The 142150-nt window shown below is 41.2% G+C and overlaps 13 protein-coding genes, 2 long non-coding RNA genes and 1 pseudogene across 17 annotated transcripts; 10 read left to right on the top strand and 6 right to left on the bottom strand.

Moving 5' to 3' along the window:
- Window positions 1-10251: 10251 nt before the first annotated feature.
- LOC107305598 lies at window positions 10252-17259 on the bottom strand. The gene is made up of 7 exons (XR_001551817.2): window positions 17159-17259; window positions 15536-15635; window positions 13761-14201; window positions 13267-13395; window positions 11741-13176; window positions 11257-11454; window positions 10252-11093 (listed from the first exon to the last, which is right to left on the bottom strand). It is a non-coding gene; the product is annotated as an uncharacterized LOC107305598 (long non-coding RNA).
- Window positions 11707-13778, top strand: LOC102716452 (transcription factor MYB61). The gene is made up of 3 exons (XM_006644013.3): window positions 11707-12117; window positions 12234-12363; window positions 12462-13778. Exons 1-3 carry the CDS (start codon window positions 11985-11987, stop codon window positions 13480-13482), a joined length of 1284 nt encoding a protein of 427 aa, XP_006644076.1. The 5' UTR covers window positions 11707-11984; the 3' UTR covers window positions 13483-13778.
- A 12920-nt stretch (window positions 17260-30179) lies between the features above and the next one.
- On the top strand, window positions 30180-32785 carry LOC102710747 (ribosome quality control complex subunit 2-like). The gene is made up of 2 exons (XM_040527633.1): window positions 30180-31245; window positions 32327-32785. The coding sequence occupies exons 1-2, from the start codon at window positions 30423-30425 to the stop codon at window positions 32410-32412; spliced, it is 909 nt and encodes a 302-aa protein (XP_040383567.1). The 5' UTR covers window positions 30180-30422; the 3' UTR covers window positions 32413-32785.
- A 4961-nt stretch (window positions 32786-37746) lies between these two features.
- Window positions 37747-41445, bottom strand: LOC102710454 (peptidyl-prolyl cis-trans isomerase A1). The gene is made up of 6 exons (XM_040528205.1): window positions 41059-41445; window positions 40780-40924; window positions 40592-40680; window positions 40032-40086; window positions 39408-39493; window positions 37747-38196 (listed from the first exon to the last, which is right to left on the bottom strand). Exons 1-6 carry the CDS (start codon window positions 41272-41274, stop codon window positions 38041-38043), a joined length of 747 nt encoding a protein of 248 aa, XP_040384139.1. The 5' UTR covers window positions 41275-41445; the 3' UTR covers window positions 37747-38040.
- An 858-nt stretch (window positions 41446-42303) lies between these two features.
- Window positions 42304-43611, bottom strand: LOC121053236 (annotated as a pseudogene).
- Window positions 43612-51784: 8173 nt separating this feature from the next.
- Window positions 51785-53064, top strand: LOC102716168 (germin-like protein 1-1). The gene is made up of 2 exons (XM_006644012.3): window positions 51785-52175; window positions 52324-53064. Exons 1-2 carry the CDS (start codon window positions 52055-52057, stop codon window positions 52851-52853), a joined length of 651 nt encoding a protein of 216 aa, XP_006644075.1. The 5' UTR covers window positions 51785-52054; the 3' UTR covers window positions 52854-53064.
- Window positions 53065-55956: 2892 nt separating this feature from the next.
- On the bottom strand, window positions 55957-59377 carry LOC102715891 (cinnamoyl-CoA reductase 1-like). The gene is made up of 5 exons (XM_006644011.2): window positions 59223-59377; window positions 58481-58635; window positions 57929-58111; window positions 56943-57295; window positions 55957-56378 (listed from the first exon to the last, which is right to left on the bottom strand). The coding sequence occupies exons 1-5, from the start codon at window positions 59362-59364 to the stop codon at window positions 56207-56209; spliced, it is 1005 nt and encodes a 334-aa protein (XP_006644074.2). The 5' UTR covers window positions 59365-59377; the 3' UTR covers window positions 55957-56206.
- A 4091-nt stretch (window positions 59378-63468) lies between these two features.
- LOC102710168 (rhomboid-like protein 14, mitochondrial) lies at window positions 63469-66243 on the top strand. Its single transcript, XM_006645716.3, has 2 exons — window positions 63469-63823; window positions 65037-66243. The coding sequence occupies exons 1-2, from the start codon at window positions 63578-63580 to the stop codon at window positions 65829-65831; spliced, it is 1041 nt and encodes a 346-aa protein (XP_006645779.2). The 5' UTR covers window positions 63469-63577; the 3' UTR covers window positions 65832-66243.
- A 2074-nt stretch (window positions 66244-68317) lies between these two features.
- Window positions 68318-69445, bottom strand: LOC102709613 (protein TsetseEP-like). The gene has a single exon (XM_040526274.1). It carries the CDS (start codon window positions 69299-69301, stop codon window positions 68555-68557), a length of 747 nt encoding a protein of 248 aa, XP_040382208.1. The 5' UTR covers window positions 69302-69445; the 3' UTR covers window positions 68318-68554.
- A 13417-nt stretch (window positions 69446-82862) lies between these two features.
- Window positions 82863-87301, bottom strand: LOC102715617 (gamma carbonic anhydrase 1, mitochondrial). Its single transcript, XM_006644010.2, has 5 exons — window positions 87062-87301; window positions 85052-85195; window positions 84034-84159; window positions 83660-83811; window positions 82863-83369 (listed from the first exon to the last, which is right to left on the bottom strand). Exons 1-5 carry the CDS (start codon window positions 87174-87176, stop codon window positions 83115-83117), a joined length of 792 nt encoding a protein of 263 aa, XP_006644073.1. The 5' UTR covers window positions 87177-87301; the 3' UTR covers window positions 82863-83114.
- A 214-nt stretch (window positions 87302-87515) lies between these two features.
- Window positions 87516-95415, top strand: LOC102715342. Of its 3 annotated transcripts, XR_005810989.1 has the most exons (5): window positions 87516-88155; window positions 91580-91743; window positions 91898-93574; window positions 93692-93985; window positions 94794-95415. XR_005810989.1 is itself a non-coding variant. In XM_040519996.1 (3 exons), the coding sequence occupies exons 1-3, from the start codon at window positions 87567-87569 to the stop codon at window positions 92978-92980; spliced, it is 1836 nt and encodes a 611-aa protein (XP_040375930.1). In that variant the 5' UTR covers window positions 87516-87566; the 3' UTR covers window positions 92981-94742. The 3 variants fall into 3 exon arrangements, 1 of the variants encoding a protein (XP_040375930.1); XR_005810988.1 differs by having other exon boundaries at window positions 91898-93985; XM_040519996.1 differs by lacking the exon at window positions 94794-95415 and having other exon boundaries at window positions 91898-94742.
- Window positions 95416-100959: 5544 nt separating this feature from the next.
- LOC102715059 (tubulin beta-1 chain) lies at window positions 100960-104313 on the top strand. The gene is made up of 4 exons (XM_006644008.3): window positions 100960-101037; window positions 101584-102003; window positions 102680-102949; window positions 103535-104313. The coding sequence occupies exons 2-4, from the start codon at window positions 101610-101612 to the stop codon at window positions 104212-104214; spliced, it is 1344 nt and encodes a 447-aa protein (XP_006644071.1). The 5' UTR covers window positions 100960-101037; window positions 101584-101609; the 3' UTR covers window positions 104215-104313.
- Window positions 104314-110534: 6221 nt separating this feature from the next.
- LOC102709329 (cell division cycle protein 123 homolog) lies at window positions 110535-111875 on the top strand. The gene is made up of 2 exons (XM_015832770.1): window positions 110535-110609; window positions 110688-111875. Exons 1-2 carry the CDS (start codon window positions 110535-110537, stop codon window positions 111873-111875), a joined length of 1263 nt encoding a protein of 420 aa, XP_015688256.1.
- Window positions 111876-116823: 4948 nt separating this feature from the next.
- Window positions 116824-118862, top strand: LOC102709045 (blue copper protein-like). Its single transcript, XM_040526634.1, has 2 exons — window positions 116824-117114; window positions 118150-118862. Exons 1-2 carry the CDS (start codon window positions 116898-116900, stop codon window positions 118680-118682), a joined length of 750 nt encoding a protein of 249 aa, XP_040382568.1. The 5' UTR covers window positions 116824-116897; the 3' UTR covers window positions 118683-118862.
- Window positions 118863-119983: 1121 nt separating this feature from the next.
- LOC102714776 (coatomer subunit beta-2) lies at window positions 119984-125707 on the top strand. Its single transcript, XM_006644007.3, has 4 exons — window positions 119984-122097; window positions 123080-123589; window positions 124227-124312; window positions 125111-125707. The coding sequence occupies exons 1-4, from the start codon at window positions 120046-120048 to the stop codon at window positions 125313-125315; spliced, it is 2853 nt and encodes a 950-aa protein (XP_006644070.1). The 5' UTR covers window positions 119984-120045; the 3' UTR covers window positions 125316-125707.
- A 5007-nt stretch (window positions 125708-130714) lies between these two features.
- Window positions 130715-132586, top strand: LOC107304380. Its single transcript, XR_001550447.2, has 4 exons — window positions 130715-130776; window positions 130844-130953; window positions 132074-132231; window positions 132321-132586. It is a non-coding gene; the product is annotated as an uncharacterized LOC107304380 (long non-coding RNA).
- Window positions 132587-142150: the final 9564 nt, after the last annotated feature.

The following is a 142150-nucleotide window of genomic DNA, read 5'->3' as shown; positions in this document are numbered from 1 at the left end:
TACAAAAAAAAGAGGTAGGCCCACATATCATATGTCCACCCCCTCTATCTCAAAATCTCTCTCACTACTCGACGGTAGGGGGAGGGGAGAGGTCAGTCGAGGCATTAGCCAACACTGAAGGCATATCTCAAGCCTCCAAACTTCACCCTCCTCCACATCAGAGATGAGATCGCTCGAATGTCAACGATAATGGTGGTAACAGTGACTACGTCCATGAAAGCTACGTCAAGGTAGTTGTGGAGGATGAAGGTGTGCCCAGTGGTTTCAAGAAGGCTAGGATTGATGGTGTAGCACGAGCGCATATGGTGTACTGCTAATGGTAGTTCCTTGTTTGTGCCCGCTAGATCCGCTTGACAAAGAATGTGGTAGGGTGTGTAGTGACCAAGGTTCACGTTACCGTGGTCTCCATCGAGGAACGGTTTCGGTATACCACAGTAGGATCATTTAAATTTGAGAAGAATTTAAAAAAATCGAGAAAAATGGTAGAAAAATATGTGTTAGACAGTTAGAGATTAATTTGTAGTGAATTTTGGTACAATAAATAGATGAAAAGAATAAATTTAGGAATGATTAAAAATTTATTAGTGAAAATGGATGGAAAAAGGAAATTTATAATAGTTTATTAGGTAAAAATTATTTGTAGGTACATGTTTCTATGAAAAACTTGACATGATGACAGTATTTTCGATAAGATTGATTTGTAGACATATATGGATATGTTTGTACGTTGTCCAGTTAGGTTATTATGAAAAATAAAAAATTATAGCTATCACTCGTTAATTCATACTAGATAGCTTCCTATATCGTAACATTTGCAGCTTTTATGGATATGTACGTAGGACAAATATACATGATTCTTGTATAAAATACGTGATTTATTTGTTAGTTAAATGAATGCAGGTGTATTATGGTAAATAGAATATTTGATTTTGTGTGGGAACATGGAGAACCTCTAATCATGTTTTTCAAAAACATGTCCTAACTATAAAAATTATAGTTAACTATTAATTTTCTATTTTTCTTATAATTTTATAGTTTTTTAGATTTCTTTTATAATTTTTACCTCACTTTATACTGTCCATGGTTTTCGCTCGAAACCGTGCGGTTTTGACTATTTACCGCACAGTTTTGACCGCTTACCTCGCAGTTTATACTATCCAAATTATTTTACATTTTACATGTCCCGGATTAGTACAAGCCATGGTTACCACAAGAAACCGCGTGGTTTTAACCAGAAACCGCGTAGTTATGGTGGTTACCATGCGGATTTGAGTTCAAATCTTTTGGATTTAAATTTATCGCGGTTTCGGCAGCGTTCGTGGTAACCGTGCGTTAGCCGTCCAGCGGCACGAACGGCTTGCATGATAAAGGAAACCCTGGTAGTGACCAGTCCCTGCCCGTGCCATCATTGTGACTATACGATCCTAAAACAGAGGGAGGAGGCAACGATGGCTGCACTGGCACTAGGGCTTAGGACGGATAAAGTGGTTTATGTCTGAGCGTTAACTGATGGTGAAGCTCGGGCTCGCTCAAGAAGGGCATTAGCTACAAATATTGAGCCTCCCCTGTGACACTATTCACCACACCTTAGTGACGCCCTACTAGAGGAAAAGGGGGGAGCTGTTGTGCTAAAAACATGGATAGACGTTGTGCAAGAGAGGAGAGTGATGTCATGGCCTTGTGCACATCATTGTGCTCCACAAGCCATGTTGAGGGGACGGGGAAGAGAAAGAAGAAGTCAAAATTGATAGGTGGTTCCATTATTTTTTTTATTATTTTTGGTTGATTGTACTATCGCTTGTGCGTCACGGGGGCTAAAACCACTTCTAATTGAGTTGTGGGTAATTTATCCAAACTTAATAGTTGTAGTGCTAAATGTTTGGTATTGTAGTTTACAAAGTAATTCGGACTCTTCCAATAATTTAGTACATGGTGGTAGCTCATATAGAAGACAGTTGCAATAAAAGAGAGCTCGAGATCCAACCAATAGACACGTAAACTACAACCGGTAAGATACTGAATAGGGGTGAGATGTGGCCCATCGGTTGATAAAATAAAGAAAAATTAAATTATTCCTATGAAGCAGGAAAAATTACTAACTTTTACACCTTATGATGCAACAATCGATCAACACTGAACCGTTTGTTGACCATTAAGCCAATTAAAAAAATACACACTCACCCTTAAAAAAATTCATATTTGACTATCGAAATTATGTTTCCTAGTAACTCATTTAGTAATAAATTGTTCCATATATATATATATATATATATATATATATATATATATATATATATATATATATATATATATATATATATATATATATATATATATATATATATATATATATATATATATATATATATATATATATATATGCTATATTCTATCCAATTTATATCTATTGACATATAGAACTTTTTAAGGGCAAATAATGTATCTTTTTATGTTAATTTAACAGTAACCAAGCAGTTCGACAATGGTAGCGGCACCATGCACTATGCAAATTTGAAACATGGAAGCCGATTTTAAATGGCATATAAAGAAACTGGTCGATTTTCAGTCACATATAAAGAATTATGTGGCATATATTGCCAGGTGTGTGAGTGTGCACTAATCGATGCAGGTGTTGATATGGTTAGTAATCGCCGTAAAATATACATTTAAAACCATAATTTAGGTAGAAAATTTTTAAAGGGTATATTTGGAAGGTGATGCTAGATAACCATGCGAAATTTTAACATCAATCTGGACTAGGGAGTATGAAATTAACAAACGGCGAAGAAAAAACATTGTTTCCGTTTTTAGCAATTTTATATCTGATAGATGAGGTTGAATTCTGTCTTAAAATTTTGTATGGTCATATATATGATGTCACCTTAGCTACAAGCTAAACTTTTAAAAATTATTTTGTGGACTTATATTGACTGTGGTTTTCACCATATATTTCTTTACTATTATTTTACTATTATTTATCGGGTTTAGTTTCCTTGTTTCTAATTAATGGATTGCTAGTTTAATTACAAGGCTATGTTAGAGCAAGTATACTGGCAGGCTATAAACCGGCTAAATGCTAAGGTGGAGGAGAGAAAAGAAAAATGGACTATACATTTATAACTAACTTTGGCACCAGAACCAAGAAACTCTATTAGAGACAAGTGGACTCTGTATTAATTATAAACAGCTGACTACTATAGTTGAGAGAAAACTCTAAGGATTCTTATAGACAATTTGTTAGCTATATTATTAGGGAGAAGACTATAAGAGTTATACAACTTGTTGGCTATATTATTAGCCTTGCTCTTAGTGAACACGTAATCACAAACACATACACACAAAATCGAGTTGGCAAAATTCGTTGCAATTTTAGTGCATATAGATAATTTCCACCACTTGGTTACAACATATAAACTTCAGCTAATTAATTAGGTGGTGACTAATAGTTGGAGTGCGTGTAAACGTACGTGGGCGATCGAAAGATACAACTGAAGGGGGGCGTGATTACCCAGCGATCGATGCTGACTACTCACATCACTAATTGGGTAGTTATGTATCAAATTAAGCAGAGATGGGTGCTGTTTAAATTCTCTTGGCTCTTCTCGATTATATATATAGTAGTATATTTTTTTAAATGTGTTCTCGATTATATATATAGTAGTATATTTTTTTAAATGTGTTCTCGATTATATATATAGTAGTATATTTTTTTAAATGTGTTCTCGATTATATATATATATCATCTCGCTTGACACGATTTTAATTTATCAAGGATGGGCGCGCGGGGCCTTTGTCCTTGCCTTAATTTCAGTTGTGGTCACCGTAGTGTAACATCCTGGGCCCCTGTTGATTTATATGGATACGTACGTAGAAAATTAATTAATGTGTACATGCTACGTACGTACGTCCTCCTAGCTAGCTTCCTTGTTCCTCGTCGTCTTCAGCTGCTGCCGGGGTAGATATAGCTTTCTTCGAGTATGTTTTTCTTCAAGTACTTTTTAAGTATTTTTTTCAAATATGTTTTTAAAAATACTTACTCTATTTCATATTAAGAAATTTTGGATATATATAGATTTATCTATTGATTTATAAATATTGTTTCTATATATGTCTAGATTTATTAGTATATCATTTGTCTCTTGTATTTAAACTAAGTATTTAAGAATTAACCGATGGCATAATATTAGAAATTTGATCAAATCTTGTCGTAAATGAATGGGAGTATAAAATTAACTCAGACTAAGGATGCAAGCCTTTAGTCTGGCCCCTGAATCTAAGCACATCACCAACCACAATTATTCACCCATTTCTTTTTCTTCATCGCTAAGTATAAAATTAACTCGTACTAAGAGTGCTCTGTCCATATTGTCATCTCACAAGGAAACAATCATAGGCGTCATTTTTTCCCCAAATGCGCTAGTACAAGATTTTTACTTTCTTTTAACCCTCTCTCTCGCAGACACATTGTGTGTGGCTTTATTCAATTTACTATTATCTTGCGCAATATACTGTCTTCTTATGAAATATGCAGGATGTAAAAAAGATGTTAACTTCATAACCTTTCCTCTTGCCACAACACTCTATACTTAGTGGCATCCTATATAATTCGATCTATAGGCACAAGTACTGTTCGAGCCAAAGCATCGAAAGTGTCACGGTTTATATTAGTTTATTGTCTCATTCCTAATACTTGATTATTACTCGTATTTATTTTTCACCACGGTACTCGTTGAAAAGCTTTTGTCGCCTCCAAGTCATTGCTTTTACCCAAAGAAATATGCATCATTGACACGAGTAATAAACCAAAAAATGATCCATATTATTCTAGAAAGTATACCACGTTGTATCTACTTTAATCGTTTGGTTCTTAACCAACATGTGCCGTTCACGTGGCATCCTCGGCCCCTCAAAATCTTGATTTTCCTAACCAAGTTCTGATCGCACCATCGATGAAATTAAGCTGACTCTAGCACCACCAAGTAGTCAAATTTAGGTACAAGTATTTTTTACAATTTGACCAGGTTTATCAACATATGCATCACACAATCCAATAACACAAAATATTTGGACAAATCTTAATCAAGTTAGAGCCCGAAGCTCTAAATTCTAGTCTAATTGACATCCTAAGGACAATTAAACTAGAAAAAACTAGCAAAATATAGGTGGATCAACTCCTCGATCATGCATCAAGCCAACACCAATCTAATTGTCAAGCAAGGGACTCCTTAGACAAGGACTATATAAGCCAACATAAATACTACATTGGACCAACATAAGCCAGGTTTTACTACAACTCCTGCCGACAAAACATGGTGAGAACAGATCTAGAACAACTCAAATCTTCGATGATGGTTCATAAACACACTATACCCATCCCTTTCAACATAGTATCACATCCCTCCCTCTCCAAATTAATTAGCCGAGTGCCCAAATAATTCTTCACAGTGATAGGTGTGACCATGACAATAGTGAATGAGAGAAAGAGGAAAGGTGAAGGAGAAAATTGAGCAAAAGCAACAAGAATTTACTATGATAGAGAGAACCAGTGCCAGTGACATGTGTGCGCAAAATGTGGGTTACGGATGAGGCTAGAGTGACCATGCCACCTATAAGGAAATGGTTCACAACATGTCATGGTGTTGATTCGGTGCAAATGCAAGGGAGATGCCATGTCACCCTACGGAAGTAGGGTAAGGAAAAGTACATGTGCATTGCCTTGCATTGAGACATCGATCTCAGCTCTAGGAGGATGGGCATTGATCCATCGTCTGCCATCCCTGCCTACAGATGCAAACAACCATGGAGTTCAAGCTTGTCCCTAGAGGAGCTGGTGGTGGAGATTCGTGCCATCCTTGCACTATCTTCATCAAGAGATAGAAAGAAATGAGAGGTACCTCGGTGAGAAGGATGGGAGGAAGACGAAAAGGAGGGACCAAAGATGGAAGATGGAGTGGTTATTGACAAGTGAGTCCACTTTTTTTTGAAATTTTGACTAACTGGATACCAAGTAGACGCCACATAGGTGAAACTAGACTAGCTAGCCTAGTTTGGACCCATGGGTGTAAAGTATATAAATGGTTTCGACAATTGATGAGGGTATTATTATCAATATTTAAGTTGATGGGTTTTTTAAAGACAAAAACAATAGTTGAAAGTGGTTCAATGGATTTATCCCTAGAGAAATTCTTTATTCACCTTAAGGTTTTCGGCTTTTCATAGACCCCCTAAACTTTGCTTCATCACTTACATCCCTTCTAATATTTATGTTGATCCCCTTCTATACAAATTCCGTTAGTTAATCATTGGATTTTCTTTGATTAATTATGATATTTTATATGGATGTTTTGAATTACTTGAAATATTGTTAAATTCACTAAAAATTTAAAATTTATTTTTAAATTAATTATGATATTTTATGTGTTTGAGTGACTTGGGAGTTTTCAAATCAGTGTTTTGATACCGAAGGATGTTTCCTACTTAATGCTATGAGACAAGGAAATATGGTAATTTAGAGAAAATATAAAAAACAACTAAAAGGGTAGATATGGAGAGGATCAAAATGAAAACTCGAAGAACATGTGGAATTAAGTAAAACAGTGGAGTATAATAGGATTGAACGAAATTTGATATATCAATTGCGTTCGAACCTTCTCAAAGGGCATGACATTTTGCCTTGAAACATATGCAAAAGTTCAGCTTTCTAGTATCAAAATCACATACTCAATGTTAAAACTTGTGAAACTCATGAAACTTACTCGGCAACACCAATGACGGAGCCAACACACAAAACCTATGCACCCATGCATTTCCTTTTAACTTCTTTAAGTTTTACATTTTACTATATAAATATCAATACTATTAAAATTCTTTGATAAAACTTGTGTGTCCACCATTGGATACTTTGTATGTTTTTCCATTTAAGATTTTTTTTGAACTAATTAACATTGAACATGAATTTTCATCTTGAAAATTCTTATTTTTAATTATTATTTTCTAAACTTCGATATTACACTTTGAACCATGCTACCATAATCTCCTTAAAACTGGATTTTTCTTAGTTTTTCAAAATTAGTTGTCTAGATTTGAACTATCTATTTAAAACCTATGCAAAAGTGCATACTCCCTCTGGTCGTAAATATTTAACATTTAGGAGAATATTTCATTAAACATTTGAAACTTTAATTTCCAATACATTCCTTAGCTTTGTCTTAACATCTTTCTGTTGGGCAACCTTCAAAGAGCTCAAAGTATGTCTGTCTCTCTTCTTTTGATTAATGGTTTCTTTCCTCGTGAATAGAAAGAGGAATTAAAATTTGATTATTAACTGTTGAGAATCATTTGAATTTGATATCCTATCGTGACAATGTTTGCCATCTACTACGTCTCTAGAATATACTTCTTCTAGTTTTTTTTTATATTTGGCATCGCTGACTTTTAGGCCAATGTGTGATCATTTGTAAAAAATATATGTAATTATTATTTATTTTGTTATGATTTGTTTTATCATTGAATGAAATTTAAGCCTGACTTATATTTTTACATAATTAATTACAGAAAAAATTAAATACAGTGAATAACCAAACATATATCTAAAAGTTAATAATGTGAAATATTAAAAATCCGAGGGAGTATTAGACAATTTCATGCTAAATGAATTCTAATTAAGAAAATATCGGTACAATGGCCGGCTAGACAACCGTACTGTTCTATATTCGCACCGTTTCATAATGTAAGATGTTTGATTTTTTCGCTTACAATGTTTGATCATTTGTCTTATCAAAAAACTATGGAAATATCATTTAGACTTAAACTTTAAGCACGACTTGTTATTTTTTATATTGGTACTAAATTTGTGAATAAGATAAATGGTCAAATGTAACCAAAAAAATCAAACATCTTGCATTATGAAACAGAGGGCAGTAGCTTCCAAGTTCTAAACAAATTGCAAAACAAGGAGCAAGGACAAGCGCAGCAACTACCAACAAAAGTGTCACTCGTGAGAAAATGTGCGTACGTGTGTGGGCATGCATACGTACATGGCCAGCTAGCAGTGAAAAGAGAACAAAAGGAGGCGACAGCGACACACGATGACTTATATAGGTCATGGACAAACTCACGCATTTCATCTCTTTTTCATCCCCTTGATCTTTCATCCTCGCCACACCACGCAAAACAATTAAGAGTCGCAAAAAAATTTATAGCTATATAGCTGCATGTTTATTTAATTTGATTATTTGCAGCTTAACTTTAGAGTGATAGCTAGATGTTGATGCATATATACACACACACATATAATTCACCATTAGTGCACATCCTATCGTGTTAGTTGGCATGCACACCACCCTCACGGTCCCCTGCTAGGTTTCTTCCTAGCTAGCTAATAGACCTCACTAAGTATGCGTGTGTTAACTTCACTATTATAACTAGATGGAAACTTGTATGTTACCGCGTGAAATTTATAGGGTGAAATATTAAACATGCGTACAAAGTTTCGGCTCCATTTGAAATGCAAGAATTTAACATGAAACAATTTAATTTCCATGAGAACCTGGAAATTTTCATGTGTTCTAAACGGGACTTTGATTTGCTATAGCTAAGAAAATTGGTCTTACAGTTAGCTTCGTACAATCTGCACCTATGGCACAACTTAAAAAAGGTAAAACTAATTACGACGATATGGCTTCATAGGAGAATTGAGACAAAGATATTGATTCTCTTGTGGCTAGGTCTAATCATTATAGACACGATTGATAAGCCATGAACAAAGCATCCATAAAAAATGTATTGGTAAAATTTTCATATACATGTTTTTAACAATTCAAAGTTAATATTGAAAAATATACCACAATGAAATAATTCCAGAATCAACTCTTTAATTAGGTCTAAAGATTCGAATTTTAGTTGCGGAACATACGTTTCACTTTTTATAGCAAATGTTTCAGGCATGTCATATTCTTATCTGTATGGTGTAAAACTATATGGTCCTACCACAAATTTGGCATATAAGTACCATGGAAGTTTTCTAGACCCATGTAGTGTGTGCCCTACCAACGGCCGTTTGCAGTGCCTTCACGGCCATATAGATATAGGCCGAAGAACATGAGGCCAAGACGAAACCGGGCGGTTCCGTTTTGCTGTTGGTTTTTAGTTTGGTACTGATCCAGCAATAGCGTGCGTGTGACTGTGTGTGTGTGTGTGCACGCACTGTTGCTTTCAGCTTGTGCTCCCACATTTGTACGATGCATGTAGCTAATTGCGAGCTCAGGGACCATCGATCGTCTATATTTGCATGCTAATTTGTTACATAGCTAGCTCTTAAATGCCTCTGATTTTTATTAATTTCCTTATCGCCATTTCATCAATTCCGGCCGTTGCATTCAGGAGTTGTGACCGGTTGCACCGGTACTGGAGCTATGGAGTTTTTAGTTAGTTTTCATTGAATCCAATTTTTTTTGGGTTATTAATTAAACCGTGATATATAGCATGAGTTAAGGAAAAGACGTTTATTTCGGAGAGAAAACTCATCGTAGGTTACGTTGTACATGCCTCTTCAGAACACATGAATTTATAGAATTATTATATAGTTTGGTTATTGAAAAAAAATTCTCAGTTCCAAAGGTGGCCGAATTCATCAACCAAAATTGCAATTCGAGTGTTTTTTTCCTAGAGTGTGCAAGGATTCCCTCAAAAGAAAAGAAAAAAAAGAGTGTGCAACTTGGAACACAAGCGACCGATAGATTGCTAAGCTGAGCAAAGTTAAGCACTGGGGATTAATCATTGACAGTATACAACAGGGGAAGGCGGGCCCACAAGTGGGACCCACAGAAGATGCCCTGTTTGTCAAACCTGCTTTTTCCCCGTGACCCCCCTCCAATAGGAGGCTTGCAAATGGCCCTTCTCCTTTTCTCACCAGGTCCGTTTGTCTAATGACGATGCCTTTAATTATTGGTGCCCTCTGATTAATGGGATCCAAGAAGCAAATTAAATAAAATCAAACAAATCATCTCCAAGGGGAAAAAAAAAGAAATGGAATGTCCTTTCTTCTCCATGGAGATACCCTTATGATTCAACTGTTCTTTTGCATATACATGCATCTAGAGCAAGAGGAGGAATTCTGAAATAAATTGTGACAATGAGTGATGACTAAGTCCATGAAGGACTAAAAACCTCCACATATTAAGAGAGTACAATGTCAAATAATAATAATAACAACAACAGTAGTAATAATAATAATGAGCAATTGCATGCACAACTGTTTTTTTTTTCATATATAATTGCATGGGTGACCCCGACAACACACAACCTACTGTAATCTTCATGTACACATATTATATTAAACAAGTGTTTTTATTATCAGGTCAGTCTAAAGGTGAAGAAAATCTCCAGAAAAGAACAAAGGAAGCTTCGGAGCTTCATGAAAAGCCGGATTGTACAGATCGTCCGGATTATAAAAATGTACAAACCATATAATAGTTTCTGCGCCTGTTTAATCAAGAAGGGTATCCACAATCACATGGGCACCAAGAGGATGCCATTGTATCTTCCAATCATCAAGAATCAAACCTTTTTTCTTTCAAGCATCCGGGCAAGGATAAGAAATAAAATGCCTGTGTTAGCCACCTCACCGAGATTATTATACCTCAACTGTTCAGTCTCCAAACAAAGCATCATCTGGAGTTTTCGGTATAATAACCATAAAATAGTTTAACAAGAAGCACACCTCTCTCTATAATAACCAGACCAATGCTAATAAACATGTGCCCTGGTGTTATTGGGATTTGCTTCTGAGCGAGAACACGGACAGTGAAGAAAATCATACTGTCTGTACCTCTGCAAAAAGCAATCATCAGCATAGCTCTGATTCTCAGAGCTGATTGCTAGTAGCATCTTGAGAGGTGCCAGAGATGATTTTATTGGATTGGGGCACAGATTTCTGATTGGAACTTGGAGGTCCTAAAGAAAAACAACATAGCTGGCTGCTTGAGATAAAGAAAAGGAAAGATTCTTTCTGTCCTGGAATACAAACATTTGGTGCCGCCCATCGATGATTGATACAAAGCTTTCTCCAGGTAAGAAGTGATCCACTGACTTTCCTGAAAAATAAAAGGTAAAGCATGGTATGTACTTTAGTCTGGCACAGCATTGAAGATAAGAGACACAGTAGCTTATAACCTTGCAGATATACTATAAATCTAGGATAGATCTAATGTAAGCAAACTGAGTTTTAATGAGAATCACAAAAAAGGAGAACTTCACCAACTGTGCACTTTCCCTGCATGGAATGCTCATGACGCAGAGGTTGCTGAGGGAAAAAGCTCATAGTAGCAGTGATGGACTAGCAGCTGCAGGTCACATTCATTAATCACACGAGAAACTACATCAATCCTTTTCCAAATTATGCAACTTTGGCATGCATCCTTTACTTTTAACTGGCTTGTGTACAAAGTAACATACCTGGTATGCAAAGGAAGGATGAGCAATCAAAGAGTTTCCTCTAATAGGTTGCTGTAATTAAGTCATGGTAATTAGAATATGAAAGACAAGTGGAGGTACAGCCCCACCGACGTTTTGTAACGGACAAAGATTCTTAGGGGATGATAAGACAGGAGCCCACACACGCACGCGCTTACAGAGAACAAAGGGAAGAGGGCTAGGACTCCCACAACCACCAGCTTTAAAAGAAGGGGCAAATGGGGAGGGAGGCCTGCAAAGAAAAGGAGAAGAGTGCCCTCTAACCTACCTATGCCTTCCTTCAAATCCTGATATCTTCAGCCACTTGTTGCTGCCACTCTGCCACAAGCTCCACCCTATCAAGCACCAATATATGAGCCACTATAGACTGTTCCCTCGTAGCAATCCCACTCTTGAGCTCTGAATCATCGAGAGGAATACCTAAGTAAAGTTGTGTGCTGTGGGAATTACTTAGAAGGGCCAGCTGTGTGATTGCAGAGCTTGGCTTCAGCTTCAGTTTCTGCATTACTTCAATGGGGAGACATTCCTGCTGCTACAAGCAGAAGCTCAGGAAGGGGCTCTGGTCACCTGAGGAGGATGAGAAGCTCATGAACCACATAACCAAGCATGGCCATGGCTGCTGGAGCACCGTTCCAAAACTTGCAGGTGTACATCCAAAATATTCTGCACTTTATTCTTGTCAATTATCCACCTCCTCTTCTTTCTCCCGAGTCAATTTAAGTCTCCGCGGAAATCTTAGCTACCCAACGAATTGTTTGCAGGGCTTCAAAGATGTGGCAAAAGCTGCAGGCTGAGATGGATAAACTACTTGAGGCCTGACCTTAAGAGAGGTGCATTCTCTCAGGAGGAGGAAGACCTCATCGTTGAGCTCCATGCTGTTCTCGGAAACAGGTAAATTTGAGCTCAATTGCACTGCTATAGTTTAGGACTTAACTACCTCGAATTGTGCTTCCTTTAACTATGGACTTTTCTTTCACATCAATGAGCAGGTGGTCTCAAATTGCAACACGACTGCCTGGAAGAACTGACAATGAGATCAAGAATCTCTGGAACTCTTGTATCAAAAAGAAGCTGCGGCAGAAAGGCATTGACCCAAACACCCATAAGCCCCTTGCCGAGGTTGATCGAAGCAAAGCAACTCCCACCATCAGCACTGACAGGACCTCTGAATCCAGCGATGTTGACCTATCAAGTGGCGTTACTCTTCATAACTTGAGCCATCTTCTGAGCGAGACTGCACAATCGTCAGAGCTTCTGCCAGTGAAGGTAACTAAGCCTCGCACTGCTCCTGGCTTGACACGTCTGAAGGTGCCACCGAAGGAATTATTTCTAGACCAGCTTACTTCTGGTCATGAGAACCTCCCTAGCTGCCGTTCATCAGGCCCAATTCCAAATTTCCCGTTCCAGCAGCTGTTGTGTTACAATAATGATTTTAGCAGCATGAACGGTGGCAGTAGGGATTCACTCTGGTATAACCAGAATGAGTCCAGTAGCAGCACAATTTCCACTGTGATGCCTCCAGTTTCACCATCAACTCTCTCAACGTCAACAGGCCTCAATCCATCACCAGACAATGCACACTCTGGAGGCACTGGTATCCACAATGCCCAATTCTACTGGGACAATAACAATCCTAGCAGTAGTAGCAGTACGGGGAGCAGTGGTAATAATGGGTTGGGATTTGAGCTGCAAAGCACAAGCTCCCTTTTGGAGACCAACATATTCCCATGGTCAGATTTAGCACAAGAAAAGGATAGCCAAGCACAACTAGAGGAAGAACTCAAGTGGCCAGACCTGCTCCATGGAACATTCTCGGAGATGCCAGCGCCCATGCAGAACCTTAGCCAGTCACTGTATGAAGACGTGGTCAAAGCAGAGAGCCAATTCAACATGGAGGGGTTCTGTGCAGCTTGGTCTCAAAACCTGCAGCCACAGCAACATCTCCCAGTTGTATCAGATATGTATGACAAAGATTTGCAAAGGATGTCCTTGTCTTTCGAGAATATCTAGGAACATGTTCCAGCATGCAGGGAACAGACCACCAGATGAAAATTGAAAGTTGAAAGTTTAGGAAGCACAATGTTTCATCAGAGATACGTTTACAGCCTAATCAGAGGTGTTTGTGGATAAATTATTGCGAGTGTTCATATAGATGCATTCTTTTGGTGACACAAATGAACATCAAGAGCAATTCATCAGTTGAAAGGAACTGCACTGCAGTGCAGTGGGAAAAACAGACAAGTTGGTTTAAATTGCAGATAAATGTATAGAAATATTCCAGAATTTACCTTGTTTCCCTTGAAAAATTATCGTCTTCATTTATACAAGCAAGTAGATCAACTTTTTTGTACGCTTGAGTTTTTGGTATGCTCCTTTGTTATCAATAAATACAAATAGGCATGGGAAAACCGCACGTGTCGGTGGTTCTTAGAAACCATTTCAAATAGTAGCAAAGTTTTCAACTGTAACCATGCAGTGATGCAAATTTATTCCATATTGCATTTTATTCTCCCCATCTTTCTTTTCACAAGTTCCAGACGAAATAGCTTATGTATTGATGAGGAAGACCTTTGGCATATTGACTTAGTGGTACTTTTCTTTTCTTTCACCTTTTCTTTTCTTTGTTCACCTTTTGCTAAGGAGAATCTGGAGCTATCTGATCACGTCCCACTTGAATACAGGCATGGAAAAGGACTGCTTGATTTGGTATGGTCCAAACAGGCAAGATCCTGAAGGAAAGTAAACAAACATGGATTAAAGAAATGAGGAAACAAATTACGTGTCTTATACCTGCAAGGTAGATGGTAGTGCGTCTAAAGCCTATTTTACAGCTCAACTACTGAGCTAGACATTGTAGAGTGTCATGCATAGTCTATCTGTCAATCAAGCAAGTCAAGCAACACGCATAACGATTTCACTTGATACTTTTAAATATGGCAGACATGGGCCTCTTAAGATTAGCTAATCAAGAAAAAATGAGAAGATAACAGCCCATTCAAAATAAAATGTATGAACTAATGATGATGATTTGACTGACAGAATGGAAGGCCTACCATGGGCCAAGCTAGTATAGATCATTGTCTAATGCCATCTCCAACAAGGTGATGATATGGAGAGAAGAGTTTGCAATCAGCAGCCCCACATGAAAGATACAACCTAACTTGTGAAACAAGAAGAACAAGATAGCAAAAACCAACTGTTATGGGCCAAGCCATCCCTCAGGAATTAGGATGTGTATGATGGAAGTTAAAAAGTACAGGTGGTATAGATAGTGGTAGAGAATGCATGGAGAAAATCGTCCCTAGTGTTTCTTCCAAATAATGTGAAGGCTTACCCTTAAGGGAACCCTTTAGGCTATACAAATGCATTAAGCTAGTTTAGGCCGCGTTCGGCGTGGGTAGGTAAGTTAACTTATGCCCTGGCACGAAAAACGTAGTAATAGATTAGTACATGATTAATTAATTATTAATTATTAAAAAATTATAAAATAGATTAATATGATTTTTTAAAACAACTTTCCTATAGAAAATTCTTGCAAAAAGTACACCGTTTAGTAGTTCGGAAAGCGTGCGCGCGGAAAACGAGGGAGGCTTAGTTAACTTATGGGGGTGGCCGAACGGGGCCTTAGTCTACCTAGTAGTAGCCAGTAGGTTCCCCTTGATTGCTGAAAAGAAGAAGAAAAACACACACACAAAATTACTAAAATCATATAATTTCAACATAGTACAACTGTCGTTAGCAACTTGACATCCATGGGTTCCCACAAAAACAGATATTGATAGAGATTTTCCTTCACATGGAAATAACAAATGGGAATCGGTCATCTCTACAAATATGTTGACATAAAGTAACCAGCCACTACATGGATAAATGATGGGACAAATAGTACTGTGTAAGGCCTCCTAATTCCTAAAAAGCAATTAGAAAAGGCAAGGTTCCCTAATCTACACATCAATTTCTAGTTGCTGTAAAGACAAATTACACAGGCCATCCATTTGTCTATGTACCATGGACATTTGTACTTATGTGGGAATGTTCAATTCAATTGCAATTTTGGATGTACCTGCATGTTAATAGAAGGAATGTCAAGCAAGAAATGGCAAAGATGACCCTATGATGTGGCTGCTTTGAGGTACTGTAATATCAGGTGTATCTGCAATTGTCTGTTTTAGAAAATACATCAGTTAGAAACATGCAGAAATGCATGAAAATGAAATAAGTAGATGTGCACCAAGATAAACAATCTAAAACAGGACCTGCTAGTGTCCATTTAGATTTTAAAAATACCCTAGTGTTAAAGATAATATAATCAAGAGTGCTGCAAAGCCTGCAATAATGATCACCTAACATCATAATTAGTGGAGGAAAGATGAATGAAGGGGACAAACAATATAGCAGATTATTAATCAGGTCACAGTGAAGTGCAACTAGGATTCAAATCGATGATTTCAGTAATGAGTGTTATAAATAAGTCACTGTGAACTCAAATAAAAATATCTCCTATGCCAAAGGGAAATTAATAGACAATTCACTTGCAATCAGCTCGTACCAAATTTGAGAGAGAGAACAGTTTTTTTTACTTTCTCGTTTTCTCTCATAGAAATAGCAGTTTTCCATGGGTATTTTGAAACCCTTTATTATTAATGAAAAGTAGCAGCCTCTTGACGTTTCTTCAGAAATATAAAGATTAATTTTCTAAACATTGTTTGTAACAATTAAACAGACGAGAAATTATGAGTTCCTGCATACTAGGTTATGTCTAACTAGTTATTTAAATCCTTTTCTGTGACATGAGCATGATGGTGGTATTACGAAAGCATGAGGGCACAGATTCATGTTATTTGTATGCTAAAACTTAAAAATCTGAAGTTAACACTGTTCAACAAATGTCACTTCAAACAGAGGCTGCCGTGTGAGTACTGGCTGGCTGGCTGCAAATAGTCCCATGAATTGATAGAGGTCATGTTTGTTTAATATGGATGTTAACATGGCTCAAGGGTTTTTTAAAACCTTTCCAGAATATAATTCAGATGTTAATAAGGTAAGAATCAGTTTCTCATTACATACAGGGTTAATCCTTAGGTCCATGAGGTATTTTTCTTTATTTTTAGATTGATGTGCTGCTCAAGGTTAAGCATCAAGATTTGATAAACCACATCAGCGAGCAGGTTGATACAGAAGGACGATTCTTGGAACAATGTAGCAGCACGACCAATAATAATCAACCAAAAGTGGGGTAATAGCAATAAAACTTGTGAAAGAGAAACTGGTGAAGAAACAAAAACCAACCATTCAACCAGAGCAAGAGAACAAAAATCGGTGTAGTTCTTATGACAAACATCATTCACAGCGATTGTAGATAGCTTCTTCAGCACATTTATGAGGTTCTGGGCTTAGATTGTGATTTCTAAGTTATGATACGAAAACAGTAAAAAAATTATTGCAGCGATTTGAGATGATTTGCTTGCTGCAGAAGAATAATATGGAGACTGGTGCAGGATAGTTTGGGCAGTTAGCACAGAAAAATTTGGACAAAAAGAACAAAACTAATACATGAACATGAGAGCAATGTTTTCTCCATAAATATTCTGGCAGTAGAACCGAAGACGAGCATAAACACAAAGCTAGCACATAGCAAAAACCTCGCCCAAATGACCAGCGGGGAAAGGAGAGAGTAGAGATAAACCTATCGACGCCTCACACGAATGGGCACTATGGAATCCACCAACCGAGCTGGCGAGAAGCCGCCATCGGCTCCGGGTCACGCCAACAGTCGCCGCTCGAACAACAGGAGACGGGGGGGGGGGGGGGGGGGGGGGGGGGGGCAGGCGCACGAGGGCGGTAGAAGAAGCAGTGGGCAACGGGTGGAGGAGGAGGGCACTCACCGAGAAGGGGCGGGGGGGGCGAGGGCGAAATGTTGGGAAAGGGAGCTCGGCGGCGACGGCGACGGCGTCGGCGTCGGCGCGTCGCTTTCAGTCAGGCGGCGCGGCCCACCCGGCAACCTCGGCGACGGCCGGAGGTGGTGGGGCCACGGGTTGGGCCCGGCGCCGTCGAAGGATTTCGGCCCACTATTGGGTCGGTTTCTCGCGGGCCTGATTTCTCTCTGCTTTGCTACCTGACGGGCCGGGCCGCTTAGTTTCTTCTGTTTCTTATCAACAGGCTGGTTTGCGCTAAACACAAGAGTTTCTGCATGGCCTATTAATTATCGTCGTCATTAATTAAGATTCTAATGTCATTTTTGAGCGCATAACTTTTATCCAACTGAACCCAGCATGTAAATTTCCTCGTTCCAAATGGGAAGCGAACTGGGCTGAGGAAGTATAACTTCGTGCAAACCTTCTTATCTCTTCTTTTTTTTTTCTTTTTGAGAAAAAGCCTCTAAAAATGGATGTATATAAGTTGGAGAATTTTCATTATATGACACCACTTGATTCAGATCTCTTTCATTAGATGCCATCGGGATAAATTATTTTCTATTATGTGCCACTTCAGTCTGCTCTACCTGTCGTTCGTCAATGTTGTCATGCACACCCGAGCTAGCCCAGCTCACTGCAGCCGCATGTGGGGGAGGAACTCGCCGGTAGGCCTACACACCCCGTACCCATACCCGTTAAAATTAAATTCGTTCACTAAAATACCCACACCCACTCACGGGTCTTAAATTCCCCTATACTCACACCCGCATGGATGACGGGTACCCGTTGGATTTACATACACGTTTCATGCATTATAATTGTGCATAACAATAAGGTGTATATATGCTGTAGTTAAATGTGTAGATTAGTATTTAGAAATATAGAGTTCGAAAACATATAAGGCTAGGAGATAAAACCACTCTGCTACACATTCAGCCACATGGTAAAATCAATAAACAAGCAATGTAGCCACATTGCAAAATCAATAATTATAAGATGACAATTTAAATAGTGCAAAACTCATTAAGGCTTTAACAAGCTCCAGACAACAACAACAACACAACAACACAGGTATTTTGAACCCACGAGTTAACAGGTTCAGATATCAGGAGAACATACCTACACCCGTCATACCCGTTGGGTGAAGGTTTTACACGTTAACATACCCGTGGGTACGATATTTGAAACGTACCCACCTTCTAATAGAGTTAAAACCCAACGGATGTTGGGTCACAGGGCCCATTGCCATCTCTATTTGCCCTTGGGTAGAGATAGGTGTGGGCAGAAAAATCGAACCAAAATAATTGAAACCAAAACCGAATTTTTTTCGTCCTCTGCGCCCACGTGCCTTTCTCTCCACGTGTTGGGAGAATTCGACAAGGTTGAGCACGTGGTCGTGTCCGCGCGCCAGGAGAAATCGCCTCGTTTCATGTCTAGTATCAAGTGAGTGGTATCAGTTTGGGATCGGATGATACTAATTGGTATCATTGGTACATAGTAACATCAGTATCTTATGGTACCATATGAGTATCGCAGCGCCAGGGAGGCTGGCGCTGGCACATGAAGACGATGGAGGGGAGTAGCTTAGTGGGAGCTCGGCGCCGACGGAGAGGATGCATGGAAGGGTGGAGCACGGAGCGCGGGAGGAGGAAGACATCGGCGTGCGAAGCTATGCGGATAGGAGCAGTGTGGGGGAGGTCGGTGTGGGCGGAGGGGAAGCACAAAAGGGTGGAGCAACACGGGAAGGACGTGTGGAGGCCGGGGTTGCATGTTATTCATTCCCGTCCGAATGGGAGTATATTGTGTAGTCTTTTTTAATGAAACAGTTTGGGACACTAAATTGACTTTTTTGTCTTTAGAAAAAGGCTTAATAGCGTATTGTAGAATAATTAGGAAATCTATGGCATACTGAAAGAGATGATGTTAACCACGAACTGTGCAACTATTATAACAAATTTAATGTTATACAGTAGATTCTTTATATACTTTTTGTTGGGACCGGAGGGTAGGTCCCAAACAAGGTCATGAATTAGGTCTTGTTTAGTTCCCAAAAAAAAATTTCAAAAATATTATATCGAATTTTGTACATTTAAATAAAACATTAAATATAGATGAACCAAAAAACTAATTGCACAGTTACGGAAGAAACCTTGAGACAAATCTTTTGAGCCTAATTAGTCCATGTGTCGACGATTTGGATGTCGGCAATATATATGGGGTGGCTAGCGATGCGTAAAGATCGATGGTTAGGATGAAGACACAGGGTTACTCAGGTTCAGGCTCTCGACTAGCGAGATAATACCCTACTCCTGCTTGGTGATTGTATTGGATTGTGGGCAGATCAATTAGAAGATAGCCGATCTGAATATGTCGTCTGTCTGGCCTCCCCCCATGAGGGTGCCCCCGTCCCCCTTATATAATGGGGATAGGGCTTACAGATAGAGTCATAATCTGATGAGACTAAGATCTATCCTAATTCGGTTATAACTCAGACCCGGTGTAGGCGGCATGCAATCTAGCCGTAACCAAACTCCGGTTGATACCATACAGATATAATCACCTTTCTATTCGATACCCCTACGACTGTATGTATATATGTAGTCTACGGATACCCCTAGTACAGGTATTCCACAGCAGCCCCCGGAGTCGTACATAGCCGCGCAAATCGTCCGTGTAGATTATTGATCATCAGGCGTATCTTCACACAGTATGCTTGACGTTATCCGAGTGCTTCTCGGACGCTCCCCAAGTGCTCCCCGAGTGATCCCGAGTACTCTGTGATGATTGTAGAGGCTGTGGATGGCTCCGAATGGAAGCAAGGAATAGGTGCATCGCTCTATGCTTAAATGCGTAACAATTAAACATAGTCTTTTGGAGACTGTATACAAAAAAGCTTAGGTGCATCGGTAATATGTGTAGGCCCGACTCTATGCTTAAATGCATAACAATTAAACATAGAGTCTTCTATGGACTGTTACCCAAAAGATGTTTCTCGAAGTTTCGAGTTTTTCGACTCGAGCAACACTATTCTGAGTGCTTTCGGACCCGAGTGGTACCCAGCTCTGGTTGCTCTCTTCGAGCGATTTGAACCCGAGTGGTTTGGAGGTGATTTTTGTTCCGTGTCTCCCAAGACATACAGCCTTTGGCTATGTTCTGCCCATGGGGTAGGTTACGCTAATTGGCTTAACCATTACAGCCGAGTAGTTAGTACCGAGTATATTCGGGTTTACTCAAAGTTTAGGCACACGCTAAAAAACGCAATTAAGTGTCATGGGCGATATCAACTGACGTCTGTACGAGTGCGGCCATGGACCCATAACATAGGCGTACCGTTGATTCCCGAAATGTGAGAAATCGCAAATTTTATGTCACCATTTGGGCGAACCATAAACTCGCAATGTCCTCGTTGACATGGTATCAACTATGCCAGCACCGAGTTACACATCGGTCCGCTAGGCCCACGAAGGGACATAGTAACACTTAGTCGGTTTATGAGATTTTAAGCCGTTGAACTGTTTTAGTTCGGCGATTTTGGAGATTTGGAGCGATAGAGCACCCCCAATCTCGAGACTTGACTTAATGTAGTCAAAGCTACTCGGGACCGGTTTTCGCTGTTGCGGCTTTTGGTGATCTTCGGGTCGTTCGAGACTATGGCGACCAGCTTCAGCTCCATTCCACCCAATAAAATCCTTGAAAGGCTTTAAAGAGGTACCCCAGCGCGTTGTCGAGGATGTGAGGGACATGGCGATGCGTCAAGCCTTCGCCATAATGAAGTCCCTTCGCCACTGGGTAGTCTTTTTAACCACCGTTGAAGATTTTATAGCCAATTGTGACTCGGAGGAGGTGTTGGCGCTAGTGGAGGAGGCTGAAGCCGGTGCCGACTCCATAGTTCGGATCTTTGACCTGCAAATAGGAAATATAGCCATTAGCAGTAACCTGTCTTTTGCAAGACATTTGTTTGTCTATAATGTAATTTGTTTTGCTATTGTTTTAGGTCTTTATTCTGATTAGATCTCGCAATCTAAAATGAGCCGTGTAAACTTGTGCTGTGTACCCATCCCGACAGCCCCCGAGTAGATTTAGCCAGCGCAGAGCGTAGCGTATTACTCGGTTTGGTACGGTAAGTAGACGTAGCCACGAAGTTTGCTTAACTTTATTCAGATATTGATCTCATGTTTGAGAAAAAGAGCTTTTAAACAACAAACTTTATTAGAACATAGTAGCCCCCGACTGGCTTGCTGAGGGTGAAAACCACTCGGCATAGGCAGTCGAAGGATGGAGAAAGAAAAAACCTTTATAGAAAAAGTACTAAGTACGAAAGGGACTTAGCTGTTTGATATTCCATAAGTTCTCTCGTTAATGGCGGTGATGACGGCCGACATATGGGTGCAACCACGATTTGGTGGTGACGATTCTGATGTCGAAAGGAGACGTGGCCGACGTGGTAGATAAATTACCACTTAGCGGCGACAAAGTTGATGCGTCCAACATGGTGGCGGTGCATGAATCGGTGTGGTGATGGGATCACCACTCGGCGAGGATGGAGTCGGGTATGGCCGACTTGGCGAAGAGATCTCCATTCGGTGACGATGATCTCGGCAGTGACGAAGTTGATGAAGAACCTACGACCTTCTGTTGGAAACTTGGGTCATTGGAGACCACTCGTTTCGTTTTGACCACTCGGTGGACTTCAACCAGGTTTTGTCTTAATCTGTTTGCTAGTAGTCTTTTACTGTTGTATGTTTCTTAGTCGTGAGATGAGTTGGCTTCGCGGCGTGTTGCCCATCCCGACTGCCCTCGGGCAGACTTAGCCAGCGCGGAGCGTAGCATCGTTTACCCGGTTCGGTTCGGTGAGTAGGGTGTAGCCACGAAGTCGTGTAACCGCATCCAGACGTCGGTCCAGTGAACAGATGAAGAACTCATGAGCAGTAGATTTGATTTTCCCGATACTTGCCGTCCGAGTCGTTGTGCCGGTCGGAACAAGATGCGGAGACTGCATCTGCTGATGCGACATAAGAGTTAGCCATGTCAAAGAGATCCTTGACTGTAGTTGGCTCTTTGCGAGTGAATTTCGCGATAAATGACTCATCTTTCACGCCTTTGCGAAAGGCGGCGATGACCACGTCATCCTTGATGTCGGGGATGGAATTGCAAACCTCAGAGAACCGTTTGATGTAGGCCCGTAGAGATTCGTTCTTCTTCTGTTGGACCCGGTATAGGTCGTATTTGGGCCGTGGCCTATCGTAAGTACCCTGAAAGTTGGCTATGAACCGATTGCGGAGTTCTGCCCAGGAGTCAATAGACTATTTGGGGAGTCCCAACAACCAATGTCTAGCCGAGTCATCCAGAGCGACTGGTAGATAGTTGGCCATTGCTTTAGAGTCATCGTCGGCTGCTCGGATAGCCATGGTGTACACTGTTAGCCAAGTCTTGGGGTCGGTGGAGCCGTCATACTTCTTGATGCCAGTCGGCCTGAAACCAGTCGGTCAAGTAAGTTGGCTCAATTTTTTGGTGAAGGCCGCTACACCGTCGACCATGTCAGTGTCTGAGCTCTCGGGTGACCGATGCCTAGACCCCCGACTATGGCTCCAATGTTCGCCGTCCCGACAACCACCTTCCTGACAGGCTTGACGTTGGCGTTCTATCTTTCGGCGGAGGTTGAAGCTATCTTCCTGGTAGATACGCTTCTTCTTGGCCTCAAGGTCTTGGTGTTGTTTATCCAGTCGGCGGATTTCGTCAGTCTTTCCTCTGCTCTGGGTCGGGAGACGTTCGACGCGATCTGTTACCAGTCGGTGGCCGAGATCCAGATGGTCGTTTGGAAACGTGCGATCTAGATCGGGGTGACCTAGACGACTAAGCCTCCGACCGTACCGGGGGTGTTCCCTAGTTGCGTTGCAACGAGTATTGGATCGCAGCTGTAGTCACCATTGCCTTGATCTTGGTGATGGTTTCAACCATCGGTAGATCTTGTTGAGGTAGCTGCTGAATGACGTCGCCGAGTAGATCCGCCACCGCTTGGACGTTTTTTTGAGGGGTCTTAAAAACTACATGCCCCTCAACCCAAGTATGGAGTTGATCACGCTGCACTTTGCGCGACTGACTCCTTAGTTGTTCGCGAGATTGATTCTCACGTTGGCATCTGGCTTCGTCTTCCTGCTGCTATTCTCCAGCTAGCTTGGCTGCTTGCTCCTCTTGCCGCTTCTTCTCAACTTCGTTCGTTGTTGCCCGAGTGATGGTGAAGATCTCTCTGGGGGGAACGAAGCTTCCCGAGCTGCTGTAGGTGTCTGATGCGGCGACTTGAGCAGTCGGCTTTGTATTGACCTCAATCCCAAGCGACAGATGCGCCGACTCAGGAAACTACAGCTCGGTGTGGTGAGATCTAAATTGGATCTCATCTTGAAACATCGCAGAGTTGTTTGGTTCAAAGCGGCACACATCCTCCTTAGGCCCAGATGAATCTGAACACGTGTAGCAGAGCGCACCACCCTGATCGGCAAGGAAGTTGATGCCGCCGAACTTGAAGGATTTCCCCGGGGAAAACTTTGTCTTCGTGATCTTCGAGTTTGGGTCCATTGATCTCGTCGGAGACCTCGGAGTAGCTTCCCCTACCTGGCGTGCCAACTGTCGACGATTTGGATGTCGGCAATATATATGGGGTGGCTAGCGAGGCGTAAAGATCGATGGTTAGGATGAAGACACAGGGTTACCCAGGTTCAGGCTCTCGACTAGCGAGATAATACCCTACTCCTGCTTGGTGATTGTATTGGATTGTGAGCAGATCAACTAGAAGATAGCCGATCTTAATATGCCGTCTGTCTAGCCTCCTCCCATGAGGGTGCCCTGTCCCCCTTATATAGTGGGGGATATGGCTTACAGATAGAGTGCTAATATGATGAGACTAAGATCTATCCTAATTCGATTAAAATTCGGACCCGGTATAGACGGTATGCAATCTAGCCGTAACCAAACTCCGGTTGATACCATACAGACATAATCTCCTTCCTATTCGATACCCCTACGACTGTATGTATATATGTAGTCTACAGATACCCCTAGTACAGGTATTCCACACCATGATTAGCCATAAGTGCTACGGTAACCAATATGTGTTAATGACGGATTAATTAGGCTCAAAAGATTCGTCTCGTGCTTTCCAGGCTAGTCGTGAAATTCGTTTTTTCATTCGTGTCTGAAAACCCCTTCCAACATCTGATCAAACATTTAACGTGACACTTCTCCCAAAAATTTTCTCAATCTAAACACCCCCTAGCAAAGTTGTTTTCTGCCGACCAAATAAGAATGTGGCCCCAGTATAACCTTCCACCACTAGTTCTGAAGAACCATGGCCACAACACGCCTGTCAGGTCGTTTAAACGAAAATTCAAAAGAAAAGGGCTGAACAATTATAAACTAGTTTGAAATTTTCTCCGGTACACCGGTGGCCCAATCATTTATTTCCACGCAACATTTTCCTCCACAGAATTTGAACAGAGAAAATCGCTTTGAAAGTGAGATTCAGCCTGCCCAAAGCAACTATACCTACCAGTGTATTTTGGCCGGCATTATTAGTGTATTTTGAGTCAGACCTTAGACTCTCTCGAAACAGTTTTGCAACATGCCACGAACGTGCTTTGCAATGAACTTTCTTATTATGATAAACCAAAAGATAATGGATCACACAACACATACATACATAGCTGATCATATATTTGTTTAATTATACAGGAGAAATTAATCATGTCTACATTAGACTCATATACATGTCATTATTGTCCTCTTTTAATAATGCAAATACATTATATGTCCAGCCTCTGCCCGTTAGACACACCGTCCCAACAAATCTTAAAACGAAAAATATAAAAAGATGATAGGACAAACTCCCAACTCTTTTCAATAAAATATAGATTAAATATCGTTTATAAAATCACATACTCTCTCCGTTTCATATTATAAGAGTTTTGGATTTACCTATTTATCAATGTACTTCCTCCGTTTTATATTATAAGACTTTCTGGATTTGTCTAGATTAATCCATATATCAATGTATATGTTTTGTATATGTATCTACATTTATTACCACGCATACGTGTCTAGATAAGATCAGAAAGTCTTATAATATAAAACAAAGGAATTATATATTTTGTAACCAGAAAATCTTATAATCTTTATAATATGGACGGAAGAAAATGATTCTAATTAACACGTAGCTCTGAAGTAACTACACTATTCAAAGTGAGCTGAAAGATTCTTGACTACCAATTCAAAGAGTATAGAGATATTGTGCATAATATTATCATTAATGTTAGTATACAAGATATATATAAACAGTGTTGCCGTTTCAAAGGATATAGTAGTATATATATAGAAACAGTGTTTGGCTGTACGTACATGCATAGAGACCCATGTGTCGCCGTTCCTGTGAATAGAAGATGCAGCCAAGGGAAGTTGGTCGGTACCTATGTCGCGTCGGTCGGCGTACGAGCACACTGCACTGCACCCGCTCGATCGTTCGATCCTTGGCATCGTCTAAGAAACACACCGGTGTTCTCGCCAGCTCCACGTGATGGTGGGCCAGTCAGTCTAGATTCAAACTCTAACTTCTATCTATTTAATTGATAATTAATATTAGGTCCTTCTCTAACTCTCTAATATCTAAGTTTGTTTTTTAATCCTTGGCATAGTCGCCGCACTTCATCGCCATCAGCGTCCATCGTGTTGAAACAGTAACTGCGATCAAATCATTTCATCCATATTCGGTAAGTACGCGTAGAGATGCCTATTGTGTTAGAAAATATGATATTTTAAGATACATCATCGAATAATCTCTAGAATTTAATCATCTCAGAAAGTAATAACGCTGATATGCTAGTAAAAATAAAAAAGATACTATAAGGATGGTCCAGTGATCCGAATTGATTGACGAGTCATTATGTAAATTGGTTAACCTTTTTTATTGGGTTAGAGCACCAACAGTTTATTTAAATTTAATTCTCCATATCTCTATTTGAATGATTATTTAAAAAGTTTAATATATATATACACACACACGTACTCTACCAAATCATCCATATTACGTCTTCTATATTACGCCTAACTATCTTTTACTATGATATAGCAACTATCTATTTTTCTTTAAACATATATTACTCGAAAACTAGTCATGCATCTCTATTCAGAGCAAGGAGAGAGAAGCTATAAATTTAGAGTTCATCTCTCCTTATATGGATGATGCTAAAAATAGAGAAAGTGTTGGAGGAACTGTTGAACCATAATTTTTAGCATTTGTCCTCTATTTTGTGCATTGAGTATTAGATGAATGAGCAGGTGGCCGTGCTCTTAGGCTAGATTGGCATGGTGAAGCACTTTAAACATGCATGAAAAGTCTTACTTCCCACACCTATAAAACAAGAGTGCAACTAAGAATCAAATTTCTTTGATAATTTCACTATTAATTCTTTATTTGAAACTCTCAATCATCTTCCCCAATTTACCAAACATGTTAGGGTCATATTTTTGCTTTTTGAACGAAAAAACCAAGTGGTATATTTACAAACGGAAAATAATTTGTAAATAAAAATTTTATATACGTGTTTATAGTTATCTGAAAGTCGAGGCTGAAAACTAACTACAATAAAAAAAATTAAAATTAACTCCAAATTTAAAGTTAAGAATTTAAAATTTAGCTTATAAATATAAACAAAAGGCAAATGATAGGCGTGGTTATAAGTTGACCGAAGAGAGAGTCTCTATCTCAGGGCAGTTGTCACAAGTGGCGGAGGGAGGGGAGATCTGTAGGAGCCATGGCTCCCCGCAACTTTCAAAATTTTCTGTAGTTTTTTTAAAAGTTAATATTATATTTTTTAGTCATAATGATAAACAAGCATATGTGGTTCAAATTGTAGATTTAGTAGATAAACTATAAATATTCGTACTGTGTATACTAATTAGACCGCAAGAATTCATTTAGTTCATTTAAAATTGATAATATGCTCACTAACTTAAAATGGTCTAGCTTTTTATTTCTTTGCATTTTTATTGATTAAATGATATCCTCTCCTTTATTTAATAAATGATGATGTTGAAGCCATTGATTTCTTGCAAACGTTTGACCATCCGTCATATTAAAAAAATACTAGAATAATTATCATTTATTCTGTTGTGACTGGATTTATTAGTAAATGCATTTTAATTATAACTTAATTTTCGCATGTTTTTCAAAAAAAGTTTGAATAAATAAAATGGTCAAACATCTGCCAAAAATCTTAGATGTTATCTATTAAAATACATGAGTATTTTGTTATTACTTTATTTTCATATGGTCATACGAATATAAAATATGTATTATTTACTTTTCTCAACACCCCGTTATAATTTTTCTCTAGCTCTGCCCCTAATGCCACGACCTTCATTATTTCCTATATGCATGAGCCACCTGTAAAAATCTAAAATTTCTCAACTACTTAACGTAGTTGTCCTTCTCCCATTTCCGACATTGCCGTGATTGCGGGTAAAAGCGGTCATGAAAATTCCTAATCTATCGTCTATCGTTTTTGAAAATTATTGACCAAATGAAACTAAAATGGTTTCATAGAAGCAACAAATGAAACTGGTAAATAATACGAAATAGTATTGGAATGGTTTTTCTATTTACCGAATGATTTATTGGTAAATAGTATTATTGTGATAATTACTGTTTATGTAAACAGAAAATACTATTTTTTCGCGAGGCGCATGCCCATCCGCAAAACCAACTATTCAACTATGTTCCTCGTCCCACAAGTTGACAAGAGCACAATCTACAAGCTCACATGCCATGCACAACTTAAATATTTCGTTTTCTACTTGCAAACTTTTTATTTGTGTATCTCTTTTTATCGTGGTTTATGGACATACCTATCACTTAAATATCATTGGATTCTCAAATTTATTATCAAATTAATTTGCAGGCAAAATGAATTACCGGTTTGGAGTCTTCCGGTCGCTACCAACATGTTTTAAATCGAATAATTCCATTATCGATATTTTTGATACTGTTTTCATTCTCAACTTACCGTTTCCGATTCCATCCCCAAAAAATAATATGAATGTAAAAATGATATGCATGTTTACCTACCATTTTTATCCCTAGCGAGGATCGCACCTCCTTGAAAAACCTAGAAAAAACAAAAAAAAAGAGTGGTTAAGAAAAAATCAGTTGCTTGATCCACTCTCCATCGCAGCTACATGGACCTGTGAAGCCCTCTAGTTTTATAATTCTACTATAATACACCAACATATTAGTAGTTCGAAGTAGGCCGTGCACTAGACAGTTCAGTATATCGTTGGTAATCATGATAAAAAAGAAGTCGTTACCGCGGACCGCGTTCAAACTCCCAACTAACTCAATCTTTTTTTTTAGACGAACTAACTCAATCTTTTTTTAGACGAACTAACTCAATCTTAACCCATGCAATCAGTCTCTCTCTCTCTCCTCTCCATGCTCGCTCGGGGTGGAGCCCATCCCTCGCGTCCGGGCTCAGGCCCGCCCATTGACCAGCTGGGCGAGCGCCGGGGACGCCACGTGTCCGGGTGGGACCCTTCTGCCGGCCTCTGACATTGACGCCTCGCCCTCTTGGCGCGCTCCCGTGCGTGACACGTCTGCAGTGCCCAGGCTATCCTTATCGCGATAAGCCAGTTCAATTACTTTTGCACTAATTAATCTCCTTTTCTTTTTCTTTTTGAAATTTGAACTAGCGTAGCGACAATGGAGTTTACAGAACACAGAGAGAGAGAGAGGGGAAGTTGCTTACGTGTCTGTGTTTTCTTCCCTGCTGCATAAGCAAATAGTTGGCTGAGAAACAGATGGCAATCGCATAAGCACATTGATCTGAATCAGTCAAGCAGACTTTACCCTGGTCAAGGGGTTAAGTAACGAGTGATTTATGTATCCATGTAATGGTATGTAACACATGGTAGAAAAAGGAAGCCATAGATCATCAAAAAAACGTTCCATTCATATATGTACGATCCGTATGTAGCAAACATTGTGACGGTTTCGGCCAAATAAATAGCCGCGCGCGCGCAGACCACAATTATTGCAATTGTGCCGCAATGCGCCGTTAAAATCACATTAGCATGACAGCGCGACACGAACGAAGATACTTGCGAAAGGTTATTTCACTCTTAACTGAATTCCCAAATCGTCATGACCAGTATATGACCGTAACTGAATGCCCCTTGCGTGAATTTTCATACCGTATGGATGTCCAATCATGGGGAATAATTTGTAAACAAAAACATTTTATATATATACTCTTAGTGTCCAATCATGGGGAATATACATTTTATATACAAAATTAACTACAATAAAAAAACTCTAAAATATACTGATTAAAAATTTAAATTTAGAATAAGCATAAATATAAGCGAAAAGATAGAGCTGATATAGGCAGGAAATTCTAATACTTGTGTATTAGTGAGATATGTGTCTCTCTACTGATAATATAATTTATCTAAACTATGTATATATTCTAATTAATCTAATAGATCGAATCTATTTGTACTACCACATCACCTATTAAATATTAGTACTAGAATATTTTTTTCTATTGATGCTAAAATTCTAAATTAATGATCGTGATTTTTCTATTACGATAATAGTAACAGTAATCAAACACTACAGTACAGAGTATCGTGTAAAAGTGGGCATCACTTCTCTATATATACTACACAGACTGGAATCGGACAATACCAACAAATCACAAGCCTAATTAAATCATTTGTAGCATGCTTGTTTAGTTAACCGCTGAAGAATTGATCACAAACTAAGTTGCCCCTCCATTCCGACACAAGTTTGCAGCTAGCTAACCCAATCAGGGGCATCACGACCATCGATTCCATCACTTGGAATATATAGACCGCATATCCCTCTCTCGCTCGCTTGCTTAACCCTCCAACCTAAACAAGCAGCCAAACCATTTTTACTTAGCCAAGCGAGTCTTCTCTCCCCTCGGCTCAGCTCGCCGCCGTCTTCTCCGGCCAGCTCCTCCGATCGGAATGGCGTCCCCGTCGGCGGCTGCGAAGCTCGGTGCTCATCTGCCGAGGCTGCGGGACATCATCGACCACGACGACGAGGACGATGACTTCGTCGAGGAGGTGGAGGAGGAGGAGGAGGAAGAGGAGGAGTGGGAGGACATGAGCAAGCGGATGTCCCGCTTGTCCTTGGAGGGATCTGATGGCGGGGACGCCGACGATGAGGATGATGGGTGCCTGCGCGGCGAGGAGGGGGAAGAGGAGGAGGAGGAGGATGGGGACGAGGTGAGATCGGATGTCAACGGGGAGTACGTCGCCGGCGGGGACCAGTGGCGTCCGTACGGCGGCGGCGACGACGACCCAAGAAACCCGCAGGCCCCGTCCTCGGCGTCGCTCCCGGGCACGCCGGACCGCGGGGCGCCCGCGCCGTCGCGGTGGATGTACTCCAAGGAGTACGCGAGCGAGACGGAGGCGGCGCGGTGGCCGGGCGGCGGCGGCGGCGGCGGAGGCGACAAGAAGCGGATGCGGCACCGGCGGGAGAGGATGATGCGGGAGGTGTGGCTGGACCGGGCGTGGCAGATGCGGAAGCAGCGGCGGCAGATGCTGTCGCAGGGCCAGGGCGCCGACGCGGTGACCGTGGTGGTGGGCGGCGGCGGCGGCGGCGAGTCCCCGGCGCGGGGAGGCGTGGCGATGGACATGGAGGAGATGCGCGCGTGCAGGGACCTCGGCCTCGACCTCCCCTGCGACTGGACCGTGGAGATCCCCTGCTACGCGCTCTCCGGCGTCGACACCGCCAGCAGCGGCGGCAACTCGCCGGCCTCCGGCAGCTGGCGCATCTCCAGCCCCGGTAAGCCGTCCCGTCCGGCCGTCCCCTCCCAATCAATCACTCTCATTAATCCCATTATTAATCACTACCTACACTTGTCAAACCTTAATTAATTAACCACTCCCTGCCTACTTTTCCATCGCTAGCTAGCTACAGCTACTCCAGCTCACATCATCATCGCGTACAAACAAAACACACACACAAAGTCACGCGCTTGCAAGCTAGACTGGAAGCTCGCCGCACGCAACGGCGGATCGCCGGCGACCCGGTCATCGATCCGCCTTCCGCCGTCGTGCATTGCCGCATGGCCGTACGTGGCCGGCCGCCGCTGAGCTTTCGCCCGGCCCACCGACCACACGCACGTCGCCGCCGGTTTAGCCTGGCTTACCCGGCAGTGCACCGGGCGGGCACGCGTGCGGCTGGCCACCGGCGGCGCGAACTTCGGAACTTGTCGCCGTCGCCCAAAAGCACGCACGCACCATTCATGAGAGAAAGCACCGGTCTCGATCGATCGGTCGCCGGTTCCGGCGCCCGGCCGGCGGCCACCACCACCGCTCATGTGTACCAACCTATGCATCGCGCGGAATCTCCCGCGTACGTACGTGCTGTTGTGCACACAGCAACAACATAGCTAGGCTTGTGGCGAGCAGTGTTTGCGCGCCACGTTTTTGCCTCCACATGCCGGCGTCGCACGGGCAGCATATGTGCATGCACAGCAATAGCATCATACTATCGTTGTGTTGCTCGTCCTCGTAGTCCCGTACATCTCATGTCGCATGCACCTGTATAGCTCACACGTGGCGGGCACTACTATTTGTCACAATGTCACATCAGCATTAATTGCCTTTTCTGCCCGGTCGGCGGCATCTGAAATTTCGGCCACAAAAACTATAATCAATCCGCCATGATCACGTACTGAAAACGTGCATGCAAAGGGATCGTTAGCTAGCTAGCTTATTTTACTGGAGGCGACACGTGCGGACGAATATGGAGATAGCTGCATAATATGATTGGGTTCATTAACTTTTAGCTCTTTGTTGTCTTTTTGTTCTTTTCCCTGTATTGACACATCGGGTGATGGCTGTTTGGTTGGTAACAACAGGTGACGATCCCAAGGACGTGAAGGCGAGGCTGAAGGTGTGGGCGCAGGCCGTGGCGCTCGCCTCTGCTTCTAGGTTGGGTTCTTGATATATGGATCAAATCCACCAGCGTTTTGCCATGACAAGACATGTAGAGTAGCAAAATTTTCTCCTCGTCGGCTATAGCTGCTGATCACCTGTACGTGCGTCAGTCGGTCGTCTTCGTCGAGCAATAAGTACATCGTGGATCCGTACATGCATCGATCATGCTGGATCATCCATCTGCTAGCTAGCTCTTCCAATTCTTCTACGCTTTGGAAGATCGAGCTAGCAGGCAGGCATGACCGCATGACAGCAAGCAGAAGCTCCCTTGTTCTATCTGCGTGTGTGTGTGTTTCTCTTCCATTGTACATACCTTGGAGTCCAGGAATAAGTATATGTGTGAAAAGGCATTAGCAGCGTTCATTCGCAAAAAAAAAAAAGTTCCCACGGTATGGTTAGGTAGCTCTAGCTTGTAGATTACAGGTGGCACGTGTTGTCTGGTGACACGTGTACCTTTCTTTCTTTCTTTTTTTTTTCTTTTTTCCTCGGCCGGTCGACAGGGTCCGGGCCACTGGGAAGACACAGATATATATGCGTGCGTTGCATGATTACAGTAGTACAGATGAAGAAAACCAAGACAAAAAAAAAGGAAGAAAAAAGCTGTTTCCATGGAAGGTGTGATCTTGGGGGGCCACTGGGTAGCAAGGTGACCTAGCTAACTTACCGGTGTTCAATTCTAGAGGGCTCCTGGGACAATTCTAGCTTAAGCCTATATATATATATATATAGAAAATGGAATCATAACTCATCAAAATCATTTATTAATATATACAAGATGCACTTTTGATTAATTTTATATTTCTATTATATACGGAGTATATTGTATGTTAAATTTATGACATTTAAAATACTTACATAAGTTAGACCACCCATACTTAAAAAAAATCATAGATACAGCAACTCGGCCATTCACTAGCTTGTTCGGCCAATCAGCTAGCCATCCAAGGGCAGCTCGCCACAATTCACAATTCTGCCAGGCTGCATATGAAAACGATCTTCTTGGTTTCTTATGATTCAATCTTCTTTACATTGTCCATCACCTCTAAGAGTGGAGGGATAGGAAATTTTCTGTAGTTTTTCTTTGGTGCGTTCTTTTGAAATGAATATTGCTAAAATATTCATTCCAAAGGATTTCATTTTTTTTTCATTTGCAAATTCTTTAAAAAGAATGAGCCCTAAGTTTTAAACTCATCAACAGGGTTTTACTTCAACTCTCATCTACCTTGCTGACAACAACATTTCACAGTAACCACATGAAACACATCCTCACAATTCACAAAGTTGACTAACCGAACAAGGTTCAACTAGCCCTCACTTAAGATTAAATATTCTGCACGACAAAATAAAATGTTGGCTTAATTCGACCACTAGCTTGACTATAGTGGCAGATCTAGAGGGCTTTCCTGGGACAATTCTAGCTTAAGCATATAAGTATATAAAATGGATTCATAACTCATCAAAATCATTTATTAATATATACAAGATGCATTTTTGATCAATTTTATATTTCTATTATATACGGAGTATATTGTATGTTAAATTTATGATATTTAAAATTTAGACCACCCATACTAAAAAATCATATATACAACAACTCAGGCCATTGACTTGTTCGGCCAATCAGCTAGCCATCCAAGGGCAACTCGCCACAATTCACAATTCTGCCAGGCTGCATAGGAAAACGACCTTCTTGGTTTCTTGTGATTCAATCTTCTCTTTACATTGTCCATCACCTCCAAGACATGCCAAAAAAGAAAACATGATGGTAGTCCACCCATTGGCGACAATGACGGATCTAGAAAAATATTTAGGAGGGGTTAGACGAAAGATAGTTGTTTCTAGCCCTTCCTTCTTAAGTAACACCAAATTTTTTTTTGAAGGGGCTAAGGGGGCTTCAATGACGCAGATCGGATAGGGAGCTGAAGGTGCCTAGCCCCGATGATAAATCCACCACTGATTGGCGTCTGGCAAAGTTTTCATTATTGAGAGCATATATAGTCAATAAAAAAGACCTAGCTAGCATCAGGTTCTCGATGAGAACAGACATAGATGTCCAGCAGTTTGGTTAGATTGGGAATAATCTATATCCATGATGCATTATCCTAGCCCCTGCTACAGAACCCACTATCCTTGACGAGTCATGTTTGATGTGTGAACATTTGTGATGAATCTAAAAAGGACACCAAAGGATGTATAACGGGCAACTCTCCAGTGTATTTTACTGGTAGTATTATACTATCAGTAGAACTAATCTCAGTCATTGATTAAAAATTGTATTTTTATACTTTGTTAATTAATTGATTAGTAGTATTTTATAATTTTATTTTTTGCAATAAAGATCCCAATAGAAAGGTCGATATTACCCATTCAAATTTCTACTACACCTAATATTGTTGGTGGTATAATTTAATCATAGTCGTTCGATAAAAGTAGATCAACGGTGTGGATTAAATTCTACTATCAATAAAATGCACCGAAGTCAGTCCCATGATGGAGAGTCTCTAGCTTGGAACGCATACGAAATTAACATATGGCTAGGTGACTTTTTGCATAGCTAAAGACCATTTGGCTAGCTAGCAAAATTTCACATTTTGGAGATGCTCTCTCTCTCTCTCTCTCTCTCTCTATATATATATATATATATATATATATATATAGTCTCTATCCTACTGCTAGGTGTAGCTACTTCCTTCACGTCTCTAAGGTGCAGAAACACCTCTATATATATTTCTTCTCTCTTTGAACAGAAAGTACAAAACTCTGTATGTACTTATATCATTCGCATGAGATTTAATAGTGTCCATACTTTCTGTTGGGTGGGAGCAGAAACAATTATGAAAATATTTTTCATCATGGACGTGCAGGGAGTTGCTACACCTGGTAGTAGGATCTAATTTATATAAGAGAGAAACACCCAAGGTCCTAGGTTCAAATCTCTATAGGAGTATGAATTTCAGATTGGGTATTTGAGGGGCTAGATCCCCTGCTTAAGCTAAGTTCCTAGAGTTTCTGAAATAAAAAAAATAGCTGCATATATCCGAATAGATATAGAGACCGGATAAAAATATCCTTCTCTAAAAAAAAAAGAGAGAGAGAGAGGACGCAAGAACCGATCGCGCCTGTGGGGGTGAGCTCCCGCGCGCATTACACCGGCCCCTCTCCGCGGGTATTGTTGGTCCTCGTGCGGACTTTGTTTGTCCCGTGGGCTGGCAAATTCGGCCCATGGAAGAAGAAGAGAAAATGCTTCATGGGCACAACGGTTTTCAGATAGAAGAGCGATTCTCTGTAATCCGTGCAGTCTATTTAGCTTATTACTAATGCATTTTTCGTATGTGACTGACTTGGTACTTGGATGCATTGATTTTTTTTTTCTTCACAGCGTGCATGGATTGATCTCTCTCAGAAAATGAAAGGGTACCACCCATTTTATAATCATGTGGAGCATGTTTTGCTACATTTATCATTGTTTAAACAGGATAGGTTCATGTCTCCAGGTCCCCCCAAAATTTTATCACAACACATTACAGTGATCCACCGTCGATGCACATTGTTGCCACCTTATACTGATCCAACGTAAGAAAAGACCAGTACTTCGAGTTACACTGGATAAGTTTTAAACTAATCAAGAGGATTTCACTGGATAAGGAAGATGCTCATCTCTATAATACGAAAGCTGGACGTTTTCTTGCGCAGCCATGGGCCACGTGGCACCGCCCGTCGCCCGGGGAATGGAGCCTGCCTCCCTCTGGCTTCTCCTGGCGAATACTTATATAATATATATTACTTGCGCCTTAATGATTCAGCCTGATGCATAGCCCAAAGGCTTGATTTCTTGGTACTTAACAGTGAGGTTCCGGATTCGAAGCTCTGAATCGCATATAAAATTTGATTATTTCCTACATTTTGTCCCAGCGAAAAAAATCAATTTTTTTTCTAGCACGTCCATAATTAGCGTATGTGCCTAATTAATTGTAAAAAAATCTATATTTTCTAGTCCCAAATTTATAGTTCTGTTTCTCAAAACAAATCATTTTATTGTGATTTTAGGGTAGATTATTTTGATTGTTGTACAAAATTAACGAGCAAAGATATTTCTAAATATAAATATTTTATTTATATATAAAATTTATGAATACAAATATTTCTTAAAAAATCAAATCATGTTTAATATTTTTTTCTAGCGCGTCCATAATTAGCGCGTGTGCCTAATTAATTGTTAAAATCTATATTTTAGTTCCAAATTTATAGTTCTATTTATCAAAATAGATCATTTTATTCTGATTGTAGGGTAGATTGTTTTGATTGCTGTATAAAATTAACGAGCAAAGATATTGATTGTTTTGATTGTTGTATAAAATTAATGAGCAAAGATATTTCTACGTATAAATATTTCATTTATGCATAAAGTTTATGAAAGAAATATTTTCTTAAAAAAATTAAGGTGGTGTTTCATCTGAATAGGATATGAAATTCACGTCTAAATCGGATTCAATCCATTGTTCTAAAATTGCATGGGAAAAGAAAGTAGAGAAAAAGAAAGAAAGAGAAAAAGAATGAGAAAGGTAAAAAAATTAAAAAATTAAAAGATTCTTATTAATATTTAAAAATAAATATTTTCATCGGATAAAATATTAAAGATTAAGGACCCATATAACTGGTTTAAAATAACATAAAAGCTTTTAGTGTGCCACCGTCTTTTTTCGTTGTCGAAAGATCAACCATCTTATTTAATGTGTTTATGTATCGAGCATAATTTAATATTCTTAATTATAAGCTTTTTGATACGACACATGCTTCTTAAATCAATTGTATGTTGACCACAGTTTACTATTCTCAACTCGACGCGTAATTTATTTTTAAAACTTATTTGAATTTACACAATAAAACTAACCTAACTCAGTAAAACGCACGAGCTCTTTTTAAGTGTATATATATAACTTAATGCAGATATCCACTATTTTGAGATTATTTTGTGTCTATCTATAGAGTGAAACACAAATGTATTGTATAGCAAAGTGATACTTAAATAATGTCGTCTCCTTCTACAATATAAAACTAAAAACTCATCAAACTATCTAAGTAATATACACATAATAAACTACATTTAGAGGCTCACACATTATCATCGATATCGAAATAGACTAATCTTTCTTAATTTGTAATGTAATCTTCATTGCTTAAATCAATTAAACATGTATTTCATGTCACCTAGCCTCGACAGAATACTCTAGCTCCACCTCAACTTCATTATCGTTCTTGATCCAACATGTTAAGAAAAAATTAAGGATATTTCATATAGATATAGATATGGTAAAATAAACTAGAAAAATCAGACTGGCCCAAACAACGTCTTTTTCTTCATTTAATATAATTCATACCAACATTAAACATGTATTTTACGGTTATAATTACTAAAATGATTGTTTCATATAAAATTATGCCGCGTGACATTTCTAGTCTATCTTGCCGAAAACAATGTCTCATTTACTCATGAAGTAATACCTCACAAGTATCCTAACTATGCCAAAAGTTTGTCTAACCGAACAAGATTCAACTAGCCCTCCTTAAGAATCAATATTCAACAGAACAAAAAGAAAATGTTCGCTTAATCCCAACCACTGAACCATTGACTTGCTCAGCCGTCCAAGGGAAGTTCACCACAATTCACGATTCTGCAGGGCTGCTTAGGAGTATCTGACCTGCTGGTTTCTTGTGCTTCAAGATTCTTCACCACGTCCATCCCCTCCAGGACATGCCCAAAGACAACGTGGCGGCTGTCCAACCATGGTGTCTGGGGAAGATTTCATTATTAAGAGTCAGTAAGAAGCCCTAGCATCAGGTTCGTGATGAGAACAGACATAGATATCCAGGAGTTTGGTTCGATTGAGGATAATTTATCCATGATGCCATTATCTAGCTTATCTAGCATATGTAAACTTTTGCTCTGTTCAAAGATTCAACCTTACAAGACGGAAACGAGATGATGATATCTTATGGAATACGTAATGGAGGATGCAAAAAACATTTACTGAACTGCATACAGAATAAATAAACTGGACAATTTTATTCAAAATGTTTCAAAACAGACCCATGAAGTGTACCAGAAATCCAGTTGGTAAAAATCCTAAACAGAACTAATGCTGAAAATTTTCCAAATTTTCTCTTATTAAAATTTTGAATACTCAGGGATGTTCACATTAATAAGACAAATAACATTTAAGAGATATGGAGTTGAAGTATCAGTAGTTGCTGATTAATGTTGGACTTTTTGCCACCAAATGATTCTAGTTTTAGTATAGGGCTATATGATTGCTTTAAGAACTTTTACCAATTCAGCACTTGATTTAGTTCTTTGAAGAGCCTCAAGTAAAAATAAAGTTGACCATACCATGGATCATATTGTAGTATCTCACGATCATATGATCTTGCCAGACCATTCAGATCATGATACTACGTTGGATACATGTACTTTGATCAAATTTTCGTAAAACTACATATTTACGGTTGTGTATCACATAACTACAGATTTACCACCAAATTTTTCAGGAAACTACATATTTAAGACTTTATATCATCAAACTACACATTTAATGGCAAAGCTATCAAAAAACTACAAGTTCTAGAGTTCCACTATTATCATTTTTAAGTTACAAAAGTTGTGACCTGTAAGGATCCTATCAAAAATCTATAGTCTTGAGAAATTTACGCCAAAAATAATGGTCCAGATCTTGTGACCTGTAAGGATCCTATCATTTCAACAATACTAGCATGAAGATCTATATAATCCTCATTAATCATTCAAAATTAGCCCATTAATCCCTTTATGTATCTTTTGTTCACATTGTAACACAAAATAAACTTAGCATTACTGATCGTGATATCATTTTAGATGTGCATGGGAACAAAAATATAATTCGTCAATGTTAGAAATTTAGGATGCACCTGTCCAAAAAAATTGTGAAAAAAAAACTTGCTTTATACTGCAAATTGTGATTTATTTACCTTCACAGTACAAATGAAAAACTGGCTTCCATTTGTGTCAGGGCCAGCATTTGCCATGCTTAGTACACCAGGACCGGTATGCTTTACTGAAAAAGTATACAAAATTATGGATTACAATATGTGATAAGGGCAATTTTAACATCCTTAAGAAAAGCATCTCTATGCACCAAAATTTACAATCAAAATTTTGACATCTCAAGGTACAAAGTATCTGGAGATATTAAATTTTACACTAGAAAATATGATACCTCTCGGTATCTTATCAAGAAATAAAATTTCTCATAAGATAAATAAGGACTTCATTGTAGGAATGATATGTGCAATATTTGACAAAAAAAAATGACACTTCAGGGTTTAGAATCAGCTGTGCCGTATATTTGTTGTTCTATGAAACACCTTTCACTATCCATGAATCAGTGTAAACAATATGCTTGAGAATAATGACCACTGAAACCAAACTATTTTTCTTCATGATTGCAAAAACCAGTGACAAAACAAAGGAATTTTACCCAAAGATAAGTTGTTTTATAGTTAGTGTTGCTTGAATTGATTGGTACTGTACAATAATGCAAGGTAAATTCGAAAGTTCTATATTGAAAGTAATCTCAGAATTGAATTGCTTACATGTGAAATTTTCATCGTCGAAGCATTCACCATAGATACTCCTACCACCAGTTCCCTATGTTACCAGAGCATAATACATCAGCATTAAAGAAGTGAGACCTAATAGCTTGCAAAACAACCAAAGAAGTGTTCATAAACAAGGTTGATTGGCTAACTAAATTGTTCTGCTACGTGGGACAGTGTGAAACTGTGAATCACAAGTAGGTAAATGAGCCATGGAGCTGTTATGCCCCATTTGCGATGTATAAATATACATCTAGTCATCTACATCTAACAGCTATCTTCCCATCTTAACTCCAAAGGAGAATGCACTTTGCTGATCATTTATGGTATGCTTTCCTACTCCAATCTGAATCTCAATTTTTTTTTAACATGCTGCAATCTACAATGAGATAGACCAATGCAGAAATGCTAGATGAAGGTAACTAGCTCGATTTGGGAATTGGGACCAGGCATATTTGTTAAGTGTTCACCCTCATATAAGCCCCCAGTTCAGCAGCAGGAAATTACAATAGTCAATTGAGCCATCTCAGCATCCAGCATTTGGGTGTGCAACTTACGTTGTTGTTCTGGAAATCCCCACCCTGAATCATGAAGTCCTTGATGATTCGGTGGAAGGAGCAGCCCTTGTACCCGTAGCCCTTCTCACCTGCAAACCAAGTTTTAGAAAAATGAAGAAAAAATCGTTACTAATCTGGCAATTTGATAGCAAAATGGGGATGAATTCGATATGAACGAGGGCGCTGACCCGTGCACAGGGCGCGGAAGTTGTCCACCGTCTTGGGGACGACTTCGCCGAAGAGCCCGATGACCACCCTCCCCGCGGGCTCCCCGCCGATCTCGACGTCGAAGAAGCATTTGCTCGTGACCTTCGCCTGCAGCTCCACGGCCCCCTGCAGCAGAGAGAGAAAGAGCAAGTCAATCACTGTAAGTTCATCACGCCGGGTCAGGGGTCGGTGAGCACGGAGGCGCCCGCCGCTGAGCTGGGTGAGGGGAAGAAAAGAGGGCGAAACAGCGCGTCGCTTGCCTCTGCGGCGGCTGCGCGGACGACGAGGCCGGAGCCGACCCCGTGGCGTGTGCCGAGCCTGAGCGCGCGGGCGGCGGGCCAGCCGGAACCGGAGCGGGGAGAGCGTCCTCCCGGGGCGCCGCCGCGCGCGGAGGCGGAGACGACGAGGAGGCGGCGGTTGCGCGGAGGCGCGAGGGCGGAGGGGGCGCAATAGCACACGGCCGGCCTGCACGCCATGGCGGTGGTGGTGCAGGGGTGAAGGGGGAGGGGGCTTATCGGAACCGGATATTCGAATTGGAGAATGTGCGCACGGGCTCGGCGGTAGCAGCTCTGGACTGGTAGGTGAGGTCCCGGAGTTCTCTCGGCCGTCTCGCCGCCGCGCGCTTGGAGATGATGATGACGTGTGCCGTGCCGTTTGCGAATTTGGGCTTGGGCCGGTGCCGCCCGAACGATCTCTTCGCTGTTGGCCCGGGAAGGGAGAGGAAGAAGGTAGATGGTGGGTGGATTCGGAGCAAAGGGCTTTTCGCTTTTTAGAAGAAAAAAAAGGTAAACGTGTCTTTCTGTAAACAAAAAATAGTTTATAGGTAAAACTTCTATATATGTGTCTATAGTAACTTAAAAAATTTATAAAATAAATAACAATGAAAAAATCAGAAAATTAAGTTTTAAAATTTAAATTTTGAATTATAAGCCGTGACGACAATGAAACGATGTGAACCAAGGCTATTTGTCCTCCCTTACTTATAAGTTGGATCCGATTTTCATCAATCACCCGTAAAACCGGGCACAACATGTTCTTCATCTCTTAAAACTGGTATAAATAAAGTTTTAAGATAGTATTGAGTTTGGCTTTTGCTGGCGTGGCTAGTTTAACTCAGTCATTGTCTCACGTGGCGTGATGTTGTATTAAAAGCAAAGTAAAAATAAAATATGCAGAGCTCATTTGTAAGTCATAAAAAGTATCAGAATATAGTGTGACTAATATGTAAATGGGTCCCATGCCCACCCCCTCCACCTTACCATTTCCCTCGTCTCTTACCATCTTCTCTCTCCTCTGTCTCATCGACGACTTGTAATAGCCATTTCCATGCCTTCCTTCGTGAGGTTGTGTTCCTACTTGTACAGCGCGCGCGAACAAAGCTCCCAGGGCACACTGGCCTCTAGCCACCACGGTAGCGGCGCACCCTTCACTAGCAGGAATTGGTGGTGTAGCGGGTCACAATGTTGCATGAGCGCAAAGAGCAGCGATTAGTGGCATTACCCAAGCTATATATCACCTTCAGATGTAACAGAAGTGCAAACCTGATAATTTTGCATACGGAAGTAGTAACTTATTGAGAAGTAAAACGAGCTCCCATAACAACTTTATATGCAACAGTGGTGTGATCCTTGTGACCATGAAACATGTAGTTTTGAGAATGCATGTATACTCATTGATGTATTATGAACTCAAATGAAATGCCAGGCGCTTTAACAATTAGAAGAAAATGACATACCCATCTGAAAGCACAAGCGGATCTTATCAATGTTCCAAGGTTTCCAGGGTCCTGCGGAATAGCACCATCATGAACAGCATGAGGTGCTCTGTAAAAATTAAGCGAACAAGCTTAAGAGGCCTTAAATTGACTAGCTCAAACTTTAAATAAACTTAACATATTATGTGCCGTCTTATGCACCATATGGAATCCATTTCGTACAGATAAAGTGGAATATTGCATATTTTTTTACCTGAATCCCATCAAGAACCAAAATCCTATTTGTGCAACCGAACAGCTCATCAAGAACAGCTCCACCCTGGTCGCTGACAAGGTTGCAGAAATACCTAGGCATGTGAATGATGGCAATTGCCTCAGTTGAATCAATTGACTGCATCCCAGAAATTTTCTTCATCATCACAGCGGCGCTAACATGCACGACATTGCCAGAGAACTCGTACAATTCCTCTAGGAGCTCTAAACCGTCCAAGAGAAGCCCACCAACCACCAACCCTTCATACATTTTTTCCAGTCAAATATTGAATCTTGCCATCCTATTCCAGGACCCAAATAAGTCTCATTTCACCGTCTATGAACTAAGTCCACATAAATTTTTCATCAATCCATCAGACTACCAAGAAAGGAGAATCCACTTTACATCCTCTATGAAGATTGAGGGAGAGACAACCACTGATCCAGATGCCATTCAAAGGTACATGGATGAGAACTTAAAACCTACACATCTCCCTGCAGCAAGCAGTATAAGGGCCTTCACACATCTCCCTGCAGCAAGCCGTATATATTGAACCAGGAAATTTCATCGCAGAACAAACGAAATAAGGAACTAGAGAAGTTTACTGGATGGGGACCAGTCCGACGAGGAGAATGCGGCGGAGAGCCTGAGCTTCACGCAGTGCTTCCTGGGGGGGTTCGCCACCTGCTTGTGGTTTTGCCCGCCTCGAAAAGGAGCTGCCGCCTTCGCCGCGGCGGCCATCGAAACGGTGGCCTGGTGCGACGGCACGCAGCGAGGACAGAGTATGCTCTCCCGCTGCGGCGGTGAGCTGTCAGGCGACGGCGGCGAAGCGCGAGCCAGTAGCATCGTGGCGGCGTCGGTCGCTTCCGATGCTACCTATTCGGAATAACGGGTCCAATAAACTTCATTAGACGGGAAATAAGTGGGCCTAATTTATTAACGAGAACGAAGTGGGCCAAATTACCTTGCCAGCCTAACCTATTCTTGGTCCGAAATCTCGGATCTCAAATAAATAGACCAAATTTATCAGTGGGCTCAATTGGTGGCCAGGTAACCAATGGGCCATATTCAGTAGTGGGCCGAATTCTCTAACGTGAATTAGTGGGTCAAATTTACTCTTGGGTTTGACTTTGTTGGCGAGAATTAGTCAGTTTTATTCAAGGGTACCGGTCGAATTTGTTGATGCAGATGGGCTGATTTGGTGATGGATGTAAGTGGGCTAAAATCTAATGAAAGGCCGAATTTGCTGATGGGAATTAGTGGGCCGAATTCACTTGAGGACTGAATTTGTTCGCATGAATTAAGGAGGCTGATTTTAATCATGGGCCGAATCACTACCCGTATTAGTGTGACTTATTCTCTTCTGGGCCAACTTAGATAAATGGTTTCTTAGTGGGCCAAATTCAGATATGGGCAGAATTTGTTGACGGGGTGGGCTGAATCCGGGATGGATGTTAAGTGGGCCGAATTTATTAGCGGGCCGAATTTGTTGACGGGAAACGACAGGGCTGAATTCCTTTGCGGGCCGAATTTGTTCGCAAGAAATTACTGGCCCGATTTCTTTTGCGAGCCGATTTTGCTGAAGGGAAATTACCAGGCCGAGTTCCTCCGCGGGCCGCATTTGTTGGCAGAAAATCACCGGGCCGAATTCCTTTGCAGGCCAAATTTGCTGAAGGAAAATTCTGGGCCGAATTCCTTCGCGGCCGCATTTGTTGGCTGGAAATTACGGGGCCGAATTCCTTTGCGGGCCGAATTTGTTTGCAGGAAATTACTGGGCCGATTTCGTTTGCGGGAAATTACTGGGCCAATTTCCTTTGCAGACCGAATTTGCTGAAGGGAAATTACGTGCTGAATTCCTTTGCGGCCAATTTGTTTGCGGGAAATTACTAGGCCGATTCTTTTGCTGACCGAATTTGCTGAAGGGAAATTACGAGGCCGAATTCCTTTGCGGTGCCGAATTTATTTGCGGAAAATTACTGGGCCGATTTCCTTTGCGGGCCAAATTTGCTGATGGGAAATTGCTGGGCTGAATTCCTTTGCGGACCGAATTTCTTTGCGGGAAATTACCAAGCCGATGTCTTTTGCGGGCCGAATTTGTTACTGGCCGAATTCTTTTGCGGGCCGATTTTGTTCGTGGCCATGTGTGGAACGGAATTGTTGATTGAAAATTGGTAGGCTGAACTCATTTGCGAAAACATTTTGTTGGTAGGGATGCGGTGGGCCGAATTCGGTGTACATCAACTTCAGTTTTCGATAGACCAATATTATTAGGTTGCACACAGAATTGCACGGTGTAAAGAAGCCAAAACATGATCAGAAAACTGAAAACCAGCTTGCCCTGCATCTCTTGGAACAAAAAAACATACCAGAAAAGTGCAAGACATTATAGTTTACTGGAAATTCTCCCTGGGACGAGCTATACAAGCTTTCGTTTGGATTGATATAACATTAGGTATTTGGAACTAAATTTTTTGTACATAAATTTCATATTATCAAATATCCAGCGCTCAATCCAAGGTCTCCATAACAGCATGCCATTCTCAAACACGTAGCTACCCATCTTTTGTATTTTTCAAGGAAAAAAACGTTTATTTACAAATAAAAAATAATTTATGAATATAAATTTTATATACGTGTTCTTAGCAATATAAAAGCAAAAAAACTAACAAATAAACTACAATGAAACCACCAGAATTAATTTTAATTTTAAGGTTAAAAATAAGCATAAGTATAATTGAAAACAGGAGGGCAAGCTCCGGTGATCATTATTCATTACTCGCACTCAAGACTAGGTGATTAACTACTTTACAACTTTACACATAACCCGTTGTAGTGTTCTTTGTCTGTCAGGTGCAAACTAGTAAACATAATTTTTTACAAGAAAGCATACTTTCGCATCCCAAACAACTGCTAACAGAGTAACAACACCGAAGACGGATGATTTTGAGCTTTCGAAAAATGGCATTTTCTTCCTTTGAAAGAAAGTTTTTAAGATTATGAGCTACCGACCACAAATATTACTAGGATGAGAGCTGAGAGTTAGATGAGGATAAAAGGAAAAAAAGCATCAACATATTCAGTTATGTAGAGGTTGATATTTCATCTGTCATCTATTTGAGCCAGAGATCAACCAACACTCTTTTAAGTCGCAGCTCACTCATCTCCCATTGCAAGCTCCAGTGCATAATCATCTCTTTCATTCCAAAAATTTTAGAAGTCTAACAAAATCTTGATCTAAGCGACAAATATTTTTAACCGGTGAAGTAGAAAACTATAAAAAAAAAGAATAATAAAGAATGGTAGCACACTTGCAAGTTAAACGACGTGGTTCCATCATTTTTTTTAATTATGTGCCGTGTTATGCACCAAAAGAAATCCATTTTGTACACATAATAGTGGAATATTGCATTTTTGTTACCTGAATCCCATCAAGAACCAAAATCCTATTTGCAGAACCGAACAACTCATCAAGAACGGCTCCACCCTAGTCGCTGTGAGGTCGCAGAAATACTTAGGCATGCGAATGATGGAATTGCCTCGGTTGAAGAAATTTTCTTCATGAGAACTCGTACAATTCCTCTGGGAGCTCCAGGAGAAGCAAGGTATCGATGGATGAGAATTCGAACCTACATATCTCCCTGAAGCAAACCGTTTAACTTTTTTATTTAATATATCATGTAGTTTTGTTTCAACTTACAATTGTGTAGAGTTATTAATTACTACTCCTTCCGCACTTAAATATGTGACATTTTTACTAGTCCAAAATTATATATATATATATATATATATATATATATAGAAAAATTAGATCCTACTACTAGGTATATCTACTCCCTGCACGTTCATAATGAAAAACATTTTCATAACTATTTCTGCTCCCACCCAACAGAAAGTATAGACACTATATTAAATCTCATGTGAATAATACAACATGTATAAAGTTTGTACTTAAAGTTTGTACTTTCTGTTGAAAGAGAGAAGAAATATGTATAGAGGTGTTTCTACACCTTAGACGTGAAGAGAGTAGGTACACCTGGTAGTAGGATAGAGGCTTTCTATATATATATATATATATATATATATATATAATATTTACACTAATTTTTAAATAAGACGAATAATCAAATAATAAATCTAAATGTCAAAACGTTATACATTAAAACATGGAGTGAGTATCTTTTATGAATCATTCGTGGCTATTTAGGGCATTCATAGTCCAAGTATGCATATGGAGTGATCACAATGTGCTGCATAAGCTAAAGCCACCCATCTAAAAACTCTCAGAGTGCAAGTGTCTCAGCTCTCAACTAGTACCTACATGGCACTCATCAACCCTTAGCATTTTATATTTTAGCCTTTATACTTTTGCTAATTTCTATATGAGTTTAAATTCTTACGCTCAATACCTTAAAATCCATAAACAAATATGAAATCACTCCTCTTCACTCCACCACACCCTTCGCCCGGACTCTTCTCCTCTGCTCCTGTACTCCTCTGCAGTGACAACTGACAAGCAACTAGCGATGAGTCCAATGACATAAAGTGGAGAGGCGTAGAGCGGGTCTAGACGACACGACTGACAACAAGTGGAGAGTTGAGGTGTTGGGGGAGTTCAGCGAGTTTGTTGGATCCAACCTCAACCTCATCGAATTGAGCGCGTGTAGATAAGCTCCACGGCGTGGAGCAAAGAGGTGTGGGGCAAGTTCCGCAAGCTCGCCAGATACAACGTTAGACTCGCTAGATCTAGTATATGGAGACGAGCTCAGTGTCATGGAGTGAAGAGGAGTGGGGGATTCTGATGAGCTGGGTGACGCGAAGAGCGAAACAAGGACAATGTTAGTGGCATGGATCCGATAGAGTAGTATATGTGGGGTGACGCATCCGGTCAACACGTATACTGCAAAAGGTGTGTGCATCCCGGTGCCACCCTATATATCTCTTGGACAACGGCGAGCATGTCTTAGTTAGACCACTCGCTACATTTTGATGCTACGAAACCCTTACACGTACTCTTTCACTAGTTAACAGGGGTTCTATATATTTTTCACCTACCTCAATGTTTGCTTTGGGAGGATGCAATTGATCATTGCACGTAGGTTGCATGCGGCGCCATTTGAACCTGCCCCAATTAAGCTGGCATGGCGGCTTTGCTAATGTGTGCAAGCAACAAGACAACAACAGCACACTACTAATTAACGTTCGTTGCCTCCCATGCCGGCCGGTACGGAGTACCAGTACCAATTCCAGCATCAACTACCGGATGGGATGATCTAAAATTAGAGTAACAAATGCGCGTGCTCATCAAGATAATCTTAATTTCTCCTCCGAAAGCTCCAAAGCCCCTACATTCTCTATTCATCTCCATCATATTAATTGGCCAGCAACACTGCAACAGGACTGATTGGAAGTTAACTATTATATATCGTTCGACCTTTAGATGGATATATGGATGGTCCATATGAACTACTACAATATCGTGCGTATAGTTGAATTAAATTAGTATTTCTCGCTACAGTGCACACAATATATACCACTACAACATTAATTTGTATAGAAAATTATCTATGCGAAATTGGCATTATAGCGGAGGATTCGGATCCATCTTAAAAAAACATATCACATATCTCACGGCCAACCATTCATAAAACCCGACGATAACCGGTCGCTAGAATCTAGGTTTGAATAGGCATCATTGATAAATGATATTCAGTTTGAAAATTCAAGTTTTATTTTTTTTCTCAGCTAGCTAAAAAAAATAAACTACTGCTGCTGTTTTTTTTAATGAAATTTTCAGGGTACAATCCTGTTTGCAGATGCCCAATAAAACCAGACGAACCGGAAGGGCAGGACAGGAGGTAAACGCACGTACGGCAGAGCGGCTGGGCGCGAGTCGACGATATGAATTCACAACGAGATGACAGGGACGGCTCAGCTGATGGTGACGACGCGCTTGCCACAATGCAAAGCAAACGCCGGTTCGTTTCATCAGCACACAACAACAGCATCGCTAGCTGCTTCAATTCTGCCGCTAGAGTAATCAACTCCACTTCCACGTATATGGCTTAGTTAATTGAGTTGGTAGTTAGTTCTGTCTAAACTTTTGTGCTTTAATTTTTCTATTTTTAGAGAAGGATATATTTTTTACCTGGTTTCTATGATGCTGCTGAGTTCACTGCAATCACAACCACGAGACTACGTGTGCTTTCGTTTACGATACAGAAAGGAATATCTCCATTGCAACGTGCTAATTGCAAGCGTTGGTCAGCTTCTACAAACCGGTATGCGGCCAGAAGCATCGGCGTTTTGTTTCCATCAACTGGCTGATTAGTAAATTCATTGTACCAGTAGTTCACAGTTTCACGTATTACAACCAGATTTATTCTACTGAGAATGTGAACTGTCCCAGCTCAACCTGGATATTAAGCAGGTGTTTAGTTGGTGAAATGAAAATTTTTTCATGTCACATTAGACGTTTGATCGGATGTCGAAAGAGTTTTTGGATACGAATGAAAAAACGAATTTCACGGCTGGCGTGGAAACCACGAGACGAATCTTTTGAGGCTAATTAATTTATCATTAGCGCATGTTGGTTACTGTAGCACTTATGGCTAATCATGTACTAATTAGGCTTAGAAGATTCGTCCCACGATTTCTCCCATAACTGTGCAATTAGTTTTTCGATTTATCTATGTTTAATACTCTATTTAGATATCCAAAAATTTGATATAATGTTTTTGGGTGAAAATTTTTGGGAACTAAACGGGCCTAACATAGTGCAAGAACACTGAAATATTCCCCCCGTTCCTCTCTAATGAAAAACAAACACTTGTTGGAGGCATTGACCAATGACCAATGATTACTTCCTATCCTTTTCTTTCAACCATATAGTATTGGATAGGGACAACTTTCCCAGCAAGCAGGGTATATATGTACTTGCCCTAATTGTTTTGTCAACTGTTCTAAGATAGTAGCATGATTAGCTTGAACTCAACTTGTACGACGAACATGCATGGCCAACAAGTAGCTAATTAAGCTTAGGTCGATGGCAGTGTTTCAACCAGCAGCACCGACGCGAATTATTTAATTAGGGTTGTCCTGCAGAGGATAAGATTAGCAGCGTTGTATATCTATGTTTGGTGAATGGATACTTTCATCGTTTGTTAATTTATCAAAGTAGGACGGCGTGTCACTGCTATGTACTCTAGAGTCTGAACATGAGTGTCCCTCAAATTGATATGGGTTGCCAAACGCAGAAGTGCACGATAGAAAATTCAAATTTAATGGTGATATCGTGACACAATATTTATTAACAAGGTTCGGTTAAAAGCAAACATCCCTGGGTATTGGTTATGGACGCCCATTTTTTATCCAATATAATTATAGCTTATCACGGTATAAACGACTCTGGAGTCTGGACAGGAAATGCCATTGGTTAGTTGTTCCCTCGCCTATATGCTAAGTCGTTATGTTGTTATCAGACTCTATATGAAGAAAGAGTCTAGAATATAATTTGACTCTAGCTCTATGTTAACACATATTATAACTTTAATCATATTCAAAATTTCAGATTTATTTGGCTATGTTGAGATAAGGAGGAGCTCGCCAGCGGGAAGAAGAGTGCCTAGCAAAAAAGGAAGAAAGAAGCAAGAGTCTTAGCTCAAACTTTTGTCTGAGTTGTAGACGAGCTCACACCCAGACCAAAAGGAAGAAGAGAATGTTGGTCCCTTAAGGATGGCCCACTAGTTCAATATGCAAAGTTTATACTAGTCCAGTGCGAAATCTTTTTACTTTTATTTTTGCTTAAATAAGCCAAACTTTTGATTTTAGGGCTTTCCATCGTAATTTATTTTTCAGTCTTTACTTTTAGACCACTGAACATGTATATAAAAGTTTTATTTATAATTCTTTTAAATATATCGTTTAGTTTTTCTCTTAAAAAGACAAACAATGGCTAGTAACAGATACTTTCTATATTAAAATTTCGTTAAAGGTTGGTCCAAAGTGTAACCTAGGTAATAAATTATAGTCCAAAATGTAATTCATTCAATAAAATTATATCATGACAGTCTTCCAATAAAACGTACACACAAGTAGGATTTCAATAGAGTTTTGGTAATATCAGATATGTCCGCTGTTTTGTGTCCATTCATCATGTGTTAGGGAGAGTATTCGTGGTCTGTGAGTGTGATTTTACGTGTGTATTGATGTGTCCTCGTAATCGGAAAAAATATCAAACGTACAACAATTTTTTTACTAAGAGTGTGTATAGCTCACGAAAACAAAAATTTGAATATACATCGAACGTTTGATGAGACATTGAAAAGGGTTTTAGTACACGAATGAAAAAACGAATTTCATATCTAGCCTTAAAAACCACGTGACGAATCTTTTGATTCTAATTAATTCATCATTAGTATATATAAGTTACTGTCCCACTTATGACTAATCATGTACTAATTAGGTTCAAAAAATTCGTCTTATGATTTTCTCACAAATTATACAATTAGTTTTTTATCTATGGTTAATGCTCTATTTAGATGTCGAAATATTCGATGTGATATTTTTATGGAAAAAATATTAGAATCTAAACGGTGCCTAAATTTGCTGATAACGAAACATAGGCTAATGGTGAAACCAGCTCTGACAGGAGCAGTTGCCAGTAAACGGGGCCTAAAGTCGAAGACTCGCAGAGTCGCAAGAAGAGGAGGTTGGAAACAGATAATGCCGCGACTGAACCAAAAAAAAAAATGCCGCGAGTGCCGGAGGAAGAAACGCGAGCGCGCGCATGCAACCACGCACACGGCACCCCACCCCACCGGTCCAGCGCTTGCACTGTTCTTCCACGCTGGTACACGCGGGAGTGGCGCGGCGTCCGCGGATCCATCGCTCGCCACTCTCAATTATCCAAATACTAGTACTAGTAAAGTATATCCCGGCGACACGCAAGCATGTGTAGCAGTTCGCCCGCCCGCCCTAGATGCCAGATCCGCATTAAACTACTCTATCGCCATCGGTTGGCTCCAACAATTAATGGTTCCTGCCTGAAGCCGCCTCCACCAACCCATCTCGCCGCTCGGCGGCGTCGTCGCCTTCCCCCCGGCTCGTCTGCCTCTGCCTATATCCCATCTCCAAATCTCGCTGTGGTTGCCAATAATTGAGCAGAATCGATCGGCGCTGTCTATAAGTAGCAGCTGCTCTGCCCCTCAGCTCGAGAAAGCAAAGAAGCACTGAAATCGACCACCGCGCGCTGTGTGAGCTTGTAGTGCGTACAGTTACAGATCGAGTGATCATGGCGAGGGCACAGCTCTGGGTGGCCGCCGCGTGCGCCGTCGTGCTCGCGCTCGCCGCGCCCTCGCTCGCCGGCGACCCCGACATGCTCCAGGACGTCTGCGTCGCCGACTTGAAGTCCCGTAAGCTGTTCTCTCTTGCTTTTTGTTTTGTTTGCTCCGTCGTCTGGCCCCCGTTGCTTGCTGCCCATGACCAAGCTCGCCGGCGACGGCGAGCATGATGAGCTGAGCTAGCGAGCTGAGACCTGAGAGGTTGTGTTTTCGTACGCAGCGATCAAGCTGAACGGGTTCCCGTGCAAGGCGAACGTGACGGCGGACGACTTCTTCTTCGCGGGGCTGAAGAACCCGGGCAACACCAACAACGCGGCGGGGTCGAACGTGACGGCGGCGAACGTGCAGTTCTTCCCGGGGGTGAACACGCTGGGCGTGTCCATGGCGCGGATCGACTACGCGCCGCAGGGCCAGAACCCGCCGCACACCCACCCGCGCGCCACCGAGATCATCTTCGTCCTCGAGGGCGTCCTCGAGGTGGGCTTCATCACCACCTCCAACAAGCTCTTCACCAAGACCGTCACCGCCGGCGAGGTCTTCGTCTTCCCACGCGGGCTCGTCCACTTCCAGCAGAACCGCGGCCACGGCCCCGCCGCCGTCATCGCCGCCTTCAACAGCCAGCTCCAGGGCACCCAGACCATCGCCACCACGCTCTTCGCCGCCGCGCCGCCCGTCCCCTCCGACGTGCTCGCCAAGGCCTTCCGCGTCGACGCCGCGGAGGTGGACGCCATCAAGGCCAAGTTCAAGTAATCAACCGATCAAGAACCTGCCAATCTCCATCAGCCATCTCTGCATTCTTTCATCAACAAAACCATCTCTGCTTGCTCTGCTCATTTGATTACGGAATAACTAATGGATAATGTCTGTAGCGTGCAGTTGATTCCTACTACCAATGTGTTGCTGCATTTGTTAATTTGCCTTGGAAACAATAAAATTTGTTCCGTTTTGTGTGGACCGATTACGGTATTTTTTTTTAGACTAGTAGGAGAAGTACTTGCCAAATTGCTCAAGGTTTCTTGGAATCAAGTACGTATGTGTGATCGACTGAAAGTCAACTGTTGGGAACCAGGGTGGTAGTGTCTCGGTTCAGAATTTCAGATAAATTTGGGTCATCGTCAACTCTGCAATTTCAAACACTCCCAAGTTACGACAAATGAGAAAAAAGGTTAATTATCAAACGACATATCTGTAAACGAAAAATACATCATGAAAAAACTGATGCATACGTGCTAGGGTTATAAAAAAACTTTGGCGAAAAATAAATCCATATTTAAAGTTAAAAATTTATATTTTGCTTATAAGCAGAAGAGAAATGATTAGGGTGGGAATTTCACATGAAACAATTTATTTTCTCTTTTTTAAAAAAGAAATCCTCCAAACCAAAGAGGCATTTAGGCTGTATTTAATTTTGATTTTGACAATTATTTAGAACTTTCCCGTGTCCTTCATTCGATTTATGCTTTAGGTTTGATAAGAGTGCAACTATAAAAAAATATAACCTTTTTTAACTTTTGTTAATAATGTCTTGAGCTTATGAGCCATATGGGAAAAAACCGCCCTCTTCCAAAGTACTAGTAGGATCGTCATCCCCAGCTTCACATGGAAAAGTTCAGTCTTCATTCAAGTTGGAGGGAAAAAAAACAATAGTTTTGATCTTATTCTTCAATGGACTGGAATATTCGCAAGTTGCAAATTTCTTTACTTGTGGCGCTGTGGTGTCACAGTCAATTCATTCTTTATACTACTAGAAACGTGGGGAGCGTTGAGAAGTTACAGGCACCCCCTCTCCCATTTCAACTTGATAGCATTCAGAACAAACATTAGCTACTAGTTGACTGAAAATATAGAAACTGATTATACCGTCTTGTAGGAAGAAGAGAGGAACCCACTGCCTGATAGGCTGATAGGGAAGATGGGCCACTACGGGCCAAAAAGTTAAACCGGGCCTTATTTTTTATTTCACCCAAAGCTTCTTAAATAACTAAAAACAACTTTGATGTGGGCATCATAGTACGCATCATGAAATACTAACTTCATTCCAAAAATAAGAATATCAAGATTTTTTTTAGCAACTAAGGTAGAGAGATGGTACTCTTTTACAATATTTGATTGATTAAAATTTGAATTTTAAATTGCTTAAGGGATCATTCGTTTTAGAGAAAAAAATTTGAATTTGGTTTGCTAAGTAATAATTCCTATGAGTATCATTCAGTTCTTAGGAATGAAATATAGAAAAACCAAAGATTTTTTTCTACCCGTTGTAGAGAGATAACAAAGGAAATTTTATATTCACTCTGACCTTTTTGAAAAATTTCTATGAATTGATGTGTACATACATTTCTATTACTCTACTTTTCCTATTGTTATGAATCAAAATTCTTTCAAATAGAATGAGCCCTAAATTCCCTCACCAAGTATCCCATTGACTGAAAATATAGATTTTTGTGCATCAGAATCAATGTCTTATAAATATTTAAATTATGGTACATAGTTTAAATCATAGAAATACACTTTTTTTAAATGGAGGAGTAGCGATTAATCCTATAGACATCAAAATTCTCAGAGGGACAATTTCCGATGCAAGTTTTTTCCAATGACATTTCCAATGTATGTTGCAAAAAACATGCACCATAAACTGAAATAAGCACCGAACATAACTGAAACATACTCCGTATTTTCTACGAATCTAATTAAACAGTAGTCGTTGTTACTATCCGAGTCTAGAAATCGTCCTCGTCCATGGGGGCCACTATGACCTCCAGCACGCGGTGCGAGTGTCGTGCGACCTCACGAGGTCCTGGGCTTGTGTGCTCCCAATTTCGGTTTACCCGTGTGATTCAATGACCTGCACAAGTAAAAATATACCTATTGGCATATTTACTGTTATCTCAATTCTATGCTACAAAGACTTTCTGATCTTGTATGATCGTCTAGATTTATTTATGTGCTAATAAATCTAGACACATATACAAAACATAAACATTAGTATATGGATAAATCTAGACAAACTCAGAAAATATTATAATATTAGAATAGATGGAGTATTATATAAAAATTTTAGTATCTCCATTTCATAACATAAGACTATTTCATAAGTAAGACTTTATAGTATTTTCTAGATCTATATAGAAACTAATAAATCAAGACATATATATCCATATTGATAAATAGATAAATATAGAAATTGATAAAATGTCTTATAATATAAACCAGAGAGCATATATATACCGAGCAAAAACTATTTCTACTACCCTATATGCGAATAAAATAATTAGGGCTAATTCTGCCGTTTGGATGAGTTTTACCCAGATTCGTGAATAAAACTATTATCGCTCGTTGATTGTGCCTGATTTTTCAGTAACTAAGTTACTGATGCATGAATTCAGATCTCATCAAAGGAATCATATATAGTTTTCTGTTAGTAATTAAGTTACTAAGGAGTGAATTCAGATGGGATGAGACGGCCATGGAAAGAACACCGCGGCTTCCAGTCGTAATTTTCTACTTGGGCCTAAGCAGGCAGTAAAATTTTACCTTGGGCCTAATTAGAAGGGGAAAGGTGTCTGTGCAAATAAACGGTAGGAATAAATCCACTTGAGATACCTTAACTTATTGTCTAGTCTGTTTTTTTTTGTCCTCGGACCGTAAGACCGGATATAACTGGTCTCTGAACTATCAAAAACAGCACAAAAGAGATCTCTAAACGGTTTTGGCTGACTTGACGCCTATATGGCTAGTTTAACTAGGTATCTATTCCACGTGTCTGTCAGGGTAGGATTAACATAGAACATTTAAATATAAACTATTTTTATGGTTACTATAATGTTTGGCGTATGATCATCAATTAGCCAACTGATCGGGACCTGAACTGGAAATTGCATCGGTGTCTTGAACTGTCCGTTGGTTGCGCTTCAGAAAATTGACAAGAGAAATACATCTACTCGTATCAAATTCAGCACTAAAGTCCATTCCAAAACCTTAACGAGAACCATTGCCTCACTAGTACTCAGCTCCATTCCTTCTCACAGTGCATACATGCATATATAATCAAATTAAATCACATCAAACTTTATTCAAATCTTCCTTCCATATCTGGTGACGACTCACATGGCTGAACGGTGGTGTGGGATTGCTGGTAGGTGACCCTTGTCTTGTAGGCTTATCACAGTATTGTAGAAACTCTCTTTCAAAGGAGTGAAGTGCATGCCTAAAGCCTCCAGCCTTTGTACAGAGAATTTGTAAGGTTTCACCAATGGCTTACTGTTGTCCTCACACCTAGATCAGTTAACAATAATAAGCTTTTTGCACATATTTTTGTCATCTTCTCGTCTTACCATATATTTAAAAAAAGCATTGTAAAAAGAACAACTTTATCACCTTAAAAAAAGCACCGAAAAATATCATAATTTTAAGTATAATAGCACATTGCCCGTGCGTTGCAACAGGATTTAATTTTAAAAAATATCTAAACATATTATTAACATTATTTTTTTATGTGTCATATTTTAATTGTTACGTATATTTGTTATTGACATATGGGTATATTAATCTTATGGGTTCTTTTTTAGTTAGTGTGGACGGTTAATATATGAAATTCATCATTATTTTTTTAAAAAATAGAGTATAGATAAAAAATAACAAAGAGTTGATGGTGGTAGTAGGATTTACTACCACCACCGCTAGTTATGTTTATAGTAGTATAGACAGTTTGATGGTACCTCTAATTACTAAATTTTTAATTTTAAGTATAAATTTGTTACATCGAGATAAATTCTTAAGGACGATAAAACTGTACGAGAAAACCATGTCCATTTTGTGGGGTCGTTGATTAAGCTGTACCTGGTGGTGACAGGATACTGGGGGAAGAGCTCCCTCAAGATCCGAGCAAACTCAGAGCGGTGCAGCACGCCGGCGATGCAGAGGTAGCGGCCGCGCGCGGCGGGGTGCTCGTACACCAGCGCGTGCGCCCGCGCGACGTCGCGGACGTCGACGTACGCGGCGACGGCGTTGGGGTACGCCCTCTTGGTGCCCCTCATGTAGGTGGCGACCCTGTAGACGCTGGCGTTCAGCGCCGGCTGCAGCATCTCCCCCACGGTGACGGCCGGCACGACCACCAGCAGCTGCACCCCTCTCCCCGACGCCTCCTCCATCGCCGTCCTCTCGGCCACCGTCTTCGCGTAGCAGTACCAGTTCTGTGTATGTATTAGTTGTATTCGAAGAAAATTAAGTTAGTTAGCAAGAACTCCAAGCTCTTGGAAAGCTTTTATTTGAGACGGACTCCCTCTCATCTCTGATTCGTTTGTTTCTTTCTACGGTCTATTCAAATGACCACTGATGTGTTTTACTGCTATTTTCAATCATTGTTTCTTACTTATATTTCTATTAAAATTTCGTGTACTTAATTTCTAGTTCTTCGTTTTCTCGATTATGCGTGTCATAGACTTATAGGAGCCCTAAATTATTCTAATCTTTTGATTCTGTGTATCTGATCCCATTTCTCTTCTTATCACTTCGGTTTTTTTATACATAATCAGTAATCACTTGATCTAGCTGTTGTGCATTCTGCAGTGGATTCACCTCCAAGCTGATCAGATGATCGTTTGGGCTCAGCCATTGCACCAATTATTCTGTCAATTATGTCAATTGCTATTGACATATTAAAAAAAGAGTGGTAACCCAAAAACTGATTTGAGTTGCTCGAACTTAACGACACCCTAGCTCCACCACTGTATATGTTTATTTAATCTATGTCTTGAGTAGTAGATTGGCCGTGGTGGTTTTTAATAGTCAATTAAATAATTGTTATTGGTTGAAGGAGAGAGGACCTGTGTTTGCTTGCAGAACTCAAGGTCGCTCCAACAACTCTCATCGAGAGTCTGATCAGGGCTCCTGTTAGGGTTCATATGGACAGCACCATAAGACGAAGTAAACACCACACGCTTGATTCCCATGTCTGCAGCTGCATTGATGACATTCTTTGTTCCCTCGATAGCAGTTGGCAGAAGTTCCTACGTTTGAAGTAATTCGGTTTGTATGAGCTATATATGAAACAAACATCATGAGATATATATACATAGAGAGAGTTTTGCTAATGAGTTACGACTCATGGGCTGCTCCGTGAGTCGGGATCTAAAAATATATCAAATCATCTTGAAATTTTGATTTATATGGCTTAATATATGTGTACACAAAGTTAAGCTGATGCAAAGGTGTTTTATAGCGCGTGAAAAAAAAAAGGTAAAGATTCAAAAGATATGAATCAATGCATGTGTATATGTTCATAAGGGTAAGTCCATGAGTCTGAGCGTGTTATGAACATTTATGTTAATTTGTATTGTGCTTTTAAAAAGATATAGAGATAAAAAATTGGAACTAACAGGGTCATTGGAGACTGGTGATGCCACGTGGAAAACACCATTACATAAGCTGAACGCAGCACGAATGCTGTTGCAGTCCAACACATTAGCTCGGTAGAGGGACAACCTTCTTTCAGCTCCATCCAGACCGTGCAAATGAGCGTTCTTGTGGTCCTCTGTAATCATACAAACAAAATAGAAAGTTTAAAAATAAGATTGTATCAAATATTTTGAACAAATTTTATAAAATATACTAATTTGATTCAAGTTGCAGAAAACCACATATGTTTTGGCACATTACACATAACCCCATGTAATCATGTAGTAGCACAATACAACACCTTTAAACCATTTTTTCTTTAGTTTAATATTCATATAAACTTTTAGGTAATATCTTAAGTTTCAAGATTCATTTAATCCATCATCTAAAATTCTAAATGTTGTAACCATTAATTTAATTGTTTATCATTCTGCTATTATATTAAGTTAATTTTGTTAGCAGTATGGTTCTGTGAAACCTACCCAAAGACCATAGCACCTGCAGGCTTTACGTGCCACAGGAACCGTAATATATTGAGGGTTCTGCGAAATTTACTCGTCTATGCCTGGATTATATATATGTTTGATTTTTATTGCAAAGTATTTCTATGATATTACCCTGAATTTGAGGTTAAAAGCTTTGTGTTTTAGAGACACTGCCCGTATCCAAAACTACACACTTTCGCAGCTTCTCAGGAGTAGTAGCTCTGGTGGATGGACTCACCAGGGTCTCTGACGGTGCCCCTGACGACGTAGCCGCGCTGGAGGAGTTCCTTCACAAGCCACGACCCGATAAAGCCGCCGGCGCCGGTCACGCACACCGTCTGCTCGTGCTCGCCGCCGGTGGTGACCATCGTCGTCGCCATCAGTGAACCGATCCGGCAGCTCTGCGGTAAGTACGCAGCAGGCAGTGCAGAGACATATATATCGTGCTAATCCGCTCCTAGGACGGGCCGGCTAACAGCTATGCACTGGTCCATCCATTCGTTTCGTAACGTAAGATGTTTGATTTTTTTTTATAATGTTTAAGCATTTGTTTTATTTAAAAAATTATGGAAATAATATTTATTTTGCTTGTGACTTACTTTAATATCAAAAGAACTTTAAGCATGACTTGTAATTTTTATATTTATACTAAATTTTTGAATAAAACGAATGATTAAATGTTGTAACAGAAAAGTCAAACAAACGGAGGCAGTAGTAATTGATTGAGCTTAGATAGATGCATATGTGTTGTGCATGTTTGCACGCTTGCAAAGGCACGTGACTTGATGTGAATATGTGATTAGGCTGATTAGCTGAGCATAGCAACAATTTTGCTTCTTGCAATTGATTTGCTAACGTGGTATGTTTCAGTTGTACGAGTAACTGTTTTACCAAAACGAACCATATATATATGGGGTAATTTTTCGGTGTATTTTATTGGTTGTTGAATTTAATCTATATCAATGATATTTTTTATCGGACCGCTGTGATTAAATTATACTACCAAATTTATTAGGTGCAGTAGAAATTTAAAAAGGTAATATCGTCCTTTTTACTGTGATCTTTATTAAAAACAAAATTATAAAATATTACTAATTAAGTAATTAATAAAGTAAAAAATATCTTTTATCTACAGACAGTATATCAGACAAATGCACCGGAGAATTATCCCTGGGCTAACACACACTTCAAAGCTTCCATCCTAGCAAGAATTCTCCGCAAAGGACGTGACTCCCCGTTGTTAGTTAATGACATGCCCACAGGCAACGACGACAGATACCGTCTTTGTTTGGTCGTTGAGTAGTAACGCGCTTGATGGATCATATCTTGCGATGACCGAAAACTCTTCTCCGGTCATTATTTAATCGCTTCCTGTATGGCTGTATGTGGTTGCTGTTCTGCTGTGGGATCGGTTATCTGACTTCAAAATATCAGTCAATATATACTCAATCAATCAGCCGTGCACTCTCATTTTCTTTTCCCCTTCTACCCAGGTGTATAAGCCAAAAATTAATTTTGCAATTACAGTATTAGAGTTGATTTTAGGATTTTTTTCATCACACTTTATTTTTTTTAGCATTTACTTTTAAATATGTATCTTATTGACAAATTATTTTTTATTTAAAAATATATCATTCAACTTTTTTTTCTTGAAAAAAAACAATGACTTGCTCGCCTCATCTGCAACTGATTATAAGCCATTATGCTTATTAGCGACTAAATAATGTATAATGTATAGTTAAAATTTTATATATGTGTTCTAGACAACTTAAAAGATAACACTGAAAAAATAAATTTGGATGAGAAAACAGTTTTAAAATTTAAATTTTAGTTGTCCGATAGGATGATGAGAAAGTCATCTTCTCCTCCCTGGTGCCTCTTAGATGGACTCATGGACCTCAAATTTGACTATGTAGTACGAGTATTACAAGGGATTTTAGTTCTAAACTTCTACATAGAGATGGATCAGTTTTGAACGAGGCCTACTCAATCCCTTGACGTATTACGTGCAAGTCTTTCTGTGCTGCTTAAGACGGGCATATCTATAGCTCCGTCCCGCTAGTTTATGTGCAGCGTTCCTAGCGGATTGATTCGTCACAAGAGATTCACAGACTGTTAGGTTTTGGTGGATCTGTTTAGTTTGCCCTCTACTCCTTTGTCTGTTTTTTTTTCTGCTCACCAATACATAATGAGGCTAGAGGGTAAAGATCTATTTATAGCCACTTCTAGATAGATTGTATATGTCTCCGGTTATTTGTCTCGTCATCTCTATAATAATTTTGTTAACTTATATGTTTCTGATATATTATTAGACTTTTAAACCAGTTCAGTTATATGAATATATATTATAATACCCTCTACTTCTAAATTGTAGCTACCTAGAATAAGATTTGATCCATCCTAGTAGTATAATGGCCCATTGTAGGTAGTTACATTTTGGAAGGAAAAGAGTAATCCATATCACATATATGTGAATTATGTGTCAAGGTCATATTGTATATAGGTTTAATTTCAATATAGTCATACAAGTCAACAACTTACAGAGCTAATCCTGTAAATAAACCTAGCTATTCCACCATAGGTTGTACCTAGGATAAAACATGTCCATATGTATAAACTTCAATGGATCATACCTCAATTGTATTCTAGATTAGTCATCCTTGGCATCTTAATTATTTCTTCCTCCATTTTATAATGTAAGATGTTTGATTTTTTTTTGTTATAACGTTTGATCATTCGTCTTATTAAAAAATTTAGTACAAATATAAAAAAATGACAAGTTGTGCTTAAAGTTATTTTGACAATAAAATAAGTCATAAGCAAAATAAATGGTATTTCTATAATATTTTGAATAAGACAAATGGTCAAACATTGTAAGAAAAAAGTCAAACGTCTTACGTATGAAATGGAGGGAGTAATTCCCCAAGTTAAATTTGACGACAATAATTCCCCGTCACATGGAGCACAAGTACTTACCACACTGAGTTAAATAAATACCACAATATATAAATGTTGCAAGTTACACAGAAGTCCAACATATACAATCCCATTACACCTAATTAACTTTCTTGATTATTTCTATTTCATATGTAAAAGTAAATTGCTTCAATCGCAGTCCTTTTGTTTTGTATGACAACTATTATCAGATTTGAATAAACTAAGGTCATGATAGCTTTGTTTTGCTAGTTCTTCTAGATAGCGTCCCCACTTTGGAGTATGCGTCTATCAGTTCAAGATTGAGCTTATCACATCTAACTTAAGTAAAGTTTGATGCACCAATGAAAGTGTGGTGGATAAAATAAGCACCACAAGTTACGTAAATTGTGGCTAGAAAGTGTAATTATTGTATGTGAGACAGGGTGTTCGGAAACAATGGCATGCCGCAATTATTGGATGCTTCACAGAGCCATATTTTCTAGCTATAATTCCAAATGAGGATGTGATAGCCTCTTTCAATAGAACAAAAATCGCAAGACAAGTTACAATAGGTAACTTTTTTCCAGAGATTTTGTATTTTGTTACAATTTTACGATCTTTTAGCATATTATGAATGTTACTAGTCTACCGAAACTTCTACTGGTTTTGTTACTGTTGCCATAGTGACCTGAGCCCAGTGACCGTACGTCTTTCCTCTAGATCCACCCTTATCATCCAAGCTTGTCATCGTCATCGACAAGTTGGTCTCGCCGACGAACTTGGCTTGGCTAGCATGCGTGCATGTCATAGCTGCTTGGCTCTGCTGCCTTGAAGCTCCACTTCCACCTGGGCTACTACCTCCACACCCCGATGAGGTTGGAACTTTTCATCGGCCTCTTCTTGGTGCATACGCGTCGGATCTAGACATCCCCTGCTTTCAATGGGCAATTTTATTACGAAACATCTTATGTAAATATTTTCATCTAAACTTCTTTTATGGGCAATTTGTTCTTGACCTTATTTTGATTTGTTTACCCTTCTATTTTAGGTTTTTATTTTTACCCATGTTTTTTTAACTCAATCCACATGCTAGCCCTCTTTTGAATGGAGTATACTAACGGTGTTAAGTTAGTCGTTAAAGTATCGTTTTATTCTTTATTGAGAATTTGATTTCTATCATTGTATTCTTAATAGTGATTCTGTTGATGTATATATGTATATATACTGATGTGATTTAGAACAGATGGTAAAACCGTAAATGATAATAATACTAGACGGAGTAGCACGGTCAAAAGGTTCCGATGTTAGAAAAATTATCTCAAAGGTTTATAAATAAAATTATTATGGGATGTCATGGTATATAAGCCCTAAACCTAAAAAAAAAATTTACGCATATATCACTTTTGTTTTTTAAATTTTTTTGTGGCTTAGTTCTTCCGCAATCAGCTTGGACTTGGAGAGGAAGAAGCATACCGCGGACCGGGCAAGCAGCCTGCGCGAGAATTATCAGGATTGCTCCGGGCGTCTCTTGCGATGGAAGAAAGAAGCCAAAACGACCCGTCCAGAAATAAAAGGAAACCAGGAGAGCAGAAGGGAATTTTGTACGATTGCGTGTCGTGCCGACTTCAGCCTTCGGTGTCCCCACCGCTCAGCGAGCCAGCCGGCCTCCGCCCCGCGATGGGCGCCGGGATGAGCAGCGGGCGGCGGCGCGTCGCCGGCGGCGGGGGCGGCCGGCCGAGCGGGATGCTCCCCCTGCTGGCGCTGCAGGTGCTGCTCGAGTACGGCCGCGCGGGCGCCAGCCGGCCCCCCGTGACGGCGGCGCTCATCGCCGCCAACACGCTGGTGTACCTCCGCCCGGGCTCGCTCGACGCGCTCCTCCCCACGCTCGACCGCGTCGCCTTCAACCCGCACCTCATCGTCCAGGTAGTCCCCAGCACTCCCTACTTTCCCATTTATCCACACTGGGTGCGAGGCTATGTATGAAACTGTAGATTGGTTCCTAATTTATCCGCGTCAAAATCCAATACTTTCTTCAATCCCCATTCCAGTGCGCGCCAGTTGAGGTGGACGCTTTTGCCTCCGGCTGTAGTATTACTGACGGATTTTAGCTAGTAGTGGACGATACCAATTTGCTTGATCATCTGCAATTTTAGCTGTTTTGGGGGAAATTGGTAGCAGGTACTGCATAATTGTAAAGAAATTTAGGAATAGCACACGTCTATTGGGGATAGTTGCTGATTGCTTTACCGTAATGTTTGTATTGGTAAAGGGGAAGAAACAAGTAGAGGCTTGGGCAGCAGATTAACAGAAGAAAGCAACCCCTTTCCTTCCTGCTGCAGTATTCCTGTTGCAGTATTTACTCTTAGTAGCCACACAAAGCATCAACCTTCAAGTTTTCGAGTTTTCACACGGAACATAAGTTCATCCTACATGTGTTTCAACTTAGTAAAATATACTCTGGTCATGAAAACATTGTTTTGGACATCGACATAGTCTTCAAAATGTAACTTTGACTGCTAATTTCTGTTGCAAAGCATTTCAAGAACTTGATAAAATTGTAATATAATGAGATTATTTTTCGAGAAAAATATGTGTGTGTGATATTCATATGTCCAATCTGAAATAACTAAAAGATATCAATGTTCAGTTTTTAAAGTTCACTTGATATTCCTGTGCATCATTATTTCTCTAAGATTTGCTAGTAAGCTAGTAATCTTGGAAAATAGTCCCTCTATTTCATATTAAGTCACTTTGGATTTGTCTTAATTAAACATCTTTAAATTTGACCAAAATTATAGAAGAATGTACTAACATCTACAACACCAAATTAGTTCCATTAAATCCACCATTGAATATATTTTTAGAGTACATTTATTTTATGTTGAAAACGTTGCTTTATTTTTCTATAAACTTGGTCAAACTTGAAATGTTTTGATTTAGGACAAACCCAAAGTGACTCATAATATGAAAAGGATGGAGTAATTCCAAGTAGGATGCACATCATGTGCTCTAAAATATTGCTGGAATAATTGCAAGTTCCAACTGAAATTCCTATCCTTTCCATTTTTCTGTTTTGAAATTACGATCTGTTTGTTCCATCTGATTAAACACAATGATAACTGTTGGCTTGTTGCAGTTTGGAGACCTTACACGCTTCTTCTTGTCAGCTTTCTACCACTTGAGCGAGACTCACTTCTTCTACAACATGACATCTCTCTTGTGGAAGGGCATACAGCTTGAAACGTCAATGGGTAGTGTTGAGTTTGCCTCTATGGTTGCTGCATTGCTTGGCCTGTCTCAAGGCATCACGATACTTTTGTCCAAAGGTTTACTGCTTTTCGGCAATGATGCGGCTTATTATGATCAATTATCTGTTGGATTCTCTGGAGTACTATTTGGTATGAAGGTCGTGCTGAATGCCTGGTCAGACGAGTTTGTCTTTCTTCATGGGATGGTTATTCCAGCAAAGTATGCTGCCTGGGCTGAATTACTACTCATTCAGGCTTTCATCCCTGGGACATCGTTTATTGGCCATCTTGGTGGAATACTTGCTGGACTGGCCTACCTTTGGCTTAAGCGATCATTCTCAGGGCCAGACCCTCTTTCTCTTCTCATTTCAGGAATCGGAAAGGTTGTGAGCTGGCCAGTAGGTTTTGTTCAGAAGCTTTTCCGGTCTGGCCGTCGTCAGGGTTACACCGCGAGTCGGGGCAGAGTTGGGCACCGTGCATCACCAAGAGAGACTGGTCGAGGTATATGGAGATGCTCAACCTGCACTTATGACAACTCGCCTTCAACAGATATCTGTGAAATGTGCAGCACTGCACGTGAGGACCGTGCTTTTTCCCGCAGACAGCACCTCCAAGCTGGACAGAACGGAGAGCTCTCAGTCGAGGAGATTCGCCGTAGGAGGCTTGAGAGATTTTCCAGATGATGTTAACCATTGGTTTTTGGTGGTACAGGAAGGTAGTTAATTCTTCATGAAAACTGACAAGGCCCTCTTAGGCCTTCGTCTGTTACTGCTACATGCTGCTGAACATTCTTGTGTCTAATGAATACTGAAGTTTTAACTATCCTATTCGCTGAACTGCTACTTACTTAGCTCCACTTTAGAATCCCTTCATAATATCTGTAGTCTGTTATTTTGTCTCATTATCAATGCCTTCAAAGCATGTAATTATGTCTTCTTTTTCTGGATAAGTGGAGCATTGGAGTAAGTAGTTAACCACGGCATATAATCCCTCTGCTGTATGTCTGTCACCTATATGTTGGGCATATTTTTCAGGCCGTCAGGACATTCCGCTTCACAGTCAATTTTGCTTCTCTCTTCGCACTGTCTTCGCAATGTCCAAATTGTTGGCAGACTAGCGACATGTTGAAATCATTGTTGGTTTCATCTTAACTCACCAGGTGGGATGCAAGATACGCTCTCAGCGTCTGAGAGGTTAGGTTGGTACCGTGATGTACCCATTTTCTTCTTGACATCTCTCACCAAATACATTAATGCATTACACATACAGCTTCGATCACCCAATTGACAATTTGCTCATGAGAAACAAGAAGAAAACGACACACAGCGAAGAGAATCATGAGGAGTCGTTCTGTTCGCCGTGCGTGTTGCATTCCTGGCTGTAGAAATCGTTGCGCTCGAGGAGGGTCCTGACGGCCCCGGCCGGCATGGCCCCCGCCGTCGCCGTCACCGGCGCGCCGTCCTCGTCGATGGCGCCGGTGGCGGTGGCCGTCATGCTGTAGCAGCAGTGGCCGCTCCGGCTCCGGCTCCGGCGCCGTCTCGTAGCCGTCGTCACGACGCTACGCCAGCGAGAAGGGCGTGTACCGGCCGCCGCCAACGACGGCGCGGAGAAGGACACGGTGGTCGACCTGGCGGCCGTCGCGGTCCCGGCCGGGCCCTTCTTCCTCTCGCTGCTGCTGCTGCTACCGCTGCTGTCCATCTCCACGATCAGACAACCGGTGGGCGACGCGACGGAGACCGAGAAGACGACGACGCAACGTCGACCGAAGCCGCGTTTTGTGTGCGACCAAACTAATCAGCAGCCGGTGGTCGGTTAATGCCATTCTCCTCCTCTCCGATGCCTTTACTTCACGGAGGGGCTTCCGGTTATGTTCCCTAGCTTAGCTTGTGATCTGCTCTGCCTCGATCACCCTATTGCAAGTTTGCACGCCATCATCCGTTTAGTAAAATTTTCCATGGAGCCTTTTTGCCGTAGTTGGTATAGTGATACCTCACGTTACCTTCTTCTCTAGAAGAGTTAAAAAAAAGCTACGGAAATTTCGTGAACCACCTCTATCGCTGGTTTCACAGTGGCATGACAACATGCATTTAACCGGAACCGGATCCTCTGTAGTCGACTGCAGAGAATATTGTCGCTGACGTGTGGGCCCAGCACCTTCCGGGACTATATTTCAGTGGCGGTTGTAGAGGGAAGTCGACTGCAGAGGGATCACAATCCCATTTAATCACCCCCATGTTTTCTCTTCTATTTATATAGAAATTGCAATGTGTACAACTCAACTATCCAACTTACGTACAAGCCAATTTATCAACGGCTACAGCGTCACTCACTTGACCCCCTTTGCCTAATCAATGGTTGTAGTATTTAGTCGTACGCAGGTAATATAATTGAGTCATACATATAGCAGGACTGTGTTTATACTTATAAGTTAATATTTAAATTTTTAAAGTTAAATTTAGAATTGATTTTAGGGTTTTTATACCGAACTTTATTTTTCAGCCTTGACTTTTAGATCGCTAAGAACATGTATATAAAAATTTTATTCATAAATTATTTTTCATTTGCAAATATGTGGTATACCTTACAACGGGCAGGGTTCATTGCCGGACGGCCAGTTGCCCGGTTGAAACGTGCATATGTTCCGAAGTCTCTTTTGCTATAGGGTAAAAGTGTTGTGCCGGATTGTGAACAGTGGTTGATGCTTTGATTGTGATCTCGTTTTAATGAAACGTGACCAGCTGATCGTCGACAGTAAGCCGCCCTTTGTCTATTTCCTTATTATGGTTTTCCAATAGTGCCTGCCGCCTTACGTCTATTATGCTGTCGTCTGCTCGTGAAGACAAACTTATTTGGTTCCTCAATTCTCATTATTTGCATGTACTCTTGCAAATTTTATCAACACGAGGCCACGGTGTTTGAATAAGTTCGTCAGTGTGCCAATCAATCAGCAGATGAGCTATATGACATTAATTCGTCACAGTATGTGGTTTGACCATTTGACCATGACAGTTTACCCATTTCTATATCTTTGTTTTTTTTAAAAAAAATTACCCGTCTATGTTTCGCTCCAACTGTATATATAATAGCTTGAAAAGGAAATAACGATGCTGACGGATTGAGCATTTTAGCCATCAAACTGAATATAAGTTGAGAAGTAAAGAAGACAGACTTCACACCACAAGCACCAAATGTGTGCACAAAGGTAAATATCTGTGTATTAACATACACAAAAATATCATGGTACAAGCCAGCACACTACATAGCAAACCTCCCTCTCATATACAAAATAAAAGAACAAAACACAAGCAGCCTATCAATATGGCAATCAATGTGTATGTACACCAAAATCTACAAATGGTAACTCAGCACGCATATGTACAAGAACAAGGACTCACCGTACGTGCTCTCAAATCATGTAGAAGAACATGCCGAACAACAATGGCACGAGATTGTATATTACACCATATGAACGTAGAGTGGCGCTGGCTCCACCAACAGAAACCGGCGTCGCCCCTATCTTTGCGTTGATCTGCTGCCCAGGCGGCGGCGTGTTCGGGTCCGGCAGAGGCTGCGGCGGCGCGTTCGGGTCGGGCTGCGGCAGAGGCTGCGGGTTGTTCGGGTCGGGCTGCGGCAACGGCTGCGGCGGCGCGTTCGGGTCAGGCTGCGGCAGAGGCAGCGGCGGCGCGTTCGGGTCGGGCTGTGGGAGAGGCAGGGGCGGCGCGTTCGGGTCGGGCTGCGGCTGCGGCAGAGGCAGCGGCGGCGCGTTCGGGTCAGGCTGCGGCAGAGGTAGCGGTGGCGCGTTCGGGTCAGGCTGCGGCAAGGGTTGGGGCTTTGGGCCTGGCAGTGGAAGTGGCTGCGGTTTCGGGTCAGGTTGAGGCAGTGGCTGTGGCTGTGGCAGTGGCTGCGGCTGTGGGAGTGGTTGCGGCTGTGGCTGTGGCTGTGGGAGTGGTTGCGGCTGTGGCAATGGTTGCGGCCGTGGGTTCGGGTTCGGGAGCTGCTGCAGCTTTCTCTGTGGCGCTACCAACCTCGGCGAGCGATGAGCTGCGGCAGGAAGGTCATCAACCAAGCTCCCGGCAGCGAGATGAAGAAGAACGACCTGTGTCAGCAGCAGCAGGGGGAGGAGGAGACAGCAGGCATGGCGACGCCTCGCCATGGCCTCTCTCGAAGGAGCGCTGTGTCTCACCAGCAGGCAGCGCAGCACGCACGGCTATAGCTAGCTAGCTAGCTGCTGCCTTGTGGAAGCAGTGTGGTCACGGCTGCTTCAGGTAGTGGACATCAAGGGGGGCAGCCGACCTCGGACTTTATAGCCATGGCGAGCCAACCAGCGACGCACGCGTGTTGAGAGAAGAACAACAACACCAAGAAGAGGAGGAAGAAATAACCCGTGTTTCTTTGGTTGGACGTCCATCCGATTGATTGATTAATTAGGGCAGGTTAATAATCCGGATCGCGGGTCGTGATCAGCTGTTAATTGCTCAACTAGGATAGCTAAACAGCACCACCTCGCTGCACGGTAGCCAAGCATAAAGAGGGTGTAGTGTGTGTGTGCTTGCTTACGTATGAGAAATCTTTTTGCTTCGATTGTGGGCTAGTAACTTCCACAGCGTGATCGAGCTCGATTACAGTTACAGCACGTTCCTGCGTATTAATTGGCCGTCGCAATACCTAACCAAGTTGGCCACTCCATCAATCCGTCGTGTGCCACAACTTTTTCCTTTTTTTCGCCGTAGCAATAAATTTCATCAGGTGCATGATGTAGAAAAAGAGCTTCAGGAACACTACTGCATTGAGTGTACTTCTAGTACAGTGATAATATCTACTCCTGCTACTGCTTATACTACATTATCTCTTCCTGCGACCGAACAGACTTACTTTTGGTTAGTTTATTTGTTGCTCGCATATATAATTCACGAGATATGCTTGCACGTAGAGAAAAGCACACCAATTTCCCGAAAACAACGTTGAAGTGCAGTGGTGGAGCACATATACTTTGTGCTCGAGAATAAAAAGAGCATCGCTGAAAAGTTTCGCCTTTCTAATTTTCTTACACAAAAACCTCGCGTTAAGAAAAACGGTACGATTGGATCCCTCTAGATTAAATTTCAAACATATGTTTAGCTATTTATGTTATTTAAAATATACAAATATAAAAATATAAAATTGGTTTAAATTATATTCAGTGATAAAACAAATCATAACAAAATTCACGAGAGCGCTAAGGTACAGTGGTAGAGCATGTACATACTTTGTGCTCGAGAATAGAAACAGCGATCGCTGAAAGGTTTTCGCTTTTCTGATTATTTTTCTTCCACAAGAAACCCTCGCGATCGAGAGGAAAAACGGCGTGGTTGGATGGAGCCTATACCTTGCGTTTCTTTTCTCGTCCTCTGATGTCGCTGATAGGTTGATAGCTAGCCGGCCGGGCGGGACGGTGGAAAGCAGCAGCAGCAGCAGCGGCTGCATGCCTCCGTAGCTTTCGCGAGGCACAGTATAGTCAAAAGAAAGAAAGAAAAAACCATTGGGTGATGGTGGATTAACACGTACGACGGGGTAGTGGCGATCTGATCCGATAATATCGATCGATGGGTAGTCGTTCGTTGCGGTGCGGAGGTCGGTGCGCGCTCGGTGGGCCACACGCACGCGCGGCCGCGTCAAATCGGCGGCATCCATCCCCATCCACCATCAAAGCCGTACCACGCGGGCGCGGATGCGCGCCCGGGAAGCTAACCGCTAACCGAGCTTGGCCGTGTGACGCCAGCCGGCCCCGTGCGGCGAGGCCGGCCTAGCTAACGAATACGTACTTCAGTACTTGGGATGGGATAACCGGCACTCTACAGTGACGGCTGAAGAGTCACTGTAGTGACAGTTGGATAAAAAAGAAGTGGTGTAGAAAGGATGGAAAAGAAAAGGCTCAATTCTGCTCGCGGTTTGAATTAGCTTGTATGGAGCTAAGAGTCTCGGATCGGATCAGATCCAGCCTGAACTCTTAGTCGTACGAATCGAGTCGAGCTAGGCTTTAGCTTGTGAATTAAGAGCTAACCCACAAGCTACTTAATCAACACAACCTACTTAATCAATATAGACATAACAAAAAAATTACGATACAAAATGGTAGGAACAGTGTTTAATCTTTCTTTTACATACAATGTATTTCTATCAGTGAGTTATTTATCAACATTGGTTAGTATTACGTCAACATACAACAAAATAGTAAATTTAAAATTATCAAAAGTTATATAAATGAGATATGGCTTGTTATCGAGCTTCACAGGCTAGCTCGTAAAAAGTCAGACTGATTAGGGATGGCAATTTTACCCATAGGTATGGGTATCCGTGGATACCCGACCCGACGAGCATGGGTGTGAACATAATTTTTTGCCGGTGGACGTACTCACCCGCTACCCGACTACCTAATGGGTAGCGACCGGGTTTTAATTTTTACCTGCGGGTAACCCGCGCCCGACCCGGTTACATGTTTTTCTAAATGGCCCATATAAAAAACCATATATATTTCATTGTGATACTATGGTTGGTTAGTAGTTTACTATTTTTAAGTGTGATACTATGATTTTGATATAGTTGTTCCTTTTATTTATAATTTTGAGTTCATTGTTTCCTTTACTATTTTCTGTATCTGTACGTATATTGGATAAGAAACTAAGGATGTGTTTTATTTCAAAATACCCATCGGGTAACCAGTGGGTACCCGAGCCTCCGCCGGGTATGGATATGTGTATAATATTTTGCTTGCTAAACAATTTGGGTACGGGTCGGATATTTATGGGCGGATATCGGGTCGGGCATGTTCTTGCTCCGCCTGTACCTGACCCGACCCATTGTCATCCTTAAAGTTGATTAATTATACATCCCTAATGCAGATCATCTAATTTTATTGTTTATCAAGCACTATAACGATGTTGACACTCTTAACATAAGTTAGTGCGTATAGTCATAGTAGCAGAAATATTTACCTTTTTTTAATCCTTCTGTGATAAAACATTTCATGAAAAGGTTTGATTTATGTTCTAAACGGTTTTCTCTGATGAGATTCCCCCTCAACTCAAATATAGCAGTCCTCTTAAGAGCAAGTACAATAGCTGGCTATAAGCTAACTATAAACATATTTTAAAAAGATAAGAGGGGAGAAAGAAGAGAGGCTGGCTACTAATTTGTAGCTAGCTGCACACAGGTTTCAAGGCAAAATGTATGTATGACATGCGAGACCATGCATTGATGTTTTGTAGGTAACTATTATATGAGTTGACTATTAGATTGACTATAGATGAATTGAAGCCAATAGTTGGCTATCCTATTGAACTTGCTTTAACTATTTGAATAGGACAAAATGTCTCCTCCCCAATATAAAGTGGTTTATGCCCTATGTGGCCATCCAATTAGCGATATTCATACAAATCTAGAATGGGAGTTCTATTCGATCTCCTATCTCTCTCATTGTGTAAAAATTGGTTTCACGCTATCACTATATCCTCCCTAATACGTGCACATAAAAAAATTTTCTTCAAAAAAATCCTGATGGATGGAAATGAAAACCACCATACCAAGTAAAAACAATATAAGAAATTCAACATGCATAGAAAAATGTTATAAGAAAAACTGAGCCATATCCCAATCGAACTAGAAACATGCAATTGTATCACGCTCGACTGCTCGAGCATGGAGTGACCATGTCCATTGCTCCTCGATGCGATGAAGGCTTGCATGATCCCCTGGGCCTACCATTGATCGATGCACTGTCGATGGGAGAGAGGTCACTACGCCAAATGGAGATCTAGATGTTGGCCACCACTGCTCACTCATTGATATGTTTCTTGATGTCTACGTTCGGCCTTATGCTAGATCTGGCAGGATTTGCTTTGCCTTTGCCCCTGTTCATGACTAACCTCCAATGCACATTTGTGAGTTGTAGCCAGAGCCTGTTCTTGGTCAGCCTCATGCTAATGTTATTCTCCATGAGCTGGCATTGTTGTTGTCATCCATGAGCTCGATGTTGCTCTCTCGCTTCCATTCGATCCCCTCTCCTCATCAAGCTCACAACATTAGGATACACTAGACCAAGCTCACTAGAGGGAAGTGATGCCCATGAAGTTGAGGGGGAAAAGGTAACGACTTATGGTGTGAGTTGGGAAGGAAGAGCCAGCCAGCATTGAAGCGCAGGTATGTAAGGGAATTGGCATCAGTGCTGATTAGGGATAAAGAGGATTGAGGTAGATAAGGTGGGAGGGAAATTTGCTGACAAGTGGGCCCTAATGGCATGTTATCCAATTTTCATACACCACATTGGACCAAAACCGCTATGAATTTGACTTAGGGGTAATTAATCTGGTTTCAAAAGTTGGAAGACGATGAACAGATGGTATTGGAGTTGAGGCGGTGATTCGGATTGGAAATACATATGGGGTAAATTAGATTGTTTTTCAAGTGCTTAGCTCTAGCCTATATTGCCGCCAATGGGGAAGCCAGCGGTGGCATCAAGCCAAGGCGACTATGCAGTCGCTTGACCAGCCAAGAGCTGGCCCACCGCTCTAGTGTACAGGATCTCTATCCAAATTGTGTTTAAATATTTATTTATGGAATAAATTCAAGGTCATTATCAAATATTTTTTGTAAAATATCAAAAATCAAATATATTAACCGTGCATTTTAAGTTGTGAAATATTTACTTTTATAATATATGTTATCTTCATGCATGCATGTGCCCAAACTAAATATTACATTTAGTTATTACCTTATTTATTTATTACTCCCTCCGTATTATATATGTATTTTAATAGATGGTGTTATTGACTTTTGTTACACATTTTATCGAGTCACCTTTGCTAAAAAATTGTGTAAATATAGGAGTGGCTTTAGAAGTCTAAATTACGATTAAAAGAAAAAGTCTAAATTACACCCCTGAACTATTAGTCGAGTACAAATGACACCCACCAACCCAAAATCAAACATTTTTCACCCTCATAGGCAATATCGGATGGAGAACCCCTTCAAGCAGCTTTGATGCTGGTTTTGGCTTAGATTAGTGCACGTGGCTATTGAAAAATTATCATGTGTACTAATAAGCCAAAACCGGTCTCAAAATATGCTCGAGGGGATTTTTCACTCGGTATTGCCAGTTGATGTTGAAAAATGTATGTTTTGGGGTTCATTGGGATAATTCACACACATCCATATTTATGGGTGCAATTCGGGCATTTTCCTAATTAAAATATATTTAGTAATAAATCTAATTTGAACAAATAAATAATAATTACTTCCTTCGGTCAAAAATATTTATCGTTTAAAACGAGATTTAGTCAAACTTCTAAAATTTCAACCATCGATAATTTCTTTAATACTTGGTTTAAATAGAAGACAAAAGATACATATGGATTCTTCTCAAAAAAAAGTGCAACCATGCATAATACCATAAAATTATTATATACTATTATTTATTTTAGTATAAAATTAGTTATCAAAATTTTAGAAGTTTAACTAATCTTACACTAGACGATAAATATTTTTGATCAGGTGAAGTTGGTACGCTTTTTGTACAAGACAAATCGTGAAACTTGTGTTAAAAAGTTAAAATGTCATTTAATAACACATAAAAAATAGTATTAATTATTATCGCATCATATTATAAGGTAAGACTTCATCTATGGATCATATACATGATTTGTGTGTGTGTGTATATATATAGTCTAGCTACGGTGAGTTGTAACTCATGGGCTGCTCCGTGAGCCGGGGTCTAAAAACATATCAAATCATCTTTAAATTTTGATTTATATGGCTCACGAGATTTTTGTATCAAAATCTTGTAGCATGCAAATTTTTTTCATTTTTGAAGATTTTTAAGTATTTTTTGAGATTTTTAAAAGTGATAGATAACACATTGATTATTTTATTATATAATACAGTCATTTTTAAATAGTATCCCATATATATTTAAATAATTTTGAAAAGTTTTGTGTTATAGTACGAAGCAAGGGCTACACTAAATCACGGGAGATATATATGGCTTCCAAAAAGATGACTAAAGTGGAGCATTGTAGCACTTGACAAGAAAAACGACGTGATTGGATCGAGCTGCCTTTCCGTTTCTCCACCTCCCGACTGTGATGCCGCTATCGAGGTAGCCGGCCCACATAGACGTATACGGTCACATATTTGATGTATTAAACATAGTTTAATTATAAAATAAATTTTAGATTTGATCTGGAAACCGTGAGATGAATCTTTTGAGCCTAATTAATATGTTACTATCATATATTGATTACTATATTGATTACTGTAGCACTTATGGTTAATCACGTGCTAATTAGACTTAAAAAAATTTAATGCCATGTTTTTTAAGTAAACCGGGCCTAAGAGAAAATAAAGCAACGGGAGCCGGTGGAGTAGAAAAGCAACGGAGGCGGCGGGCTCCATGGCATATGATGTATCTTTCGCGATCGAGGCACAGGAGGAAGGTGTCAGAAACCTATTGGGCGTGACACAGTAGATAGGATCGCGTGGATGGATGGACACGGCGTTGCCGGGCCGACCCGATCATCATATCGTAATCCGATCGGTCGATCGACGGATGGTTGGGTAAAAGTTGTTCGTTGCGTGGAGAACGCGGTCGGTGGCGATGGCGCTGGTGGCGACACCGATCGGCACGCGCTGTCGTCTCTCGCGCCGTCAAATCGATCCGCCATCGCACGCGGCCGTACGTACCTACACGGAAACGCGCCTCCAGGAAGCTACTGGCGCTGTGTTTGTTGTGTGTGTGACGCGCGCCGTGCGGATGCGTGATGCCATCCCGTGCGTCGTCATGGAGCCGTGTCGTCGTCCAAGCCTTCGGAACAAAGGCACTGGCATAAGTAACCGAGCCTTCGGGAGAAAGGCCGTATATGATTAATTAATTATTAATTATAAGAAATAAAAATAATCAATATGATTTGTAACGTAACTTTTTTAATAGAATTTTCTTATAAAAACACATCTTTTAATATTTTAGGAAACATGTGTACAGGAAAAAAGAGATAATCTGGCTTAGATAACTTAGACCGTGTTCGTCGCCCCCTCTAAGTTAATTTATCCCCTCGTTTTCTGCACGCATGTTTTTTGAACTCATAAACGGTATATTTTTTGTAAAAATTTTCTATAAAAAATTGTTTTAGATAATCATATTAATATATTTTATATTTTTTAATAATTAATAATTAATTAATCACGTACTAATCTATTATATGTTTTTCGTGCGGGTAAGTTAACTTACCCCCTCATCACGGCCTCACCCAACAAACGCAGCCATAGCCTAGTTTTGGTTTTTAGACGTGGTTGAGAACGAAAGATTATTTAATCCTTATAGTTATTTTATGGTGTAAATGTTAGAATAAATTATTACAAAATTAAAAAATCTAGCTTATAAATATGAGATGGTCAACTTATATGTAAAAATGTTTTATAAAGAAATATACTGAGCAGTTCGAAAAAAGTGAGAGTAAAATATAACTAATAATTTGGCAAAAAGAACACGATCCTGCTCCTATGATCAGCTGCCACCGTCCATTCGGAACAACGGAATGGCTGCATATATTCCTGCGTGGATCGATCTTCCACCAGACAGTGTTTTGCAATCATCGTTTTGTTTGTTCTAGCCCTTCTAGTGCCTTGGTGGGCTGGGCAGCATCGTACATTACATCATAAGTTTAACCAAATTTAGAGCTCCTTTAAAACAACCGATATTTGGAGGGTTTTCGAAGGATTTGAATCTCCGGTGGATAATTGCCATATACGTGCCTTTGGAACAAATCAAGGAATGCTCATCTTAAAATCATATGAAACTAGCATAGTGGCATGCGCAAATTGCGTGGCTAGCATTGATATTTCTTTTACATAATTACATATCTACTTTTACATTCTATACTTTTAAAACAATTAAAAACAACGATGATTTTAAACTCCTACTGTATGATTTTATACGTTTGATATAAGATTATTATAATAAGTTCTTTGTCTATAAAATTTCAAATGTTCTTGTATTTTCATATGACAGAGTCCTCCAATAATAATAAATTATTTAAAAAAATTGATCTGATTTTTTTTGTTTTTTTTCTAAATTGTACCTCTACATGAACTTTGATCTCAATATAAATTATTTTTTGTTATTATGTTTTTATTCTAAAGTTATTTATAATTTATGGTTGTGCATGAGTTTGATTATGATTGATTTTCTCACTACTCTCTCTTGCATGGTTTTGATAATTGGTATCTCACGGTTTGATAAAATACTTGTTTGTTTTAAAAGTATGCATCTGTGTCCGTTTCAAACAACGTGATCTTTTTCTTTATTTTTTTCTTCCACTAATCTCATAATTTCTAGCCCCCCAAGAGAGAACCCGGCAGGCTTCTTTCCCGTGAATATTGCATGGCTAGCATCGTTGTAAATTGTATCTATATATGGTCTGTTATCGTGATAATAATTACTTTTGATAATAATTACTTTTTAGTTGTTAATTTGAATTTATACTTTTCTAAATTATATTTTTTTACATAGAATCTAATTTACATGTATTCTAAACCATACTTGTACCTAAACTCTTTTCTACATAATAATTAATTTATAATTCAAATATTAGATACTTCTAAATTGTATTTATATGTTGACTCTTTCTCTTAATTTTTTTTGTTTTAATCAAAATTTTAGACCATTCCAAATTGTATCAAATATTTTAAAACTTTAAACTCGAGATTTAGATTTTTCTCAAGTGTATTTACACAGGATTCTTTTCTTTATATTCGAGATTTGGATTTTTCTAAACTTGATTACACATAGAGTCTCGTTTATTATTTTTCTTTATTTTTAATTGATCTTTCCTTTCTTGTCGTCCTTTTCATTTTTTTCTGTTTTTTTCTATTTTTCTTGTCCGATTCAGAAAACTCGTTCTTTTCTCCTTTTCTCCTTTTTTTTCTTTTATAAAAATCTGAAACCCAACATCATAGTGTCCTGGTCAGTGCATGTGCATGACTCTCGTACTAACACCGCTACACAAATAATGATCACCTCCTGACATGTCCGATTGATCAAACATTGTCCGATTGATCTCTGTTTTATATTTTCCTTATTTGATTGGTCTTTTCTTTTTTTTCTCTTATTTTCTTTGATTAATCTCAGAATTTCTAGCCCGTGAGAGACAACGTGGAGGCTTCTTTTTCTGTTACTTTATATATATAATAGATAGATTCCTATGGATTACTACAATTCATAGAATTATTTTTCACAGAAACTTTGGAGGTTTTCTAGCCTGTGATTCGATCTCATAGGAATCTTGTTTTATGTCTTCCTCTCCCTTCAGATTCCTTTGCTTGTTTTCTATAGAGCATCCAAACAACTTATTTGAATGATTGTTGTAGTATTGAGACTCGCACTTATTTTGTATTCTTTTGTGTTTACATTTTTTTAATCATGCGTTCCGAAAAAGCTTTTATGGAATTGTACATATTTATGGCGAGGTTTTCACTCTATTAAGGTAAAAAAAAGTTGTTGCAGGAACTTACAAATTTTCTTTTGCACGAATCGGGCTTACATGTGCACCCACGCTTGCATGATTGGACTCGCACTTTCTACATGGGTCAATTTAGGCCTAATACAAAGTTCATAGAATATTTCTAAACTTCTTTTTAGTTTATTAGAGATTACATTTGTAGAAAATCTATCAAAAAGTTTCTATGGCGTAAGCTTTTGCATCAAAAGCTACCATGTAAATTATATCAAAAAATAGTTCGGGTGAATTACATCTTTCAGTTTATTTATAGCAAGCACGTAAAATACCAAAAAAAATTAAGGGTGTCCTAGAAAACACCAGACCACATGTTTGAAAATAAAATAGAAATTCAAGCGCACACAAACACACATGTGGGCTAAGATTACATCCGATAGCCTCATGAATACGTGATTGGTGTGCGCTAGGAGTCCACTTATAAGGATACGATCGTGGCACCGCACAGTGCATGCACACATGTCATGTCTTAAGAAAATGTAATGTATCTCCATTGTAAGAGGAAAAAACTCTTAAGGCCTTATTTGGTGGAGCTAGGAATTTCAACTCATATGAAGGAAAAGTGAAATGATATGAATACATGATCATATCAATCTATTTTTTTAAGAGGTTTAAGTGGATGAAAATGTAACTATGTTTTTTTCTCTACAACTTATAGAAAGAAATTTTCCTTTGGTTTTCATATACTTCATTCCTACAAACCGATCAATGGCTTCCATAGAAATTAATCCTTATGAATCCAAATCTTCTGTTTTTCATCCAAACCAAATGCACCCTAGAATAAACAAAACCAAACTGAATACATCCTAGAATAAAGAAAAGGTAAGGTGTCTTTATTTCGTAATGGAAACAATACAGTACTGCAGTCTAACTTTTCACGTAAGCTTAGAAAATGCTAGCGGACACATCTTTTCGCTTCTACTTATAAGTCAAAATTTGAATTTTCAACCTTAAATTTATAGTAGATTTTAGGATTTTTATCATTGCCTTTTAGATTACTAGGAACACATATATAAAAAGTTTATTCATAAAATATTTTTATTTATAAATATGTTGTTTAGTTTTTTAATGAAAATGACAAAGAATCACCCCCCCTATTTTGCTACAATACAACCTACTTTTTTTTCTTTGCAAGGAACAGTTCAATCTACTCAACCTACTTTTTTTCTTTGCAAGGAACAGTTCAATCTACTCAACCACTAATCCGGATTGTGAATGTGCACATGAACTCAACGTGCCAAATCATATCCATCTATAGGTATTTAGATCATACTATCTCTGTTTCATAATATAAGATGTTTGATTTTTTTTAACGTTTGACCATTCCTTTTATTCAGAAATTTAGTATGAATATAAAAAATAACAAGTCGTGCTTAAAGTTCTTTTGATAATAAAGTATTCATAAGCAAAATAAATGATATTTCCATAATTTTTTGAATAAGACAAATGATTAAACATTGCGAGCAAAAGAATTAAACATCTTACATTATGAAACGGGGTATTTATTATTGTTTCCTACTGTCCACGGACATATGGTCCCCATAGCATATGGGATTCATATGTCAGTGAGCAGCAGACAGAGATGTTCAAACCTTGCGCTAAACTGGGCTTTAGGCCGGGCCTAGAAAAAGCTCGGCCAAAAAACTCATGCTCGAACCCGATAATTCACTTAAAAACAAAGCAGGGGACGGCTCGAGCCTGATAATTTACTTAAAAACAAAGCAGGGGACAGACCGGCCCGATCCTCAAGCTTTCTCTGGTCGAGATGGTATTTTTGGATTGTTTTGGATTTTCTCGTGCTTTTTATAAATTCTAGGCTTTTCAAGCTTTCGTGTCTCAATAGCAATGCACAGGCCTAGCCCGGTGCATTATCGGGCCAGATCAGGCCTGGCTTTTCGAGGTCAGGCACAACTTAAGCAGGCTTAAGTATAGAGGATCCCAATTGTCTATCATACTTAGGTTGCGAATAAGGTGAGGTTAAGCTGGACTGCTAGCTACTCTATTTTTCAATTCATTAGCATGCTTCTCAAACCAGTGGACTGTGCGTTTTGTTTAAAAATCATGTAGAAGTTTCTTAGAAAAATCAAATAATTATATTTCACTTTTCTACTATAGTTATTACTTAATTAACCATGTCCCGGTGGTCCGTCCCATTTTACATGTCGTAATTAGCTCAGCCAAAACTAGCTAGTTCGAACACACTCTTATGCTATGCTTTCTCTATTATTTCCCAACTTTCACTCTATTTTTTCTTTATGCACATGTTTACTAAACTGCTAAACATTGTGTACTTTGAAAATAATTTATAAAAATATTGTTTTCAAAATCATATTAATCTCATTTTTAATTTTTTAAAGCTAATATTTAATTAATCGTAAGTTAATCCACCCCTCTATTTGTTTTGCTAGGGGAGAAGTTCCCAACCTCCTCCTCGAAGACAGCCTCTAGTTTGGAATTTTTACGAGCCTCATGTCAAACGGAAAATTTTGAATATGATTGAGTGAACTATAATATTGCACGCATTAATTGGATTGACGTGTTCCGTAAAGCGTGGCATCAAAGCTATCGTAACATTTTTTAGTTTTTTTTTACTTTCCATCCGACCATGATAATCATATGTTAATTTGAATCCTATATATATGGACAGATTAATTGATTAATTGGACAGGCCTGCACATCTATTCCTATACATGTATAAAGATTGGAAATCTCTTCTTCACCGAATTAATCAATCGTACACTAGATGTAGATGTGTTTTCCAGATTTGCGTGTTTTCTTGCCACACATATCGCCGAGAACTTATCTATAAACCGAGTATGAAATAAATGTTTGTTGGGTATGATTTGTAGAATTAGTTTTTAAATCATTAATACTGGTTAAGGCTCCAAACCAAGTAAAACATAATATTTACTAGTTATGAATTTTAGAATTATTGAAAAATAATGAAAAATCTATAATTGAAACCCAAGAAAGACACTATAGGCGGCAAGAAATTTCAGAAGTACCAATACACAGGTCTAAATGCCAAGTAAATACTTAACATCTATTGTATGGAGAATAAATAAAATTTTAGTACGACCAGTCATGCTAATGTGTAAGCTTCCGAGTGAAGTGTTTTGTGGTCACTGGACTAGTGGACCTAGGGGTGGGAATGGGGCCCTGGGTTTTTTCACAACCTTATTTAATTCTTAAAAACTTTTTAGCTCAAAATTTTATAGAATTTTATTTTAACATGTTTTGGATCCGGCCCCTAAATTTTATAGGCAACATGATTGGGCACATTAACACCCCTAAGTGGACCTCTTTACTAAGCAACCTAAAGAAAATAGCTAGCAAAACAGGAATGGGATCCAAGGAGGAAAAAACTGGACCATGCAAGGTGAATGCAGAAGACAAGCTGGTTACTGCGTACGATAGGAATGGTCTTCTTATAAAGTTTTCTGGAAGCGAGTCCTCTAAACCATCCATATTCCTGCAGGAATAGAGATGATGGCGTTAAAAAATGAAGCAAGAGAGGATCAGCAGCCCATAGCTGTAGGTCAGTCAGCCAAGACTCGTCTAGTTGCAAACTGGGGGTCGTCTTAGCCTGCCGGAGAAGATCGAGCTTGCGGCTGGGGCTTTTTGTGCTGGTGATTTGATTTCTGGTGAAGTCGTAAGAAACAATAGACCGGTTATCTTACTTTGCAATTGTTGCCATCTTGTTCCTTCCTGACAGTCACGAACAGCAGTATGTATGAGCTGAATTATACTGCTATTTCATACGTAGGGGAAAAAAAGTCTATATAGCCTTCTAAACTTCGATTGCAAGTTCACCTAGCACTACAAACTTTGAAACTGACATTTGACAGTACCAATATAACCCGCTAAACAAGACGAAGTGCAAACGTGTCATCTCATTATTCATCAAAAATTCAAAACCGTTTAATTGATCTCTTCACATCAGTGGAACCACCATACAAAGCCACCTTTAGGGGATTATATATATGTCATTTCAACGTTCAGAGTGCCAACCAGACTATCATTAAAATTTTATTCATATACAGACATTTTCCTTCAAAATTTTAGCCAAATGGATATAGTAAGCAGTGGTTGATTCATTAACCAAGTTCATATTTCCTTTGCACCCTCCGTCCCAGAATCAATTCCTGGCTACCACAGGAATGCACTGCAAGTAACTTGTCAAAACGATGCTATGTTTCTGTGCGTAATGGTTCTGTTTGTTCCATGGAGCTCGTCTTAAACATACAGAATACAGAAAACGAAGTGCATGGCCAGCTTTTGAACATTGCTCGACCCAAAATTATTGGGGAGGGAAGTAAAACATAAACCGCCAAACTCATGGAACAGTGTCAACTTCAACAATTCTGCACTGTCCAATATAAGACGATGGAAGGCATCAGAGAGAAGCAAAAACAGAAACAATGTTTATTGCGCAGGACTGGGGGGCGCCAGCTCCGGAGGAACCTCTCGAGTGGCACCAATCACTGAATCGTGTTCTTCATCCTGGTGAGCAGACTTCTTGCGCAACAACTTCTCAAACTCAATCTTTTCAACAGGTTTGGCATTCTCAGCAGCATGGGCCTTTGCCAAGCTGGAATAGTTAGAAGCTGATTCTTTGATAAACGCAATCTCACTGTCAGTGAGCTTCCTCAGGAATTTTGCAGGGTTTCCTCCCCATACCTGAAATCAATAGAATTAGTCAATAAAGAATTTCACTTAAATAAAGATGATGAAACAAGTACTATGCAGCATATTCTTGTTAAGCCTGTGCACAAATATGTAATCATCTAAACAAGGAAAACTGTAATCTACTTTCTGCAAAGTAGTTGAATCTCGGTACACTAAAGTCATGTTAATTGTGTATTTGGTGTGCCTAAAAGCAACAATGAAGTCAATCGAGTGAAGCAAATATTAGATATGACCTGAGTAAGAATCAAAACTGAAAGTGAATAAAGAAAGTAAGGCAGAACCTCTCCACAGGGGATCCTTGTATTCTGTCTTACAAGGGATCCAGCAGCAACCATCCCATGCTTTTCCACGACAACCCCATCTAACAGGGTTGCCCCCATACCAACAAAAGCTTCATCCTCAACCGTGCACCCTTGTAATACAGCACTATGACCTGTGAAACACCATTTCAAAATGTATCTATGTCATCAGAACTTCAGAATGTTTTTTTTCATGGCTACCAGTTTTGCATAAATTATGTGGAAGTGCTTATTTTTGTTCCATGCAATGATGAAAACAGATCACGGTCATTTACCTTACACAATATTGAGTTATTGACTGAACAATTGATAAGAAGCAAATGTTGTGTAAGGCAACAACAACGGATGATATTTACCTACAGTGACATTATCCCCAATGATGGTTGGAAAGACTTTCCCACTAAGGTTAGATTTTGCCACATGGACAAGAGAGTTGTCTTGTATATTGGTCCCAGATCCAATTTGAACATTGTTTGCATCCCCTGAAATTAAGTATGTTATGGTACTTGTTGACACAAAAATAACAATAAAGTCAAAATATACCCTTGAAGAAACTATAGTAAATCATAATTTAAAAAGAGCGGAAGAATTAATTTATAGATCTCAATTGTGCAGAGAATCTAACTCATGGCCAAACTTATCTGTTGTGGTCGCATGCCAAGACTGTATGGCATAGTTTGTCTTTTTAGGTATTGTAAGTATCACTGAATAAACATGCTAGATATAAGATAAGTATTGCTATCACTTAAGTGAGCATTGATGACAGAATCAGCTAGCACAAAAGCTGCACAGAGCAGACAAGAATTTGGGGAGTGATGAGAACCCATCAACACATCAATGGTTTGGTTGTACAAAGTAGGGCCTAATATATCATGACAAATATCAGTGCAATTTATACACCTAATATTTTAAAACTGTTAAGGTTTCTCCCATAAATTCAACTGTATTGTTTTTCTTTGGAAAAAAAAGGTAGTTTGGTAAAGATACTGAACAACTACTTATGTTTAACACTGAAACCTCCACATTACATATAAGATTATGCACATGACACATTTAGCCAAAAATACTACTTCAGATGCAAATTTTGCATACCTAACTACTCTCCGTATGCCAACAACTTGCTGTTCACCTTAGATCAAGTGTTATGTATTCATGAAACAATACAATTTGATAGTTTATGGTCAAAAGAGACAGTAAATCACATAGGCTGATAAATTTGAAGTTTGAAAATTGAGCCTGAACTGTACAATTATTTGCATCTTCAATAATTCGGTTTGGTAAAGGCAAATCAGAAGATAGACACAGTCCGAAAGTACTTGTCACATGATTCTGCAAAATGATGCTAACTAGGATGAGAAGGCGAAAAGTACAAACCTCGTAAGACGCACCCATACCAAATTGAAGCACCTTGTCCAACTTGAACATCACCAATGAGAGATGCGCTTGGGGCAACAAATGCATCTCTGTGAACATGAGGGGTTTTGTCAAAGATGTTCATAAGAGTGCGATGCCTTGAAACTGTAAATGTTCAAAAGGCAATCATGTTAGCATTTCAATATGTTGAATACAGCAGCAAATAGTGATGACTAATAACTAAATCATATGTAAAATACCGATATTTTACATGATCACTAATAGTAATAGCCTTTTAAATCCCACCGGAATAGAATAGATCAAGTCTTACTTTAACAGCCTCATGCATGTTGTAAAAAACTCATAAAGCATAATGGCAAAAGAAGGTATTTGCTAGAATAGGAACACATGGTATTTGCTAGAAGGAACTAACAAAATTACTAACTATCAGTAATCAGGAAGCAGGCAATACTACAATGCATGGCAAATTCAGTATCGTGAAGATAACATGTAGAGTCAGAATTGCATGGGCTTGTAAGGACCAAATGACGAACGCATAATAATCAGAAGATGTAAAGTGTCACTGACATTTATTGTCTTATAAGGAGACATATCTAAGGATCACTCTGGAACTGCACAAGTACTATCTATACTATACTACTTTAAAAGAAGGCAATGGTGGTGGCCACCCCACCACCTATCTTGTTTTCTTTACCAACTACTTTATGTCCTTTAGTGTTAAAAAATAGTCTTTCTACATGTTATTAATATCTTATTCATCTCTAAATACAAATTTACCCCTCTCAAAAAATCTATGAAACATTGATGTACCATTGCAAAGCATGAGTACTTCGCTAGTATTAATCTAATATTTCTGAGCTTATAATTGTAAGATCTTCCACCAGACTAAAACAAATTAACACAAGAATACGACGGGACTCATAAAATGCACATACTAGATTAAATAAGACCAGGAAGAACACAAACAGAAATTTAAGTATTTGATTGCATTTGAATCACTCTCGGACAGTAGTAATTTACACTAAGATGGTTTAAGAAATTATAAAGTTGGTTTTTAGGCTCAAACAATGCTTGCATGGTACAGTATTACAGACTAATGAGTCATAAGAAGATGTTGTTATCAAGCCAAATCACGGGTTATTTTTGCTGCAATTAAATTTGCATATCCAAACGACAGTCTCAGGTTGGTTCTTCTGTTTTCACTAAAGATAAAAGCTATCTGACATAATCAGTCCATCAGAAATATCAATAAAAGCTCATAGCTACTGAGCAAAGAAAGAAATCATTATTTGTGTCCTATATTAAGACATGAGTTGCTCTGAACTTTCTAAACACGCCACACCTGGTAAAATAAATCCTCAAATACTGATAGGAGCAATGGTGGTTCTTAGCAGTGATAACAAAAACTTCAGCGATTAAATTCTCCTTCCAACAATGTTTTGAGCACTAAATCATCACACATAACCGTTAGCATCTTATTGAAATCATCCGTGCGAAAATTTTAACATTTTTTCGAGACTTCAGTCTGTAGCTCCAGGGAACAAATATCCTCTTACAAAACCTCAATTATATCCAAAGCATGATCAAAACAACAATGTCTACAATCTACTACTTGAATCGACCCTCCATACTTCCAGCAACTGTTGTGCATTTGACCTGTTCAAGTATCAAAGACCATCCATGAAAAGATATGTAGACCAGGCACTAGGCAGCCTCTAAATTTCAGAAATTACATTGACTAACGAGCATTACAGGTCCATTTCAACTCAAATCAGTACACGATGACCTAACTGCGCTAAACCCTATGAACAGCCTCTACCTAGCCGGGAACGTACACACAAACCACAACATTACATGAACCGTTCTAAACCCTAGCCAGCAATCCCGCTTTCAGCGGCATTTCAGATCAAATCGACGCGACTCGCAGAGCGCTATCGCGAGACAGGTGGACGGGGAGACCCGGAGAGCGGATTGGAGACAGGGGCAGGGGGGGGGGGAGCGGATTCTTACGCTGCTCGTGGAAGAAGTAGTTGCCCTGGAGGCGGCAGCCGAGGCGGTCGAGGGCCTGGCCGGTCTCCCGGATCCAGAACCCCACCGCGTAGAAGGCCTTCCCCAGGCCGGCCATCTCCCCGACCACAAGGTGGTGCCTACGGCGGCGGCGGGCGGAATCGCCGGAGCGAGACGAGGGGCCGATGGCGCGCTGGCTCCTGAGCCTTGGGAGATCTCGAGGTGGGAGGAGGGGATCGAGGACGACGAACGAGAGTGGGGTTTCCCTCTGCAGCTCGAGCAATTGACCGTTTTGCCCCTCCACTCCGGAGAGCGGCCCATACCCAGTGGCCCATTTTCGGCCCGGCCCATGTTCAGATACTATGGGCCCACCATATTAAATGGCCTGGATGAGGCCCACACGGCCCACCTCTCTCTCTCACTCTCTCTCTCTCTCTCTGACACTCCCGATCTCCACGCGCTCCCATCGCCACCGGCGCAGCCGCCCAAGCCGCCGCGGCCGGCAACAATGGCGTCCCCTCGGCGGCGCTCCGTCCCGCTGCCGCTCCTCCTCCTCGTCTTCCCGGTGTCCCTCTTCGTCGTCCTGCTCCTCCACCACCGCTCCTCCGGCCCCGCAGCGGCGCTCCTCTCTGGCGCGGGACCCTCCCCGGACCCGGACCCGCGCCGCTTCTCCTTCCTCATCAAGGTCCTCGCCTACGACCGCCCGGCGCCGCTCCGCCGCTGCCTCCGCTCCCTCGCCGCGGCCGACTACGCCGGGGACCGCGTCGCGCTCCACGTCCTCGTCGACCACCCACCGCCCAACGCGTCCCTGGATGCGTCCCGCGAGATCCTCGCCGAGGCCGACGCCTTCCGGTGGCCGCACGGGGAGAAGCGCGTGCACTACCGCGCCGCCAACGCGGGGCTCCAGGCGCAGTGGATCGAGGCCTGGTGGCCCGGCTCCGACGACGAGTTCGCCTTCGTCGTCGAGGACGACCTCGAGGTGTCGCCGCTGTACTATCGTTTCCTGAAGCGGGTGGTCATGACGTACTACTACGACCGCAAGAATTACAGTCCGTTTGTGTTCGGTGCGTCGCTGCAGCGTCCCCGGTTCGTCGCAGGTGAGAGCTACTGCAATGATTTATCTTCTGTGATGTAATTCGCTGCATATGTTGTTACGATTGGTTAGAATACCGCAATGTGGAAGAAAGGCATCGTGCTTAGTGTTGTTGTAGGGGATCCTGGGGGCGCTTAGGTGACATCTGAACATATAAAATTTGATAACCATTTTTGGATTAGACCTTGAATGCTGAATTTTTTAGCTCCTCAGCTAGAGAGTATGGAAATGATTAAGTTGACTGAGATCAAACTAGATGTACCATTCTATTTTTATTATTTGCTGGCATCTCATGTATCGGTAAGGGGGAAAAATGGATGCTGGCAACCTAACAGTTTTTTTTCTGGTCATGATAACTGCCTGCCTAAAGTTTGCCTTGAAACATTCTTTACAATAATCTGTCAAGTTTGAACCAACGATCTCCTTAAACCTGGTAGGACTAGATTTGGTCTGGCAATATTAGTTGATTTGTTTCTATTGCCTATATTTTGGTTTCATATCATTGAGATTGGTAATGGAGATGTGATTGTGGCCCTTGTTGTTCTTTGTGTAGTGCTGCTGTTGCTGCTCAATGTATTTGATTTTTTCCGTTCATGTCTGTTCTTATTTATCAACAAGATGATGCAAGCACTGTGCATCAAGTCTAGAATGAATGGGGTTTCTATAGACAAATAGTGGCAGCAATTTCTGAACAATCCACTATAATCTAGCACAAGCATTTTCATGTTCCTTACAATATAAATGTTTGGACTGCTGTGGGGTCCTTCTCAAGACAGAAAGGTGCTAAGTTAACCTTTAGTTCTGCTGAGCCATAATGAATTATGATACATATTAGTATAAGTTGGTGTTGTAATGCTGCCACTCCAAATCATTGCTCTTTTATATCATGTTCTTTGGTAGATGGTTAAAGGCTGCACTCGTGACGATATTCATCTTGCTTTGTTGGTCAGGGCAGTATTCCAAAAGTCTGCCATAGGCACCACCTAGGCACCTGTTAGGTGCTAGGCGCTAGACGCCTGGAAGCCACCACAATTAGGCATTACATGGTGCAGTAGGCAGCTAACCTGCCTTGGGGCTCTGGTGCATTTACTTTATTGTTCTGTTGTCTAACTTCTATTCCTAGGTGGCATCTTTGCTCCCCTAGGCGCTAGGCACCGGCACTATCAACCGTTTAGAGTCTAGTGTCATCTTGAACTATGTCAGGGGAGAGATTGGAATGATAAGCTTCTGTATATTGTACTTCATTTCTTTCTTGTTGCAAAACAACCTCAATTTATAATGGCATGAATCTAATAAACCCTTACACATATACCATAGTCCTATACTAATGTATCCTAACAAAATATAAAATCTCATATAGAACATCATACTACTCGCTGAACCTGTTGTTAGCAAATCACCTGAAATTTCTAGTTTAGTTGTTTTACATCTCTAATTCCATTCGATGTTACTCCCTCCGTTTCATATTATGTCACTTTGGGGTTGTCCTAAGTCAAAGCTCTTTAAGTTGACCAAGTTTATGAAAAATGTACTAACATCCACAACACCAAACATGTTTCATTAAATCCAATTATCCACTATTGAATATATTTTATGGTATATTTATTTTGTGTTGGGAATGTTGCTATATTTTTCTATAAACTTGGTCAACCTTGAAGAGGTTTGACTTGGGATAAACCCAAAGTGATTTCTAATATGAAACGGAGGGAGTAGAAGATATTTACACATTCTAACTTAGGTACTAGTCAAAGTGCTATAGGCCCAGCATGTGTGTGTGACTCTATATCTTGTTGACACTTTTGTTACTATTAACAACAACAAATCACTTTGCTCAGACTTCATGGAATTTTATCACTTCTTTTTGCTTATGTTTGTAAATGATAAGATGCATTTCTCTGGATTGATGATGGAAAAGTAAAGATTACAGTGGGAAGAACTAGTCTCTGACTCTTTGTCCTGAAATCTGATTAGAAGCCTATCCATTAATGTACAGGCAGCAGTTATTATGCAGCAATCCAAATTGTCTGATGTTTGCTTGTTAACAAGAAAATTGTCACTTTCAATTAAAAGGGTAAAACTTCCAACCGGTTCTGAACTCTTGGTTACAACTTTGAACTCTCAACCACACTGAGGCCTTTCAACTAGGGATTTTAACCTCCAATTTGGCATGACCGCACATCCACATGAGACCTTCCAATCAAAACATTCAGAAAACGAAAGATATGCGTATAACTCTGATTCACCTGGATAATCTCATGTATGCATGTATGTCTGGATAATCTCGAGTCATACAGTGGTCGATGGTGTTATCTTGAGTGGTTCTTGTTGGGCCTGGACGATGAAGCCATTATTCATTGGCTGCAGCAGTGCAGTGTGGTGACAATGGCACCCTGAGGCAGCCAAAATCAGGGTTTCAGAAGGGAGAGCAAAGAGACCACCTGAGGAAGAAATATGATATCTGGCAAATCCTGCCATTGTTTGTTTGGCATTGGCAGCTCTAGTGCATGGGCAGGCTATGTCCTATGGAGGCACCTGGCTGCAGAAACAATGTGGAATGGAGAGCGAGTACATGATGCAAAAGCTTACCGAAAGAAGGGGAAAGGGAGTTTTGCTTGGCTGCATGAATCCAGCTATTTCATGTCATACATGGTGTGAAATCCTTTGGTAGTTCAGGTGCTCATTGCTTATCATAACAATGGGTACCTGTGGGCTGTAGAAGTGTACATTGATGTTTTTAATTAACTTTCATGTGTGACTTGTAATTTTTAACAATGGGTGCCTCGTATTCGTACAACTATACTACTCCTTCTAGTCAAAAATATTTGTCATTTAGGATAAGATTTAGTCCAACTTCTAAAACTCTAACAACCATTCTTTTGTTAGAATAAATTTATAGAACCAAATAAGTTTATGATATTATGATAGTACCTTGCGAGGAAAATCTATGTATATCATTTGTTTTGCATTTAAATTAAGCATTTGAAAATAATTAGTTGTCGAATTTTATAGGTTTGATCAAATCTTGTCCTAAACGACAAATATTTTTGACTGGAGGGAATACTTTATTATTTTTAAAAACTTTGTATCAAATAAATAATATATTATTAGAGTAATCTTTGGTCAAACCATTATCCTAACGAAACAAAATATGCCCTATATTTTGAAATGAAGAGAGTACTAGGAGCTTAAGTGGAATTTGCTAGTGAGCATAAGATATGGAAGCTTTTGTTGTGTTCTTTGGGCTGTGTGTAGGTGAGAATCATCAGGTTGGAATTTACACTAAATTTAGTCAAAATCCGTGCTGAACTGCCTTCATCCAAACAATGGCTAAACTTTAGTTTTGTTATCTACTACATCTATGTTAATTAAATTGTTACAAGCGGTGCTTGCAATTATTCAATATTAACCAGTCGACCTGAACTCAATAGGTAAACATGGAAACAAAATACAGCTGGATAGTGAAACCCGCCTTTTCTTGTACCAGATGGTTGGTACCTGGGGCCAACTTCTCTTCCCAAAACCATGGAAAGAATTTCGATTATGGTATGATGAACACAAATCCAAAGGGATCAAACCTATTCTTGAAGGCATGGTAAGTATTTTTATTTTATTCAGAAAACTACAGGATGTGCCTAATTAGTTATATTTTAGTTTGTGAAAGTATAAAAGCTTATCTGTTGGATGTGTCACATTGTCAACAATTTGTCAATTTCGATAATGTTTTATTCCTCTCTTATTGTTTGCAGAAAACTACAGGATGGTATAAAAAGATGGGAGAGAGAATATGGACCCCTTGGTTCATTAAATTTGTCCACTCCCGTGGATACTTCAACTTCTACACAAATTTCCTGAAGGAAAGGGCCCTCAGTGTCTCTCATAGGGATGCAGGTGTGAACTATGGAAAAAGTGTCGGACCAGATTCTACATTGTTAGATGGGAAGAATCTCGATTTCAATATTTGGGAATTGCAGCCCCTAAACAAGCTAAAATGGTACGATTTCTGCTTCTCTGAAGTTCTTCCAGGAAGAGTCGTTAGAAAATTCAGTGAACTTGGTTCTGTGCTCAACTCTGTTCAACTAGAAAACAACATTGTGCTCATAAGTCTATACTCAATAGAACAGAGAATTGCAAGAAACATGATTTGCCATCTTGAGAAGGCAGGCATGCAGAACTACATTTTCCTTGTTAGCAATCCACAATTTCAGGATGACCTTGCTCATAGAGGACATCCTGTTATTGATGGCACCGGTTTGCTGCAGAGCATCAAAATGAGTAATTCAATGTACTCAGATGACTTTGTTGAGGAAATAATGGTTAAAGCTCATGTGGTAAAAAAATGCTTGGACCTGGGCTACAATGTTTGGGTATTAAATGGAAATATGATTTCACTTGGCAGTAAGTTAATTGAGCCATCAGATCAATCAGTTGATCTGTTTGCTGCAGAATCTGTGGATTTGATATTCCTGAGGGGCTCACAAAGCTCTAAAAAAACATGGAATGAACTTGTTATATTGAGAATGGGTGATGGGCTGATGTCTTCAAAAAGTGATTTTTATTCTTCTCTGGAACGTAAAAATTTTGTTGGCATGCTCACCAAAGTGTTGGGAAGCAAAGGTGATGTGAGGGTGGGAAAACTGGATGAGATTGTGCCAGTTGAATTAGGGCCTCACACCTCAAATAGATCACTGTCAGAAGGTCACTGTAAAGTCATATTTTGGTCTCATGGTATGGCTTCAGATTCAGTTCAAAGTCAACTTGAAAATATGGGTTTATGGTTAACTGACGCAGATTCATCTTGTAGTGCTGTTGTTTGTAGCCAAAAACAGTAGTATTTTTGTTGTTGCAAATGTTCTTTTTTTAGCAATGGCAACATCAAAGGGATCTAAGCCAAGATAAACATATTATGACAGAGGTGGAAGTGCTCTGGCAACCTACCAAGAAAACAGTGATAGAATTTAGATGCCCCAGCCATTATGTGGTCATTTTAGATTACCCTTGTGGTCTTTTATTCGCTGTGGATTTTTGCCAGCAATGTCGATTATGGTGGCCTTTTGGTAAAACCATATTTGTTTGTAGCTCTACTCTGGTACAGATTATACGATGTTCACGGGTATGAATTTTGCTATGCTTTGAGGTGCTGAGCAGTTGGTGTGTGTTGCTGTCTTGCTGATTAGGATGACCTGTTCAGTTAGCTATGTTGCCTGTGAATTCAACTGATCGATATGGTTTTGGAGATAATTTTCTATGGTGTGCTCCATGTGGATAGCAGTGTTCCAACCACAACCTGACAGTCCTCGGATCATTGGATGCTAATTTGGTATCATTTTTGTCCAAAGGAATAGCGAATTCTCTGTTCTAATATTACATGTACGTTGCAATGTTGTCTGTATTCAAGTCATTCAAATTGTGAGCAACTGCCTTGGGTAAATTTGACTAAGATTTGCCTTTACTTGGTTTGGCCAGTAGTAGTAGTTTTTTCTACACTTACAATCCAATTCAAGGTTAACCTCTCTTTTTTTTGGCTCTGAGATGTGTATCAGATCTTCAGAACAATTCTACCACATCAGGATTCAACCAGAAACAGATGTGGAAAGTGTGTATCTGAAGAAAAAGGTGGCAGATATGGTTGGCGATGCACATCTTTCACTGGCAGAAGCAATATCAGCTAGGTAACGAAAGGATTCTCAACTGTAAAGTGGTTAGACAAATTTGACAGATCGGTTGAAATTTGTGGGACGATCATTCAAGGCGTATGGATCACTGATTGAAGAGAAGACATTTCCCAACCAGAGTTGACAATTCCTAGTCACACGATGTTCTTCCACTTGATCAAGGTAGGATTATCTATCACTGGATCAAACTTAGAATGTAAGGTAAGCTTGTAGTTGTGACAAAGTGGAGCCTGGAAAATGACACTCAGATTGCCCAAGATGCATCTTTTGCATATAATAACTTGAAAACATATGTGTCATAGCATATGGACATGGGCATATGAGCCTGATGTCTGATCTGCAAGCTTACCTTACTCCCATGAATATGGGCCCAGTTGCCTTCAACGGCTCAATCATGTCTAGTGACCAATCCTTAGCATCTTGTTCTGCATAATGCATAGAGAAATGTTTGGTAGCATCTCAACACAAAATTTGGAAGCTAGTAGACTCGTATGTCTTCATGCATTAGGATCAGCATTGGAGTATTTCTGCTATGAGCTTACTCTATTTTCTGGAAGATCTTAATCCCTTGCCATTATCTCTTTAATTTTCTCTTAATTAAGGTATATATAACTGATTAACAGGTTCACTATAACTAGTACTAGATTCTGGCATCCTGTTCATAATTAACCACTTAATGCACTCCTATACTGTAGGCTGTAGCGCCATTAATGTCGTAAAGTGTACTCCCTGATGATCTCGACATTTGTTGTTGTTAAGCAGTGTCCTTTTCGAGACAGCTGGTGTCCTTTTATTTATATTTTTCCTATTAAGGGGAACAGCTGTTTTCTTCGTCATCCTCTAAAAGGACATGGCAACTAATTAGGTCTACCAGACAGCGTAAACAAGCAAAATAAAAACTCCATTTGCAAGTTGTTAATCTCACCACCCTTGGAATTAATTAGCATGTGCTTTGGCCTCTTCTGTGTAGGACTGTAACTGATGACACTCCTGAGCATACTGGCACTGGTGGCAGGAGCAACGGTGATCAGTCGCATAGCTGCTGGTGGAGGTGTAAGACCAAACCCATGTGGCCGTGCCAGGCGTATGCTCATTCAATCATTCTTGGCCCCTGCTGAACACAGCACCAAAAAATTGTTATGAAAACTAAAACTGCTGCAGGTAGCATCCGATGTTGATTCTTAACGTGGTACATGATACGGGATTGAACAGCTATTTCGCAAAGGGATCGTTTGGCTGGCGATCATCTTGGTGGCCAAAACGCAGTGGACCTTCAGTCTTTTGCCAACGCCAGCTCGAGCCATTCCTGCATCACACTCCACCTCAGCCTCATTGACACGACACCGGTGTCCAGTTCTCTCTTTGGGTTAATACTATTGTGTTCGTTGAGTGGGGCATCCACGAGAGCTGTCAAAAATATCAGCAGTGTCGGCAGGCGAACGCAACCGCCACCCGGGCCATTTTTCGCGCCAGTTGCGTGCCGCCCGCAGTGTAGCTTATTCTTGCGCCAAAAAAGCGATGGTTCATTCACGCGTTAGTAATCAAGCACTGCTAACTAATATATTTATTTGATTTCCAAGAGGAAATTCTCACCCTCATCTTTTTCGCTTATATTTACGTTTTTTAATCAAAAAATTTGAGTTTTTAATCTTAAATTTAAAAGTTAATTTTGAGAGTTTTTATTGTAGTTTATTTCTGTCCTAACTATTACTCTCTCCAATTTTTTTATATGACACCGTTTGAATCTATGTTTGATTATTTGTTTTATTTAAAATTTATATCTAAAATATGTAAAATTATAAAGCATACTTAAAGTTAATATAATAATAAATCATATTATAACAAAATAATTAATAATTATATAATTTTTTTAATAAGACAAAAGATCGAACGTGAAACTAAAATTCAACAGTGTTATATATCATTAAGAACACGTATATAAAATTTTTATTTAGGAATTAATTTTTATTTATAAATATGTCGTTTGGTTTGAGGCCAATCAATCACTTCCTCTATATATACAGATCTTATTTATAGAAAAAACACATTCTTTGGTGGTTTCGGAAATCGTGACACGAGAATGGATGAAGCACCGGTGGTGTTTTTTTTTTCTTGAAAGGACCGGTGGTGTTGGTTGGTGGGTGCGTTGCTCCTTTCAATCCGATGCAGAAGCACCAGGAACCAGATCGGTCCGGTTCTTGTGTTGCGATCCGTTTTTTTTTTTCTCGCGGCAGCGCGGCGGCCTCACTCCATCCGCCGTGAATATACTGCTTTTTTTGCTATAAAAATCTAAAGAAGGGCGGTGGCATGTCCGTTCATTGCGGTGGAGCCGATCGCGATCGCGCCCACCGCAACGGCTGATCTGCAGCAGCAGCAGGAGCAGCCGAACGTGACGAGGCCTCCCGGTGGTGAACGCCATCGATTGCTTGCACTTGCCATGCACCGGTGTGGTGTGCCCGTCGTCACATGTCCAGGGCTCTGATCGATCGGATCCTGTGTTTCCGGAGCAGCCAACTGCCAACTCGCGTTTCAGATCTCGCTTTTGCATCTTCTGCTCTGTGCTTGTGGGTGGTCCGGTGTTAGTGCACAGGGCTACGACTTTTATAGCATATTTACTAACAAAAAATATTTATAAATAATATATATATATATATAAATAATATAATATAGTATATACTGTCACTAATCGAAAAGACAAGGCTAAAAGTAAACTGAGATGAAAAGGTTCTAAAATTGATTCTAAGTTTAAGATTAAAAACATAAATTTTGGCTAATAAATACAAGCAGAAACGAGTAAATGAGATTATGACCCTCCCATGTAGCAGCCTAGCCATAAATTTTGGCTAATAAATTAATTCTATAGGCTATGAAGCTATCATGATTAATAGCTTGCCGGAGAGCACAGATCTCATCTCGCCGCTTTCACCGGCGGATCTGGGAACGGAAACGAGAGCGACCGGGGCGTCCCATGTGTCCGTATATGCTTGCACTGACTCGTTTAATAGACTACTAAAACAGCGCACTAATTACCAACAGAGTGTCGTATTTAACAGTATAAAAGGTTGCAAAATTTAGGCCGAATGTCATGTGCGCCATGCGAGAGCATAACGTGGACATGCCCTGACGACGGGCTTATTGTTTAATAGTGCTGCAGTGCACACTGCACAGTGCGTTCCGTATAAAGGTGGCCCCGGTTGGTTAATTAACACGCTCGACAATAATGATGTGCCCTTAACCAATGTTTGACCACGTACTAAACCTATCAAGTTGAGTGTACTGCAGTGGTGTGTTTTTTTTTCATTGCAAAATACGACACAAATGCAACCATTTATAGCACACGCGCATTATCTATAGACGCATACATCGTATTGTAAAATCAGACCGACATATGTTAAAATAAAGAAAATCACCTCTCACTATCTTTAAAACATCTACCGCTACGAAAGTAAGCAAAATAACTAGTCATAAATACAGACCATACATTGAGGCAGTGTTTAGATTACAAAAATTTTTGTAAGAGATATCACGTCATACGTTTGATCAGACGTCGGAAGCGGTTTTCAGTCAAAAATGCAAAAACAAATTACAGATTCCGCCAAGAAACTACGAGACAGATTTTTTGAGCCTAATTAATTCATCATTAGCACAGGTTGGTTACTATAGTACTTATAGCTAATCATGGTCTAATTAGACTCAAAAGATTCGTCTCATGATTTCTCGGATAACTGTGTAATTAGTTTTTTGTTCGATCTATATTTAATACTTCATTTATGTGTCAAAAGATTCGATGTGATGTTTTTGAGAAAAAAATGCAGTATTGAGTATTGACCACACGAAGGACAAACTGACATCACATATCCTGGAATCGACGGCTTAGAGCGAAATGCTGAAATGGGTGAATGTTTTCAAAAGATACGTTTACAAACAAAAAATAATTTATAAAAATAACTTTATTATGTGTTTTGTGGTCTAAAAGTAAAAATTGAAAAACAAACTACGAAAAAAAAATAAACAGAATCGAAAATACTTGGGTAGAAAGCAAGCATGAAGTGAGGTGTATAGTAAGCAGTGGTAAGCTGCCAGCAAAACAGTGGCTGACCTTCATCTTTTTGCATCGTCCACGCATGTGAGCTGCTCGTGGCCTGCTTGTCACGGGAGCCCTACACGCATGGGAGCGCGTGGATAACGAAGGCGGGCTGCAGATTTGCCACATGCGTCGTGGGGGATTCGCCGCAGTTCACAAGCGAAGCAAGCAGACGACGACGACGACGAGGGCCAGATGAGATGCCTGCGGTAAACAACACGCAAAGGCAGGAAAAAGGGCAAAAAAAAAGGACGGTGACTCGGTGAGCCGAGGGCGCCGATCTCCACCTTCTTGTACTGCTAGAGCGCTAGTAGTATCACACACCTCACCTTGGATGGACAGAAGTGGTCACCGTATCTTGATTTGGTGGTAAGATCGGCAACCGGTGCTAATTGCTCGGCTACTGTAATGAATAGTAAAACCAAAATATCAAAATTCCAGTTATATCTCAGCTTATTTTTGCCTAGCTTTATAATACAGAATTTTTATCTGATATTCGTGCGTTCCAATATAACTCTTAAATCCTTAGCATGAATCGATTCAATTCTACCAAAATAATTACCAAGATTCACAGGATTATTAGTAGCAGTAAAAATGCGGTGGAGGATGTGAAATTGGGACGATGGGATCCTGCTTTTTCTGGCCGGCCTTCCACTGTTCCACATGGCCCTTTGCACATGGCCGTCATGGTAAGATGGAGAATGGCATTTGACAATTTGTACTGGTTACAAATTTCTAGTGTTTGGAGTCATTCGATTCCCGTGGCAGGCTGGCAGCGGCATGACACTGTCGCCGGCCGATAAATATATATACTTTGGAGGGAGCTGATCTGCTTCTGAATGGTCAATTATGTTGCTTGACTGCGATGATTAAGCCAAATGGATGCTTCTTCTATTCCCCCGTGTCCATCGCCATGTTTGTCACTTGGGAGTGAACATGCGCTTGGAGGAAAAGACGGATGTACCCTTTGGATGATTTTGGTTTCTTTGCTGGGTAGGTAGCCCCTGAATAAGAAAGTGATATTTGTATAAATGGTGCTCGATAATTCCTCCTGTTATTTTTAAGGCTTAGGCGCCGTTTAGTTAGGAAAATAAATTTTTAGGTGCCACGTCGGACGTTTGACCGGATATCAGAATGAGTTTTCGAACACGAATGAAAAAAACGAATTTCATAGCTTAAACGGGGCATTATTTGAGGAATAAAGAAAAAAAAGAGAGAATTTGAGTGTCCTATCAAACCAAATTCTATGTATTGAAGAAACATAGAAAAATTGGAAGAATAACCATTTGGATTGAGCACATGAAAAACGCATAAATTAGAAGAGATATACACAAAGGAATTTTTTAAGAGGTTGACCTCACGTAAAACCTTTTAAAAATCCTATGCTTTGAGGCATTCATAAGGAATTTCAAATGAATTTGAAAGGTACATTTCTTTGTTCCACATGGCCATATAGGATTATTTTTCCCGTATGAATCTAATCCTTAAAATTTTCTCAAAAATCCCTCTGTTCTAAAGAAGCCATTAACCTTTTCTGTGCACATCAGTTTTATCTGCACACCACTAACAAATGGGTAAATTCCACGTATACTTAAAAAATCACTCAATCCCTTCCATACCCCTAAAACTTACATAATCTCTTATATACCCTTAAAATTTCAACTTGATCCGTTCCATGTCCTTGCCGTTACATTTTCCCTCATTTCAGTGTTAAGTTCATGACAAATGTCTTCACTGCCCTTGATGATTTAAGTTTGAATATAAGCTTTAAAAAATTCGTTTGAGTGCATAGTATGTTCATTTTATGTAACCAATGAATCTAAATAATTAGTACATAAAATTTTGACATATATTTTAAAAACAAAATAATATAATAATATATTTTTTATTTGAAATTTAATAGGCAAAATGATATTGAGAATGTATATTTGTTTCCCTTGGATGTAGGGTGCCTTCTCGGAACAACCTTGCTGAGCATAGGGGCCTTTCTGATAAGCTCCTCTGATCTGCAACAATCGGTTAACGACTATTCTCAGTTGGAGGTATTGTTGCGCTCTCAATTGCTATCGGAACATATTTGTGCAATCATGTTTTACATTAGTTGAAACCACGGTAGAAATATGATTCCAATAACCTTATATCACAATGTTAAATCATAGTTTTTTTAAATAAAAGCATAGATTTCCAAATTCCAATCCATATTCATACTTTTAATCAGAAAAAATCACAATAACTCTCGAGTACCTCCGATCTCCCACTGTCCCTCTGATCAGAGAACACGGGCAGAGTGCACATTAATTGGTGGACCGTGGAGTGATAGGGTCACTGTTTTGCTGCTTATCCATTCGGATCCTATAGGCCCAACGCACCAGGGCGTGTATTTGATACTTGGGGTGTTTACTTGAAAATTTTTGGATGTCACATCAGATGTTTAACCGGATGTCGGAAGGGTTTTTAACACGAATGAGAAAACGAATTTCACTGTAGGCATGAAAACCACGAGACGAATTTTTTGAACCTAATTAATCCGTCATTAATGTATGTGGGTTACTGTAGCACTTATGGCTAATCACGTACTAATTAGGCTCAACAGATTCGTCTCACGATTTCTCAAATAACTGTACAATTACTTTTTTTCATTTTATCTATGATTAATATCCTATTTATAGTCCAAAGATTCAATGTTATGTTTTTAATGAAAATTTTTGAAAACTAAACAGACTCTTACGATGGAGGGTGGTTATGTCATTCCACCCACAACACCCGTCTCGTCCCGTTCCGCCCCAAGGGCAACCCCGTCATTTCGCGTAAAGCCCCCCCCCCCCCCCCCCCCCCCCCCCCCCCCCCAGCAAGCGGCCACCCAAAAAATTTCAAAAATTCCCTCCTCCCAACGGGCCGTTTTCGAAGCCGACGCGGGGCCACCGTGACGCCGTCCGATGGGCGCGATCCGACGGCCCCGGGCGGCGTGGGAGCGAACGCGTCTGGGCCGTCCGATCCGGTGCCCTAGCCCCCGCGCCCGCTATAAAGCCCGCCTCCTTTCTGGGGCGCAGCCTCGCGTCCCATTTGCACCACCCTGCTCATCACTCTCTCCGCTTCCGCTCCGCTCGGCCGGCCTACTCTCCTCTGTGAGGTAATGCGGCTGTGATCTTGCTCTGGTTCTGGTCGCGGGCGCATGCTTGGTTTCGGGTGGGGTTCTGGATCTGGTCTGTGCTCTTGCGGTGGTTTTGGTTGGGGAAGTCGGATTTGGGGGATTTTTGTTAGCTTGTTTGTTCGCTCTGTGAATTTTTGGTGAGGCGCTGGGCATTCGTGCTTTTTAGATCTGGCTTTTGACGGATTTTTAGTTCTTTTAGAGTCTACTTGAGGTGGGTTTTGGTGGGTTTTATGGGTGCTATTTTCGGATTTGGGTTTGCTCGCTGCAGTTCGTTCAGTGAGTACTAGAGGCTCTGCGACTCCGGATTGATTCGTGTTTCGTAGGGCTTTGCCTACGGCTTTTTGTACAGATTTTGGGCCTGGATCTGTTTGGTTTTGCGCTTTTGCGCTTGAAATCCCGAGGATATCGTGCTCGCGAGCTTTTCAAAAGCAGATCTGGTCCTCCACACCTATTTCAAAGCCATCTCGCATCGTTTTCTCGCACCTAACAGCGGAATCGTCTCCTTTGCTCCCCTCCCACCTGCAGCTACCGACCGCGAGGATCCGGCAGCCATGAGGGAGATCCTGCACATCCAGGGCGGGCAGTGCGGCAACCAGATCGGCTCCAAGTTCTGGGAGGTCGTCTGCGACGAGCACGGCATCGACCCCACCGGCCGCTACGTCGGCACCTCCGACCTCCAGCTCGAGCGCGTCAACGTCTACTACAATGAGGCCTCCTGCGGCCGCTTTGTGCCCCGCGCCGTGCTCATGGACCTCGAGCCTGGAACCATGGACAGCGTCCGCACCGGGCCCTACGGCCAGATCTTCCGCCCCGACAACTTCGTCTTCGGCCAGTCCGGCGCCGGCAACAACTGGGCCAAGGGACACTACACCGAGGGTGCCGAGCTCATCGACTCGGTTCTCGATGTCGTCAGGAAGGAGGCCGAGAACTGCGACTGCCTCCAAGGTCGATTTCTTACTCCAATGTTGAATGCTGCCTGTTAATTATGTGCTTGTGATTGCGGTGATGCGTGTTAGTTCAGATCTGATGAAAAATAGTTCCAGATTTGGTAGCGTCGGCTGCCTTTTCCCTTTCAGAATATTATATATTGTCATATGGTGCTTTAGCTTTCAGGTAGAGTATTTTATTTCTTGTATTTGCTTTTTGTTAGCTAGTACTAGTATATGTCGCCCTAAAATAACGGAGCTTTAATCATTTGTAATGTAGATACCAAAATGATCACTATTTGGTCCATGTTAAACTTTTGGTGTATTATCGTTCACCATTGTGACTAATGTTTGGCGCATTAGAAGATTGATATTCGTGCAATCTTGCTTGCATAGATTCGTATATGTTACCATGATAGGTTATGTTATCATAGATCTTGATTATTGTAATACAGACAATTCGATTGTGGTTCAGACATCTAGATTGGGATTGTTTGATTCATGTCAATTTTAGCGAATATTCCTTCCTAGCCACACGAATGCATGCAATGAGCTTGCTAGCTTCAGATTCTAAGCTTAATTTACCTGCCACATCATGAAATCTATCAGTGCAATCGTGTGACCACTCAGTGCAGATAGTTCAGCATTTATAGTGCCTTTTCCACAGCTTATATATTTTCTCTTTCTGTAATCAGGTTTTCAAGTTTGCCATTCCCTTGGAGGAGGCACTGGATCTGGTATGGGCACACTCCTGATCTCCAAGATCAGGGAGGAGTACCCTGACCGGATGATGCTCACATTTTCTGTCTTCCCTTCACCGAAGGTCTCAGACACAGTTGTTGAGCCTTACAACGCAACTCTTTCTGTCCATCAATTGGTGGAGAATGCTGATGAGTGCATGGTTCTTGACAACGAGGCACTTTATGACATTTGCTTCCGCACCCTCAAGCTAACCACTCCTAGCTGTAAGTTAATTCTTACTCTGATGCATAATTACCTTGCTGCAAATATGTTGCAGAGGTGTATTTGGTAGCTCAGTTTTTGTTTTAAAGGCTTGCTTTGATATATACATTCATGCTGTGGATCTTGCTATCCATAATTTGCAGTCCAACTTGCATGGTCCCTATTCCAGCATAATGTGTTGGCTAGGTACAGTACAGACTACAGCATTATAACGACATGCAGCTACTTTGCGTTGTTTAATTATGAGGCGAGTTATTAGTTTCATCTGAATCCCCCATGTTGGTTAGGTGGCTCTGCTTATTTGCATCCATCGTACAGATCAAGCATGTTTTCTGTACACATTGCAACATGATGTCAGTAGCTGGCATGACAGTGCAACCTACTTGAAGGCATTAACTTTTTTTTAGGAATTTGCTGAATGTATTATGTGCAGTAACATTAGTATTTTGCAATCATTGCAGTAACCATAGTTGTTTCTCATTCATGTCACAGCCTGCTTCTAGTTTCTTAGCTGTTACTGCTTTGCATGTGAAGTTATTGTCATGCTGGATCCTATTTGTGCTAACTGAAATATTTCTTATCAACAGTTGGTGACCTGAACCACTTGATCAGTGCTACCATGAGTGGAGTCACATGCTGCCTGCGCTTCCCTGGTCAACTGAACTCTGACCTTCGCAAGCTGGCAGTGAACCTGATCCCTTTCCCTCGCCTGCACTTCTTCATGGTTGGATTTGCGCCACTCACCTCGCGTGGCTCGCAGCAGTACCGTGCCCTCACCGTCCCTGAGCTGACACAGCAAATGTGGGACGCCAAGAACATGATGTGCGCCGCCGACCCACGTCATGGCCGCTACCTCACTGCATCTGCCATGTTCCGTGGCAAGATGAGCACCAAGGAGGTGGACGAGCAGATGATCAACGTCCAGAACAAGAACTCTTCCTACTTCGTGGAGTGGATCCCCAACAACGTCAAGTCCAGCGTGTGCGACATCCCGCCCCGTGGCCTGTCCATGGCGTCCACCTTCATCGGCAACTCCACCTCCATCCAGGAGATGTTCCGCCGCGTGAGCGAGCAGTTCACGGCCATGTTCAGGAGGAAGGCCTTCTTGCATTGGTACACCGGCGAGGGCATGGACGAGATGGAGTTCACCGAGGCCGAGAGCAACATGAACGACCTCGTCTCCGAGTACCAGCAGTACCAGGACGCCACCGCCGACGAGGAGGGCGAGTACGAGGACGACGAGGAGCAGGTCGCGGAAGAGGAGTAAGTTTACCCGGCGGAGCTTGTTACTGGGATCCCATCTCTTCCATCTCCGACCTCCTGACCGAGGTCGCCTGTTGTGTACTACCCTTTTCGACACAAAAGACGGGAGCTTTGCGTACGTTTGGGCTATCGTTATTATTGTTTGTTTCGCTATGATGCTTAATTGGTTATATGTGCTGCTCTTGGGTAATGTAGTAAGCTGTAGTTGGTACATGGGTGGTGTGGTAGCGCGCTGATGCTACTGCCACCACTCTAAATCCGTTTCACCTACCAGACGATGTTTGGATGGGATCGTATGCTATCGCATATGTTTGGAGGAGTGTATTGGATTCTTGTACTGGCTTTGATTCCTCATTTCTCTATCTTGGTCGTGCTGCATGGATGAAAACCCTTTTGTTTTCTACTGCGGGGGGTGTGTGGTGCAGTGCGATTGTGATTGCCTAGTGTCCAGCGTAGTTTAGCGGGTCAGGTGCGCAATCTCGTGGCCTCCGTGTGCGGCTGCACGTACCGCCGATGTACTGTTTGATGGCAAATTCTACTTCGGTCGGGGGTCGTGGTGTGGTGGTGGCTTCGGCTGAGCAAATGTTTCCTTGGCTCCGGTAAAGTATTCCCTCGGGTATTACCTCGGTCTCAGAATAAATACTCTTCTTTGCTTAAGTGACAGTCCTCGTGACTTCTTTGTCTCTACCTAAAGATGGCAATGGGTGGATACCTAATGGATACTACGACCTTATATCTATCTCCACGAAATAAAATTATACTCATTGGATTACCCATTTACATTCATGAGTATAATTTTTTCTCATACTCATACCCACGTGGGTATTTTTTATCCACGGGTAATCCACACCCAATTATTCCTCACAATACAATAAAAATAACAATACAAGATCAATATTAATTATAGTCGTGCTATAATTTAGCAATAAACAATGAGTACCATAAAAGTAGTTGACTAATAGTTTACCACATAATTAGATTTTTTAATGTTGGGCCAAATATTCATGGGTAAATGATATAATTTATTTTTATTTATTTATATTGGGTAACCATTGGGTGATGGGTATGGATACTACCTACTCATACCCAAACCTAATTATCCATCGGGTATAAAAATTTTTCACGGGTACAAAATTTAACCAATTTAGCTACTCTAATGGGGTAAATACCCGTCAGGTATCGGGTAATGGATTCCCATTGCCACCTGTATCTACCACCCTATTATCAACATCGGTCCATAGTCCACTGGCGACCTGTAGCTCAAGTGACACAGTCGCCTCCTCGTCGTCCACACTTTTCACCACCCCTAGTATTCGTTATCTTCCCGACCATCGTTTTAAGCCAGAGATTCCCCACTACCCCTCCCCATCGCCCCTTGCCTCCTAACCAAGCCCAAATCATAATTTACAAATTATGATTTTTTGCAAATTGCAAGTAGCATGGATAATGCACATGTAGTAGGCTTGCAGTCTTATACAAAAGTATCGTCGATTAAGCACTTGAACCAAGACCAATGCATGGGTCCATGTTTCCCTGGTTGGCCCAATCTTATCTATTTGATCGGTCTAGACTCCAGAATAAATAGTTAGTTAATGATGTGCCTGGAATTTCTAGTGGAAGAAGATGCTGAGAGAGAGGGGGGATAATGTCTACATTAGGTCCCTCAAGTACCGATTGAGTTTGCTTTGCACACCTCAGCTGTAAAATCAGACAAGTCAGATATAGAACACCTCTCAACTTCTATTACCAGTGTCAATTAAGTCCTAAGACAATATTGAGAGCGGTTTCGATGGATGCAGTGCATTTGTGACTTGTGAAAGTGTATTTAGGCCCCTAATTTGTTTTGTTGATTAATGACAATCAAATAATGAGAACTAATATTTTGTATGAAATTGTGAAGAAATGACTAGTCCTCATGAAGACAAAGTTATTGCATTGCCCATGATGAAAAGAGAGGAAAAACAGTATGATCATGTTGGCGTGCGTGCTTATTTCGAACTCCCTTCAGCAAGTCCTTTCCCTACCCACCCTCTCTTGCACGGAGACTTATCTCCATCGACGGGATGACGACCACCACCCACCAACTTGGCTCCCTAGTGGCGACCCCATCCTCCTACCCATTCGGGGCAGGGGATAGATTGAGGCAGACTTGTTAGGGGCAAGGTGGCACATGTGCGGTCAATGAGTTCCTAGGCATTAGAACCTCTATTCGGCCCGACGGTGCATCAATACACCATAACCAATCGTTTTCTTTAGGTGAAGCAGGCTGATGAGCCGCAAATCAAAAAGGCAATGAAAGGGCCAGTGATGGCAACCTCCTTGTTGGCTACATAGATTAGGGCATGGGTCGATGAGCTGGCTGCCCCAAACTTCTTCTCTCTGAATCCCCTTCTCCTCTCTTCTGTTAGGTCGTTTGCAGTGATCGCCACCATCCCCTTCTTCGAGTCCTAGTAGATCTAAGTGATGGGGATCAAGACAGTGAGGTTCGTTCGTAGAGATCTGGTGCCATAGATTGGGTCATCTTGTCTAGTAGTGCTTCCATGCGATATAGGCCATGATGGCATGGGCCAGTGGTCAGTAGTCTTTATGTCATTGTTGTTTAGCCAGCAAACCTTCAGACGAGCCCTTGGTGATGCCCCTTCCGCCACTACGATAGCCTCTCCTCTTCCACCACTGGTGTCATCTCAGATCTAGCCATTAGCTTGCTAATGGGGGTTCACCAATACCAATCACAGGCTCTCCTAGTGTGTCATCGATATTTACCGTCCTCTTCTACGGCCGTAGCTTATCCGAGCTCCTTTCTTCTTCAACCATGCCAATAACATGTTCATAGGCATGTTGGGGAAGGAACCTTGTGGAGTTGCTATGTTTAGCGTGAGGCAATCAAGTTTCGGGGAAGACGCAAAGCCTGTGGAGACCACTTATTTTCTTCCCTCTATTCCCCACCTCCACTTGAATCCGATGTGGACTCTTCAAACCACTCGTGAGAGTGGAGCACTGTGCATGGTCTTATAAGTGATATTGCCTCCATTTCGATGGCTCATGTTTCGAAACCAAAATTGCTTGTTTACCGCATGCACACTTACGGAACTACTAACAATATATTTTTTTGCAAAAAATATACAGTAAGTTTATTTTAAAATGTATCTATTCATATTTTAAGTTTCTAATTAATATTTAATTAATCATGCGCTAACGAGGTACCATATTTTCCGTAAGAAAAGAATGAGCTACGGACACTGCCAATCGAACACCGGAAAGGCTCATCAGCGAACACTCGCCGGAAGCTTAAGCACGCGAATACTATTCTATGCAACTATTTCACCTTTTCTCTTTTAGCTAACCATGATTAGCACATGTATTTAGGAAACATGTAAGTCGTTAGCTAAACTATATAATTTAATTCCACTTTTGTAGGTGATTTGTTAATGCACTTTTATCATCAAATGCATCAAACAATAGATCGCAAATTTAGTAACAATTTTTTCATCTAAATAAATTGTCAAAAACCATTAATCATTTATGATCTTAGGATATTCTTTAATTCTTGTACAAATTTGATGACTAAATATGTTTCTAAATACACATATTTTATTTATGTATAAATTTTGTGAACAGAAATATTTTATTCATACAAAGTTTATGAATAGGAATACTTTATTCATGTATGAAGTTTCTGAATAAAAATATTTTATTTACTAGTAAAGTTTATAAATGGAACTATTTTATTTATGTATAAAGTTTCTAAATGGAAATATTTTTCTTATGCACAAAGTCTTTGAATGAAATGTTTTGATATATAATTTCATGTAGAAGGTTTACAATAGGGGAAGTTTCTGAATAAAAATAATCTTTGATTTAAAAAGCGAAAATTTAGTAATATAAGAAAAATATTAAGAAGGTTTTGATATCGAATCTATGAAACCACTTTTTACAAATTTGTTAATGGTGTAGAAAGTTTTTTCTTAAAATTTTATGGTGTAAGCTAATCTATCATATAGTGTATAAACATGATTTACTTATTCTACGTCCTTCATTTATTATTCTTTAAATCCGACAGCTAAAATCATTTTCGTAAGATTAGACGGCTAGGATAGACTACACCTCTCCTTATTTAGACTTTCCATATATTGAAGACTTTTTAAATTTATATATATATATATATATATATATATATATATATATATAAAAGACTTTATTTAAAGATAAACATATAAACTATTTAATCGTAAGGTTTCTAGAGTTATGCAATGTATAACTTTCGAATCAAAGTTCAGTCACGATTTTTAATCACATCATTAGAACACTGTTAATGATACAAAGACAAAAAAGTTCATGTCCAACGCCATGCCATGATGTCACGATTGCGCTAATAGTAAGATTGATCATATCTCTAAACCACTATCGTTAAACACCGAAATAGACGAATGAGTATCTAGTATTCTATAAATGTTTTGTTAGCATCATGCTTTTATGTGAAATAAGTAAATTTCTTGATTTGTCAAACGATGCATCACTGTACATTATTTTTTAAATCATTAAAAGATATGTGAATCTTATTACAATAATGAATCTTATTATGATAATGAAAAATATCGTTAGTGATTTTGCTTTGTAAAAAATGTCATATATTTTTTAGAAAACTATAGAGAACTCTTGTGATAAATATTTGCTAGGTATTATATGATCACTTAATATTCAATTTAAATATCATTTTTATATAATATAAGAAGGTATGATGAAATTTGTTTTAAAATCATAATAGATTTAGACTTTGAATTATGTGTTATTTGAAAGTTGCACAATTATTTTGTTCCTTTGATATAAACATAACATTAACAAAATATCATATATCATAAGAAGACGGAAAGTTACATGTTATGCAACTTATGTTTACATAAAGTGGTTTCATTAATTTAGCTTTATAGAGTTTAAATTTTATGTTAATATTAGATAATATGAATAAATTATTTAATTAAAATTATTCTTGGAATGTTTAAATTTGAAATTATAGTAATTCTAAAATTAGTGTATTAATTTTTTTTTGTAATATTTCTTAAATTAGTATATAAACTTGAACTTACAGGTTTTGTAGTTAGCGTCCAATAACTTTAAATGTTTGGTTTATGTATTACTGAATTTAAAAGAATTTATAATATCTTATCTATATTGTTACATTCTCAAACCAATTAAGACATATGCATGCATGATTGTTTTTTTGTTTAAAGTTATATCAGCTACGTCTACCAAACATAAGTATATGCACAGGGGTGTGTTTGGTTAGTGGTCAAGGATGAATGTGATATGGCCATTCATGTCAAGAAGGATATAGGAATCTATTTTTCTATTTGGTTGGGCGAGTGGGATTAGCCAATTTTTTGTTTGGTAGAAAAGATAAGGGACGGATATGTTGAGCCATTTTTTGTTTGGTACGATGGATAGTTATTAGAATAGCGCAAAACACCATCAAAGTACCAATCAGCCACAATAACATATTTTTTGTTTAGGATGGTTCATTTTCTCTCGTTAAAAGCAATATGAGCTTATCAATTTTAATAGCACAGTAAGATAAAATGATTGAAGTAAAAAAAATCATATAGTAAATGAAAGAAAAACTGAAAAAAAAAGAAAAAGAAAGCACAGTAACGAGGTCATCGCCAGTCGTCGTCTCGTCATTGTCATCGCCGCCGCGTTTGTCGTTTCCCCCACTTGCTAGAGATTGGTCGTGTCTCTAGCGCCGGCCGCCGCCCCCGCTCGCTCGACGTTGGCCGCCGCCCCAGCTCGTTCGAGGGCAGCCGTCGCCTCTGCTCGCTCTGTCCGAGCTCGCACGGGTGAAGGGTGGGGGGAGGAGCTTCGTCCAGGCGGGCAGATATGTTCAGACAATTTGTCCGGAGCTCTTCATCCAACATCTGAACATCATGTTGGACTGCCATATCCTCCTTTTATCGCATAACAAACACCCCTAAAAATCGAGCCGCCAAATCATATCCACCCCAGTCCTACTAACCAAACGCATTCTAGATATATACGTGGTTATATGTGTTTGTGGATCTTTTCCGCACGCGAATACTCGAGTGCTAGACCTAATAGGCTAATAATTACCTTCATCGATCGGCCCGGCCCATGGCCTGCTCACGAGTTGGGCCGAGAGGATATCGAAACGGCCTATATTTACATGGACCGAAAACCACAAAAAGTCTGCAGCCCATCATTTCCCTCCCGGCCCACCTAGCGATCGAGGCCCTAGCTACTAGCGAGCGTGTCAGCGAGCGCACGGCGGCGACGAGAGAACGGCGGCGAGAGGAGAGGAGAGAGTCGGAGAAGATGCTTCTGGAGGAGCTGCTCCGGTGCCAGATCCACGAGTGGTACCCCGTGTTCCGCCGCCACACCGTCCCCACCGTCATCCTCCCCCTCCCCGCCGCCTTCCTCCGCTACCTCGCCGGCCGGCCGGCCTACCCCGACCCCGACGGGGAGCAGCCCGAGGACGAGGACGAGGCCGAGCCGCTCCCCTTCTTCCTCCCGGCCATCACCTCCGGCCGCAGCGCGTTCCCTCCCGCCCACGCCCACCACCCCGACCCGGTCTCCCTCCTCGACCGCGACAACTCCGACCTCTTCTTCGGCTCCGCCGACGGCGACGACAGCGATGGTGGCAGCCCGCTCAGGCCCGCCTTCCCGGACCTCGAGGCCGCGGTCGACTCCGCCATCGCGGAGCTCGGCGGCGCCGCGCTCCCCAAGCTCAACTGGAGCGCGCCCAAGGACGCCGCCTTCATGTCCGCCGAAGGCACCATCCGCTGCACCTGTTTCGCTGAGGTCGCCATGCTTCTCCGCTCCTCGGACTGCGTGGCCCACGACCTCGCCTGTGCGCGCCCCTCCTGCAAGGACTTTGCGCCACCAGCAGGTGTTCGACGGAATGCCGCTGCTGGTGCTCGACCGAATGCCGACAAGAATACCACGAACGGCACTGAAGAGCAAACTGCTCAGCACAAAGCCCTAGAGACTAGTGGTACGGGTGCTCCACCGAGTGGTGGAGAGAGCAGCAATGATGCATGTTCTCTGAGTGATTACAAGGAGACTGCTGATATGGAAGGGAACCAAAGTGCTGCGGGAGGTGAAGAGGATGTTGAGCAAGAAAGTAACTGGACTTGGGTGGATGATGGGTTTCAGTACTATCTAGCACTCCGAAAGTGGTACCCAGGCCTCCGGCCTGAATCAGAGTTCCGATGCTTTGTGTGGCAGAAGAGGCTGGTCGCTGTGTCCCAGAGAGATCCATCGGCCTACTACCCATCACTGCCTGGGTGGAGTGCTGAGGTGCAGCCAAAGATCGAGGCTTTCTTTGAACAAGTAATCGAGCCACAATTTGCTTCAGACAATTATACATTTGATGTATATGTGAGGGCAGATGGGCGGGTGAAGCTGATTGATTTCAATCCATGGGGTGGGTATACCTTGCCATTGTTGTTTACATGGGAGGAGCTTGAGCAGATGGGGAGAGAGGAGCTGGAGTTTAGAGTGGTTATGCACCATGGTGCTGTGAGGCCAGGATTAATGACAGCAGTGCCATATGACATGCTGGATTGGGGGGAGGGCAGTGGCTGGGATGTGTTCCTGAAGAAGGCTGATGACGAGCTCAACAAACAAATGGCTTCATTAGGTGCTGATTCGTAACAGCAATCTACAGAAACATGTTTGAACTTTGGAGAGTCCAGTATTTCAACAACTTGAAGTGATGAAAGTTGGTGTTATTTCATCTGTCAAATACTAGCAATCACCAGCATTTTTTAGTCTGTCATGCAATCTTATGCTATTATAATGTTATTCTTGCTAGAAAACTTCTGGTGTACTAGCTGACCAACATGGTTGTACCCTTGAGCCCTGAATGCTTTATGTAACAGTTATTACTTTCGACATCCAAGATATGAGAACGTGTTTTAGAAATAACTGAATTTACAGTGAACTTTTAGAAAGGAAGATACTATCATTTTTGTGGTTGTTTACCAGTACTCCTGTTGTATCTTTGCATAGATACTACAATCAAGAACTGAAACACTGGCTCGTGTCTGAGCTCTGAATTTAATTAAGTTCTGCTTCATTTTGCTAACTTATACTGGACCTCAGGTGAGTATGGTATAGTAACTTTGATCACTTACCTATACAGCTATATTTATGTTTTATGAAGGTATTTAACCATTAATTTGAACCAGGGTCGCTACTTTTCATTATTGAATGAGTTAGCCTGTAGGCAGCTTCCTGATGACCACTCTTGTTCATCACTGAATAATAAGTGATTCTAGAATATATTCATGCAGGTATTGGTATTGAGATTTTTTATTTCTATAATATCATCTGATCATATGTTCTTGTACATTTTCTTTATGTTATTGCCAATAACTTCTAGAGCAAATATTAAGCATATACCATCCATTAAAAGAAACACATCATTTGAGCTGGGGGGCTCAATAGATAGCCAGCCTTGGTTTCAACAGAGCGTTTGATGGATATCTTTAACGATTCATTTGCTTTGGCTATTCTTAAATGGGTAGCGCACTGCAATGTTTATTGAAATAAGCTAGCTATTTGATCCTAAATTAACTTCTCAAGATTATTGTACTAAGGTTTAACCCATGTGAAGGAAGCTCTAGATTCTAATGGTAGTAGGGCTGTCCTCTGGGAACATGAAACCTACTGTATGTAAGATGTAGTTCTCAAATTCATCCTGTTGCCATGTTTTATGATTTAAAATGGGTGAAATAGAGTTTGTGGAAAGGCTAATGAGGAGATCTGTATCCACTCCACACTTTGATTTTGCAAATCATACATTTGCTACCAATTCAAACACATGGGACAAGATTGATGACCCGGTTTTTGCATAATTTTACTTCCAGCGCCGTATTATTTGTAGCAGACAGCCAATGTATCTCCTGTCTTGGGCTTGGGAATGACCTAATTTTGCCCCAAATAAGGCAGTGTTTTTTGTTTTCAGTTTATTAGAGGGAGTTTATCGTGAGCATGCTTCGCAAACTGTTGAACAAGATGTTTTTGGAAAAAAAACTTTCTTATATATATATATATATTTGAAATGAAATAAATCTAATTTCATGTTTGTAATAGCTAATACTTAGTTATTATGTGCTAATGGCATTTTCTTGTTATACGTTTGGCTTATTAACTAAGCCCATGCCAAAAGGAACAATGCCTTAAAGAAGGATGAAGCTTTGATTCTTGTAGGCTTTCGTCTAATTGTCCTATAATCCAGCATGGGCATCATTGTTACACAAATACCCTTTATACTGGTCTGCTTGTGTGTGTGTTTTTTTTTCTCTTGACTTTGATGTGATCTAGAAGGTCAGTAAAATGACCATTGTTACAGAACAAGTTATAGCACATCATAACCTTTCATCGTTCATTTGATCCAGTTTGCTGCTGCTTCGATCTGTTTTCTGACCTGCTGCCTGCTGCTGGTGCAACAGCCTGTAGTCCCGTGCGAAAGCTGCCTTGCCTTCAATGATACGATGTGAACTGACTAACCACATGGAGATCTCTTCTCTTCTTTTCTTTTTCTTTTCAAGGATATGAACATCACATGCATGGGAAGGGAAGATGACGCTTTCATCCCTTTGGTCATGGTCTCACGGCGACCAGGATGTACGGGCAGAATATCTCCCTATCTTGGTATTATGTGGTCAAGACTCTTGAGGTTACCAGGTGACCTTAATGATGCTCTCCTAGTCTATCCTATGCATTTAATATTAACAAACTTATAAAGGCCATTAGTTACCAGGAAATAAGTATTAGACATTCAGAAAGAGGGTTAAAAAGTTGCAGTTCAGTTACAAGATGGCTCCATAGGAGACAATCAAGAAGAGTCTATTGTTATTATCCTTGGTCCTTTGGCAGCTCTGCATACTGCATATCTGGACATACAATGCAACAGATATGTCGGTAGAACAGCTGCAGAAAATCTCTGAAGTCAAAATTTACGTACTAATTATCAGTCATACACTCATACCTAGAGGTTTACATGTCCTTTTTGTCTTTTCCGTTAAGAAAAATTGAGATCGAGGCCAGCTAAGCCGTGGAATCAACTGAAAACAATTGGAACTAGCAATGATTTGGTGCATGTTAAACAATAGCATGAAGGCATCCACACGTATGTTGTCAGTCAAGAGCATATTCAGCTGCAGTACTGATAAGCAGGTACAGATGCACGGAACAGATCACAGCTGTGCTCCATGCCATCCTCCATATTTTAATTCATCTTCGCTTAGTCTATCTATGTACCCGTCGTGTCCATGTTGTATGCTCATCCCTGCATATGGCCATAGATGCTGCTGATATCTTTATCGATCTTCAAACAGCCATAGATGCCCCCAATTTAGGACATGAACTGATGGTGATACGTAAACCGCTGATCCATTTGGGAGCCAGCAATGCTAAGCTCGAGCAACACTATCATCTATCGAGTCCAAGAGCTTTTGATTATACTTATAAACCAAAATTTAAATTTTTAACTTTAAATTTAGAAGTAATTTTCATTTTTTTATTGTAGTTTATTTTTCATATTTAACTTTTAAATAGCTACTAACATGTATATAAAAGTTTTATTCATAAATTTTTTTTGTCTGTAAATATATATTTTGTTTGGTTTTTTTCTTTAAAACCCCCAAAAAGGACTTTAATATTGCACTCTTTCGAGCTCCTTGTAGGCTGTGAACAAATATTCCTCTGGGCGCGTGTCGATCAGATGTTGCACCGGCCTTGGTATATCCATATACCCCTACTTTGGTGGTGTTTAGATTGAAAAATTTTTTGGGAGAAGTGTCACGTCAAATGTTTGACCGGATGTCGAAAGTGGTTTTTGGACACGAATAAAAAAACGAATTTCACAGCTAGCCTAGAAACCACGAGACGAATCTTTTGAGCCTAATTAATCCGTCATTAGCACATGTTGATTACTGTAGCACTTATGGGTAATCATGGACTAATTAGGCTCAAAAGATTTATCTCAAGATTTCTTATATAACTGTGCAATTAGTTTTTTTATCTATGTTTAATGCTTTATTTAGGTGTCTAAAAATTCGATGTGATATTTTTGAAATAAAATTTTAGTACTAAACAAGGCCTTTTGTTTGATACGCAGCTGGATATGTGCATGGAGAGGGATGAAAACTAACCGGCGGGACGTGCAGCAGATCCGATGACGCGACGCCGCAACCGAAACGGATCCATCCATCTCTCCCCTCTCTGAGACTGGAGGCTCTGACCCAAGCAAGGCTCATCTCACATGCCCGCTGCAAAAAAAATAAAAATAAAAATGCAGCGCTACCGCCACTTATCGCCGTGCCAGCGCGACGCCGATATGCTCCATGGTGCGTGCTTACACACGACTGGGCCTTTCTCCCAATGCCGAAATTGCCCTCACCCCGACGTATGTATATTTATAAATAAAAAATAATTTATTAACAAGATTTTTATATAAATATTTTTAGCGGTCTAAATGCTAAGGTTGGTTGTGGTGAAAAATCTAAAATTAACTCTATATTTAAAATTTAAAATTTGACTTATCACCATAAACAAAAGCGAAAAATAGGAGTGTATATACGTCATATATTTTCTTTTTAAAAATGTTTTAGTTAATCATAGAGAAACTTTTAAAACTGAACTTGTCAAGTTTCTAATATTTGACTAACTCCTTTGTACTTTTAGATAATTGCCATGAACTTAGTTACACTCAACATCCATCGTCTATGGAGAGTGCGCCATCTGGATTTAAAATTTTATTAGTCATGTTTCGTTAGTATAGACCTAACTAAAGTTTCATTTCTTATCATTCGCTTAATTATCTGAAAAAATTCATGCCATTAAACACATGAACAACATACGAGTACACAAGTGAAAAACCATCTACATGCCCATGGAAATTAATAGGAATTTGTCTTCATGATTTTATCAACTACCCTCCAATATTCACTTCGGCTTTGATTCGATGTTAGTCGGTGGCGATAATTTCCAATATTATGTATCCTGGTTCGAGGCAAACAATAACTGCACAAATCTTATAAAAACTTTGGGAAAAAAAACATAGGTTATGCAAATTCTCACCAACTATACACGAAGATTTAGCGACATGTATTATCTTTTGTTTCAATCAAGCTGTGATATTGTAATTTGCAAACATTTATTTGGCTAATAATTGGTTGTAGTTTCCTTGAAGCAATGACCTGAACTAATTTCATAGTCTAAAAAATCTATTCAGTTTTAAAAATTATCAAAACATACTGCCATGTTGTGGTTTTGAGTTTAGGGTGAAAACATTTTTTTTTTGCCTAAAACGCCATATATAATCAGGCGCGCCTATAGCTGCTAAGTCATCTTGCTTGTAGGTGAAAATTTAACTTTTTGTCACTCTTACGAGTAGTCAAAATAAATTTGTCACTTGCTATTTATGACACGTGAATTTTATAAGTCTATAATATACGGATCCAGTAACAAATTTGTTATAAATATTCGTAAGAGTGACAAAAAGATAAATGACCAATTGCATGTTGCAGCTCTCCTCTCTATCTCTGGATCTCTCACCCGGTCGGCTCCGGCCATCAGCCCATCACTCTATAAAGCTGCAGCCAGCAAGCTCCAGAAAGAAAAAGGGCAGAGCAAGAACCGGTCGATCCAGTCTAGCCGCAGGCCACGATGAGGAGGAGCATCTCCTCCACGGGAGGCAACCTCTCGCCGCTCTTCGTAGTGGTAGTGGTGGTGGTGGCCGCCGCTGCCGTCCTCCCGGGCGCCGCCGCGTACAAGAACTACACCGTCGGCGACGACAAGGGCTGGTACGACGGCCTCACCCTCCCCGGGGTCGACTACCAGGAGTGGGCCGACGGCAAGAACTTCAGCCTCGGAGACTTCCTCAGTGAGTATATTGCTGCTCCTCCGTATGCATGTTTACTGAATTTGTTGAGCTTCTCTTTGATTGGATTCTGCATTATGTTTCTTGCATGCTGTACTTTTTTCCTTTTCTTCCCATCATGTATCCATTGAGTCGTTTCAGCTACGTTAATCAGTCTGCTGTTCTTATTTTTCCTTTATTTCTGAATTCTGAACTCTGGAAACCTGAAACTAAGTTGGGCACAAATGCGTGCGTGCATGCATGAAAAGATGCGGTTGCAAGATCTGGTAGAAGACATGAGTAGCTGAAGTCTGAAGATGGCCCATCCTGTTCTTAATTTCTAGTTCCAGAGCCAGCTTGTCATGCCATTTAGTTACCTCAACAAGCTTTGGAATCTGCTTCCTCTCCCTAGCTCGCTCTCAACCGTTCATTGGCTGCATCACTGTCACTATCAGCTATCAAAAGCAGCCACCTTTTCTCAATTTCACCATGCACATGGCTTGTGGGGGAAAGTGGGCAATACAGCAACATCAATCCCTACTTCTTCTGGTTGCTGCCACCATGTTGATGATCATCTTGACCTATCATCTGAAGAACATTGGCAGAGAAGAGTATTGTGTATAGTAACATGTCACGCATCAAATTGGAGTGTGATTTTTCTTGGAATCTGAAAAGCGCATATTTTACTCTGTCATCTGATGATCGTCAACTGATCATTGAGATCCAAAACCAGCACTTCTGTTAGTCTGATCCGATGCTTGCGTTGGAAAGACTGAACCGGTTTCAGTATAAAAACATGCCAACTGCATAAAGCTTGATGCGCACTATACCGACCAACCGGTGGTTGCTCTAAGCACATCATAATTATAACCGTGAAATAACAGAACAACAACTGCTGAAGTGTAGTCAACTAGTTATGTTAAATTATCTTGCAAATCTCGTTTATTAAACGCTTCAATCATCTATAAAATTCCTGCAAATCTCAGGTTGAAATCTATGTACTGTATCAAGCTGAAGCAGTTTCTGACATGCTTTGCTTGCTGCTGATCGATCCTGCAGTATTCAACACGGACAAGAACCACTCGGTGGTGCAGACGAGGAACGAGACGCTGTACAAGAGCTGCGACTACAACGACTCCGGCCCGGACGACACCGTCGAGTGGTCGGCCGCCGCGCCGGAGTTCAGCAAGGACGCCGTCACCGTCGCCGTGCCGCTGCTCAGGGAAGGGGGCTCCTACTTCTTCTCGGGGAACTACGACGGCGAGCAGTGCGAGAACGGCCAGCGCTTCGCCATCACCGTCGCGCACGGCCAGGGCCTCCCGCCGGACCTCCGCCCGCCGGCCGCCGAGGCTCCCGGCCCCTCCTCCTCCGCCTCCGGCGCCGCCGGCGCGCCGCCTGCCGCCTTCGACTTCAGCCACCCCAAGAACGTGTCGAGCGCGCCAGCCGACATGTCGACCACCGCGACGCCGGACGGCGACGACGACGACGCGGCGCCGAGCACCAGCGGTGCGGGCCAGACTCTGGCCGGGCTCGGGTCTGGTCTGCTGGTGGTCGCGGCCACGGCGCTGCTCCTCGCGGTGGTGCAACTGTAGTTTGACACGTGGATGCACATGGCGCTAGCTTGATTAAAGCTGCTCGCTTAATTCGTTGGGCCTAAATCCTAATTAAATTATGAGATTTGTTTGATTTGTTTGTAGTTTTATTGGAAGCTGCTTGAGCAGGAAGAGTGCTGTATACTTTATACCAGAGATATTTAATTGCCTCTTTGCGTATATATTGCTTCAGTTCTGAGGGTTGATAAGATATTTTTGGCAAAATTTGCTATAGGGCATCGAAAAAACGTGTAATTAGCCGGTGTACATCTTAAGATCACGAATTTGCTGCAGTACACTATATTTCAGAAATATGGTAATTAACTGATAGACACTACGACTATCATTTTATTAATTTCGAAGTAAAAAAATTTAAAAATAACGAGATTACCCTCCGTGGTCAACCCGTTATGTGGACTAGGTCCAGTCGAACAAGACCTAGTTGGTCTCGGTGCTACACCATACCTGAAACCTAGACTACAGGGAGGCGACGACGGTGGCAACCCAGCTGCGGCGAGGGCGGCGGCGACTAGGCTACCGAGGGCAATCTCGTCATTTTTAAAATTTTTGACTCCAAAATTAATAAAATAATGGTCGAAGTGTCTATCAGTTAATTACCATATTTTTGTGGTGCCCTATAGCAAATTCGTGATCTTACGGTGTCCACCAGCTAATTACACATTTTTTCGATGCCCCGTAGCAAATTTTGCCGATATTTTTCTGCATGATAACAAAAATAGGTGCACATTTCTCTTCCAAAAGAAAAAAAACACTGGGGCATATGGCTACTGATATAATCCTAATCGAGTTATGTAAGTGATGAGATCGGCATATTTACGCATGACAAAAAATTCCTATCGGCCATAGCTTAAACGGTAGGCAATCTATACAGCGTTCAGAAAACAATCAGTCTCAAGGGGGAGCACATATGTGTCTCCATGAGCGGTAGGATGCGTCGACTCTCGACGGAGGATGCTACGCAATCCAAATCCAAAGGACCGAAAATAGAAACGGGCCACAAATGGGCCGCCCACCCTCCCACTCAACGGCCCCAACAAAAAAGTCAGCAGAGCTGGTCAACTCTCGGCCCGGCCCATGAGCCCATCCCATAATTAAGCGGATCTCAAGCCTAAACTCTCCCCACCCGTACTCCCCAACCCCAACAAACGCGCATCAACCAAAATCCTTAAAACCGACGCAACAAAGGCCTCTTTAGCCTTCCTTTCCTCCTCCCCCCTTCTCTCCTCCATTCCACCACCACTCCCGCTCCGCCTCCACCCCCACCCACCAATCCAGATCCCGATCCCCCCGTCCCCCTCAGATCCAGCCGCCGCCGCCGCCGCCTTCTCCCACCGGCGGCGCCATGGAGAAGCCGAGCACGCTGCTGGTCCACTTCGACAAGGGCTCCGCCGCGATGGCGAGCGAGATCAAGGCGGATCTCGAGGGCAGCGACGTGGCCGCCAAGGTCGACGCCATGAAGCGCGCCGTCATGCTGCTCCTCAACGGGGAGGCGCTCCCCCAGCTCTTCATCACCGTCGTTCGCTACGTGCTCCCCTCCGAGGACCACACCATCCAGAAGCTGCTGCTGCTCTACCTCGAGATCATCGACAAGCGCGACGCCTCCGGGAGGGTGCTCCCGGAGATGATCCTCATCTGCCAGAACCTCCGCAACAACCTGCAGCACCCCAACGAGTACATCCGGGGGGCCACCCTCCGCTTCCTCTGCCGCCTCTCCGAGCCCGAGGTGCTGGAGCCGCTCGTGCCGTCCATCCTCGAGAACCTCGAGCACCGCCACCACTTCATCCGCCGCCACGCGCTCTCTGCGATCTCGGCCATCTACCGCCTCCCGCACGGCGACCAGCTCATCCCCGACGCGCCCGAGCTCGTGGAGCGCGTCCTCGCCTCGGAGCAGGACGCGTCCGCGCGCCGGAATGCGTTCCTCATGCTCTGCGCCTGCGCGCAGGAGAAGGCCGTGGCGCACCTGCTCTCCAATGCGGACCGCGTGGCCGAGTGGCCTGACGTCCTGCAGATGGTTGCCGTCGATCTCATCCGCAAGGTCTGCCGTTCCCCGAACCGCGCCGACAAGGGGAGGTATATCAAGATCATAATCTCCCTTCTGTCATCTCCCAGCGCGGCTGTTGTGTATGAGTGCGCTGGTGCTCTTGTGTCACTCTCCTCAGCACCCACTGCTGTGCGTGCTGCTGCAAACACATACTGTGAGTTGCTATCGTCGCAGAGCGACAACAATGTGAAGCTCATTGTCCTGGATCGGCTGAATGAGCTGCGCACCTCACACCGTGATGTGATGGTGGATGTGGTGATGGACGTGCTGCGGGCGCTCGCCAGCCCGAACTTGGATGTCAAGAAGAAGGTGCTGGATTTGGTACTTGATCTGCTCACCGCTCGTAATGTGGAGGAGGTAGTTCTTTACCTCAAGAAGGAGGTGGTCAAGACACAGGCAGGGGAACTTGAGAAGGGTGGTGAATACCGCCAGATGCTAGTGCAGGCGATCCATGCCTGTGCCGTGGAGTATCCAGAGGTGGCAGGGTCGGTGGTGCACCTCCTCATGGATTTCCTTGGTGACACTAATGTTGCTGCAGCAGTTGATGTTGTGTTGTTTGTGCGTGAGATCATTGAGACAAATCCAAAGCTGCGTGTATCCATGATCCAGAGGTTGATCGATACATTCTATCAGATCCGGGCATCCCGTGTATGCTCATGCGCCCTGTGGATCCTTGGGGAGTACTCCCTCTCGTTATCAGAGGTTGAGAATGCTATTTCTACCATTAAGCAATGCCTAGGGGATCTACCATTCTACACGATATCAGAGGAAGGGGAGGCAACTGACTCGGCCAAGCCAGCGCAGCCAGTGGTGAATTCTGTCACTGTGTCTTCTAGGCGACCTGTTGTTCTTGCAGATGGCACTTATGCCACACAGAGTGCTGCTACTGAGTCCATTTCTACCCCATCAGTTGCTCCTGGGTCATTATCATCAAACCTGAATCTCAGGTCACTCATTCTGTCAGGCGATTTCTTCTTGGCTGCCGTTATTTCCTGCACCCTGACCAAACTTGTATTGAGGCTGGAGGAGGTTCAGCCATCAAAGGTTGAAGTGAACAAGGCTTGTACTGGGGTGTTGCTGATCATGACATCCATTGTGCAGCTGGGACAATCATCATACCTTCCGCACCCAATTGACAATGATTCATATGATAGGGTAGTGCTTTGTGTGAGGTTGCTTTGCAATACTGGTGATGATGTCAGGAAGGTCTGGTTACAGTCATGTAGGCAGAGCTTTGCAAAGATGCTTGCTGAGAAGCAGTTCCGGGAGACAGAGGAGATGAAGGCAAAGGCACAGATCTCTCATGCTCAACCAGATGATCTTATTGATTTCTACCACTTGAAGAGCAGAAGGGTAAGAGAAATAACTTAGCTCTAGTTGCTTTTGCTCTTTTGTTTGCTTGTTCTCTTGAGGATAATAGGCAGCATAATCTTTAGTGCTGAAGCAATTATAATTTTAACAGCTACTCCACCAATATTGTAATCCATGATTGTTGTTTCACGCTACAAATTTAATAATGCCAAATACTTTAGTTGCATGCTGTCAACAATATGGAGTACATATCATGCTGTACATTTGGGCTAATAGAATTTTCATTGTTGTGCAAACAATCAGTTTTTCAATCCTGTACCTATTAAGCTACTAAAAAACATCAATGCAACTCAAGCTCAAGTGTACAATCCTTAGTTGTCTTGTGACAAACTATTATTCAACATGTTTTGAGCAAGTCCTGACCCATAAGAATATACCAGAACTTGTTAATACCCATAGCATGTAGACATGAGTTAAATGGTCGACGATTTGGGAAAATATTTGTCATTTTTATTCCCAGTAATATATCACTCAGCATGTTTTGAGCAAGTGTTTTGACATCCTCATTTCTGCATGATGCAGTGTTTGTTCTTGTTCTTTATCTGTCCTTTTTTTTGGCATTCTGTTCTGAACTGGCAATCTTGTTTGAGCATGCAATTCTAGATGTGTTATATTGGTTTTATTGTTATGTTCACACATCAAATTATTTTGATCTGAAAGTAGTTCTGAGAAGCTAGTTATTCTAGACAAGCCTTTTACTTGAACAGTTGCCACGTATAGGTAAAGCATGATATTACTTGAACAGTTTTACAATGATATTGTGCGTGATAAATTACACTGTTGCCACATGAGAGTTTTGCACTTAGTGTTGACCATGGAAACTATCAAAGTAGCAAATTTTAAATGTTATGTGTTGGTTTGGTTGATTTCCTTTTCCCTTTCCAGTTTCAGAGTGCAGTAAAACGGTAATTGCTGCCTTATTTTTGTCTCTTTGTTGTTAAAAGTGTGACACTTTGATTCCTAGGGCATGAGCCAGCTTGAGTTGGAAGATGAGGTCCAAGATGACTTGAAGGCTGCAACTGGTGGGTTCACCAAAGACGCAGATGATGCAAGCAAACTTAATCGCATTCTTCAGTTGACTGGATTCAGTGATCCTGTATATGCTGAAGCATTTGTGACAGTTCATCATTATGATATCGTACTTGACGTTACTATCATTAACCGTACGAAAGAGACACTTCAGAACTTGTGCTTAGAATTGGCTACAATGGGGGACCTCAAACTTGTTGATCGCCCCCAGAACTACACATTGGCTCCTGAGTCAAGCAAACAAATCCGTGCTAATATCAAGGTTTCATCGACGGAGACTGGAGTAATATTTGGGAACATAGTTTACGAAACTTCAAATGTGATGGAGCGATCTGTAGTTGTGCTAAATGATATTCACATTGACATCATGGATTATATCTCACCAGCGACGTGCGCTGATGTCACTTTCCGGAACATGTGGGCAGAATTTGAGTGGGAAAACAAGGTACATGCTTCTTATACTTTGAAGTAATTTGGCTAAGTTTCCTTTGCAAGATGTTTTCCATCCAATTTTGCAGTTTATTTTTTCTTGATTTGTATAGGCAGTTCCTCTCTGGCTCATTTACTGCACTTTTTTTCCCCTATCTACATGCCCATAGTTATGCTTGCAATAGTCTTTAGCTTAAACATACTAGCTTGTTCCTTAATCTGGACCGCATCTGTTTATTGAGTTCCATTGACTGCCATCTATGATGCCTTTCTGATAGTTTGTATATTTCCACCAAGCAACACCTGATGGGATAACTAAGCTTTAAGTCATAGTCTAGCATTTCAGCCACTGATCTCTTCCTGTGAAGTCAGCAAGCCTTTTGAAAATTGTACATTGTTAGTTTCTTTCTTTTATTAACATGCATCAGATTGATCTAGTTTGGGGTTACTTTTGATGTTGCACCATGAACTGTCATATTTCAGTGGACCAATGTTGGATTTGTTTGATTTAATTTGTGTTCGCTTCTGAATGGCATTGGTTGTCCCGATTACTGAAATGCATTAGAATTGGAATACTATGTACCATTTTATGGGTGTTTCTACTTCTTTTTGTTTAATTCACCATTTAACTTGATTTTGTTACCATTCACCAGGTTGCAGTGAATACCATTATTCAGAATGAGAAGGAATTTTTAGATCATATCATTAAGTCAACAAACATGAAGTGTTTAACACCACCGTAAGTTTCTTTAACTGTACTTTCATGTTGATTTGCAGTCCTGGCAAGAATTTCGCTTGCTTAACATGTACTCGCATACAAATATGTCCGTATAATGCTTATTTTAGTTTCCTTGGCTACCATAAATCTCTGTCATGCTTATAATCATTTTTGAATTACCTTGACATGGATTTGAGTGGCCTGGCTACTTGACTCAAGGCAGGTAATGTAGAATTTGATTTCCCTAGGTGAGATGTAGGGTTCTGGAGTTGCAATTCCTGTTGGATGCCAATCCTTCAGTCCTTTTCTATAGACAAAGTCCAACCTCTGCTTGTAAATTCTAGAGAGTTGGAGTCTTGCTCTTGCAAAATTTCAAGTTCTTCTTTGGTAGGAGTAATAAATCATTATGAAATTATACAAAATGGAGTATATATATATATATATATATATATATATATATATATATATATTTCATTCAAGCCTTTCTCATGAAGGCTACACAGGAAAACCCCAGCAATTTTAACCAGATTATACTACTGGACTATCTGTTTCATGCATCAATGTGAACAATTGCCCATCTTGTCAAGCAATGCTTACAATCTTGCACTGCAAGCAGATATGTCAATGAAGGGCAATAATTACTTTTGAATTAAACATGCATTTAAACAACTACTTGTGATGGGACATAGTTTGTATTAGCCAGATAACTGGAAAACTGTTTGTGCTATACTTTCTTCCTGAGGTCTACCCAAGTACCATAGACTGTTTGTCTGATTGCTGATACATCAACCACTTTTCTAATTCATTATTTGATATCAGATCTGCGCTTGACGGAGAATGTGGTTTTCTCGCCGCAAACCTTTATGCAAAGAGTGTTTTTGGCGAAGATGCATTGGTAAACATCAGCATCGAGAAGCAGGTTGATGGCAAGCTCAGTGGTTACATCAGAATAAGGAGCAAGACCCAGGGAATAGCACTCAGCTTAGGAGACAAGATTACCCTTAAGCAGAAGGGAGGCAGTTAACCGCCTTAACCGTGTCAGTTGTACCATCATTTTTTAGTGAATTCCACGTGACAGTGGGATTGAATTAAGTAAAGAAGTTTTTGTACAAAAGATCAAAGAAACGAAAGAGAGAGACAAGTTCCCTGTTTCAAAGTGCTCCAGAGCTTTAGAGAAGGGCATGGTCTAGTTCCATCAGGACTGCCCCTTGGCCTGCAATCGGAAGTGTTCATTGTACGTGTTTTGATAAAAATGACGATTTAGAAAATAGATGTGAAGTTTTATGTTGATTCTTAACAGGTGGTAGAGCAATTGTGGTCTTATAATACGGCCCCCGTTTATCATCTTTGCCCCGTCTCCATTTTCTTTTAAATGTTAAAAAAGAGGTATATCATACTTCATTATTGTTTCAATAATCCATTTGGGTTCTCTTTTGTCTTGTTCATGCCATCTGAAAAAGGTCATACCAACTTGTTCCAGTTTTTAAATCGTACCAATTGGTAGTATTGCTTCTAACTCCTAAGAAATGTGCTTATGTATGCGTGGACGGTGGACCCGTCATTGCACTGGTGCTTTTTGCTATTTGCATGCCTGTAATCGATTTCTAGGTTGGAACGGACGCTGGCTACCTGTGAATCTGCTGCCATTTGACGTAAATCTGGATGATTATTGGAAGCTAGTTTCCAACATCCAGGAAGCATGTTACTAAGATTTGGGGAAATTTCAGGAAGTAGCAAAGCTCCATGAACAATTAATTAGCCCAAGCACGGTGTAGCCGAAACCCAGTGTTCATTAAGATGCTTGATTAAACAAACCAGGCCACATTCTGCGCTCCCGCCAAATCAATCTTTCCGCTAGCATAAGAAAGCTTCACGCTATTTTAAAGAGTCTGGGTAAAGCTTAACATTGCCTGCCACTGATCCATCCACAATAATAATGGCATAATGCATCAGCCTCCTCCAGATTTCAAGCCACATTTCTTGGGCTCCAGACAAATGCTTCCATTCTCTGCCGCCATCTCGCGTGAAACTCTGATAATGTATGCCCATCATCAATTCATCATCATCTTATATCATGTCTCATTAGGTATGTTTGACGGACTGGCAGTTAGTTTTAATTATTCTGGCCTAAACCTATCAAGATAACATGAATATAGACACGCACGCTTGCTCATGCAGCAAGTTGAGTAGCTCACACGAAGTACATTGCATTTATAGACTGCTGGCAGGTGCGGATATAGTAGAGGACGGTGAAGCTCGAGCCTCCGCTACCGTCGTTAAAGTTATTGGAGCCCTCACAAAAAAAACTCTCTAAAATTTTATGGAAAAAATTAAGAAAGAAGGCTGGAACTTTATCTAATTTGTTTAGATCCCATAATCTCGTTGGCTATATCCGCCATTGGTCGCTGGTTAACAATCAAAGACTGCTTCATCTGTCTCAATTATTTTCACAACATTTGACGAATCCAAATTATCTACTAGGAGTAGCTAATAATATCTGCTGAAGGAAACTAGCTAGCCATCAACATTGGTTAATTAGGTTGTAAACAATTGTGGTCAAAATTCTCATTTTTGGGCCGGAAATGAGGCCATTTCCCTCCATTTCGAAGCCACCGCGCCACTCTGTCTCCATATATATATTTCCTCGCGCGCGCGCATCAAATCCATCCCTTCCCATCGCACGCAGGCCATGGAAGACCTCGCCGCCTCTCTCATGTCGTCCTTCTCGCACCGCCACAGCGCGCCGCTCTACCTGTTCTACAACGTCTCCACCTTGCCCAAGCATCACGGCCGCGGCGGCGGAGGCGGAGGATTTGAGTTCGCCACGGCGGTGGCGGGAGGTAAGCAGCAGCTGGGAGGATTTGATGGCGACGACGACGACGGCGGCGACGGTGGCGCCGCCGGGGTGCGGGCGTGCTCCAGCGACGTGTCGGTGGCGTTCGCCGACGAGCTGTTCCGGGAAGGCGTGCTGAGGCCGCTGAAGCTGCCCCCGCGCCTGCAGACGCCCTCGGCGTCGGCCGCGCCCTCCGCCGCGACGTCGCCGACGGCCAGGAAGGCGGCTACGGCGTCGGCGCCGTCGTCGTCGCGGAGCCCGTTCGCGAGCCGGAGGAGCAAGCACGGGGGCTTCGACCCGTTCGCCGCCGCGCTGGAGAAGGTGCGCAGGGAAGTCGCCGCCAAGCCCATGCGCCGCGCGCGGTCACTGTCACCGCTGCGTGGCCCCGTGGTCACCGCCGCCGCCGCCGCCGCGCACCGTAAAGAAAACAGCCCGTACGCGCCGCCCGCGCGCGCCGGTGCAGCCAGGCCGCCGTGGCGAAGGAGGAGAGGCATGAAGCGCCTGCTGTGCGGAGCGGCGACGACGACGCGGCCGCACCGGAGCGACGACGACGCGGCCGCACCTTACCGGCGGGGACTCCTGGTCTGCTTCGGGTTTTAGTTCGTCGAACAAATGCTTGCGAAGGTTGTTTACTTGTTGTTCGCTGGGGGTTGTGAACTGTTGAACTTGTACCGATATTGTTTGTATTTTATCGAAATTCATCCAAAAATAGATGAATTTGTGTTGTCTTAAGCTCCAAATTCATCCTGTTTGGCTTCACTGTCAATGCACGCCAAATTGTATAGAGCAATCTTACAGTTCTTAAGTAAGTACTGAAAGATATTAAAATTTTAGTGTAAAAATTATTATAAGATACTAAATTTTACACTAAAATTTGATACGTCCTAATATCTTCTCATGCTCAATTGTATATATGCTCATGATTTGGAGTTGATGGTCAATTTTCCTTGAAGCTATGCTTACTTGGCACACTGGGCAGTCTTTTGATAATGAGTGTAGGCCCATTTAGAAACAGCAGACATTTTATGAATGTAGGTCAATTTTCTTTTCATTCTCATGAAGTTTAAAGCATGCGCATGTTCGATGATCCCATCTACTGCTCACTGATTCCGCTAATTTGGCTTTTGCTCAAACATAAATAGCATACGAATGTTGTTGCAGCAATTTTTTTTCCCAACAAATTCGTCTAGTGTTTCAGCACACGATCGGACTTTCAAAGTCTAGCAAGCAAGGCAGAACACATAATCCATCCGTTTCTTAATAACTAACAATTTTAACTTTGTCATTATGATTACTGACCAAAGAATGTTATGCTTATATTTAAGACATCCCATTTTAATAACATGTATCATTTCTAGTGTTTGTATTTTTTTCTTTTAAAAAAGTGGTCATCAAGAGTGAATAGTACCCATTATCAATTATTAAGGAATGGAGGGAGTAATTATTAAGGAAATTGTAGCAAAATATAGAACCCCTAGTAGAATATTCTTCCATACTCCCGAACAGCGATTTGTATCTCTTGACATCCTTTGTAGGAAAAAAAAGTGACCACTCTTTGTCTTTCTTCTGTTACTATTGTTACTGCATGTGCTCTGGTATGCTAGCTACATAAAGTTCTGGTATTATTGTTTCTGCTTGAAGTTATTTCTATGGGTCTATCTGATGACATATATCCTATTAGAGTAGGTATAATAGCAAACTATAAATATATTTTAAGGGGATAAGAGAAAGGAGAGAATATTAGTGGTCTACATATTTGCAGCTAACTAGAGCACGGACTCCAAAACACAGTATATATAATAGGTGGAATATGGTAGTATATGTTTTGTCGGGAAAAATTTGCTATTTAGGCCACGAAACTGAGTGGCTTCGCTCAAATGGTCTCCAAACTATGGGCTTCTCTAAAATAACCTTGTATCCGGTATTGCTCCTCTCAAATGACCATTTCGAATTTTTTTACTCAAGAAAAAATATTGTCAACCGGTCAACAAGAATTATAACCGAAATAACCCTAGGTAAAATACACATTCTGCCTGCTTCTTTCCCTCTTCTCTCTCCCGTGTTCACTGCTTCTCTCTCTCAAGCTCGTTCGTTCTCTCTCTGGTGGAGGCGTCGACGGTGGCGTTCATGACCGGCGGCGGCGGCGCCCTCCCTGGCCGACGAGGCCCGTCGCCGCCCCACCCCGCCCCCAAGCCGACTCCTCCCCACCCTCTCGCCGACCAACCCCGCCGCCGCCATTGCCGTTTAAACGGTTAAAAAAACTCATCAAGGCGTATCCCCACCGTCCGATCAGCGATCCGACGGGCCTCCATTGCGCCATCGGTTTCCATTAATAGAAAAAATATGACCGTTGGAGACACGTCACGGGAAAATTTCCCCCAAAATCGCATCACCAACAAAGCCACAGCCCAAACCAAGCCTCTCCCGTCGATCTCCTCCCGAAACAAAACCATCTCGAGTTCTCGCCGTCGAGCAGAGGGGGAGATCGAGAGAGAGAGAGAGAGAGAGGGAGGGAGGGAGGGAGGGAGGGAGGGAGGAGAATTCGAGAGCGGAGTGAGGAGGCGAGGGAGGGAGGGAGGGAGGGAGGAGAATTCAAGAGCGGAGTGAGGAGGAGGCGAGGTAAGGTGAGGAGGGGACGCTACGTTGATCCGTGCGTTGCTCCGTGGTTGAAGCCGCCGCGAGCGATGGCGTCGAGGAGGCAGGCGGGGCGCCGGAGATGTTCCTGCTCGGGAACCCAAGCACGGTGAGGCTATCATCTCCTCGCGGTGTTCTTTGCTGTGTTCTTGCTGGTCTCTCATGGTGGCGGTGGTGCGGTGGGGAGGGTCTTCTTTACCGTCGCGTGGTTTCTTTGCTTTCGTAGGTTTCTTGTCCGGAGGCGGCCCTTAGGATCTCTTGGATCGATGATGTGTTATTGCGGGTTCTTTACGGACTCTAGTCTGATCGACGCTTGATTGCGAAATCTTGTGGGTTCTTGTTCTAATTCGGCGTAAAGAGAGCATGGGTCCCAATTTTTGATCGGAACACATGTGCCCGTAGTGGATGCAGATAGCTGTTGCGTTTAGTAGATTTCGTGAATTCATAGCAATTTCTGGTTCTTTCAATATGGAGATGCCGCGATGTTGTTCTTCTTTGTTTTGGAACCTTTCCAAAATCCTGAGTTTTCACCTGTTCGTTCAATTTCGCTTCTTTGTTTTGGATGCTTTCATCATGAGTATTATTAGTTCATCCTTGTACCGTGCTTAATTTTTACTAGATTTCTCCCTTTGCGATTTGGCGCTTTTATCTGTTTCTGCTCTAAAATTTCGACTTCGTGCAGACGCCGCCAAGATTGTCAGGAGGCCAAAGACCACGACGGTTGCTCAACAACCAGCAAGAATCCGTCCAGCCCTTGCCCGAAGTCATTCTGATCAGCTCAGACTCTGAGAATCCGTCCTCCCGGAGGCACCAATCCACACGCTCACCTCGTTTCTGACCAAGTGCAGGTATCTCTGACTCTCTGTGTTGCTTGATGCTGTTTGTGCGTTTGTATGTAAGCTTAGGAGTTTTTATCTGAAGAATCCTTTTTTGCTGAACTTGATCTGAACACAGGCTTCTGATGCTGACAGTGGTTGATTACGTCGAAGATATCTACAGATTCTACAGGAGCATTGAGGTGAGCATAGCTTCCATTTTGGTCCACTTCTTTTACGCCACATTCTGATGGAAGAGTGATCGATTAGTGATAACCTATCCATGGAGATTGGAGAATGTGCCGAGAAAGGAGCCGCAGATTGTCGGAGTAAGCGCCATGTTGATAGCCAGCAAGTATGAGGAGACTTGGGCACCACTGGTAGGGTTCATTGCACCTTGTGCACAGCACTGATGCTGTCAAATTTTTGCATTTGCTGTTCAACTCAGGGTTTACAAAACCGCGAAAACCGCGGTGGTTACCGTGTTCTTCGCGGAGGCACGGTTTCGGTAAGCCGCGGTAACCGAGTTTGAATTTGAGGAGAATTTAAAAAAATTGAGGAAATTTAATGAAAAAAATATATGTGGTATATGTTGATATATAGTGTAGTTTTGTCAAAGAAATTAATGAAAAAATATATTTCCAGCGTAATTAAAAATCATAAACGAGTATTTCGAGAAACAAAATTAAAAAATAACCTATTGCAAGTAATATATCATAGGAAGATGGTCAAGAATATTTTGTGTTGAGTCATTATTAATTTACACTAGACACTAGGGTATATAATATTGAAATACAAATATACAACGATAGATATATGAAAAATATGTATAGAGAAAAATTATACATACATCTTAGGACGTACATAATAGTTTTATTCGTAATAATGAGTAGTAGGTATAGTTGTAACGCAACAATCAAAATAAAATTATTATTACTTGTTATTGGAGTGAATTATTTGGTGAAGGGTGATATGCCGGTGTATGTTTGTATGTTGCAATATTAAGAATTTAGAAAATGTCATGTGAAATTTTTCTTGTTTTCCCTATAACATGTCCTATTGTCATAAATATAGTCACAAAATATTTTCCTATTTTTCATGTATTTTTTAAGATTTTTTAAAGTTTTTTTTGCATTTGACATCACACCCGCGGTCTTCTGCGGTAACCGCGGTTTCCCCGCGGTAACCACGGTTTCGGCTACAAAAATCGCGTGGTAAGCCACGGTAACCGCTGTTCTCATGTGTTGTCCCAGTAAATAGATACCGTAGTTTTCGTGGCTTACCACGCGGTAACCGCAGCAAACCGCGCGGTAAGCCACGAAAACCGCGCGAGTTTAAATTCAAATTTTTTGGATTCAAATTCATCCTGGTTTTTGCGGTTACCGTGCGGGATCCGCGGGAGCGCGCTACCGCGGTTTTGGCGGCTTGCGCGGTTAGGAATACCCTGGTTCAACTTGCTACAAGCCGTGTTGTCTTACAATTGATCTGTCCTTTTGGCAGGTTAAGGACTTCCTTTGCATATCAGACACTCCTTCAGCAAAGAGCAGGTTCTGAGGACAGAGAAGTCCATACTGAACAAGCTCCAGTGGAACCTGACTGTTCCAACAATGTACATGTTCCTCGTTCTGTACCTGAAAGCTGCATTGGGTGACAAGGAGGTAGCAAGCAAAGTCCATTACTTTTCTCGCTGCAGATGCTTATAGATAATTGGTGTGTAAAATTTATTATTCCTTTTCTGTTAATGCAGTTGGAGAACATGACATTTTTCTATGCTGAGCTAGCATTTTTCTATCGGTGATAGCAGCCGCTGCTGTCTACGCTGCTCAGTGTACCATTGTCCTGAGCCCAATATGGAACGATCTTTTGGAGTACCACACCGGATTAGTTGAGCCACAATTCTGTATGTCTTCTTCACTACGATTTGATCTTTCCTTATGAAATCTGATTGCACACTGAATCTGAAGAAAATGACCTGTGAGTGAATTGTGTTGTTGCTGCACGCCCAGAAAGGGGTTCCAGCTATCAATTTAGCGTACTGTTTACTCCATCTTTGCACAATAAGGGTTAATCAGTGGTGTTCTTTAAATGTCATATTCAAATGCTGTCTTTTCATTTGATTTTTATCACTATGTCGTGTTCTCTTCTAAGAACTGTCAAACTACTAAAAAATTTCATCTGAACGGTCCTGGACAATTAGTGGCATCCATGTGTATGCAATATATCTAAGGCTCTAGGCTAATCCAAGAATGAGAGCAATCCTGACTGATTGGCTCATCGAAGTGCACTACAGGCTTACGCTCATGCCAGAGATCCTGTACCTCACTGTCTACATAATTGATCAGTACCTATCCATGGAGAATGTGCCGAAAAAGGAGATGCAGCTTGTCTGAGTAATTTTTGCAAGTATAAGGAGACTTGGTCGCCACTGGTAGGGTTCATTCCACTTCTGCACATCTCTTATGCTGACCAATTTTTGCATTTGCTGTTCAACTTGCCACTAGTTGTCTTACAATTGAGCTGTCTTTTTGCAGGTTAAGGACTTCCTTTGCATATCAGACAGCTCCTTCAGCAGAGAGCATGTTAAGTTATTGAACAAGCTCTAGTGGAACCTGACTGTTGCAACAATGTACATGTTCACCGTTCGGTACCTGAAAGACGTATTGGGCGACAAGAAGGTAAGAAGCATAAACCATTCTTTTTCTCGCTGCACATGACAATGCATCTAGTGAACATGACATTCTTATATACCAATAGATACTTTAGAACCTAATCGATTGGTCGATTGTAGTAATCGACCTTTGCGTTTCAGCCAATGAGCAAGTCGTTAGTACCGTGAAAGCGTGTTTTTGTATTTCATTGTGTCAAATGCAATTCAATGAATAAAAATCGTTCAAAGTTATAGAAAACGTGGGATGAAAGACCGAGTTCGTGTGGGTTCGTACCAAACCTAGATCAGCCAGCATTGCTCTTGCCCATATGGCCATGGCCCTATCCCTGGCTGTGCACGCCCCTAGCCCCCTGCCCTGGCTGAGCTCCTCCTCTCCCTACGTATCCAAATCCCATACGAATCCTATATTCGCATGGACTTCAATCCTATTCTTTGATCTCTATCTTTTTATTTCTTATATGGGAAGGATTCCAGTTTGTTTCTACCTCTATTGTTTGAACTATCTATTTTGCCCCACCAAACCCTCAGCCGCTGTTGCGCATCCCCTGCCACAACGCCTCTGCCACTGGGAGTTTATGTAGAAGCAAACCAGTTAGGTGGTGAAGACCGCTGTTAATCTTTGTCATCAAAAAAAGAACATTGATACCCTGATGAGGATGGAGCACAACTGGAGTGAGGAGCTGATTGGGCAATTCCTAGTTTCTATGCCAGGGCCTACTTTGAGGATAGTGATGATGGCTCAGAGGAGCAAGTTAGATGGCTGATAGAAGAAATTGAGTATTCTATCACTATCTCCCAGTTTGCATCCATCCTTGGGCTTCATGCTTCAGATCTTTCGAAGGTTGATCTTCACCTCCTGCTCCCTCTCAAGAAACAATCAGGAGGCTGTATGTGTATGACAGCAGCAAAGTGACTCTGGGCACAGTTAAAGGATTTCTCCCTCATTTCGACTTGCCGCTGAAGATGATCAAGACCACCCTATCTCCCAAGGGTGGAGACAAGATAACCCTCACAGTTCGTCATGCCGCCCTGCTCTGGAGCATGCGCTCATCTGCGCCACCCTTTAGCATTATGAAGTACATTTGGAACGAGATTCGGACGATTGTGCTAGATCCCTCCAAGGGTTTATAGCCTATGCTCCGTTCCTTCTTATGATGATTCAGAGAGTGACCGGTTTCTACATTCAGGGGGAGTGTGTGCATCATCCCTAACGCCCTCAAATCCCTCAAGCGCTGAAGATTTCTGGATCCAAGGGAAGGTCAGTTGGATCCACTTCTCAGCTAGTTCGCCCTGCTTCGAGCTCTTCATCATCTTCGCCTATCAAGAGCGCACTCTCCGCGATCTTCGGCCTATGCAAGAAGAATGTCGTGAAGATAAAGTCCAATGAGCGGAAGATTAATCAGATTTTGCGGGACAACGGACATGAGATTTCTCAAGAGTCAGAAGATGAATAGTATATTAACCCGTTCGTGGCTTATGAGGCTGAGTTGGCAGCTAGGGCAGCCGGTGCCTCTTCCTCCCGCGCTCCTCAAGATAGCGACGAAGACACCGAAGAGGAGGAAGATGAGGAGGCAGAAAGGGAAGATATCGAGGATGAGGATAACGATGATGATGATGAGTGATCCTTTCATTTCCCCATACATGCTTCCTTTTTGGTGCCTTGATGCCAAAGGGGGAGAAGTTGTAGGGAATTGAGAGGGGTCACCAATTTCTTTCTTGTTGACAGACTGTGTCGGCTAGACTGTTCGCCCTGGAGCCGGACAGTCTGGCCTCCCTCCTCTCAATTTCACCCACCTATCTAAAGACATTCTTTAAATTTCAGTTCTAGTGTGTCGTTGGGTTATAATGAAATGGATGTCTAGAGCGCTTTCTTAAACGGGCCAATCTCTGAATTGGTGTATAGGGAGCAACCACTGGGATTTGAAGATCCGAAGCACCCTGAGCATGTCTACAAACTCCACAAGGTACTCTACGGGCTCAAGCAAGCCCCTAGAGCATGGTATGAGTGCCTTCGTGATTTCCTAGCCCAAAATGGCTTTGAAATCGGGAAGACCGACACCACTCTTTTCACGAAGAAATTCAAGAATGATCTATGTCGATGATATAATTTTTGGTTCAACTAACATTTCCTTTAGTGAAGAGTTTAGTAGAATTATGACCAAGAGATGTCAATGATGGGGAGTTGAAGTTCTTCCTCGGATTACAAGTGAGATAGCTCAAAGACGGCAAATTCATATCGCAAGACAAGTATTTGAGGGACGTACTCAAGAAGTTCGATATGGATGGAGCCAAACCCATTAAGACTGATGCCAATCAATGGGCATCTCAACCTCGACATGAATGGTAAGGATGTGGATGTGAACGTATACCGTTCTATCATTGGTCCACTCCTTTACCTTTGTGCATCTAGGCTCGATAACATGCTTAGTGTTTACGGTCATATGATGGCCGTAAAGAGAATCCTAAGATATCTAGTTCATACTCCAAAGCTAGTAGGCTATTCCGATTCGGATTATGCCGGGTGTACTTCAAGGACATGTTAATTCCTTGGGCGGTCCTTAGTCTTATGGCCATCTAAGAAACAAAATTCTATAGCTTTATCCACCATCGAATCCGAATACATAGCCGCCGGTGTGTGTTGTGGTCAACTCCTATGGATGAAACAAACCCTTCAAGACTTTGGATACACCATGACTAGGATCCCTCTCCTTTGTGATAATGAGAGTGCTATCAAAATAGCCAACGATTCTGTCCAACACTCAAGAACCAAACATATAGATATTCGACACCACTTCTTGAGGGACTATGAAACTAAAGGAGACATTACCCTAACCCATGTGAGAACCGAACACCAACTAGCTGATATATTCACCAAGCCATTAGATGAGAAGATGTTTTGTGAGTTGAGGAATGAGCTAAATGTCTTAGATTCTCGCAACATTGCATGAAAACCGGTTTATCTTCTAAATAGTTAACTCAATTTCATGCATTTGGTAGAACAACACGAGTCTTTGTATTTCTAGAGGTCAATTCTTAAATAGAATTGGTCTTAAATACTAGGAGTAAGACTCAAACATTCCCTCCAAGACAAAATTTCAAACATCCTTGTTTTGTGAAAAAGATTGCGAAAACCTTGTGTGATTTGCCAAAACTGTTTTTCTAGATTGCGAAAAGGTTGATTTTTGGTTGAGAATCATTGTTATGTAATCTTGATTGTTCTGGTTCTCAAACAAAATCAACAACCCTCGTAGAGTCTCGCTTTAGCTCCTTTGACTCTGCATAGTCTGCTTAGACCGGACTGTCTGCTCCCAGCCGGATAGTCCGACCAAAGCTTTCGGCCTACGTTTTCTCAGGCGGCCGGACGGTCTGGCCCCTGATCAGACGGTCCGGACCCCAAGGTATAAATACCCTGAGAGGCCGACTCAAGAGTCAGTTCCTCTCAATCACTCTCTCTCTCTCAAACCCTAGCACTCTCTCAACCCCCTGAGATGATTTGTTGATTCTACCGTTAAAACTCCGTCGTGCATCAAGTTTATTCTTCCATTCGAAGTGAAGAACTCGCCCTCACGACAAGGTTCGACGTCTCACGACCTTATGTATTGGTTCGAATCCGTTTTCAAATTTCCAACGTACTTTTTGCCCGATCTCTCAATCTGAGGACGTAAAAAATATTCCAACTATATAGGGTCATTGTACTAGGTGTCTAGTTACCAAGGACGAGGACAACGATGATAATGATGAGGAGTGATCCTTTCATTCCCCCTACATGTTTCTTTTTTGGTGCCTTGATGCCAAAGGGGGAGAAGTTGTATTGAATCGAGAGGGGTCACCAATTTCTTTTTGGTGCCTGGAGACGGACAGTCCAGCCTCCCCCCTCTCAATTTCACCCACCTACCTAAAGACAATCTTTACTTTCAGTTCGTTTGAGTCGCTAGGTTGTACTGTTAAGTGCTAGCTCGTCTTTTTATTTTCTTTGCATGTATGCTTGAACGATTGTTGAACCTTTAAATGCTTATTTGTGGTTTAGACTAAATTATTATCATACATGCTTGTTTTATTGTTGGCACATGTCTAGGGGGAGCTAGAACTTATTACTCTATGCTATTATTGTTGATTTTGATAGGATTTGACGAGTATTGTCATCAATCACCAAAAAGGGAAGATTGAAAGTGCATCTAGCACCTAAAGCGGGTTTTGGATGATTAATGACAATTCTAGCCAAAGCATATGTGCGCTAACATTTTGTGGTTGCAGAGAGCTTTGACTAGAATTGTCATTAATAATCCAAAACCCGCTTTAGGGGCTAGATGCACTTTCAATCTCCCCTTTTTCGTGATTAATGACAATACTTGTCAAGTCATGTCAAAAACAACAATAATAGCAGAGAATCATAAGTTCTAGCTCCCCCTAGATATGTGCCAACAATGTAAACAAGCATACATGATAACAATTTAGACTAAACCACAATTAAGCACATAAAAGTTTAAACAATCATTCAAGCCTACAACACAGTCTGTCGGCATGAAAATAAATGTGACCTCTCTCAATTCCCTACAACTTCGCCCCCTTTGGCATCAAGGCACGAAAAAGGAAGCATTGTAGGAGGGAATGAGAGCACTCATCATCATTGTCATCATCCTCATCGTTGTCATCTTCTTATCCTTCGGCCTCCTCATCTTCCTCTTCTTCGGTGTCTTTGTTGCTGTCGTGAGGAGTGCGGGACGAAGAAGCGCCGGCTGCTCTAGCTGCCACCTCAGCCTCATATGCCACAAAGGGATCAATATAGTCTTCATCCTCTGACTCTGGAGGAATCTCATGCCGGCTGTCCCGCAGAATTTGATTAATCTTGTGCTCATTGGACTTGATCTTCACGCCATTCTTCTTACAAATGCCGAAGATCGCGGAGAGTGCCTTCTTGATGGGCGAGAAAGAAGAAGAGCTCGAAGTGGTGCGAGCCAGCTGAGAGGAAGTACCAATTGGGCGCCCCTTTAACCCAGAAATCTTGGGCGCTTGAGGGATCTGAGGACGATAGGGATGATGCACACACTCTCCCTCAAAGTAGAAACCGGTCACCCTCTGAATTATCATAGGTAGGAACGGAGCATAGGCTAAACCTTTGTAGAGATCTAGCACAATCGCCTGAATCTCGTTCCAGATGTACTTCATCACACTGAAGGGTGGCGCAGAGGCGCGCAAACTCCAAAATGAGGCGACATGGCGAGCTGTGATGTTTGTCTTGTCGCCACTCTTGAGAGAGAGGGTGGTCTTGATCATCTTCAGTAGCAAGTCAAAGTGAGGGAGAAAGAGCTTGCTACTGTCATCTACATAGAGCTTCTGGATGGTTTCTGGAGAAAGAGCGGGCTGAAGTTGAAGGTCAACCTTTGAGAGATCTGAAGCATGAAGCCCAAGAATGGAGCCAAATTGGGAGATGGTGATGGAATACTTAAGTCCCTCTTCAACCATTTAACCTTCTCTTCTGCGAGTACTGGCATAGAACTGTCCAATGAGCTCCTCACTCTAGTTGTGCTCGAAGCTCACATCAAGGCATCAATGTTCTTTTGATGGCAAAGATCAACAGCGGTCTTTGCCACTTGACTGGATTGCTTTTGCATGAAGTCCCAGTCAATCCATTTCATTTCCCTGATGGAGGACTTCTTCCAACCAAGGAACACGAAGTTGTACCAGTCCACTTGTACTTGAGTGTAGAATCGATAATCCGAGTTGTTAGCTAACCGCTGCTCAGGAGCCCTGCCACGGTCAGTCCTTGCTCTTGCCATTTTCTTTAGATAGTCGACATCCTTCCTAGGAGTTTCATGACCTATGGCTGCAGTCATCACGGCCTTGGTGTAGAGGGAGATTGCCCCTACAAGGCCTCTGAGCATCACAAGGCCTACCAGTTGACCTCGTGGGAGGAGGAGAGGAGGATGGTTCCTCAATGTGAATGCCGCCACTAGGGCGCCGACGGTTGGCTGTTCTCTTGCCTCTCCTTGGTGAAACCTCATCTACCTTGTTTTTACCAATCCTCTCTCTTGGATACTGCACCGGCGAGGAGTTGTCACTGTCAGACTCTGTCGAAGTGAAGACGGGATCTTGCTGCTGCTGCTGCCGCCTTCACGAGTCATGATGATCTTACACAAACAAGAAATCAAAGAGAGGTATGAATATGTGAGTGTAAGAACTTGACAGGAGCTAGACCGTCCGGTTAGGGCTCTCGGCCAGGCCAAGCCCCCTGGACAGTCTAGTCAAGAACACCGAACCGTTCGGTCCTAGGCAGATGACAGAGATCGACCAATGCATTTAAAGTTTTGCAATAGATCGACTAACTAGACACCTAGTACAATGACCCTATGTGGTTGGAATGTTTTCTATGTGGTTGGAATGTTGGAAACTTGAGAATGGATTCGAACCATTACCTGAAGTCATGAGTCGTCGAAGCTTGTTGCGAGGGTGAGTTTTTCACTTCGAATGGAAGGAAAAACGTGAAGCCCAACGGAGTTTCGATGGTGGGGGTGACAGGAGGCTAGGGTTTGAGAGAGAGAGAGATTGAGAGAAAACTGACTCAGGAGTCGGCCTCTCTAGGTATTTATACCCTGGGGCCGGACAGTCTGGCCTAAGCAGACTAGGCAGAGTTCAAGGAGTTGAAGCGAGACTCGATGAGGGGTGTTGACTTTTTTAAGGACTAGTACAATCAACATAGAATGGTGGTCCTTATGAGATAATTGTTCACACTTCTCACTTAGTGTAGCTTGTTATATGGGTCGTGAGTGGGAACTGAGTTTCCGTCTGGGTATGCGTCCTTGGATTGCTGTTGCATATTCTGCTCTTGTTGCAGCTGCTACTACTATTTTCTTGATTTACCCTATTGGTCAAGGAAGTTTCTCTGATGGTATGATCCTCAAACAAAAATCAACCTTTTGCGATCTAGAAAACTCAAGTTTTCGCAAATCACACAGATTTCGCAATCATTTTCTCAAAACAAGAGATGTTCGAAATTTTGTTTTAGGGGAATGTTTGAGTCCTACTCCTGGTATTTAAGATCAATTCTATTTAAGAATTAACCTCTAGAAATACAAGACTCATGTTATTCTTCTAATTGCATGAAATTGATTTAACTATTGAGAAGTTAAGTTGGTTTTCATGCAATGTTGTGAGAACCCGAGATATTTAGTTCATTCTCAACTCACAAAACCTCTTCTCATAAAGTGGCTTGGCGAATATATCAGCTAGTTGGTGTTCGGTTCTCACATGGGTTAGGGAAATGTCTCCTTTGGTTTCATGGTCCCTTAAGAAATGGTGTCGGATATCGATATGTTTGGTTCTTGAGTGCTGGACCGGGTTGTTGGCTATTTTAATAGCACTCTCATTATCACAAAGGAGGGGGATCCTAGTCATGGTGTATCCAAAGTCTTGGAGGGTTTGTTTCATCCATAGGAGTTGGGCACAACACGCAGCGGTGGATACAGCTATGGAATTTTGTTTCTTGAATGACCAAACTAGGGACCGCCAAGGAATTGACATATCCCTGAAGTACTTTTTCTATCAACCTTACACCCGGCATAATCCAAATTGGAATAGCCTACTAGCTTAAATTCACACCCCTTTAGGATACCAAGGGCCTAGGTTTGGAGTATGAACTAGATATCTTAGGATTCTCTTTACGGCTATTAAATGACACTCCTTAGGAGCGGCTTGAAATCTATCACACATGCAAACACTAAGCATGATATTGGGCTTAGATGCACAAAGGTAAATGAGTGAACCAATAATAAAACGATATAACTTCATGTCCACAACCTTACCATCCATATCGAACTTCTTGAGAACATCCTTCAAATACTTTGCTTGCGATATGAATGTGTCTTCCTTGAGTTGTCTCACTTGTAGTCCGAGAAAGAACTTGAACTCCCTCATTATTGACATCTCGAATCTCTTGTTCATAATTCTACTAAACTCTTCACTAAAGAAAACGTTAGTTGAGCCAAAAATTATGTCATCGACACAAATTTGGCACACAAATAAATCATTCTTGAATTTCTTAGTGAAGAGTAGTGTCGGCTTTCCTAATTTCAAAGCCGACACTCAAAGCCATTTTGGGCTGGAAAATCGCAAAGACACTCATACCATACTCTAGGAGCTTGCTTGAGCTTGTGGAGTTTATAGACATGCTCAGGGTGCTTCGGATCTTCAAATCCAGGTGGTTGCTCCACATACACCAATTCGGAGATTGACCCGTTCAAGAAAGCACTCTTGACATCTATTTGATACAACTTGAAATCATGGTTAGCGGGATAAGCTAATAAAATTTGAATGGACTCAAGGCGAGCAACCGGCGCAAAGGTTTCACCGAGGTTAAGTCCTTCGACTTGAGTGAAACCATGGGCCACTAACCGGGCTTTGTTCCTTGTGACAACTCCATGCTCATCTTGCTTGTTGCGAAAGACCTACTTAGTCCCGATCACATTTTGTTTGTGCCTCTCTACAAGTGACCATACTTCATTTCTCTTGAAGTTATTAAGCTCTTCTTGCATGGCCACTACCGAATCTGGGTCTCCAAGCGCTTCTTTCACTTTTATCCTTTACGCATGTCGCCAAGGATGTTGTTCACCGGATGATCGCGTTGTACAGTTTGGTGAATTCGAGGATAGTGCACCGCGAGGGTTGGAGCCTGCTCTTGCTCACTTGCGCCCATGGCATCAATCCCACCCCCAAGGTCTTTATTTTCACCATCATCAGCAATTTATACTTGATCATCTTGGGTTGAGGGTTCTTGATGTACTTCTAGCTCTTGCTCATCCTCAACCTCTTGGGGTCTCACATCTCTAATTGCTTTGTTATCTATGTCCGTTAGATTCATCAAACGTCACGTCTCTAGAGATTTCAACAATTCCAGTGGACTTGTTGAAAACTCG

The sequence above is a fragment of the Oryza brachyantha genome, chromosome 1 (genome assembly GCF_000231095.2).
Source record: "Oryza brachyantha chromosome 1, ObraRS2, whole genome shotgun sequence".
Taxonomy (NCBI): Eukaryota; Viridiplantae; Streptophyta; class Magnoliopsida; order Poales; family Poaceae; genus Oryza; species Oryza brachyantha.
This window is presented reverse-complemented; position numbering and strand designations above follow the sequence as displayed.

Excerpts from the sequence above, each read along its gene's own strand:
- LOC102714776 (XM_006644007.3), top strand. The coding sequence starts at position 120,046 with ATGGAGAAGCCGAGCACGCTGCTGGTCCACTTCGACAAGGGCTCCGCC. Across the intron at positions 123,590-124,226 it reads AATTTGAGTGGGAAAACAAG|GTTGCAGTGAATACCATTAT; the intron begins GTACATGCTTCT and ends ACCATTCACCAG. Across the intron at positions 124,313-125,110 it reads ATGAAGTGTTTAACACCACC|ATCTGCGCTTGACGGAGAAT; the intron begins GTAAGTTTCTTT and ends ATTTGATATCAG.
- LOC102716168 (XM_006644012.3), top strand. The coding sequence starts at position 52,055 with ATGGCGAGGGCACAGCTCTGGGTGGCCGCCGCGTGCGCCGTCGTGCTC. Across the intron at positions 52,176-52,323 it reads CGTCGCCGACTTGAAGTCCC|CGATCAAGCTGAACGGGTTC; the intron begins GTAAGCTGTTCT and ends TTTCGTACGCAG.
- LOC102710454 (XM_040528205.1), bottom strand. The coding sequence starts at position 41,274 with ATGGCGTGCAGGCCGGCCGTGTGCTATTGCGCCCCCTCCGCCCTCGCG. Across the intron at positions 40,925-41,058 it reads TCCGCGCAGCCGCCGCAGAG|GGGGCCGTGGAGCTGCAGGC; the intron begins GCAAGCGACGCG and ends TCTCTGCTGCAG. Across the intron at positions 38,197-39,407 it reads TTTTCATTTGTACTGTGAAG|ACACCATGGTTGGACAGCCG; the intron begins GTAAATAAATCA and ends AATCTTCCCCAG.
- LOC102715617 (XM_006644010.2), bottom strand. The coding sequence starts at position 87,176 with ATGGCCGGCCTGGGGAAGGCCTTCTACGCGGTGGGGTTCTGGATCCGG. Across the intron at positions 83,812-84,033 it reads TGGGGATAATGTCACTGTAG|GTCATAGTGCTGTATTACAA; the intron begins GTAAATATCATC and ends GGTGTTTCACAG. Across the intron at positions 83,370-83,659 it reads CAAGGATCCCCTGTGGAGAG|GTATGGGGAGGAAACCCTGC; the intron begins GTTCTGCCTTAC and ends TATTGATTTCAG.
- LOC102709329 (XM_015832770.1), top strand. The coding sequence starts at position 110,535 with ATGCTTCTGGAGGAGCTGCTCCGGTGCCAGATCCACGAGTGGTACCCC. Across the intron at positions 110,610-110,687 it reads GCCGCCACACCGTCCCCACC|CCCGAGGACGAGGACGAGGC; the intron begins GTCATCCTCCCC and ends GACGGGGAGCAG.
- LOC102715342 (XM_040519996.1), top strand. The coding sequence starts at position 87,567 with ATGGCGTCCCCTCGGCGGCGCTCCGTCCCGCTGCCGCTCCTCCTCCTC. Across the intron at positions 88,156-91,579 it reads GCGTCCCCGGTTCGTCGCAG|GTAAACATGGAAACAAAATA; the intron begins GTGAGAGCTACT and ends TGAACTCAATAG. Across the intron at positions 91,744-91,897 it reads AACCTATTCTTGAAGGCATG|AAAACTACAGGATGGTATAA; the intron begins GTAAGTATTTTT and ends TATTGTTTGCAG.
- LOC102715059 (XM_006644008.3), top strand. The coding sequence starts at position 101,610 with ATGAGGGAGATCCTGCACATCCAGGGCGGGCAGTGCGGCAACCAGATC. Across the intron at positions 102,004-102,679 it reads GAACTGCGACTGCCTCCAAG|GTTTTCAAGTTTGCCATTCC; the intron begins GTCGATTTCTTA and ends TTCTGTAATCAG. Across the intron at positions 102,950-103,534 it reads CAAGCTAACCACTCCTAGCT|TTGGTGACCTGAACCACTTG; the intron begins GTAAGTTAATTC and ends TCTTATCAACAG.
- LOC102710747 (XM_040527633.1), top strand. The coding sequence starts at position 30,423 with ATGGCGTCCCCGTCGGCGGCTGCGAAGCTCGGTGCTCATCTGCCGAGG. Across the intron at positions 31,246-32,326 it reads CTGGCGCATCTCCAGCCCCG|GTGACGATCCCAAGGACGTG; the intron begins GTAAGCCGTCCC and ends TGGTAACAACAG.
- LOC102710168 (XM_006645716.3), top strand. The coding sequence starts at position 63,578 with ATGGGCGCCGGGATGAGCAGCGGGCGGCGGCGCGTCGCCGGCGGCGGG. Across the intron at positions 63,824-65,036 it reads ACCCGCACCTCATCGTCCAG|TTTGGAGACCTTACACGCTT; the intron begins GTAGTCCCCAGC and ends GGCTTGTTGCAG.
- LOC102715891 (XM_006644011.2), bottom strand. The coding sequence starts at position 59,364 with ATGGCGACGACGATGGTCACCACCGGCGGCGAGCACGAGCAGACGGTG. Across the intron at positions 58,636-59,222 it reads GGGCACCGTCAGAGACCCTG|AGGACCACAAGAACGCTCAT; the intron begins GTGAGTCCATCC and ends GTATGATTACAG. Across the intron at positions 58,112-58,480 it reads CACCAGTCTCCAATGACCCT|GAACTTCTGCCAACTGCTAT; the intron begins GTTAGTTCCAAT and ends CTTCAAACGTAG.
- LOC102716452 (XM_006644013.3), top strand. The coding sequence starts at position 11,985 with ATGGGGAGACATTCCTGCTGCTACAAGCAGAAGCTCAGGAAGGGGCTC. Across the intron at positions 12,118-12,233 it reads CACCGTTCCAAAACTTGCAG|GGCTTCAAAGATGTGGCAAA; the intron begins GTGTACATCCAA and ends AATTGTTTGCAG. Across the intron at positions 12,364-12,461 it reads CATGCTGTTCTCGGAAACAG|GTGGTCTCAAATTGCAACAC; the intron begins GTAAATTTGAGC and ends ATCAATGAGCAG.
- LOC102709045 (XM_040526634.1), top strand. The coding sequence starts at position 116,898 with ATGAGGAGGAGCATCTCCTCCACGGGAGGCAACCTCTCGCCGCTCTTC. Across the intron at positions 117,115-118,149 it reads CAGCCTCGGAGACTTCCTCA|TATTCAACACGGACAAGAAC; the intron begins GTGAGTATATTG and ends TCGATCCTGCAG.
- LOC102709613 (XM_040526274.1), bottom strand. The coding sequence starts at position 69,301 with ATGGCGAGGCGTCGCCATGCCTGCTGTCTCCTCCTCCCCCTGCTGCTG.